General features: G+C 44.9%; 4 protein-coding genes across 5 annotated transcripts in view; 3 read left to right on the plus strand and 1 right to left on the minus strand.

Moving 5' to 3' along the window:
• Positions 1-12495: 12495 nt before the first annotated feature.
• STAT2 (signal transducer and activator of transcription 2) lies at positions 12496-45739 on the plus strand. Its single transcript, XM_056855614.1, has 23 exons — positions 12496-12626; positions 16973-17132; positions 19154-19252; positions 19939-20031; positions 22768-22846; positions 23818-23903; positions 24108-24256; positions 25628-25786; positions 25878-25970; positions 27181-27240; positions 27376-27396; positions 28889-28982; positions 31914-31967; positions 33411-33494; positions 35141-35239; positions 37342-37477; positions 38214-38263; positions 38363-38457; positions 41575-41714; positions 41997-42185; positions 43415-43472; positions 45091-45434; positions 45633-45739. Exons 1-23 carry the CDS (start codon positions 12496-12498, stop codon positions 45737-45739), a joined length of 2580 nt encoding a protein of 859 aa, XP_056711592.1.
• Positions 45740-55083: 9344 nt separating this feature from the next.
• Positions 55084-62008, minus strand: IL23A (interleukin 23 subunit alpha). Its single transcript, XM_056848858.1, has 4 exons — positions 61904-62008; positions 58702-58788; positions 57226-57351; positions 55084-55248 (listed from the first exon to the last, which is right to left on the minus strand). The coding sequence occupies exons 1-4, from the start codon at positions 62006-62008 to the stop codon at positions 55084-55086; spliced, it is 483 nt and encodes a 160-aa protein (XP_056704836.1).
• Positions 62009-72949: 10941 nt separating this feature from the next.
• Positions 72950-110324, plus strand: PAN2 (poly(A) specific ribonuclease subunit PAN2). 2 transcript variants are annotated; one of them, XM_056864040.1, is made up of 25 exons: positions 72950-73219; positions 75512-75681; positions 76163-76283; positions 78262-78339; positions 79880-80147; positions 80355-80697; positions 82436-82532; positions 84907-85026; positions 85935-86054; positions 86151-86279; positions 86860-87059; positions 87773-87915; positions 89697-89800; positions 90533-90631; positions 90817-90893; positions 92016-92157; positions 95928-96065; positions 96274-96333; positions 96719-96809; positions 101472-101629; positions 102035-102178; positions 102686-102865; positions 105031-105124; positions 106644-106841; positions 110275-110324. In XM_056864040.1, exons 1-25 carry the CDS (start codon positions 72950-72952, stop codon positions 110307-110309), a joined length of 3579 nt encoding a protein of 1192 aa, XP_056720018.1. In that variant the 3' UTR covers positions 110310-110324. The 2 variants fall into 2 exon arrangements, with proteins under 2 accessions (XP_056720018.1, XP_056720025.1); XM_056864047.1 differs by having other exon boundaries at positions 73108-73219; positions 75540-75681.
• Positions 110325-133680: 23356 nt separating this feature from the next.
• SLC39A5 (solute carrier family 39 member 5) overlaps positions 133681-142833 on the plus strand; it is an 11699-nt gene continuing 2546 nt past the window's right edge. Inside the window, exons 1-9 of the mRNA XM_056865135.1 lie at positions 133681-134099; positions 134761-134977; positions 136077-136254; positions 137848-138017; positions 138958-139110; positions 139903-139984; positions 140600-140839; positions 141772-141852; positions 142774-142833. The exon at positions 142774-142833 is cut by the window's right edge and continues 131 nt beyond it. Of these exons, the coding sequence (XP_056721113.1) occupies positions 133681-134099; positions 134761-134977; positions 136077-136254; positions 137848-138017; positions 138958-139110; positions 139903-139984; positions 140600-140839; positions 141772-141852; positions 142774-142833 (1600 nt within the window). The remainder of the gene's footprint in view (positions 134100-134760; positions 134978-136076; positions 136255-137847; positions 138018-138957; positions 139111-139902; positions 139985-140599; positions 140840-141771; positions 141853-142773) is intronic.

Raw genomic sequence — 142833 nt, forward strand, 5'->3', positions numbered from 1 at the left:
GCAAGGAAGGTGACAGGTGAACCTCAGAGGTGAGGGCATTCCAGAGGGAGGCGCTACTACTGGAAAAGCCTCGTCTCTGGAGGCAAGGGCAGAGAGAGAGAGCAGGGCTTAGGTGGAGGATCTTAAGTGGTGGGCTGGACAGAGTGGGAGAAGATAGTCCTTCAAATTCCTTGGTCCCAGTGGTGCACTGTCCTGAAGGAAGTATGCAATAAAAATATAATGCATTTACATGTACACCACTCTGGGCTCTTTGGAGGAAGAGTAAAACTAGAATAAATAAATAAAAAATGAAAGAACTAAACACATTAATTGCCCCTAGCTTACAAACTCCCATAACAGACGGCCGGGGGAACAGGTTCACTGGAACACCTTTCACAGTGAAGTATTGATTTCTGTCAAAAAATGGGGGGAAAATGTAAGGGCCTTTCTTTCAGCCACAGTGAACCCAGGTGAAGTAAACATTAAGTCCACATAATAGGAAAATGTCCTAAGATGGCTCTAATTAACAAGCCGACCCAAGGATTGCCTTATTAGAATAAATTGGTGGTTCAAACACTGTGGGATGGGATCTGAAAGCAGCTTGTGAGTTCCTTGTAGGTGGGTCATGAGGCCAGGAGAAAGGAGGAGGAAATGGGAGGAGCAGGAAAGGCGTTTTGAAGAACGCATGATGTGTGAAATGGCCATGAATACAGCCTGATGCTTAGTAATGTGATACATTTATAAGGACTAAACATGAAAAATAAATTGTAAACCTGTGTGCTGTTAATTTACCGTAATTGTTTTGTGCTGGGGAGGGGGAAAGTAGTGCGAAGTTACTTTGCAGGTGAGTCCCCAAAACTATGTTAAGTTTAGAAATGGTTCCAAAAACTGCATTAAATTTATGCTTGGGTCCCACTTCAAAAAGGTTGAACATTACCAAAACAAATTAATATTGGTGCATTATAGAGCAATAGATTTTAAACAAAAGTATGAATCTGTGGAAACGCTGACCCCTCTCAAATACTAAATATTTGGGAGCCAGCTTGGTGTAATGGTTAGAATGTCAGACTCGGATGCAAGAGACCCAGGTCCAAATCCTCATTCTACCATGCTGGGTGACCTTGGGTCAGTTACACAGTCTCAGTATAACCTACCTCAGAGAGTTGTTGTGAGGATAAAATAGAGGACAGAGAATGCTGTAAGTCACTTTGTGTCCTCACTGGGGAAAAATTGGGGTATAAACTATCTCAATCAATAAACAAGTAGGTTCAGATATCTGTGAGATACGTGCTTAGGAAAGCAAGATGGGAATCTATATGTTTTATATATCAAAAACTCCTTGATTCCTTGACTGAAACCGAGCAATATTTTCCTAGCTACAATCAGACTACCTGTGAACAATTACAGCATCCTGCACTCTGACCTACTTATTCTCATTTTAACTCTTCTGTGGTGATTTTCACAAAATGGAATACCATTTTACTTGGATTACAGGAATAGTTATAGGTATTTAGCCCTACTGAGAATCTCTTTTCTGATTGTGCAAATCAATTGCTGTCTGCTTTACAAATGTCTTGGCAGTGAAGGGTGCTGGGTAAATATCCTTGATGTCTCCATATTGTTTTGGTCCGCCTGCTTGCTTGTCTCTTTGGGTCCACATCTCCCTTTGCCAGTTTCATAATTGTCTAAAAACTAGTTAGTCCCTCGCAGACCCCCTGTAGCTCTTATAGGGGTGGATTCATGATTTTTAAAAATACAAACACGATTTTTTAAAATTTAAGTTTCAGCTATAGTTCATTTTTCTTTTAATAATAACATGATTTAAAATGAAATTTGAACTTAGTGTAAGCACTCGATCTCTTAAAACTGAATTTATATCTCTTTTATGAAAGGGTGCTTTTATTTTGTAAAGAATAATGGGGGAAATACTCTGCTGGGTGGTCATATAGTACAATATTCACTGGGAGCCAGGGAATGTCAAGTCACCCACTGATCCATCTGGATGACCTTTCATTCTTGTTTTATGCCTGGAAAATACTAGCTAATTATTCTCTAATTGTGGAAGCTCTACTAAATTTATTCAATGGGTCTTCCTCCCAGGTGTTGTAATGTATATTGGAAGCCTCTAGGGGTGAGTTTCTGTTTTGCGTGTCCTTTAGTTTTGGTCCCACAGTGCTATAAATAAGTGGGTTGCTGAGGGAGCTGATTGAGAGGCCAGCTGAAAGAAGACCAAGCCAGAGAGAGTCGGAGAGCTAAATAAATTTTAATAAAACCCTTCTTAAGTTGAAACAAAGCTGACTTGTTTTGTTGTTCACGATACTGCACCAGGAAACTGTTCTTATGTTTGTAGCCTGCTGATATCAAACAGCATGAATTCATACTTTCCATCTCATGGAGAACAATGACCTGTAACTATCAGCAGCCCTTGCTTCTAGTTAAAGCTACTTTTTTTTTGTGGGATGGCAAAGGAGAAGGGGCAGGCTAAAATAGAAAGCAACAATGAGGAAAAAGGAGCACTTTCCACAGTGAATCTAACCAGTACCCATCTACAAAAGCTCATCGTTGCTACGCATCCTAAAAGAGACCCTGTTTGAAGTCATGAGCATCTATATATCTAATTCCCACCTGTGCCCCCTGCCTGTGGACACTTAAATCCGTTGATAGGGGGCACGCTTACCCCCAAAATTTTCTGCAAACTTGGGGTAGCCTCGGTTTAGTCATTTTAGCTTCTAGGGTCAGCTCAGACTTGATTTGATCTATAACCCACTGATTTGTTGTTGTTGTTTTTTTTGGGGCAGTCCATGGTATCCGTAACACTCTCTTCCAACACCACATTTCAAAGGAATCTACTTTCTTCCTGTCAGCTTTCTGCATTGTCCAGCTTTCGCACCCATACATAGTAATAGGGAATACGATGGCATGAATTAACCTAATCTTGGTGGCCAGTGACACATCCTTACACTTCAGAATCTTTTCTAGCTCATTTATGGCTGCCCTTTCCAGTTTCAATCTCCTTCTGATTTCTTACCTGCAGTCTCCCTTTTGGTTGATGATAGAGCAGGGTCAGCCCTGGTTAGTATTTGGATGGGAGACCACCAAGGAAGACCAGGGTTGCTGTGCAGAGGAAGGCACTGGCAAACCACCTCTGTTAGTCTCTTGCCATGAAAACCCCAAAAAGGGGTCACCATAAGTCGGCTGCGACTTGACGGCACTTTACTCACAGAGCCGAGGAATAGAAAGTCTTCAACAATTTCAATTTTCTTATTGTCAACCTTAATTCTCCTGTAGTGCCCCATTAGAGGGGGGAAATTGCAAAATTGCCATCAGAGTAGCCATAGACTTTTGAGTGGCCAATTGTTTATGACATCTCCAGGACAAGGTGGAATGAAATAGGACACCCAAATACCTAAACGAGGAAACCTGGGAAATCTTCCACCCATTAATTATCCCTGTCTCTCTTTTGGTGGAAAAGCGAGGAGCAAACTTAGTAAGTTTAGTTTTAGTAAAATTAATTGATAATTCCTCATGCAAACAAGAAGTATGGAACCTTTTCAAGGCCCGAAGAAGACCAACCCTAGTTTGGGAGAGTAAAATTGAGTCATCAGCATAAAGTAAAAGAGGGACTGAAGTATCCAGTAATTTAGGCAAATGGAAAGAAGGGTCAATAAAAAGGCTGGCAAATCAGACCGATACAAATTAAAAAGGGATGGCGCTAAAAGGCACCCCTGTCAAGGAGTTTGTTTATCTTGGCCTTCTTTTTCCCCATAACCTAAATTGGAATGCCCATCAAAAAGCAGTGTCCAACAAAATTAAACCTGGAGCTGGAGCTATTGTCAATTTTTTCCATACCAAAGGCGGCAAATATATCCCAGGGGCTATTCAGGTTTTCAACTTAAAAATCATTCCAATTCTCCTTTTTGGTGTTGCCATTTGGATAACTGTTATTAATGAAACTATAGATCGTCCATTGCTTCTGTTTTTACGAAAACTCTTAAATACCCCTCGATGTGTTGCTGGTGTTACCCTTCGCTCCGAGTTTGGCCAACTGTCACTCGAAGCCAGGGCATGGTTGGCCTCCTTTAAGTTAAAACTTAGGTGCACTTTAGCACTGAGGGGCCTAGCTTCTCTGAAGCATGACCCTTTTAAATCCTCATGGGGAAAAATCTTGTCATTGTTGGGCTTCTCGCAGGATATGTTATTAGATCTCGGGAAAACTGAAGCTTTCACCAAAATTTAAAAGCACATTAATGAACTTTATTATAACAGCACTACTTTTTGTGCTCGCCACGTTTGTTCATCTCAGTTTTTCAGAATACCACCACCACGCGGTTTGCCCACTTATACTTACTATCTGACAACTCCTCATCTTTCTAGAGCCTTTTGTTTAGCTAGACTGAATGCTAACCCCTCTATGGTTATACAGGGTAGGATTTTGAATATACCATACTCAGACTGGACCTGTCCTTGTTCTTCTGGCTCTATTGATTCATTAGCTCATGCCCTCTTGGAATACCGCTTTTATGAGGAACTTCGATCACATTATATCTCTCCCCTTTTAACATATAAATCTAATGCCTCTATCTCTGACATAATGCCTTTTTATTATGCCAATAAAGGTACTTGATTGATTAAGTGACAGGGACCACAAGGCTACATTGTCAGTGGCAAGATTTATTTCAGTCCTTATATCCCTCAAACACTAGATTTATGCTGCTCAAGATCAATGGATCAAGGAGCGTTCTAAGAACGCAGACGGAAGTTTTATCCCTTTCCCTTTCTTCTTTTATGTATCCTCTAAAAACTTAATAAAATATTATTTTTTTAAAAAAGGAGCTTCTAAGGGATAAAGGAAAGGAAAAGGCACCCCTGTCTAACCCCCCCCCCCCCCGGACAATGGGAAAAAGAGCAGTTAAATGATCCTATCACACCGCACTTAGGCTGTAGAATCAGTATAAAGGTTTTTAATTAACCACAACAATCTCCCATCAATTGTGGTGGACTTCAGTTTAGCCCATAGTTGGGTTCCAGATATGGAGTCAAATGCATAGGAAAGATCTATAAAAGCTGCATATAAATAGCCCTTACTTGAGAGATGGCATTCTTACTGATCAAGTGGGATAACACAAGACAGTGATCAAGTGTGCTATATCCCTTAACCTCCCCCCTCCCCAATTTACAAAACAGACAGTGCTTTTACCAGTGCACAGACAATGCTCTTACCTGTTGAAGTGGCGGTGGCTGCTGCAGGGATCCATGCTGGGCCTTGTTCAGCTTTGGGCAAACCAGAGGGGAGGCCTCGCCCGCCCAGAGCAGATTTGGGCAGGCAAGGTCTCCCCTGCCACAGCCCCACTCTTTTTTGTTGAAATGGCGGTGGCCACTGCAGAGAGCCAGGTTCAGATGAGGCGGCAGCTGACCCCATAAGCCAAGCTGGGTCTGGACATGACAGTGGCAGATGCCAGGAGCGGTTCTTGGGCTGTGCTGCCCCCATGGTGATGGACACCTGGGTCCACTCTGGGTTCTAAGCAAAATGGTTGGGGGATTCCCGCTCTGAGGGAACGGCATCTTGTCTCTTGGGTTTTCCCACCCAGATTAATCTAGCTTGGTCTGAGCGATGACATCATAGCCACCATCTTAGAAGCCAGACACCCTTCCACAAGGAGAATCTACGACTACACTTGGAAGGCCTTCGCCAGGTGGTGTCGGAGAAAGGCAAAGGATCCTCTATTCATCGACCTTCCTTCCCTTCTTGCCTTCCTACAAGATGGGGTCTGTCAGAAGCTGAGAGCAGCTACCTTAAAAAGATTTTGGCCATATCAACGGTCATCCCAATGCTAGACGGTCATCAGTTGGCTAACCATCTGCAGGTCAGAGCCTTCCTCAAGGGAGTTGCCCAATCCAACCCTTCCCCCATACATTGATTCCCCACTTGGTGCCTTAATGTAGTACTTCAGGGCTTTATCAAAGCTCCATTTGAACCTCTGAGGGAAGTACCTCAGAATGAAGGTGATTTTCCCAACCGCCATTGTTATGTATGCAGCGGGAAGCTGCAAGCAGGGTGAGCTTGAATCTCTCCAGGCTCCTGCGACAGCACATTCTATTGGTTCGTTTAAATTGCAGCCACCCAATCATAGACTGAGGGGGCATGGCCCCGAGTGGCTGGGTTGGCATATAAGCCAGGGTTGTGGGCACAGTTCTCCAGTTCTGTTCACGTTCTTCTAATAAAGCAGTTGCTGTTGGAACTCCGTCTCCGGTCTCGTGTATCACCCACACATACATAACCGCTATTACCTCAGCCAGGAGAATATCAGAATTGGGGTGCTCTCCATTCAAAAAGAACTCTGCATCTTCCATAGAGAAAAGGAAGTTCTTTCCTTTCCTTTTATCCCTTAGAAGCTCCTTGATCAATTGATCTTGAGCAGCATATATCTAGTGTTGGAGGGATATAAGGACTGAAAAAAATCTTGCCACTGACAATGTAGCCTTGGGGTCCCTATCACTTAGTAAAAAAGGCATAATGTCAGTTACAGAGGCATTGGATTTGTATATTAAAAGGGGGGAAATATAGTGCGATCGAAGTTCCTCGTAAAAGCGGCATTCCAAAAGGGCATGGGCTAATGAGTCAATAGAGCCAGAAGAGCAAGGGCAGATCCTGTCAGAGTATGGTATATTCAGAATTCTGCCCTGCATTACCATAGAAGGGTTAGCATTCAACCTAGCCAAGCAAAAAGCTCTACAGAGACGAGGAGTTGTTAGATAATATGTATAGGCAGGCAGGCCACGTGGAGGGGGTATTCCGAAGAACTGGGATGAACAGACACGACGAGCACGAAAAGTAGTGCTGTTATAATCGAGCTCTTTAATGCGCTTTTTAATTTTTGCAAAAGCTTCAGTTTTCCCAAGATCTGATAACATATTCTGCGAGAAGCCCAACAACGCCAGTTTCTCATCTAAGAGTTTTTGCCATGATAATTTAAAAGGGTCATGCTTCAGAGATGCTAGGAACCCCTCAGTGCTAAAGCACAGTTTAAGGTGTAGTTTAAAGGCGGCCAACCACGCCCTAGCTTCAAGTGACATTTGACCAAACTCGGAACGAAGAGTAACGCCAGCAACACATCGAGGGGCATTTAGAAGTTTTTGTAAGAACTGAAGCAGTGGACGATCTATAGATTCATTGATGACTGTAATCCAGATGGCAACACCAAAGAGGATAATTGGGGTAATTTTCAGGTTAAAAACCTGAATAGCCCCTGGAATATATTTGCCACCTTTGGTGTGAAAAAAATTGACAATAGCACCAACCCCAGGTTCAATTTTGTTGGACACTGCTTTTTGATGGGCATTCCAATTTAGGTTACGGGAAAAAAGAATGCCAAGGTAAACAAACTCCTTGACTTGGTCAACCTCAAAGCCATCTAATACCCAGCGAAAAAGAGGCATTTTTCTCCTCTTAGTGAAGATCATAATCTTAGATTTATGATGGTTTATTTTAAGACCTTCCCTAGAGCAGTACTCAGAAAAAGTTTGCAAAGATCTTTTCAAACCAATTCTTGTGCGGGACAGGAGAACTGCATCATGAGCATAGAGTAGAATCGGGGTGGGATGACTTGCAAGCTTTGGGGGGTGGCAAAGCTCTGAGAAATTGGTTGCCATATCATTCAGGTATAGATTAAACAAGAGAGGAGCAAGGAGGCAACCTTGTCTAACTCCCTTGACCAGCTCAAAGGGCTCGGTTAGTTCTCCTTGGTTGCCACAGCGAACCTGAGCTGTGAGGTCGGTATGAAATTGCTGAATAAGCCATAGTAACCTCCTATCCATAGTAGAATGTGATAGTTTCAACCATAGCCTCTCCCTCGGGATGGTATCAAAAGCTCCCTTAAGATCCATAAAAACCACATAAAGGGTGCCATTTCTGGGGGAGGAATATTTCTCTGCTAGATGGGAGAGCACTAAACAGTGGTCCGTGACAGACCAACCCCTTCTAAAGCCTATCTGTTCCCAGCCAAGGATGTCATTACTCTCAACCCAGTCCAACAGCCTCTTTAATAAGTAGGAGGAATACAATTTGCCTAAGCAAGACAAAAGGCTGATTGGACGATAACAGCTTGGGTCAGAGCGCTGACCCTTTTTAAAAATTGGGACGATAATAGTATGTCTCCAAGATTTTGGAATAGCTCCTGAAGCATTAATTTGTGTGAATACAGGAGCAAGAATGTTGGCCCACCAATCGCTGTTGACTTTAAAAAGTTCATAGGGAATTAGATCAGGACCTGGAGCTTTACCTGAGTGTAGGCGATCAATGAGCGGTTTAATTTCCTTAGGAGACACATCTGGCCAGGAATTCAACAAAATAGAAGGTGCTACAGGTATAAGACCCTGGTTTTCCACAGAGCAGGAGAAGAGGCTCTTGAAGTAAGCTACCCAGACCGAAGACGGGATACATGTGGGGACTCTGGCATAGCCATTGCTTAAAGAATTCACAGTCCGCCAGAAAGTTGAATTATCATTGTTGTTTATAGCTGTAATCAAGCTCCTCCAATTTTTATATAGGGCCTCTTTTTTCCTCCAGTTTACCAAGTCCTTGTAGTTCTTTTTAATAGTTAACAATTCCTTCAATACTGAAATAGTATTGTTCCTTCTGAATTCTCTGTGTTTCCTGGTTATTGCTCGTTTGAGTAGTCTACACTCGTGGTTAAACCAAGAATTTCGTTTGTATAAAGCGTGAAAGCTTGAGGTGATTTCTTTAGTAAATAAAGGTTTAAATAAATCAATTAATCTGAAAAAAACATTTAAGACAGTAGCTGCAGACTCTTGCTCAAGGAGGGCAGCTTTCAACGAAGTCACCTCCAAAAGCTGCATTTTACCACGCACCAAGGAATCAAGCTCAGGGCTCCAGTAAACACGAGCTAGGGCTTTTTGGGATTGCTGCAATATTTGATGGTAGGATGGTAATAAGTGTGGAACACATAATTGGTTGATTGAAAGAGAGATAGGGAGATGGTCACTGCCCATGTAATCGCAGACTTCCATATTACTGATTAGAGGTAAGAGATCTAATGAAACCAGAAAATAATCGATAACACTGGCACCATTTTGGTTAAAAAAAGTGAAATCTCCATTAGGGTCGATCTGCGATCGCCCATTGACTATTATTAGATTCCTCTGAATAGCGAATTGGGCCAGGCTTAAGCTGGAAGAATTGATTACCGAGTCCCTGGAAGTTCTAGTATACCATAGGGAGCTAAAAGGAAGTTCTGTGCCTCGACCCCGCTTTCATCCCCAAAGCGAATACAGTCTTTTACAGGCAGCAGGAGCTTCAACTTCCCTCCTTCTGTCCTAACCCCTCTTAACGCCAAGGAAAGGGAATGGCATATCTTAGATGTTCGTATAGCCCTCAGGATCTACATCAATCGTACCTCTCCATTCAGATCATCTGATTCTCTTTTTGTGTCCATTTCACCTCCCAACAAGGGTCATAAAACGTCTCGCCCTTCTCTGAGTTGTGTGGTCAAGCAGTGCATTGTAGAAGCATACCATACAAGCAAGCTACCAGCTCCAGATGGCATCATGGCTCATTCTGTACGCAGCGCGGCAACTACAGCGGCCTTTAACAGACAGGCTTCAGTAGAAGAAATATGCAGGGCGGCCACCTGGTCTACAGTTTCAACCTTTGTGCGCCACTACCTTATTAACACCTGCTTTCAGCAGAAGAATTCTGCAGCACGTAATCAAGGAAGAGGATGATTAAGCCCTACCCGGGAAAAATAGCTCTTGGACATCCCAAGCTACAAGATGCCCTTCCCTCAGAGCGGGAATGTAGCCTTGTTTACTCACCGAGAGGGCTCTTTCCACTCTGAGGTAGAAGGGCATCTTGCCCACCTGAAGAAGCACAACAAACCACCTGGGCGGCCTCTTCACAGTAGCAAGGGATGCTCCTTGTACATACAACAATCCTTGTTAGTCCATGACTGGCTCCTCAGAGTCCAGAGGGAGAAATTGCAAGGTTTACTTTTCCCCTTATATTTGTCTTCTGACGTGTTTCTGTTATCTAGTTACCCAGTTCAGTTATCCGTTCTGTAGTCAACTACAGCTTATATGTTTGTATATGTTACCTATTGTTCTCATTATTGTAGTTGTTACTCCTGTCTCTATCAACATGCTATTAGAAAACTGGAAGCTATAGTCTTTCCCTCCAGGGAGACAGGAAGCAGAACTCTGATCCGGCCTCCCCAAGCAATGGGCAGGAAAACTCAAGCTACAAGATGCCCTTCTACCTCAGAGCAGAAAGAGCCCTCTCTTTGAGTAAACAAGGCTACATGGAATCCTCCCCCATTCGTTTTGTGGGGCCCCATTTTTTATTATCTAAAAATAAACGATGTATTATATTACTTTTTAAAATAGTAGAAATATTAAATGAAAAAATATATAGTATACCCTCTGAGATTGTATAAAGGTTCTATTTAAATTAATATTTGTTATGGTTATAGTAACCAAAATATGCAGTTTTAATTAGGAAGTATATGAATCAGTAGAAGATTTTTATTTAAATCTTGATTAGTGATTAAGTTTTTTTTCTCGGTAATGTAACTTATTTTAGTTAAACCAGTTGTACATCACCTCCCCGCATACCTTGCTCAAGGTGCCTAACCAAAACTGATTAACACAGATTAAAACAGCAAACAATATATAAATAAAACTAACCCCACTACTGTTGAACCATGTAGATGTATATAACTGCAGTTTTACAATCCTAAACGGAGTTGGACCCTTCTAAGCCCACTGATTTTAGTTGGCCAACAGTGCAATTCTAAATATACTTTCCTGGGACTAAGCCCCATTTTGAGTTGACCTGTTTAGGATTGCTCTCTTAGAAGAATGTCATTCTGCTTAGGGCTGCCCTGATAGGAACACAAAAGCAAGGCATAAAACATCAACAGATGGGAAATGCAGGCCAGAATGAAACAAATAAGAAAGCTGATTCATGATTTAAACCAGTTCATTCTGTCTGTCTGTTAATTTCATTGAGTTCAGTGCAGTTTGTCTTTAGCATCCATAAGATTAATCTGTTACTTTTCTTCTTCTTTGGAAACTTGTTTAGGAAGCCTGCTGGGTGTCCTTGGGCCAGTCACATACTCTCAGCCTAACCTACCTTACAGGGTGGTTGTAATGTTGAAGGGGGGGGAGGGGGGAAAGCAATGTAAGCTATTTTGGGTCCCTACTGGGGACAAAGATGGGGGATTAAATGAAGTAAAATGAATTAAAGGTTACATAAGAACATAAGAAAGGCCCTGCTGGATCAGACCAAGGCCCATCAAGTCCAGCAGTCTGTTCACACAGTGGCCAACCAGGTGCCTCTAGGAAGCCACTAACAAGACGAGTGCAGCAGCACCATCCTGCCTGTGTTCCACCGCACCCAAAATAATAGGCATGCTCCTCTGATACTAGAGAGAATAGGTATGCAGCATGACTAATATCCATTCTAACTAACAGCCATGAATACCCCTCTCCTCCATGAACATGTCCACTCCCCTCCTAAAGCCCTCCAAGCTTGCAGCCATCACCACATCCTGGGGCAGGGAGTTGCATTCTTTCATGTTGGAATATATTTTTAAATTATGGGCACAATATTTTCAGCAAATTATGGGCACAATATTTTCAGCACAGGGGATTCCCTTCTTCCTCAAGAAGTTCTTGGTGCATGCATGCGTGCGCGCGCGCACGCACACACACAATAGTGCACGAGCATTAGACAGAATGTGGGGCCTTGCATGCTTCTATCTAGACTCATTGCACCCAAGGGCCTTAGCTCACAAATTACAGATGAAATGGGTATGTAGGTATTTACAAAGAGTTAGTACAGGAAAGGGCTGTTTCAGGTAGGAATATATATTGGCTTTTTTCAGTGATAGAAGTCATCTGTTGTTTGAGAGCTAGTGGTAGAATGTCCAGCTAGGATCTGGAAGATTCAGGTTCAAATCCCTACTCCGCTTTCAGGGTGACCTGGCCAGTCAATTCCTGTCACCCTAACCTACTTCACAGAGCTGTTGAACATGGAAAAGAGGAGGCCAGTGGATGTCACCCTGAGCTCCTTGGAGTGGGAAAAGTGGGATTCAAATGTACTGAAAAATAAATGTTAAAAGCTTGCTTTTTGTTTGTTGAAATCCCTTTAATACAAAATATATCTTGAAATGGCATTGATGCATTCTCCATGCAGCTTGGGACCTTCTAAACCAGGGGTGTCGAACTCATTTGTTATGAGGGCCAGAAATGACCTAAATGTCACTTGATCTGACCAGGCCATGCCTCGGCAGCCCAGATCAGGACTGGGGGGGTGGGCTGCCTCAGCTGGCTTGCAGGCTGGATAAGGACTCTCAAGGGGCCAAATCAGGCCCGCAGGCTGTATGTTTGATATCCCTGTTCTCTGGTCACTTAGTTTCCTGCAGATGGGCCCGTTTCCATCTCCTAATGTTCTGTCTTTCTTCCACAGGCCCTGTGGGGAGTCCAGTATCATCCCCCAACATGGCCCAGTGGCAGCAAATCCGGATGCTGGACAATGTCCATCGGGAGCAGGTGCACCATCTCTACTCAGATGATTGCCTGCCAATGGAAGTGCGGGAATATCTAGCCTTCTGGATTGAAGAGCAGAACTGGTAATGCTGCTTGATCATTTTCGTAAACAGGGAGAACCAATGAGGAGGAGAAAAATAACTTTTCATTTGAGAGGAGGCACCTTTGGGTACTCCTTTTCCCATCATCCTAGGAGGCAAGAACTAGATTGCTCTTTCCATCCCCAGTGGGGAGGGGAGTGCCTGCCCGCTTCAGTTTTTTTCCTGCCTCCTCAGAGAGTGCATGTGTAATGTATGTGCATCAGTTAAGTCCGCTTGGGGAGGACACACGAGGTTGAGACGGAGTTCCAACAACACAGCTTTATTGATTTCAACAGTAACAGACAGAACTGAGGAGCTATACAACCTGGCCCTGCTTATATGCTCCCCTGGCCCCAGGTGGCCGCTCCCCCCTGATCCATGATAGGGGGAAAACAACCCCCAGGTCACCAATGGCATGACCTGGCTTAGGGCCAATGGGATGTGTTGGCTCTGGCCAATCATGCGAGCAGGGCTTAGGAGCCTTCGCCCAGGACTCAAGCTCCTGGGCTTCCTTTGCTATGGTCTTAACTGATGCACATACATTACAGCATGGATTTCTTGAGCTCCATGGGACACCAATTCTCACAGAGCGGCTACAAGCTTTACAGCTTAAAAAAAAAAGCTGTTTGGGTCATCAGTATGTCTCCCCCTTCCTCCCTTCCCCATCCCTAATTAGCAGATCGTTAGGTCCTCAATGGACTCAGCTGCAGAAGTTTCAGATGCAGTTGTATTTCAGAAGGAGAGCTCCAACTGTTCTGCCTGGCCATCAAAGCAGGAGGGCCCTGCATAAGCCCCAGGCCTCGCTAGAGCTCCAGGGCAGAGCTGTAAGCCGCAAAGTGCTGCAAATGAGCAAAGGAGGCCAAGAGCAAATTCGCGGGAAAACACCAGCTCACTGTAGAATGCAGCAGGGAAGGCCTAACTCACTAGAACAGGCCTCTGCGTCCAGAGAAGTGCCTGGACGAGTGAGTGAACAGGAAGCTCCTGGAGAGGGCCATCAAACAGGAAATGAACCAGAGATTATTAGTTTCCCCCATCCTTCGAATCTTGGTTGGAGGAATTTGTTAACACACAAATGGAGGGGTGGGGAGAACTCTAATAAGCCCAAACAGACCTCCAGAAAGAGGCACAGTGAGGCTGGCAAGCAAGCTCTCTGGGCTGCCCCTGACCCCCAGCCTAAAAGGTGTGCTACTCAGGCTGCAGGAATACTGGACACCAGCAAATCCCCTGCCTGACCAACCAAGGCAGCACGCAAGGGCCATCCCTCTGCTTCAAGCAGACATTCCATCCCTTTCTCCTACAGATCAGAGGAAGAATATTCATCCACAGATTCTGAGCACTCTAATTATGAATCTGATGGAGAGGATGGGGAATTCTCAACTAAGGCTGTTACTGCACTTTGTATTCCCAGCGATGTATCAAGAGTTTGGAAATGTTATAAAAAACATCACTTTAAACGGGTTTTTGGATGCCACAGCTAAAAAATGGTTGGAAAACGTCTTCACAGCTAAAGGGGCCAAACAAAGTGCGAACAGTATTTTTTATAACAGTTTCAAACTCTTAATACATCAGCGGGAATACATAGAAAGTGCGAACAGTATTTTTTATAACATTTTCAAACTCTTAATACATCGCTGGAAATACCTAGTGCGGCAACAGCCTAAGTCAGCAGTCTAAAATACTATGTAAACAGGAGTAACTACTTCCCCTACTCTACAAGTCCCTTAAAGTCCTTCAGTTCTCTCTTCCCTAAGTCCAACAACCTGAGGACACTGAGGAGGAGGATGGGGCCCCAGAAGTCTTGTCCCAGGGAACTCTGGTGTGACTTTTCTTTTCCCAGGTTCTTTAAGCAGGAAATTAAGGAGGAGTGGGCTGCCCAGCATTTCAACATTCCCATGTGGGGCAGCCTAAAAGAATGTATGCCTTCTCTCATAAAGTATCCAACCTACTCATCACAAGGCCTTGTCCCACCCGAAGGAATCATGGCACATTCTACCAGAAGTGCATATACCGCAGCAGTCTTCCATATAAATGCTTCAGTGGAAGGCATATGCAAAGCAGCAACTTTAGGCATCCAAGTCAACATTTGTCAGGCATTACAAGATGGACACTACGGCAGCAGCAGATGCATCCTTCGGCCGAAGGGTGCTGCAGCAGGTGGCGTAAACAGGCCTGTGTTTGTGGTTGGCAGTCGGAACCCTCCCATGGGATGTCTGGCTTTGTAACATCCAAAAGGAGCCAGGATGTCCTCCTCCTCTCAAATGACGATGGAACATTGGACTTACTGTGAAGGTTCCTTTTGTTTGAGAACGAGGAGGACATCCTGGACCCTCCCAAGTCTTTTTCAGATTTTTTGTCCCCAGTGGTGGGGGAACCATCTGCCAACAGGGAAGTTAGTTTGTGAAATGTGCACTGTTTTTTTCTCTCTGTTTCCTACAGTAGTACTTGTTCCTGTTAAGGTTTAAGTTTTGTTTTCCTGACCAAGTTATTTCAGAAGGTCGGGATAGAAGAAGGCGCAAGGTACTCAGAGTAGTCTCTTTAGGAGCTTTGGAATCCTCCTAACTGAAGAGGGCGGGTAATCCCCTCCCCATCAGGGATGGAAAGAGCAGTCTAGTTCCTGCCTCCTAGGATGATGGGAAGAGGAGTACCCAAAGGTGCCAGGATGACCTCACTTTCATTTTGGGGGGGGGGAATTTTTTATTGTTTTTGTTACAACACATGGGAAAGGGAAAACAGGGAAAGGAATAATCAATCTTTGTTCATATTACATTTCTATTACACCAGCGTACGGACATTCTAAGTCATTATCTCTAACATAATCTTATTTTCTCTTCTATTATTATTACAACATTCATATAATAGTTCTCTAATATTCTCTAATATTGTATTGAATGTCTCAGATGTTACCTTGCAATCTATTATAAAAAACATTCTCGGATGTCCTCACTTTCAAACAAAAGGAACCTTCACAGTAAGTCCAGTGTTCCGTTCCCTTTCCTCTCTATGTGTCCTGTTCAGGGCTCACTTGTTCTTGAGGGATACGTAGGGTGAACTTGTATTCACTGTCTGGGCAGATACAGATAGAATCTGTAAGCAGCAAACCTGGAACCTGCATGATCAGGAAGCCAGGGGTCCTTAACTGGCAGAGGAACAGGGTGGAACTAGTCAGAAGAACTCCATACAATTCCTGGTTAGTACGGCTAGTAGCTGAGAGATTAAAGCCAGCGCTATACTTGGCCCTTACCTAGCAGGGGGGTCAAATGGGAGGCTTGTTCTAGCTTTTCTTCCAGCTGCTGAATTGTTAGCTTTAAAAGGGTCTGGCTGTGGTCTTGTGCCTCTTAAGAGCCAGATTTTGTGTTGCTGCTTTTGTTTTGGGGTATGACTTCGTCAAGAGCGTATGGAGGTGGGGAGGTTCTGCTGCTGGACTAGGGTGTTTCTTCACTGCAGCTGCTTAATGAGATTAAAAAGCAGAATGTTTTGGGGATGGAAGTTAATATATGTCTGGCCCCCTTTAAGAGGGTGATCCGTGGTAGCAATGGAGCACCATTGGGTTCTGTTTCTCAAGGGGAACCCTGTTTGAGAAAGAATCTGGGGAACATAAAAGCTCAAATGGAAAGACAACTTCCCACAGATATAATCTGAGACTTCTAGGTGCATTTATGGGTGTGTGTGGGGGGGGGGGAGATTTTCACTTGCAGCCACATCTAGAAAAGAATTTGAAAATGTTAGCGTAGTGTATTAATTTTTGGCCTGGCAAACTGAGTCATGATTAGGAATCAGGGCCTGATTACTTGTGACATGCTTCCCTGTGTCCTCCGAGTTAATATAATTCTCATGCACTTAATTTCAGGGCCCAATTCTGATCAGGATAATGGTGCACAAGGAGAAAAAGGATTCCATCTGTCCCCTCCATGCCATTTTCCTGACTGTAGAGGCTGATATTTGTCCTGTTGTGGTTCCACAGGTGCTGATGGGGTACACAGAAGTGTTTCCCCAGCAGGGCAAATGACCTTCCCCTGGGGCTGTTTCAGGGTAGGAAAACAGGGAGGGGAGGAAGCTGAGGCCCATTCTCTTCATGTGCTATAGTCCTGACCTTATACCACCTGGAAACTGAGTTCGTGGCAAGGGATTTGCTAGCTTACTTCTGGCTGATAGTCCTTGTGGCATGCCCAGATATGGCCTGAGAGGACTGTGTGTTATGTAGTTAGGCCCTTAGATCCTAACTCCATATCTAATTTCCTGAACTCCTAGTGTTCCATTCACCTGTATGGGATTGCCTTGTCTGGCCATATACTTATTTCTGTATGTCCATGTCAAAGCTTCATTCTCCCCTTGCTTCCCATGCATTTCAGGAACCAGGTGATGAAATCCGACTGCTCACAGGCCTATTTGCTTTTCCAAACCATGCTGGCTCTTCTGGATGACCAGCTGGGACGTTTTGTGTGGCAAGCAGAGAACAATTCAAATATGGTGATTAGACACAACCTACGTCGTTCGAAACTGAGCCTACAGGTATAGAGACAGTTGTGTGTGTGTGCGCGTGTGCGCGGCTGTGGGAGGAAGACTGCAATGCCAAAAGAGTATTGGAACTGTCAGTTGATTAGAGAATGTTTACCAGCTGCCTCCTTACTGAATAATTAAATTAAAATTTTGCATCTGACACAAATTTTAATACAACTACCTTTCTCAGTCATGCAGGGTATTGTAAAGGGACATGCAATTTATTAAATAAAATCTACTATTCATTGTGAAAAGCAAAATCCACCTTTAATGTCTGCTGCTATCACAGTATTCTAACAAAACCAAAATAATCCTAAAAGCTAAATGCACAGGCTTGGGTCCTAACCCTTTTTTCCCACTTCCACCGAGCATCTTCTGTAGCAGAGGCAGGGCTCCATTATGGAGCATGTTCCTCCAGTGCTAAGCACCTTCTGCTCATTGCAAGATGCTAAGCAGGAAGTGCCTAGTACCAGAGCTAGTCTGTGGAGGGTGAGAGGGCAGGTTTAAGATTGGGAATACGGTAACAGATTTTGAAGATCGTAACTGAGCCAAGTTTTCATTTCTTCTTACAAATAGGTATGCTCGGTTCATATCCTACTTGCCAGCAGGAGTCTATTGTACACCTATCAACTTGGATATATCTGGTTATGTTTTTTCTTGTACAATTTACACTGTTTTCTTGCAACCTCTTCACCTGGCCCATCTGTCTGCCACTGTATCCAGTGTGAAAAAGGCATATAGTAAAAAGAAAAAAATCCCATATGAGATTTTTTGATTGAGGTTTACTACTTAGAGTTCTCTGTGTACCTTTGGTGTCTACCTGTGAACTAGCTAATCTTGCAGTCTTTTCTTGCAATCAGTTCTCAAATGCATACCACTGATTTCACAGGCACAAAAAGCAGACAGTGCAAGCTGGCCAATGGTCATTTAAGGGTAATTTAATTGAGGGGATTTGGTTCTCAGACCGGGTATAAATAACCACAAGCTCAACAGCCTGGCTCTGTAGCACAAACAGCTATTGTGCATCTGCAAAATGCTGGGCTGGGCTGAGATGGACTTCACCAGGGACCATTGAGATGGTCTGCTCAGGAGCTTGCCTTGCATCATCCGAACCAAAAAAACAGCTGAATTTTCTGCAATTCGAGGGTTTTCAGTTCGGATGGAACCGAACTGAAAAAAGGCGGGAAAACGACACCCCAAATTCAGCAAATTCAGGGCGATCGCCGAATAAATTCGGCAGGTTCGGCATTCCCAAACCTGCCTTTTCTCGCATTTAAAGACCCACCGCCCACTTTCCCTGAAGCCGGGCGGGGGGCGCTTTAAACAGATCTGCGCCTTGGGGCAGATCTGTTTAAAGCGCCCCCCGCCCGGCTTCAGGGAAAGTGGGCGGTGGGTCTTTAAAGTCGGGAAAAGGCAGGTTCGGGAACATCAAACCTGCCGAATTTATTAAACAGACCAGCTGGAAGGCGCAGATCTGTCCCCCTCCCTGCGTGCCTTCACGGGGCTTCCCTGAAGGCGCGGGGGGGGGGGGGCGCTTTAAACAGATCTGCGCCTTCCAGCTGGTCTGTTTAAAGACCCCCCCCGCGCGCCTTCATGGAAGCCCCATGAAGGCCCGCGGGGGGCTCCTTAAAGACCCCTGCCCCCTTCCCGACTCTCGGTTTGAAGTGGTGGGTGCCACCTGGGCAGGCGGCGCCCAGCACTTCAAATACCCGGCCGAATTTCCCCCCGAACTCCAGATCTCGCGCCGAATTTCGCAGATCCGAAGCAGGGGAGTTTGGACTTCGGCACGTCCTGAATTAAAAAGGGCTGAATTTTGCCAAAGCCGAACTTTACCGAATTTTTTTTTCAACAGCCCTACCTTGCATGTAACACAGAGAATATGAGCAAGATAAGTTAGTAAACAGTTTTATTTTATTCTGTATTTTAAAAATTGTGATCTGTAAGTCACTTAAAGCTATGTGGAAAGACAGGGTATAAATATTTGAATTAAGTAATTACTTAATATTGTCATTGTGCTATTCTATTATTTCTAGTCCAGGTATGAAGAGAATCCAGAGGAACTGGCCAACATAATTGATGGTTTGTTGAGAGAGGAGAGGGCTATTTTGTCAGCAGCCATGGCTATCTCTCCGGTAAGGGAATGGTGCTTGACATATTCCTGCTGAGCCAAGGCATCTGTCTCCCCCCTGCAACTCACCTTACAGTAATCCATGGCTCCTTCCCTGTAACAAAATGTTGCTTCCTGAATGCCCCACACACTTTCCTACCAGGATGAAGGACAACCCTTCTAGCACACTATTTATTTTGCTTTCCCTCACTGAGTATTGATCATGTAGATTACTAAATTATTGCGCACTAATATTTTTAAATTTGCATTCTGAAAGTTTGATAACCACTGTTCTGAAAGGTATCCTGAAATACTTCTTTATTCAACACATAATTAAACTGTGGAATTCACTGCTATTGGAGGTAGTAATGGCCACAAGCTTTAAAAGGGAGTTACATGGATTCATGGAAGAGAAGTCCATCAATGGCTACTAGCCATAGTGACTGAAGGGAGCCTTTCTTGACATAGGCAGCAAACCTCTGAATACCAGGGCTGGGAGGCAGCAGCAGGAGAGGGCCTTGGCCATTACTCCCTGTTGGTTGGCTCTCCAGGGGAAATGGTTGGTTGCTGTGTGAAAGTTTGCTGGACTAGATGGACAGTGATCTGATACAGCAGGATCTTCTTCCTATGTTTTTACGCTCTTACTATTTTGTTTAGGTTAGAAATCTGGCCACCAGCAATAAGTAATGTACATATTACTTCCCTGTACAGACAAGGTTGGAGCCCCCATCTGATGCAGCCTTGATCACTGGCCATGAAAACAACATTGAGGACCGGCTAGCAGACATGAGGAAGGCAGTTCAGGTGAGAAGTGGTTTAATGGAAGTTGGGGTGGAGCCTTGTTCCTAATTGCAGCTGCTTCTGCCCGTCCTATACAGGTCTATGGAGTGGTAAAATTGACTAGACCAAACAGGCAAGCAGTGTCTGATCCAGTCAATTTCCCTCTTAAGAGAATGTTGCGAAAAAGAAAAGAAACCCCTATTTACTGTTCTGGGAGGCCTCACTATTTTTGTTTTAAAATCATTGACCTCTGCTAGGTTTTATCTCTGCCACATTCCCAATGACATCATTGGAAGTGTCATGGATCTTAAGTCCTTTCTTTGAGCTCTTTGCACTGGTCCCTTCTCATTCTTCAAACATTGCTTGGAGTTGCTGTGTGGCAAAATGCCTGTTGAGGTCTCCGCAATATAGCCATTGCTGCGAGCACTCCCAGGTATGCAGTATATTTGAATGGAAAGGGAAAGGGGGCAGCAGTGGTGGGGTGGCTAACAGTGGGCGCAGGCCCACTCCAAATTGGGCCTGAAATTTGCTGAACTTTGAGAAGGAACAGGACTTCTAATTGGAGGAGTTTGTTTTCAGTCCCCCATTTCCAGAATTTTCTGGCATTATCTGCATATGTTGAACAGAAGGAAGGAACACTTTAAAAACAAATGTGTTATTTAAAAAATATTCTTGAAATGATGAGGCATTGCTTTAGGGGTCTTGCACTTTATTTACTATATAGTAGACATGCTTCCGTTCCTTACTGACTCCTTTAAAAAAAGATGAGGGAATGCTTTAGAACAGGGGTGTCGAACTCATTTGTTAGGAGGGCCGGATATGACATAAATGTTACTTGGTCAGGCCGGGCCATGTGCACATAAATAAATACCATAAATGTAACGCCAGATACTGGAGATACAAACTTTACAAAAGACACAGGCAAAGTCAATTAATGATATTGTTTTTTACTTAAAACACAAACAAGTTTACAACGATAACATTCTTACAGTATTTTCTTTTATTTAACTGTCTTATTGTTATTTTGTAAAGTATGTTTGTATTTTAAGTAAAAAATAAAGTAAAAAAAATAATATAATTAATTGACTTTGGAAGTGTCTTCTATGAAGTTTGTATCTCTAGTCCCTGCCATTAATTTTGTTAAAAATTTTAAACCGGGGGGTGACTGCCTTGGCTGGCGAACCTGCAGTGTGCTCACCAGCCCAGATCTGGACTGGGTGTGTGTGTGGCTGCCTTGGCTTGCAAGCCCACAGCAGATTCACCAGCCAGGATCTGGACTAGGGGAGGACTGGTTGCCTTGACTGGTGAGCCTGCAGCTCTCTCCCAGTACAGACAGACAGACAGACAGAAAGGGAGGGAGGGAGGGAGGGAGAAAGAAAAGGGGAGGGAGAGAAAGAAAGAAAGAAAAGGGGGAAGGAGAAAAAGAAAGAAAAGGGGGAGGGAGAAAAAGAAAGAAAAGGAGGGGGGAGAAAGAAAGGAAGAGAGAGACAGAAAAAGGGAGAAAGAGGGATAGAGGTAGAGAAAAAAGGGAGAGAAAGAAAAGGAGAGAGAGTGACAGAAAAAGAGGGAGATAAGAGAGAAAGACTGATAAAGAGAAAGAGGGAGAGACAAAAAGTAAAAAGAGAGAAAGAAAAAGAGAAGGAAAAAGAAGGAAAGACAAAGAGGAAGGGTGAAGGCTTCAGGTTGGCATGCGAGGGCCACAGCAGCCCGTGCACGCCCGGGGGGGGGGGAGGTTTCAGGTTGGCATGTGGGGCCACACTGGCCCGTGCGCACCCAGGGAGGGAAGGGGAAGGCTTCCGGTTGGTGTGCGGGGGCCTCTGCAGCCTGTGTGTGCCCGGGGAGGGAGAGGGAAGACTTCAGATTGGTGTGTGGGGGGCCACAGCGGCCCGTGCATGCCTGGGGAGGGAGGGGGGAAGGCTTCAGGCTGGCGCGCGGAGGCCGCAATGGACCCTGCGCGCCCAGGAAGGGGGAAGGCTTCCGGCTAAGCGACCGGGGCTGCAGCATCCCCGGGAAGCCCAGTAAAGGTTGGGGGAGGGGGGGGAAAGGGGGACTAGCTGCCTCGGCTCCTCGGGCCAGAGAAAAGCCCTCTGCGGGCCAGATCCAGCCCATGGGCTGCATGTTTGACACCCCTGCTTTAGAAACTTCTTTTGATACCAGAAGGAGTTAAGTGGGTTACTCATCACTGGTGATATCACAGATACTATCCAGTGAGAAGTCAGTCCTCAGGCATCTTTCATAACCAATATTTTTTTACCATTCAAACTGCAGTATTGACAAAAACACAGTAGCTGAACCACACCAACAGTGTATACAAGATATAGAGTACAAAAGTTCGTGGCTACAGGACATCAAATAATTATAATATCTAAATAATTTTGCGGGAATTCCACTGAGTAGCTTGATATGCTGATATCATTTCCATCATGTTCCCCCTCCTCATTTCTTCTGCCAGCCCATGCCGGAGGGTGGGCCAAACAGCCAGGAGGTTGTTTGCCCAGCTCAGGCAAATAATACACCTATGCTGAAAGCCTACAAAACATCACTGCGTTCCCATGTTAAAAGTGGGCAGCACTGAGCAAAAAGTAAGAGTCCATGTACAGATATGCTGAGTAGGGATTCTGGATGGCAGAAAGGAAAACTGTGACAGAATCGGAGGCTTGGGTTCAGCTTAACTCTGCTTGAGGGAGGAGGGGAGGGGTGTGTCACAGGCACATACATTCATTTCTCTTGACTGAGCATGTTCTTTGGTCTGCTCCACAGGGTGTAAAAAATTCCATAGAGCAACTTGAGGATCTGCAAGAGACCTTTAACTTCCGGTTCACTGCATACAAGATGCTGGGTGAGTATAGGGACGTGGTGAGGTGTGGTGATAGAAGCATCGACATGATTGGAGGACAGCCCTTCTCTCAAAGTGTTGCTGATCTATTTCCTGTGTGTCTTAACAAGCACTGAGGAACCACTGCAATGTCACTGCTTCCCCAAACTCAGATTTTATTGATGTCAAGTTCTTGCAAAGACACTTCCTTAGCAAAATAAATCATATAAATCCCTCCTTTAGAATTTGTAGTATTTATAAATATCTGGAATTGCTGAGTTTAGAGGCTGTTACTGCATAGCCATTTCACAGATTATGCAGAGGATAAGCCAGTTCTGGCACACAGACACCTCTCCCAGCTCAGCCCGTTCCACTTCTTCCCTCTTGGCTTTGGAAACTGGTGCCAAAAGAGGTGTGACCCGCTTTTTGAATGCCAACCCCAGTCTTGAGAGCTGCTGCTTTGTTTGGTGACTAGATTGGGGGATTTCCTGTTCTTTTCCTCATCTAATTCCAGTGTTGGATTAGTGCCCCAGCCAACAGATCCTCAGGCTTTGCACCTCTAACACCGGTGAGCAATCAGTCCTGGAATTATGTGGCTTCAGAGATAAGGGTCAATTGAGATATTTTTGTACTTATAGGGAAATGCTTCTTCAGGTGGTTTTGAGGCAAATGCATCTAAATCAGAGCACCCGTCACCCCCACAGTCCACCTATTTGAACGTTTGGGGAAGAAAATGATCACGTGTCTAATCACTATTAGTTCACACCAGCTAGCACAGTTCGTGGTAGCAAAAAAGCACTACCTTTGCCCCCAAATACTAGCAGAAGCCCTGAGTGCTCCAGGAGGCACCTCCTAATGAGAGGTATTCTGTTTTCCTCATTCTCTTTTCTAGTTGTAGTTGTGAAATTGCCCTTAGTAAATAGTGGGGTGCTTCTGCTGGGTCCTTGGAGTGAGGATGTAGTCTTGCTCTTAAATTCAAATTTTTTTTCTTGCAGAAAGTTCGACACCTTCTGACCCTAGTCTCAGTGCTAAATGGAATGAGTTGCAAACCATGATAAATAATCTGGACCGTTGCCGCAAGGTGAGCCTCAGCCTTGGCTATGGAGCAAATTGGTCATGGGGCTGGCAAGAACCTTCTTGGAGCCCTTTACCCAAATACATATATGTCATTCTTAATTACTAAAATGGACACCATCCAAGCCACTCTAGTGATGCCTTGCTCACTGCTCCTTTGCCTCAGTGTAGGTAGATCCAGTCTCGTCTGTGAACAGTCTCTTTCTTTCAGGAGGTGCTGGCCCAGATCCAGGCACTGCTGGGCCGCTCGGACACACTGAGGGACCTGCTGCTGTCGGAACTATGTATGTGGCAAGATCGCCAACGGCAAGCATGTATTGGGGATGCTTGTGATACCAGTTTACGACAACTGGAGAAATGGTAAGCATCATTCCTGCCCCACTCCAAACAGATCTAAGGAACAGTCAACTCCTTCTCTCTTTTGAGAGTGCAGTCCTTAATGTAACTCAAGTGTTACACTCTAATTGTTAGACTTCTTGATAATTAAATAACTACACATTGTATCTTAGTGCTGTTCAGAGCCCTTCATGATCTAGTGAATCGTTTCCTTGGAGGGCCATATTGCTTGATATGAACCTCCATGGCAGTTGTTCTCCTTGCAACTGGGTCTCCATCCCCCCTCCTCAACAATACAATCGGTTGCTGTGGATCAGCCTCCTGAAAGGGGTGATGCCGGCAGTTAGTCTCATAGCATTTTAGCAAAGCTGTACAATGGAGCTATTGATGGGAGTTTATTAGGCAGCTTGAAAGGTATAGGTGGAGACTTGGGTTTATCGGTTAAGTTTTAGTTGATTTTAAGATATGATTATTTTTGTATTGTTTATGTTGTTGTTACCTACCTTGGGGGCCTGACACTGTTGAGAGAGAGAGGCCGGGTACATTAAACACCCTAGATAAGTCAGTCCTGTAAATAAGGCCACACAACCTTTTCACACTAGACATCAGGGCGTTCTGGAAGAACTGCTGGTGTGCCATGGGAAACGGCCTGAAATTTTAAAAGGTTTTTTGATCCCTGAGTAGCTTCCCACAGAGGAAGCAACATCGCTGCATGATTGATTACTCTTGCCTTCTCACTTTAATCAGCCTGTGCATCAGGTGAGATTTGATAAGTCATGATGCAACACAATTACCTGCCTTGAGAGAAGGCTGTCATGGTACCCCTGTGTTTGGGATAGCAACACTATGCCAGCAAAGGGAGAAAAGAGGAATGTAGGTTCTCTTCCCTCTTGCACCTGCACACCAACTGGCCTGTTAATATACTTAAAATCTCCAACTGGTGGCAGAAACTACTTAAGGTGTGTGTGTGTGTGTTTTTTTTGGGGGGGGAAGCTAATCTGCCCAGAAGATCCAGAAAGACGGATAACCTTAACAAAGTTGTGCTTCTGCACAGGTCAGTGCTCAGTGCTCTTCCTGCTTGTGAGGCATGCTCAGATCAGCAACTCATGCAGAAGAATGAGGGTAATTCTTACTGGCATGCTTCTCGGGTGCAAGAGTGAAGTGCACCTCCCAATTTTAATTTAGAAAGAAATTGTGGACCTGTGGTCTAGCTTTGTGCAGTCACTGCAAAGGGGAAATACCTATTGTAGTCTAGACAGCCTCCACTGTCTTTGCGGCCCTCTCCCTCATTTAGAAGAAGAATGGATCTTCTGGGCTTGGTACACTGCTTGTGTCAGGCCTGTGCCCCCCTTTTGGGGTCCCTGATACCCTTTAATCTATTTTGTGTATCATCAGGTGCACCGGAAGTGCTGAAGACCTGTTCCACTTACGCTGGCTTCTACAGACTCTGGATGAACTGCATCAAAAGATGACCTACCAAGGAGACCCCCTGCTACTCCAGTTGCCTCAGTTAAAACAGCGGCTGCAAGAGCAAATTTTCTGTCTTTTAAAAAGGTGCTAAGGCCAGCCAAGGGATCTTTTTGGCAGAAGAGAAAAGTGTAGACTTACTATGGTGGCTGCTGACATCTTTCTGCTCTCTCCCTAGTGCTTTTGTGGTGGAGATTCAGCCTAAAATGCCCTTTCCCAATCGCCGGCCTCTGCTGCTGAAGACCAACAACAAGTTCTCTGTCCGTGTCAGGTAAGAGAAGCAGTCCCTCCCTTTTCCTCTGGTTGCTTTCAGCTTCTTCAAAAACAGCCCAAGAGAGATGTAAAAACGAGAAACATTTGTTGACAAAACATTTTTGAAATGAGTTACTGAAATCAGATAGTTTCTGTAAGTAAGGTATATAGAATATTAGTACAACAGAATAGGATAATTAATCCCCCTTTTCAAGAGAAATGGAATAAAACATTAGGTTATGAGTTGGATGGAAAAAAATGGAACTTTAGACTCACAAAAGGTCTAAATTTTACAATAAGTCTTGCATTTAGAGAAAATTTATTTAAGATGACACATATGTGGCATCTTTCCCCAAGCAGAGTTTAAAAAATGTGCAACTTGGATAAAAATTCTAGTAAATATTGTGATTCAGCTGGCGCAGGTTTTCTACACATGTGGTAGAGTTGCAGTAGAGCCCAAACATATTGGATGAAAGTGATTGAAATAATATCCAGCAGCCTTAAAATTATTATTCCAATAAGACCAGAAACAATTTTATTAAATTATCTTCCAGGTAAACCAAAGATTATTCAAGTTATGTTTTTCCATATATGAACAGTTGCAAAAACAAATCTTGCGAGATATTGGAAAAGCAAAAAATTACCTGATTTAAATAATTGTCTTGATAAGGTTAAAGAAACCTATGCTTTAATTAAGCTGACATATTATAATAATGACAAAAATACAGAAGAACTGGACGCTCGCTGGAATGTTACAATTTCAGAGATGGAAAAAACACATTGGCAATATCAAGGAAGACACTCTGGTATTTGGGCAAAACTCTATGGTAAAAACAGCTATCAGAGTGGGGTTGGTCCTGTCATCACTCACTGTCATTCTCTACAGCTGGAATGCCTCTCAGGTTTTGCAGCCGAGCCGATTCCCCGGAGGGTCAGCTGCCGATGGGACGGCCAACTGCTCCAGTCCTGCATCTGAGTCCTCGGACTCAGCCACAGGGCGGGCCATGACAGCAGCAATGTGGGAGGTGTGGATATTACCTTCCTCTAGTGCAACTGTTTACAATTAAAATAAGGATTTGGAAGTAGGTGATATTAAAGACCTCTAGCTGAGACCCTGGAGAGCTTCTGCCAGTCAGAGTAGACAATACTGACCCTGATAGACCAGTGGTCTGACAAGGCACCTTCATATGTTATTCAAATAGATTGTATCTTACCATGTTGCTATTTAGGCTCCTGGTGAAGCTGATGGATCAGGAGCACAAGATGGAGGTGAAGATGGAGATTAACAGGTATGTTTTCTAGTTGAAACCCCTGGCTCTGATTGTCCCATCCTGCCTACAAGTACAGGGCCAGAGATTGTAGTAGTGCAACTGGGGGAGGCTAGAGCATCCACTGATAATTCTTCTTTTTTTAATTTCTTGCAGGGACTCTGCTAATTTGGTTGGGTAAGTAAAAGCTGAGGGGAGGCAGCAAGGTGAAGCAAGACTATCATTTTCTAATCTGGCACAGGTATGGCATGGGTTTCAGGTCCCCTCCAGTTTAGCAGACTAATGAGGGTGACATGGATATTGGAAATAGATCACAGTGGATATTAGAAGTTGATGGTCCAGGACAGGGCTAATTGTATCACAAGTTTATCTTCATAAAGGAGAACCCATTTGTGGCTTGCAATTCCACTTACTCATGGTTGGGTCACATGATGTGGTCTCCAGCCTGTTTTTACCTCCACTGTGCCATCCTTGTAATTGTTACATTGTTAAATTCTGCAGGAAATGGGGTTGTTTGCTTCTGGGAAGCAGCAGACTGCTTTCTCCCAGGGTTCATGGATTTTGCCATGACTCATAAAAACTCACAGGGGAGGAGAAAGTCTCCCTCTCCCCCACCAATCCCTACTTCCTCCCCTTTGTTCTGCCTCTGTGTGTCCTTCCCTTGCCACCCGCCCAGTTGCTCGGCAGCCTGTCCAGTCACCCCATTTCCTTTGCTTTCCTCAGTGCACCCCAATCAGTCATAGTTTTTTTCTTCCTAGCCATCCCAGTTGTTGTTTTTTTAAATTACATATTTCTATTGTGGCAACATGAGATGTAAGCCAGGGGATTTTGTACACAGTAGGGCCACCCATAGGAGCCCCGTGGCGCAGAGTGTTAAGCTCCAGTACTGCAGTCAAAAGCTCTGCTCACGACCTGAGTTCGATCCCGATGGAAGTCGGTTTCAGGTAGCTGGCTCGAGGTTGCCTCAGCCTTCCATCCTTCCGAGGTCGGTGAAATGAGTACCCAGCTTGCTGGGGGTAAAGGGAAGATGACTGGGGAAGGCACTGGCAAACCACCCCGCAAACAAAGTCTGCCTTGGAAACGTTGGGATGTGACGTCACCCCATGGGTCAGGAATGACCCGGTGCTTGCACAGGGGACCTTTACCTTTAGGGCCACTCATCACTATTAAATACGTAATAGTGTGACTGGAGGAGCTTTATATCCAGTGATGAGTCTACCCACCCAGCTATTTAAGAAATATGTTTAAAACGTATAGATAGATGTTCAGATCCATAAATGTTATGTACACAAGTTGAGCTCTTGACGCTGGAAGATGATGGAGTGCTTCTGTGGTTGATTTACATATATTTATTTTGTTGTGTTTATAACCTGTCCTACCAAAATAAGCTACCCAAGGTAGCTTATAAAAATTAGAACATTAAAATGCAGAACTATAAGTCACACATTGCAAAACATTTAGTAGCAGTTTAAAATGATAGAAACCATCAATCCATTTAGAAGTTGGCAGAACCAGCAGTAAAGCTAAAAATAAAAAAAAACCATCATATCAGCAGTAAAAGCACTATATAGCAACATTAAAGCCCTGAAGTCATCAGGTTAGTTTTTTTAAAAATCACAATCCAGAGTAATTATGTAACGCTCTTTCTCCTTTTCCCCCCCACTTGAAGATTTCGAAGATTCAACATCTTGTCATCGAACACCAAAACCATGATGAAGGACAGGCCCCAGGTGGAGGGCCTCGTCTGTGACTTCAGTCACATTGTACGGGCCTGGTGAGAGGGGACTGGTGGCTGGAGGGCTAAAATTCTATTTGGAGGTCTGGGAAAGGTGTGGGTATATCGGAGGTTGGGGTGGGGGAACTCTAATAGATTATAGAAGAAGGGCTGAAAACTAGAACTTTCCCAAGCCCTAGTTTGGGGATGACCTGTTGTGTGGTTACAGTTCAAACTTTGGCCCCAAAGCAGTTTTTTTCTGGCCTCTGGCACTACCACCAAATTTTAATCAAAGAAAAGATTTCCATCCTTCAGTTCATAAGAAAAAAAAGAAAGGAATGATTTTGAAGCTGAGAGAAAGAGAGAGGAGATAGGGGGAAGAGAGCTCCTTATGTACAATATCCACTGCATTATGAGGCTCTGAGGTTGCTTACTTATAAAAGAGAGAGGCCTAATGGTCTGTTTCCGTTGGATCGGCTGCGCTGTAACTACACAGTATTTTCAGTTGAATTCTCAAAACACTATGCACAGGGGCTTTTTGCCCTGAAGAAATTCCAGGAGTCCCTTGTGATCAATTATGCATCCTCAGTGAAAATGCAGAGCTTGTGAACCACACATGAGTCCCCCCCCCAAAAAAAAACACTGCTTTGTAATTGGCTGTAGTGTATTTTTTTGAAATACATCACCAGCCCCGCAGCCCTGCAGTGGGATTATTTCATTAGATCTGAACCAACTGGCCCTTTTACAGCCAAGGCAGAGTCTAGACAACACCCCCCCTGACCAATTTGTTTCTGCATAACTTAATGCAGGGGTCATAAGGACATAAAAACACTTGCATAGTCATTTGGACATTCATTGTTCCATCAGTAGTCTTGCACTCACAAAAAAAAAGAGGACGTGTATAAGGGGAGGGCAGCAAATCAGCCCTCTTCTGTTCCATCCTGCTGAGAACTGAAACTGACCCACACTTGCTGTGAAACTGACCAAATAAGTAGCATTGTAGGTTGTGATTATTTCAGCTTTCTCTCAATTGTTTGATCTGAAACTGACCCACACTAGCTGTGAAACTGACAAAATAAGCAACCTCATGGTATTCCAGCATTATTCTTTTGCTAGTGCACTCAATAATGGCTTCAAGGGGAGGGGTTCGATGAGGGGGGGTAGACACGTGTGAAGGAGAAGCTAGAGCGGGTGTGGGGAGAAAAACCCCAAGTGACAAGTATGCACAGGACTGGCTTTCGATTTGGGATTGAGGCAGACTTTAAAGTCAGGGTAAAATAGCATCCTGAAAATGTGGGGAAAACACGAGGGGAAAATAATACATGCATAATTAAAACGATGTCCTGAAGTAGTTGTGGGTTGACCATGATGGGAACAACCCATGCATAAAAGGCCAGAAATTGAAGATAGACCTGTAGGCAGAGTTTTGCAGTAGCATATTAAGATACACAAAAAGAGCCAACAGTAAAAATTGAAACACACATCTAATACATAGAAAGGTCATTGTTCCAAATAATGTTGAGAAGATTTTAAAAGGAAATGTCAAATGCCTGTAAATCATCCCAGTATTTTTAACTCCTTGGCAGGACTCTGGAAGGCAAGAGTTCTTCTGCTTGTCTGCATGGCTTTTCTTATGTCTGTCACTTATAAAAGCTTCATTTTTATTCCAGTCTAAGGGCTAGAAGTTGGGTGTATGCCCCTTGATGTGTTGCTGGCGTTACTCTTCGTTCCGAGTTTGGCCAAATGTCACTCGAAGCTAGGGCATGGTTGGCCACCTTTAAACTACATCTTAAACTGTGCTTTAGCAGTGAGGGGTTCCTAGCTTCTCTGAAGCACAACCCTTTTAAATCCTCATGGGGAAAAATCTTAGATGAGAAACTGTCATTGTTGGGCTTCTCGCAGGATATGTTATTAGATCTTGGGGAAACTGAAGCTTTCATCAAAATTAAAAAGTGCATTAAAGAGCTTGATTATAACAGCACTACTTTTCGTGCTCACCGCGTTTGTTCATCCCAGTTCTTTGGAATACCACCACCACGTAGTTTGCCTGCTTATACATATAATTTGACAACTCCTCGTCTTTCTAGAGCTTTTTGTTTAGCTAGATTGAATGCTAACTCCTCTATGGTTATGCAGGGCAGAATTTTGAAAGTACCATATTCAGACAGGACCTGTCCTTGCTCTTCTGGCTCTATCGATTCACTAGCTCATGCCCTTTTGGAATGCCGCTTTTACGAGGAACTTCTATCACATTATATTTTCCCCCTTTTAACTTACAAATCTAATGCCTCTGTGTCTGACATAATGCCTTTTCTACTAAGCGATAGGGATCCCAAGGCTACATTGTCAGTGGCAAGATTTGTTTCAGTCCTTATATCCCTCAAACACTAGTTATATGCTGCTCAAGATCAATGGATCAAGGAGCTTCTAAGGGATAAAAGGAAAAGGAAAGAAGTTGGGTGTGGTAGGGAGGCTCACATTCCTCTACAGCATTCCCCTTTCTCTGACAGCTACAGCACGCAGTGTGATTCAGTCCTCAGAGTTTGAATGCTGCTCATGACATGCATACCTGTGGCACCAGTTAGTACTAGATCAGTCCAGCTTACTCCTGGCCCTTATTTTTTTCCTCTTGCTTTCTTTTGCCATATGAAAGGGAACTGGAGAAGGAATTGGGTTGGAGGGGAAGAAGATCTTGGTGGAAGAGTCGACACCTGTACATTTTCTTTTGGGGCAATTTGGTACATGTCTCTTGTTTGTACAGCAGTCAGTCATAATCCAGCTCCCTTGCTTGAGGCTTGTATACATCCACCTAGATGAAGGTTCCTCTCATTCCTACTGCTCTGGCTTTGAGTGCCACTTGTGGTTTGGACTGTATAAATTGAGAAGCATGAGAATAGTTTTTCCTGGTGGTAAGGTAGTAGATGCCATGGTCTTTTGTTGCTTCCGATTATCTGTGATTCCTCTTCTGTTCTCTTGGCAGACGCTGAAAGAGCAGAAACCTTGTGGCTCAGGTAAAGGCAAAGGTGCTAACGAGGTGGGTTTGCCTACTAGGAAAGCAGTGAGCCCCAGCCCTTGTTTCTCTGTGTTGAGTGAATACGGGGCTATGGGCCAGTACTGGGGTAGAGTGAAGTGTTGTGTCTCCCACTTGTTTTGAAAAAGTGAAGATATTACTCCTGTACAGATATGTCCATCCTTTCAGTGCTGCTGGTATACTTGGGAAGGGGGTTTCCTCTACAAAGTGGTGGCTGGAGGGTTCTAAAGCAGGGGTGGGGAACCTTTTTTCTGCCAAGGGCCATTTGGATATTTATAACATCATCCGCGGGCCACGCATTCTGGCCCTGCCCCCTTTAACCCCTCATTGTCGCACTTCCGCCCCAGCCCTCTTGCAGTACAGAGGAAATATGTTTCTCCACGGCCCAGGTGGGAAAGGGTTAACACGGTTTCTTGGGTGGTCCTAGCAGCTCCATAGCTAATGACTCTTCTACAAGGGGGGAAAAGGTTCCTTTTCTCAGCAAAACAAACTCACATCCACCTTGAATAGAGGCTATTCCTGTCCGTGGGAGGGGGTGGATCGCCGGTCTTAGATCCTTCTGAGCTAGAGATCTGCCAGGACCCACAAAGGTCCAGACCAAATGACTTCACGGGCCTTATATGGCCCCCGGGCCTGACGTTCGTCACCCCTGTTCTAAAGGTTAAGGGAGCAATAGGGATACCCCTGCCTCTCTGATCTGAGGACTTTAAAGCACAGTAACAACTATGGCATTTTCCAGCATGACATGTCTCAGGGCTTTTCTAATTCCAGGTTTTCTGTCATGTAGCTATTATCACTTCTATCCTATATTTTATCCTGTATTATCAGGAAAGTAGCTTTCAGATTAAGAGTGTTGTACATCTAATTCTCATGGCCAGCCCCCATTGTGCAAATCTGATGTTATCTTTCTGCAAAACAGATAAAACCCAGCTTTGCACAGACATGTAAAGGGGAGGGGGATTGGAGTTAGCACCCACACACCTCCCTGCTGCCATATAGCTAGCAACATCTGCACTTCTGCAGATATCAGAAAGATGTCAGCTGAGATGCAGACATGTTAATTAATAAAAATGTAGTGATTGGCTGTGGGGGGAGGAACTGGCCAATTGGGCAGGGAGGAGAAGGAAAACGAATGATTGGGTAGGTAGGCAACATGGGAGGGGAGAATGTTCACACTCTAGATGTGGAGAACCAAGGATGTAGGGGGGATATTATTTCCCCTCCTCTGCGAGTCCTTTTAAGTCTGACTCTTGTTGTTTATGATCATAGCTGTATTTTAATTACAATTATATCCTGCCTTCGATTTGTGGAACTCAAGAGGGGTACACATAGGGCTCAGGGTGTTCCATCAAGGTGCTGGTGAGATAGATTCAAGAAGGTTGCTACATGGGGTGCCCTGAGTTGGGGACAATGTCAATTGAGTATGACCCCCCTCCTTCATTGCAGGGATCATTGCCTGTCACAGAGGAACTGCATGTCATCATGTTCACACTAGATTATTGCTACCAAGGTCTCAAGTGCCAGCTGCAGGTATGAGGACCACTAACTGGTGAGGGTTATTGGGAGGGAGACAATATTTTTATCAGCTTGTTTGCTTGAAGGTTGTGAGGCACGTAGGGAATGCTGCTTCTAGCCAGGGGGTACTGAAGTATGTCTGCTAGGGAAGATGGTTTCTGATTACCTGTAAGGCACCAAGCTCACTGACATGATGATGCTACTGTTCTGCTAGAGTTGCCACCTGCTTTCTGTCAGGCCATCTGCTTTTAACTGTAATAAAGTCGAGCTTTTTCCTTGGGGCCACTCCTTTGTCAGGGAAAGGTTTTTATTTCTAACTGTCAAGTAACTACTAAATGCACAACAACACTGCCAGAAAGAAAGGTGTCAACCCTATTCCTTGTTGTCCATGGAATTCAATGCCAGTGGGTGTAGTAATAGCCACAAGCACTGAAGGCTTTAAAAGGGAAATAGATTCATAGAGGATAGTCAAGGTGACTAAAGGTGAGAGCCAGCATAGTGTAGTGGTTAAGAGCCGTGGACTCTAATCTGGAGAATGGGGTTTGATTCCCCATTCCTACACATGAAGCCTGCTGGATGACCTAGTCACAGTTCTCTCCAAACTCTCTCAGCCCCACCTATCTCACAAGGTGTCTGTTGTGGGGAGAGGAAGAGAAGGCAATTGTAAGCCAGTTTGAGACTCCTGAAAGGTAGAGAAAATTGGAGTCTAAAAACCAACTCTTCTTCATAAAGGGAACCTCTCTGCCCAGAGACAGTAAACTACTGAATACTATTTCTAGGGTGTAATATCAGGGACATGCCTTGGCCTCTCTCCTATTTGTTCGTCCTCCACGGCAACTGGCCACTGTGTAAACAGGATGCTGGACTAGGTGGGCCATTGGTTTGATCCAACAGGGCTTCCCTGATGTTCTTAGGGTACAAAGTGATCCTCCTTATAGTTTTGAGTTGTATGATAAGGGTTGAATGTGGTTTTCTCATCATTTGATATCTTGGGAGTTATGGCAGAATTATCCTAAGAAAGCCACAGAGCAAGGCTTTGACCATGTATGCTTCTTCTTTTGGCAAATTTTCCCAACGTATTCCCAGTGTGCAGTGTGGAAAGTACCTGTTGCCTGTTTTGGGTTCTTTCAAGTTCTCACAGCAGCAGCTTCCTCCACTGGCCTGGCCAGAGGCTATTTTTTTCCAGGCCAATGCATGACTGCTTCTAATGTTGATAAACTTAATCTCCTCAAGGACCAGAATACGTTTTTCACTGCAGAAAAACAAGACAGCAAAGAAAGAATGAGGGTAAAGGAAGCTCATCATAAATATGTGTCAGGGTTTCTTGTACATTTAGCAGCTGGAGAATAAGCATGGTTGATGGTGATGGGAAGTACTATCAAGTCCCAGCTGACATACGGTAGGCCCTCATAGGGTTTTCAAGGCAAGAGATGCTTGAAGGTTGTTTGTCATTGCCTGCCTCTGCATAGTAACCCTGGTTTTTTTGGTGGCCTCCCATCCAAGTACTAACCAGGGCCGACTCTGCTCAGCTTCCAAGATCTGCTGAGATTGGGTTAGCCTGGGCTATCCAGATCAGAAACCTGGTCCTTTAATCCAGCACTGTATGGTTCAGGGCAGTGCTGATTCCCAGTTTTTAATCCTTTGTGATATTTCTCCATTAGACATCCACTTTGCCTGTGGTGATCATCTCTAATGCCAACCAGGCATCCAGTGCCTGGGCCTCCATCTTGTGGTTCAATATGGTTGGTGCAGACCCAAAGGTAAGAAACAGATATGTCCATCTCCCTTTTCCCCTACTTTATAGGCTGGGTAGGATCCTCGGCCAGCACATTTGCGGCCTCCATTGTTCCTGTCTAAGCTGAGTTAGCTTGTTCAGTCCAGAATCTAAACATATTGGCATGATCCTCTTTCCTCTACTTTCACTAACAGTTTGGCTTCCATACTTTTACTTTCTGTTGGGGAAGCTTCATGTCATAAGGGGGGTTATGGTCTCTCCCAGATGGCAGTGTGCTAATTCAGAGCAGGGCCCTGATCCCACCTGTATGGCAGGGTCCAGAGTGTGTCTGCATAGCTGGCTTTCCCAGTAAGTATGAGGATCTCCCTGAAAATAGACATACATCATGAAAATAGAAAATGTCCTGAAGATGCTCCTTGTCCTGAAAAGTGTACAAAGACCCAAAGGAGGGAGTGCCATCCATACCTGAAGTGAAAAGAGGGCTTGTGTTGTACCACTCCACTATACAAAGCTTAAAGCCTTCCTCCAGTTTAAGTGGTGCTTCCTCCAGAGGAAGAATCACTTAAGTTGGAGGGAAGACACCTTTGGCAGGGGGAACTTCTCCAGTGTAAGCTAAGATACACGCTGGTGTATGGAAAATATATTATTAATCCAAGATAATGGTCACAGTCCCAATAAATGTTGAGCTATAAAGGATTCTTTCAGGAACTTCATAAGAAAGGAGCACTCAAATGGGCACAGCAAGCTTGGATTTTAAAAAAATATGTCTTTTTTCTGCTAAAGGATTATTGTCCTAATTAAAAGAAAGAGCATATGTTAAAGTTGCTGTGGCTACTAAGCAGAAACTGCTAATTGAAAGGTCAATTTCAATAACAGTGATGAGTGGGAGATGGAGGAGCCTTAGCAGTCTGAAGACTGCAAGTGGTTTCCAGAGCTGAATGGGATTGACTTTCTTAGTAACACCCTTAGGATCAGGTCTTTGCCAAAGGGCCTTGTGGGATTGTTATGGGGAATATGGTGCTTCATTCACTGCCATATGGAACAACCATTTTAAATTCTGCTTCTAAGGTAAAAGGTAAAGGTCCCCTGTGCAAGCACCAGGTCATTCCTGACCCATGGGTGACATCAGATCCTGACGTTTACTAGGCAGACTTTGTTTGTAGGGTGGTTTGCCATTGCCTTCCCCAGTCATCTCCCCTTTACCCCCAGCAAGTTGGGTCCTCATTTTACCGACCTTGGAAGGATGGAAGGCTGAGTCAACGTTGAGCTAGCTACCTGAAACCAACTTCCGTTGGGATCGAACTCAAGTTGTGAGCATAGCTTGGACTGCAATACTGCAGCTTACCACTCTGCGCCACGGGGCTCTTAAATTCTGCTTCTAGCTGCTAGCAAAAAAGCAACGCCTTTGCAGTATCCTGACCTTTTGTGGAAAGAAACTCTCATTCTCTGCTGCCTCTTTTTGTTTACTAACTTTCATTCCCTTATGTATGTCATAGGAGTCTCAGATGAGCCATACTGTAGCTGTGTGGCACCTTGCAAGTGTGTGCATACAACACCCATTCTAAATGTCTCCTAGGGTTTCCAAAAGATTGAAGAAAAATGTCCTGTCCCTTTGATAGAGCCTTTTAATGTGTGGAAATGGGCAGTAGAAGCTTTTCTGACATGGAAGTAAATAACATAACCTGATAAACTACATGCCTTAAGCCTTTATTAAAAGGACATGACATTTTTTCCAAGCCCATTGGCAACTGCATTGAGGAAAGGCAGGATATAAATATTTTAGTTAATTAATTAATGAATATTGTCTCCCTATTGGTAACCCAGTAAGTCCTATACGTCAGTGCCTTTTGTAACTTGTGAAGTAGCTCACATAGCTAAGTTTGTATGTTAAAGGATGTTCTGTTTGTTATAGTGCCATCCTAAGAAATGTTACGCCCTTTTAAGCAAGTTAGCTTAAAATAAAAGGGTGTGATACTGATTAGGATGGCACTGTTAATTCCAGATTGCCTTTTAAATTCCTGATTGAACTGTCTTCTTTCCCCTCATACAGTCTCATCTGGTTCATTTCTCTCTCTCTCTCTCTCTCTCTCTCTCTCTCTCTCTCTCTCTCTTTGTTCTTCCTCTCAGAACCAGCTGTTTTTTTCCAATCCATCTGCAGCCACTTGGGCCAAGTTGTCAAAAGTGCTCAGCTGGCAATTCTCAGATGCTACTAAGCGAGGCCTGGATGCAGAGCAGCTGAAAATGCTAGGAGAGAAACTCTGTGGTAATGTGGGGCAAGCGCAGGGCTGGAAGAGCCAGGTAGAAATCCCTGCTGGGTCAGGGAGCTTGTGGCATGGCCCAAAGCCAGACTTTTAGGGGGAAATGGATGAAGTTCTAGCTGCATTTAGCAGTTCATTAGGGTGAAGGGGAAGCTATTGGATGAAAACTACATGGGATGGCAAGTGATTGGGGTTCAGAAGTGATTGTCTCTGGAGCAAGGACTTTGGTCTTGCCCATAGAAGCAGTGGCAACGGATGGACAGAGTAACATCTTCTGTGGGTCTGGAATTGTAAAAGAGCCTGACATCTCTGGATTGCCACCTATGGGTCATAGCTTATGGTGGTGTTTAATTGTTTAATTGTTCTTAAAGCATTTTAACTTCATTTTCCTATTCAAAGGATGGGTTTCCCACACCCACAGTTTTTTTTAGCATGTGCCTTTGGGCAAGAGCAACAATATGAAAACTGCCTTAGTGATTATGAATGTGGAAGCCAGATGAATGGTAGTTGCTTGAGATTCATTAGTACGGAATTACTTGTAGACTTGTACTTTACTTGTTTGTTAATATGGAGTTACTCATAATGTCCTATGAGGTATACCTTTCTCTCAGCTCAAAAGATCTGGAAGGATGGGGAGAGGTGGGTCAGGAAGCCAAAGAAGTCTTGCTCCTAAGGAGAAACCTGTCCCTGTTCATCTAAACAATTACATGACTCACTGCTTGTCCTTCCTTCCCATTAAAGGGCTGAAGATAACACCACAGAGCACAATCACCTGGACCCAGTTCTGCAAGGTAAGTCTCTCATCTTAGTGCAGTACCTTCCCTGTCTTCCTCTGATACCCGTCTAGCAACTTCCTTCTTAATAGTTCCTCTGTGATGGTTCTACAGGAGACTTCTCCTCCTGGACACAATTGTTCCTTCTGGACTTGGCTTGATGAAATCTTAAGTCTGATCCAAGAGCACTTGCTGGAACTCTGGAAGAATAAGTAAGTAGTGAGAGGTACAAGGGTGGGAGAAAATGGAAGGGAAAACTTTAAGCTATTTTGGGTGCAGAAAGGGGGTAGAAATGTGTGTGTTAAGTGCCATCAAGCCGTTTCCAACTTATGGCGACCCTATGAATTAATGACCTCCAAAACGTCCTATCATTAACAACTTTGCCCAGGTTTTGAAAACTGAGGGCCATGGCTTCCTTGATTAAATCAGTCCATCTTCTGTTGGGTCTTCCTCTTTTCCAGCTGCCTTCAACTTTTCCTAGTATTATCATCTTTTCCAGTGACACTTATCTTCTCATAATGTGACCAAAGTATGATAGCCTCAATTTAGTCATTTTAGCTTCTAGGGAGAATTCAGGCTTGATTTGATCTGTGTGCGTGTGTAAAGTGCCATCAAGTCGCAGCCGACTTCTGGCGACCCCTTTTGGGGTTTTCATTGCAAGAGACTAACAGAGGTGGTTTGCCAGTGCCTTCCTCTGCACAGCAACCCTGGTATTCCTCTGTGGTCTCCCATCCAAATACTAACCAAGGCTGACACTGCTTAGCTTCTGAGATCTGACGAGATCAGGCTAGCCTGGGCCATCCAGGTCAGGGCTTGATTTGATCTAGAACCCATTTATTTGTCTTTCGGGCGGTGTACAATATCTGTAAAACTCTTCTCCAACACCATGTTTCAAAAGAATGAACTTTTTTCCTGTCGGCTTTCTTCATTGTCCAACTTTCACACTCATACATAGTAATGTAGAATGCTATGGTATGAATTATCTTGATCATTTCTAGCTTCTTCATGGCTGCCCTTCCCAGTCTCAATCTTCTGATTTCTTGGTTGCAGTCTCCTTTTTGGTTGATGAAGGAGCCAAGGAAAGAAGATCTTGAACAATTTCAATTTCTTCATCATCAACCTTGAAGTTGTGTAATTCCCTAATAGTCATCACTTTTGTCTTCTTGATGTTCAGCTGTAATCTGCATTGGCATTTTCTGCTTTAACCTTCAGCATTAGTCATTTCAAGTCTTCACTGTTTTCTGCCAGTAAAGTGGTGTCATCTGCGTATCTCAGATTGTTAATGTTCCTTATACCAATTTTCACTGCACCTTTATGTAATCTACTGCATATAGATTGAAGAGACAGGGAGATAAAATACATCCTTGTCTGACACATTTTCCAATTGGAAACCATTATGTTTCTCCATATTCTGTCCTAACAGTAGCCTCTTGTCCAGAGGTTATAAGCACATCTTGTTTAGATGTGTGATGAATGTTTTCCTGGACACTTGCATAAAAGCTTTCAATTTCTTCCTCTTTAGCATCTGTAGCTGACGTGTAAACCTGAATGACTGTTATGTTGATAGGCTTTCTATGAGGTCTCACTGCTATTATTCGGTCAGACTTTACATTATAGCCCCTGACTGCTTGTGCGACATCACGCCTCACTAGTAGAGCAACTCCATTTCTTCTGTGTTTGTCATTTCCAGAGTAAAACACTTCATAATTTTCTGACTCAAAATGTCCTAATCCAGTCCATGTTAGTTTGCTCGCTCTCAGTATTGTAATGTTCAAATGTTTCATTTCTTGTTTTACAATTTCGAGCTTACCTTGATTCATACTGCTCACGTTGCATGTTCCTACTATATGTTTCGAACAGCTTTGGACTTTCATTTTGCATCCATTCACATCAACAACTGAATGACCTTTTGGCTTTAATCCATTTGTGTAATTAAGAATAGCGATATAGTTGTCCTCAGCTCTTTCTCAGTAGCTGATTGAATGCTATCAGACCTGGGGGTTTCGTCTTCCAGCTCTATATCTTAGTTCACTTTGGATTGTCTCATCATAGAGTTTTCAAGGTAAGAGATGATCAGAAGTGGTTTACCATTACCGCCTTCTGCGCAGACTAACCAGGATTAGCTGAAGTGGCACTACCATTGTCTATGAAAGATCCTCTGCCAGTGCCACTTTCCACTACTGCTGCTACCCAGTAGCTACTCTTCAAGGATTCCTTCACCCCCTTCACCATTGTCACTGTCCATTCTCTTCTGCTGAGGTGGCCATTGATCTCCGACGGGAGTGGATGCATCTTAGTCTGGTATCTCAGCTGTGACTATGCCGCCTTGAGTGACTCTGCTAGGAGTTTTGCCTCTTGACAAGAGTCTCAACCCCTTTTACAGGACTGCTTTCAACTTCACTGACACACAGCACCCCCCTCACTGTGCATCCAAGAGAAATACCTACTTAAATAAAAATAGAGATTCAGGTATCCTAGTTCCCAATTGACCTTCTACGGTAACTCCTTAACTGTGTCATGAGGAACTGTTAAAAAAAACTAAAGTAATTGAATTGGTTGAAGGTTCCAATGAAACCAAAATACCCCTCCACAAACAAGGTTACCCATGATGTGTCTGGGTGATTCAATGCTCTGTCCTTGCTCTTTACAATCATCCTTCATCTGTGAGGGGGCAGGATGGGGGGTAATTTTTCTGGATCTCCACTTCAGATATAATTGAATCTACTAATGTTCAATCAGTCTTAGTGGAGAGATGCAGCAAAATGATCTGCTTTCAGGGGAGCCCTGGTTATGGGGGAACATTTCTATCTCTGTCATTATGGTGAGCAGAGGAGCAAGCTTATATAAGCTGTACCTTATGGAACAGATATACTGGCTGAATTATGTTGTATGCTGAGTAGGGCCTGTTGTGTCAATAGGCAAGCCTTAGTAACTATCTGGGGAAGTCCTTTTGCTATGAAAGCAGCTGGCAAGGATTTGCTTTTCCCAGAGCTGTCTTGATGCAAGTCCTTACAGTTGCTCAGTAAGGAAGGCCTGAGGACACTGTAGGAGGGCCCAAGCAACAGAAAATGAGCAACACTGAAGGCAAGGAGTCCAGAGGGCTTTGGACCTGGTGTGGGCATATGGCAGCCCAGGAGGATTCTGCTTCAGGTACGAGCCCTGTGTCCTGCTATGGGCAGCCATAGCGCTACCATTATGTGGAGGAGAGGGTACCAAGGAGGGACTGAGGCTGGAATTGTCAGCAAGAAGGTTTGTAGGATGGAACAAAGGGAAAACAATGGTGACATGTGGCTTCTCATGATATTTTTTTCTCCTCCCTCTTTACTCAGTCTCATCATGGGATTTGTGAGCCGCAAGCGTGAGAAGCATTTGCTGAAGAACAAGCGGGCGGGTACCTTCCTGCTACGGTTCAGCCAGACTACCCAGGATGGCGGCATCACCTGTACCTGGGTGGAATACAACGATGATGGTGTGTTCCTGACGCTCTTGTGCCACACCCCATTTCCCCCATACTGTGTCTAAGGCATTCTTTGATGACTGCAAGATCAAGTGGCCACTCATATGTCGAGGGTGCAGTAGCTGAGGGCATGCGTGAACCAGCCTGAGGATTTTCCAAAATGCAGTGGTCTTTATAACCAGCACTTTTTTACTGTCTATATCCAACGCAGGCCAATAAGATAGCATAAACTTCAGAGAGCCACAGGACTTTCTCCTTGTCTTTTGGCTACCAACTTGTATGCAAATTTTACAGGGTCCCCAAAATTCCACTCAGTCATGCCCTACACCAGGGTCGAGCTGAAGTTCTTAGCATTGCCTGACATCATTCATGACTACCAGCTCTTCGCAGAGGAGGACATCCCTGAGAATCCACTCCGGTTCCTCTACCCTGATATTCCCCGGAATGAAGCTTTTGGTCCTTACTACAGTGAACATCGGAAAGGTACTATTGTCCGCCAACTTCTCCTCTGCCTTTCTCATGAGTGGTTTGATGATGATCTCTGTTTTCATGCTTATTAACGAGGCTATGGGTATTTTGCTCTTCTGTAGTTGCTTAGTGAGGGTTCAGCATCCTAGGATTTTTGTAGGAGGCAATGGGGTTAAAAAAAAAACTTCTAGCTTATATGGCTGCCAAGTTGAAGAGCTGCAAAGAACTTAAATGTGCACTATGTTTTACAGGGCAAAGGAGGGGGGAAGGTCCCTCCTCAAAGGAGCTTTGCATGAAGATGGATATAACACAAAGAACAAGCCTCTTTATGGATTTTCTAGCTGTGGTGTAGGCCCATTTTGGCAACTAGGAGACAGCTCATTTGCACGCCAATGAATGGAACAGCAGTTTAGCTGTCTATTTTGTTCTGGCTTCCTTGTTTTAGGCAGGCTGTCTGCCTTTTAAAAATATATATTTTAAAAACCAATTCATTAGTCATGTTATTAATTACAAACAACCCCCTCCCCGCACACATACATTTTTGATATGCAAGGAGGAGGGAGATCTCTTGGTGACTTCATCAGGCACTAGCCTATAAGTATTGTCCATAGTTTGCTTCTGCTGCCATCCTGTCAATACTGCAGAGAAAAGTATATTTGTATTGAATGCAGTGAAGGAGCTTCTTGGGAGCTTCTTCTACTCCAAAAATATTTCACCCCTCTTTACTTCCAGTTGAAGTTGATCAGATGCAATCCCAGAAAGCTGGGGAGGTGTGGAGAGGGGAGCTAAAGCAGGTTTCTTGTATTTACTGTCCATCTTTCTCAATGAGACTCAAAGCAGATTGCAAAATTATAAAACAATGTAACAAAGACCAGTAGAACACATACAAGAAAGAGTGCTATAAAGTAGAAAACGATGAAGTAGGCACAATACATCTAATGAACAACGCAGTATGGGTGTGTGTGTGTGGAGGAGATGAGTTGAAGAGGAGGGCTATTGTTCTTCAAACCCTCAGCTATCAATAACAGAGTAAATTGTTGAATCATGTTCGCATGAAGACCTATTTCCAGGGTTTTTTTCAGTATGGGTAACTTCATTGCAGACTTAACACTCTTTTGGCATAGCATATACAAAGCATTATCCATGATACAGTGCGGCATGTACCTGGATTTGGCTGAAGAGTAGAACTAATACAGATGATACTATCTTCCATCCATACACTTTGTTTTTGTTTCCTTTCCCAGGTGACCTGGCAGAGCAGAAGAAATATCTGAATCGCCGCCTGATCAGAGTCTCCTCTAGGTGAGCAGGGCCATCTTTTCCCTCCCCCTCAAGAACTTAGCTGCCACGTTTCTTACCTCCAGTTTCTTTTGGATTACCGCGAATCCACCTTCCAATTTCTGTTTTTTTCTGTCATGGATGATAGAAGACCAGGGCTGCCTCAGGAGCCATAAACCCAGTTTCATACCTGTGATCTCAGAGGTCTTTGCTGCAGACCTTTTGTTGTGGGGTGTAAGGATTAACACCCAAACCTACAACTGCTTCCAAAATTGTGTAGGATGGATCAAACTGATCCCACAGAGATGTGCAGTAGAAAATTTATATGGCTTCTCTGGCATGTTTGTTCTCCTACATTCTGCCATTATAGTGTCTGAAAATTCTGTTCACAAAATAAAGGCAATTTGTCCCATCATTCTGAATTCTGGCACAGAGAGCCAAATTTCAGGGAAATCCTGTGTAATTTGTTTGAATTACAGAAATCGAAGGCATTTGTTCATAGTTGTTGTTTTGTACCTAAAACATGTTTTATCTCCTCCCCCCCGGCTTATATTCTATCAAATGTTCTCAGGTATTCTAAGGCTCTTGCCTAGAAAATCCTATGCATGTTAATGAAACTATATAATATTTTTAAAAATGGCCATTTAATAAATTATCTTAAAGTTCAGTTTGGTATGTGTATCCTAAATAAAAAATCCACTCTTTGCCTGGTGGAAAGTGGATGAGGCTGGGGCAGGAGGAGAATAGGTTATCTGAGGAGCCTGGGGTGGGGTGGCAGAAGCTAGATGAAGTATGGGAAGAGTTTTCTCAGCCACTATATTTATTTTTAAAGGCGTCTTTTCTAGTGTGCTGGGGGAAGATTTGGGGAGGGGCTTTGGCTCAGCAGTAGAGCATCTGCTTGGCATGCGGTAGGTCCCAGGTTCAATCCCTGGCATCATCAGCTGAAAAGGACCAGGCAGTAGGTGATGGGAAAGACCGCAGCCTGAGACCGTGGAGAGGTGCTGCCAGTTAGAATAGACAATTCTGACCTTGGGCCAATGGTCTGATTCAGTATAAGGCAGCTTCAGGTGTGTGTTCAAGATGGTTTTATAGTTCAGAACTTAAAAGGGGACCTTGGGTAAGGCTGAGAGAACTTGAAGAGATACTGCTGCATATACCAATAATCTGGCAGTACAAGCCAGCCTCTTATAACGGCATGTTATAAGAAATACAAGGCCACAGTTGAAAATGGAAGCCCTGCATCAAGTTCTGCCCCTTGTGTAGCTCCTTGTGCATTGATGTAATTATGCCAGACATTGTCCTTATCCCTATTTCAAATCACTGGTTGTTTCTGTGGGCAGGTTTGAGTAAGTGCTTAGTATAATGATGTGAAGGCCTGAGTTAAACTACCATTATATAGGGCTCACAGCTGCCTAGCATTTATTGCTTTATAACATTGAGTTCTGTCCATATATTTTTAAACCAGAACTCAAGTACGGCTTTCTGTGTTCAAGGAGTAGTGTTGTCCTTGCCCCTCCTCCATTGGACCTGTTTCCTAGTTATATCATGTATCCTGATAGGCTTGTGATTTCTTTGATGCAGAATTCACAGCTTGCTTTTGGTGCTGAATTGATGTGTACCCTTCTGCCCACTATCTTCCTAGGCATCAGGAGGAGCCCCGCGTTCTGGGGGTGAACCCAGAGGAGCCCCACGTTCTGGGGGTGAACCCAGAGGAGCCCCGCGTTCTGGGGGTGAACCCAGAGGAGCCCCGCGTTCTGGGGGTGAACCCAGAGGAGCCCCGCAGTCTCGGGGTGAACCCAGAGGAGCCCCGCGTTCTGGGGGTGAACCCAGAGGAGCCCCGCGTTCTGGGGGTGAACCCAGAGGAGCCCCGCGTTCTGGGGGTGAACCCAGAGGAGCCCCACGTTCTGGGGGTGAACAGTGAATTCCCCATTGATAACATAGATGCGGTCAATGCCTTATTCGGAAACGTTATGCTTGATAGGAATGGTAAGTAATGCTCAAGACATGTTTGACGGTAGAATCTGAGAACTATCTCTGAATTGGTAGCAATCTGATAAGTTCTCTCCTGGGTCTACAGTTGCAGTGGGGCATTTCAGTTCTGCCCACCCCCATTCTCTACAGCAGTCCCACATTTTTCCCTTCAGTGCCTAGCTGATGTTCTCTTTCTTCCCATTTTTCCCCCAGACCCATTCCTGCCACCACCAGGTGAGGAGGAACAACTAGAGTATTCTGAGCTCTTTGGGCTACCAGAGGAGATGCCAGAGCTGAATTTGGATGAAGCAGATTTCTAGTTTACAGGCTTGGTAACTGGCTTTCATTCAAAAACATTTCCATCGGAATGGGATGGTGAAGAAGATGGCTTCCTACCGTTGAGGATCCATTTCCATCCATCCAGCAAACAATGACTTTTCTCATGTCCAACAAAGTAGGGCTTTTCTTATTAAACTGCCTTGAGGAGGATGCTGAATGGGTTGGGAATTTGAGCCTGTAGCGTTCCCTTGATCGTCTGAATGGGTGGTGTGGGAGAGCCAGGAATGTAACACGCGGTGGAGTCCTAAGCAGAGTTACACCCTTCAAAATTCATGGGCTTAGAAGGATGCTGTTCTTTTTAGGACTGCAATGAAGGTGACCTAAAGTCAGCAAGGGACAGCCTAAGGGGGCAGGGAGGGGCAACTGAGAGCAGAGTTTTGGCCATTTTGATAGGTAACCCTATTCCCACTTTTATTACAGGAAGCAAAAACAAAAGCTTAATGGGTAGGATTAAAAAAAAAAATCAGAACGACATTTTACATATATGTGAATCATTGGCTCCTAACACTGATTGAGACCTTTTGGGATTGTTGGGAATTGATAGACTGTCATTAAAGGTTCTTTTTTGCCTAAAAGGCCAGGTTGGCATCTCCATCTAGGCAGGAACTGAAAAACAATAGTTCTCCCTGAGGTGAAGGGCATCTTGCAGATAGATGGGTGTTTCCGTTCCTGGTTCATAGATAGGCAGGAAGTACAGAAGGTTCAACCTCACTTCCTGTCCCCTGATTGGAAACGCCCCTTTGTGTCCACTTTTCTTCCTGCCTCGATTAGGTAGGCAGCTTCTCTGGTTGCTTCGGTCCAACCAGTGCCATCTTGTTATTTTTCTACAGGCTTCTAGCCACTCATTTCCCCCCTTTTTTTGCCTTTCGGACATCCCGGTCTCTCCCACGCCTCGAGGATGTTTTCAGAGCCCGGCCCCAGCGTGGATGTGTTCCTCCGGCTGGAGGACCACGTGGTCGGTCTGCCAAAAACCAGGCGGGACCGCGGCCGTCCAAGCTCCCGCGGAGGCAGTCGAGCCGGACACCAGCAAGGCGACTGGCAGGGCTCACGTGGAAGCGGCACAGCCCACTAACAACAGTGACGGCCAGCTCCCCGCGGCGGCGGTGGAGTCCCACGGCGGCATGGCGGGTGGCGGGCGCCCCGCAGAAGCGGCGGCTCCCAGACCCTCCAAACAAACCGGCAAACGGATGCATAAGACTGCGGCGGCCAGGACCAGCTCCTCCGCCAACAAGACCGGGGGCAGCAGGCGCAAACGAAAGAGCGCAGACAAGGAGGAGGAGGAGGAGAAGCCCCGCTAGCACAGTCCGCCAGCGCCCAAGGTCCACTCGGCCCAAGCAGCCGACGAGGATCCAGCAAGGGGGCAGCGTTCCCCCAATCGGCGGCAGCCCAAGTTGGCTCCTCGCGAGGAAACCATCTCAGGCCGCGCCCCCAGCAGGAGCCCGCTCCGGGACCCGCAAGATGGGGCTCCCTCCACATACCTTCAGCAGCTGGGTGAGCTACAGGGGCCCTACTTGTTGGAGGGGGGGGCAGAGGGCGGAAGGCCTTATGGCCCTTATGAGGCAGGTTCTCCGGGAGGAGTTCCCCTTTCTGCAGGCAGCGTCCCGCACTACCCGCAGGGGAGGTTTTGAGGCCTCCCAACGTGAGTCCTCCCCAGAGCCAGAGAGTCCCGGGAACGAGAGCCATGCCCGCCGCCGCACAGAAGCCCCACCCCCCTGGCCCACCAAGGCTGCAAGGAAGGCCTGGCCCCCTCAGAGCCCTAGCCACGAGGAAGAATCTCTCGACTCCTCCGTAGATTCAGACCCGGAGGGAAGGGAGGAGGGGAAGCTCTCCCACGAGGAAGAGACCCAAACCCCCACTGAGCATCACTCCAGGCTCTTTGCCGGCGAGGATTTCCAGCATCTCCTCTCCAAGGCGATCATGGCTCTGGACCTTACTGACAATGAGCCAATCGAAGAGAGCAAGGCCCACTCTCGTCCCAGGGGGCCCCAAGACCTCTTCCCCAGGTCCCAACCACCCAAGTCTGTCCCATTCCCCAAGTTCTTCGAGGACATAGTCAAGCGAGAATGGGAAAAACCAACCTCGCATAAACAGTTGTCAAGGAATGTGAGGGCCTTATACAACCTGGCTCCACACGCCATGGACATGCTCAAGCCCCCACTGGTGGATGCGCCGGTGGGAGCCCTTCATTCCTCGGGGCTCCTATCCGAGGATGGCATGGGCTCACTGAAGGATCCCCTAGACAGGCGGGTTGACCAGACCGCCAAGAAGGCGCACGAGACCCTCACCATGGCCATACAAACCTCCGCCACTGCATCCCTCATAGCCAGAGCAGCCATAGTCTGGGCTAGGAAGCTGGCTACCTTCATCCCCCCCGACAACAAGCAGGCGGCGGAGGGCATGAACAGGGTACAAAGGGCAATCACCTTCCTGGCAGACGCCACCTTGGACTCTCTGACCCTCAGCGCCAAAGCAGCGGCGGCCAATACGGTCACCAGACGGGCGCTGTGGATACGCCCATGGGCCGCAGACATTTCCTCCAAGGCCATGCTTCTAGCCTACCCCTGCCAGGGAGGCCGTCTGTTTGGGGGCAGGCTGGACCAGATCCTCGTTGAGACGAAGAATAAAAAGAAAGCGCTGCCGCACAACTTCAGGAAGGACAACAGAGGACGACCCTCCTCTTCCTACCCCTCCTTTCGGTCCTTTCATTCTCTGCCACGCCCAAGATCCGAGGCCGGACGTCCAGCGTGGCCTAGCAACCGCGGTGCAGCCAGGAGGGGGCAGCAGGCCCAGCAAAGGTTTCCAGGCCTACAGAGGCGACAGGACGGGTCGCTTCAACAAACCAAAAAGACAGTGTCTGCAGGCCTGCCCCAGTGGGGGGGAAGGCTGAGCCTCTTCAGCTACCAGTGGGCTCAGGCCTACCCTGACCGCTGGGTGGAGCAGATAATCTGCAGGGGTTATCTGATCGAATTCCGGCTTCTTCCTCCTGACCGGTTCATTCAATCACCGAAGTTGTCCAACCACGACAAGCACGAGAGGACCTGGAAGGCCATCAATCACCTGCTACACATCGCGGCCATTGAAGCTGTACCAATACCAGAGAGATCCTCCGGAGTCTATTCTATCTTCTTCACCGTTCCCAAAAGGAGCGGAGACTGGCGAGCCATTCTGGATCTAAAACACGTAAACAGATTCATCCGTGCCAAGCGCTTCCGGATGGAGACCCTCCGATCCATTGTGGAGGCACTCCATCCAGACGACTTCATGTCCTCCATAGACCTGATGGAAGCGTACCTGCACATCCCCATTTGCGACGACCACCGCCGCTTCCTGCGCTTCAACTACACGGATCGCCATTTCCAATTCAAGGTGCCCCCCTTCGGCCTATCCTCCGCTCCCAGGGTGTTCACCAAGGTCCTGGTCACCCTGGTAGCCCTGCTCCAGAAGGAGGGGATACACGTCTACCCCTATCTAGACGACCTGCTCATCGCCGCTCCATCAAAGCATCGAGCCACCCAACACACCCAGAGAATCATGCAGACCCTAGAAAACCATGGCTTTCTCATCAACTTCAACAAGAGCCACACATCACCAACTCGGCGTCTACAACACCTGGGGGTAGTCATAGATACCACTTGCAGCACCCTCTTTCTCCCAAAGGACAAGGTCGACAAAATATCCTCCCGGGCCCGGGGGGCGTTCATCTCGAAAACAACCGGACTGTCCTCGTTGGCCCGCTTTCAGGGTCACATGTTAGCATGCATAGACTCGGTCACTTGGGCTCGCTTCCACGCTCGCCCTCTCCAACGGTTCCTCAAGCCATACCAGCAGCACATCCTCAAGAAGAGGAACATTCACCTGACTCTGCCCCCAGAGGTAAAGCACAGCCTTCGCTGATGGCTGAATCCCTCCAACCTGCAGAAGGGTTGTCAGTATTGGCTCCAGACGACCATACAGATCTTCACCAACGCCAGCCTGGAGGGGTGGGGCGCCATGGTGAACCAACAGATGGCACAGGGCGCCTGGACGGAGAAGGAGCGCTCCCTTCACATCAATCAGCTCGAGCTCCGAGCCATCTACTGAGCTCTTCACTCCTTCCAACCAACAATAGCCTCGCACCACATCCTCGTCCGAACAGACAACGTAGCTGCAAAGGCTCACCTAAACAAACAAGGTGGGTCCAGATCATCAGCCCTTCACCTGGAAGCCAGCCGGATACTACGGTGGGCAGAGAGACACCTTCGGTCCATCAAGGCAGAACACATCAGGGGAGAGCTGAACACTCAAGCAGACTGGCTGAGCAGGAAAAAGATAGACGAGGGGGAGTGGTCTCTGCAGCCCTGAGTATTCCACACACTCTCCACTCGCTTCCGTCGGCCGACAGTGGATCTCTTAGCGTCCCCGTCTAACAGTCAGCTACCCCGATTCTTCTCGCGATACAGCCTCAAGCAGAACAGACGGATGCCCTACTGGCCCCCTGGCCACAGGACCTACTCTACGCCTTCCCTCCGCTTCCAGTCATTCCGAAAGCCCTGAGGAAGCTGTGACAAGAGAGGGCGACAGTCTTGTTTGTGGCTCCAGACTGGCCACACAGGCCCTGGTACCCCACTCTCCAGGAACTGTCCGTTCAGCCACCGTGGAGGATACCAGTATCCAAGGACCTGCTGCAGCAGGGACCAGTTCTGCACCCGGATCCAGACTGGTTTTGCTTGACCGTCTGGGTTTTGAGAAGCAAAGGCTCCTTGGCCTAGGCTACACCCCTGAAGTGGTCAACACTATGATGGCAGCCAGGCGGCCTTCCACCCAGCGCATTCACAACTCCGCATGGAAGGCGTTTGTACGCTGGTGTGGATGGAAGGGAGCTGACCCGCTGGAACCTCCCACAGCCACATTACTGGCCTTCCTGCAGGAGGGGGTGCAACAGGGATTGCGGCCTTCCACCTTGCGTAAGCAACTAGCGGCCATCACCACCGTAGTCCCCCACCTGGGAGACTATGCCACCTCCAGGCACCCGCACGTCGTCACCTTCCTGAAAGGCCTCTCACTGCTCTCGCCTCCAGTCATCCACAGATTTCCAACCTGACGTCTGCACGTGGTTCTCACTGCACTCACCGCCCTTCGAGCCTCTTGCCGAAGCACCCTTGCAGTCCCTTCTCAGGAAAACTCTCTTCCTCATGGCCGTGACCTGCGGCGGGCCCTACACATATACATCTCTCGCACCGCACTGTTCTGGCAGTCCGACGCTCTGTTCATCTCGGTAGCCGCTCCCAACAAGGGAAGACCGCTCTCCAAGCCTGCCCTCAGCAGGACGCTACGTAAGTGCATTGAAGAAGCATACAGACTCAGCGACAGGCCTATCCCGCCTGGCATCACTGCGCACCCAATCCGCAGCACAGCCACCTCGGCGGCCTTCGACAACAGGGCGTCAGTCGAGGAGATCTGCAAGGCAGCCACCTGGTCTTCAGTATCTACCTTCGTGCGTCACTACCGTCTGAACCAGTTTTCCTCTGCGGACGCCGCCTTTGGATGTCGGGTGCTCCAGCACTTCCTTTCAGCGGACGACACCCACCCTTCGACGGAGTAGCTCTTGGACATCCCATCTATCTGCAAGATGCCCTTCACCTCAGGGAGAATGGGACCTTGGTTACTTACCGAGAAGGTTCCTTCTCCTCTGAGGTACGAAGGGCATCTTGGCCCCGCCCTGGGGCAGAGGCTGGAGCACCTTATGCTTGTCCTGTATTGGTCCTTTATTGGTCATAGTCGGGGAGAGAACTGGCCTCCTCCCACTCGCACACCTATGAGGACTCCTGTTTGACAATTTGCACGTAGGATACGTGAACAAAAAAAAATATATATATATAGATAGATATATGAGTGTGTGTATATTTGTGTGTGTGTGTGTATAAAATGTTTATATAAAAAAGCCTTTATGTTGATAGCGGACCCAAGTTCAGTGTACCCCAGGTTACCCCAGTTTAATCCACATTAAAGTTACCACAGCCAAGTGTTCGAGAGTTTGGCCCGTGTCGTTCCTTTTTACTTAACATTACAGATTCCTGTCCAGCTCTGGAAGTCTCAAGTGGAGACAAAGGGGCGTTTCTGGTCAGGGGACAGGAAGTGAGGTTGAACTTTCTGTACTTCCTGCCTATCTATGAACCAGGAATGGAAACGCCCGTCTATCTCAAGATGCCCTTCGTACCTCAGAGGAGAAGGAACCTTCTCGGTAAGTAACCAAGGTCCCATTTTGGACAGCCCAGGTAGGTAGTGAAACTAGAAAAGTATGGTTTGGATGTAATGACAGACAAATGAAAAAGAGCTTTGGAGCTGTCTGAGAATGAAGAGTTTTCTGGCTGGCAGGATCAGATTTTTGGGATCTTGAGGTTTGAATCTATACTGCTGGAGATGGTGATCTTGCTGTTCTTGCCTATCCATGCCTCCTTGCTTATTGTCTGCCTGCTCAATCTGTATATATTTGCAAATTATAATTATGTTACAAAACATGGTTTAAGTCTCCAGCACTGTGTTGACAGTAAATTGACCTTGTAAAGCTTCCTTGGGATTTCCTAGGAGCTGGAGAAATAGCGGTTATAAAACAAAGCTTATATTAAGAAGCGGATGCTTGTGTTGGTAGCATTCTTGGCCACTGCTGGAAATCTCAGCCCTTCTCCAAGCCTGGAAATCTCGTCCCTTCTCCAAGCTAGCCCTGTTCAGTGCTATATCCCATCTGTGTCTCGGCTTGCTGTGTATTTGGAGTACTGGCCTCTATAGGAGGCGGATGATGTGGAGACAGAGAAAACATTTTTAAAGGTTTTTCATGCTTTATTTAGCCATTAGATATTGGACTCTGGACAAAATTTCAATTTCAGTTTTCTACATATTGTGAAAGCCAAAAAGAAGTGTTGTGCTACCTTGGGGACCAAGGCTTCTTGGAGTGCCAAATAAGCAATGGCTGGCACAGGGGAAGAGGCAATCACCTGGGTGTGCTGTCATCCCTAAGACCAGCTCCAAAATGGGCAGGAAGCTGCTCTGCAGTCTGTTTGGAGTTGGCAAGAGTTCGCCCTTTTTGACATGTGGTGTTATGGCTCAGGCCCTGATCTGGATGGCCCAGGCCAGCCTGATCTCTTCAGCTCTCAGGAGCGAAGTAGGGTCAGTCCTGACTAGTGCTTGGCTGGGAGACCACCACAGAATACCCAAGGTCTCTTGCCTTGAAAACCCATAAGGGGTCGCCGTATATTTGGCTGTGATTTGACATCACTTTACAAACACACATATGCCAGTCTGAAAACCAAAAAAAAAGCTCTTTTGAAGAATTCCCACAATGGCAGGGATTGGGGAAAAGAGTATACAGAGGAATCTTTCCCATCTATAGCCATTGCTGCTGCTGGGAGCTGAGGGGAAAGTTGAGGGGGGGCACTTCCAAAGGACATGAGCAGGTGGTATGAGTTGGGGCTTTAAGGCAGGCTGCAGTTTTGAAGCTGAGTGACAGTGTGTGTGTGTGTGTGTAATGTGCCGTCAAGTCACACACGACTTATAGGGTTTTATAGGCGACCCTATAGGGTTTTCAAGGCAAGAGATTGTTTGCCATTGCCTTCCTCTGCCCAGTGACCCTGGTATTCCTTGGTGGTCTCCCATTCAAGTACTAACCAGGGTTGACCCTGCTTAGATTATAAGATCTGACGAGATCGGGCTAGCCTGAGCCATCGAGGTCAGGGTGGCATACATACCCATCTATTATTAATATTTTAAAATGGAAAAAAAATAGATATGGTGTGGGGTATTTTTAGAATTTTATCATATTGATATCCTGTGTTTCTTTTTCGGGGGGAAACAAACTCATGGTGGTAAACAAATACAAATTGATAAAAGCAGGTCAGAGGAACGGGCCATGGCATTTCCCCTTCCCTGAAGAAGGGAGAGGCAAGGCAGGCTGGTGGGGAAGGAGCCTTGTTATCTCTCCCTCCCTTTCTGTATTGATATCAACCTCCAGATGGGGCTTGTATTTCTACTGGAATTACAACTGATCTGCAATGTGGGTGGGGCCTTGGAAAAGCACACCTTCCCCTCCAGACTGGGTGATCCCAATAGATCAGAGCAAAGTGGATTTGAGAAAGAGGACAATGCTGTGTAGATGCTTTTACTTCGGATATTAAAGTGGAGCAAAATGTCAGTATGGAAACAGCCTTTAGCTATTTGTCTGGGACGGTACCAAACAGAGGTTGTGTGGGAAGATACTATATGTACCAGCTGTAGGACTTAAGTATTCCACATCTAGGATTTTGGGCTGCAGTCTTCAGAGGCATCTTCTATCCCTCCTCCTGTTCATTCTTCATTTTGTGAGGACATTCAGTGGGCAGGGGGGCCTGAAATGAGCAACTAGGCTGCAGAGGTAGGACACCCACGACAGCGCTTGCCCTTTTAAGCAGCACATTTATGAGAGGCCAAGCTTCTTGCGATGTTTGTCCAGGTGTTGAAAGGAGCAGCACAAGTCGGTAGCTCTTTAAATGAGGGACTGATTTCCCCTCACATGACATGGAATTAGTCCTAATAAAAGCTAAAGGTCCCCTGGCAAGCACCGGGTCATTCCTGACCCATGGGGTGAAGTCACATCCCAACATTTTCTAGGCAGACTTTGTTTGCGGGGTGGTTTGCCAGTGCCTTCCCCAGTCATCTCCCCTTTACCCCCAGCAAGCTGGGTACTCATTTTACCGACCTCGTAAGGATGGAAGGCTGAGTCAACCTTGAGCCGGATACCTGAAACCAACTTCCATAGGGATCGAACTCAGGTCGTGAGCAGAGCTTGGACTGCAGTACTGCAGCTTTACCACTCTGTGCCACGGGGCTCCTAGAGTCCAAATAGGAGACCCTATTTTACCGTTAGGTAAAATTGGTAAATACACCATCGTTGATATCCAGTTCCAACCAAGCATATGCCCCAATTTCGATGCCCAGCTGAGGGCACCTACTGTTGTTGTGCAAATGAGATAATAACCTATTTTCACTTTAAGAACTTTACTGGAGCAAATGGTACAAAATATAAATAATCCATATAAATATAAAGAAGCCATCCCTAAAAAGTGGGACATGGTGCTAATTTTTTTAAAGGTAAAGGAGTGAGGTTCTATAACAAACCTGTTCATTAATATTAAACTGGCATAAGCCTTAGCACTGGTAAAGCAATGCCCAGCAGACATCAGGCCACATAAAATAAATACATATATAAATACATTAAATAAATAAAAGTATACCATGAAACCCTTCCTGCACACATAGCTGGTTTCTCTCCCCCTTGGCCTGTTTCACTGGAGATTTCTACAGACGACTTCCCCCATTATTGCTGAATCTTCACATTTAAAGCTGCACTATGAGCAAAGACCCTTGCCACCACAACCGAGAAGGACTGCAGACGCCACAGGGTATCTTGCTGAAGTAGTTGTTGCTCCCAAGTGCTGGTGTTATTTTTGCTTGGGTGGATTCTTTCTGTGATGTCTGGATCCTATCGAAGAAAAGAAAATCAGGGTTACATGTGCTTTCTCTGTCCAGATGGCTACATCTGTAAGAACAATTCTTTTATGCAGTTTCATCTTCTTAAGGTGACAAAGAGCACCAGGCTCTCTCATGACCTTCACTTATTTGCACATGTTTAATGCTGGAAAATTGTTCTGTATTTGGGCACTGAATAGTTGCCACCTGTGGGACTGGCTGGGTCTCAGAGCAATAAATGGATGATTCAAAAGCAATTCATTATCGAGGAGCCCTTTTCTTGGGGGATGGAGTAAACTATCAGGATGGACTCATTAAATTCCCCTTATATACCTCCAAGATGGAGAGTGTTATCTTAGACACAGACCATTTTAGTGGATTTTAAAGTGCTTTAGTTCTCGAGGAATCTTCCCTGCTTCAGTTAACCACTCATTACAACCCACACATGCTTTTCCCAGTTTAAAAGTCATTTCTACCCTCCAGCTGTTCCAGGAGGGGAAACACACACATTAGGCCAGTACTCAGGCTTCTGGCCCTCAATCCCCTACTATTAGATGTACCAAGGTGTCTTTCTGCAGCCGCTTCCTTCACTGTCCCCTGTGCTCTTCACTAATGCTGACAAGGTCCAGTGAAAACGGTTCACTGAGGGCTTATTAGATAGGTTTCTTTAAAAAGTATTACTATGAACACCAGTACTGATAGGCCTTTTTGAAGGAAAAACAAAAGCTCCCCTTCTTCTCTTTGAAGAGCCAAAATAGCAGAGGCAAGGGAAAAGAGTGGACTGGCCAAGCTTTTCCTGCTGCCAGTGAAATTGGTAAGACTGTCCCTGTCAGTTTCATACACGTACGCACTTATGATACAGATAAGGGGTTTCCCTCCATTTTTCTGTGCAGTCAAGAGGTTAGAATGTTATGTGGAGGAAACATTCCAGAATGTGTGTTGCTTTATGGGGGGTGGGGGGGGTAGGGATGTAAAAATGCTACCCAGTTAGAAAGCTTCTGTTCACAATGGCACAAGAAATGTTACAAGGTTGAAATGTAATTGTAAGGCATGTTCCCACATACATGAACATGAAGCGGCCTTATCCTGAATCAGACTGTTGGTCTATCAACGTTAGTACTGTCTTCTCAGGCTGTTAGCACCTCTCCAGGGTCTCAGGTAGAGAACTTTTTTATTATTATTAATCTTTTATTTTCTTATTAAGGCACATACAATTTCAATATTGTCATCTTCATAGTTACCTAAAATAAAACAATTCCAAACTAATCAGCCTAATCTGTATTGTCTTTTTTTTCTGACTTCCCCTCTGCCCTCCTCTATCAAATTAATATCTATATAATCCCCTCTGTATTCGTTTTTTAATTCATTATAACATTTCTATAAACTACATATTATCATCCTATATACTTTAATTATTGAATACTTCATCCTTTCAACATTGATCAATTGAATTAGATTAAATCATAGCCTTTAACATTTCCCATATTTAATTCGTTTTCACAATATGTTATCCATGCCTCCCATTCTCTCACATATTCTTCATTGTCTTTTTGATTTACTAAAGCAGTAAGTTTAGCCATTTCTGCTAGTTCAAACATTTTATTTATCCAGACATTCTTGTCTGGTATCTCAGACATTTTCCATTTAGCTGCATAGACCAATCTTGCTCTCCCAGTGAGCCACAGCCCTTCCAGTGGCTTGTGTGTTTCCATTACATGGCTGTAACTGGATTTAAAACTACAGCTTTATAAGTTCACACATGCTCACTAGCTGTGGGGGAAAGACTGCAAAGAACTTTACGTCGCATGTGTGAAATCTACCAAAGAGATTGAGGTAGGTCCATCCAGCCACAAAGAGTGTTTTAAAATATCCCATTTTCAGGTGTCTGAGCCAGGGTTGTTTCAGTAGCTCTCTGACCTTTCTTACAGCCCTGCTTCATGATACCTGTATTCCTTTCTCCAAACTCCTTCCATCCTATAGATACACCCACCTTCTGAAGGAGGCATGACAGCTTTTCCAAGGCAGATCGTAGGTCAGTGATGTTTTGTGCTTGCGAATACAGTCCCAGAAGAGTGTGATAATGGTGAAGTCCTTGGCTGATCTTCTGCAGGCAATGCTAGAAGAAAAAGAATAAGAATGTGTTTTCAATACCAAGATCAAGCCTTCTGTAAATTACACAATTTGGTCTGGAAACTGCTCCCTAAGCCTAGATTGTGAGAACAGACTGAAAGCCGAGAAAAGGAAAGTGTTCAGAGGTGCTGTCATTTTTGCTCCTTTGATATTCAAGGACAGCCCTAGCGTTCAAAGCTGACTGGATCTCAGCAGAAGTCTGAATCACTGTTGAAAATACCTGAGGTTTAAGAATCTGTTCCTCTTCTCTGGCTTCCTAGTGCTGGAAATCTTCATATTCTATCTCATCCTTCATTCAGTACTCAGACAAAATCTTAAAAGATTGCTGAAGTTGATTACCTGAGATGGACACAATGCAACTCCCTTCTGCTTCAGACTGGGTTATTTTGTTCCTCAACAAAATAAGAGGTAGAAGCTAGTGGTAGTGACAGGGAGTGGCGCACAGAAGAATCTCGTGTTCAACTCGCCCATATGTTACAGCCGCACAAACATTAAAAAGCTGCTCACACTACAGGGAGTGTTTTTCCTGTTTAATGTTGTGCATGGACATGTCGTTTCTTTTCTCACTAGGAACCCTCAGTGACTATACCACTTACATCACTCATTTCCCCAAGCTAGAAACAATTGGCAGTCTACTCTCTTCCAACTGTTATTTGTGAAGAGATTGGATGGTTACAGCATGGTCTAAAACAATGGTTTTCAAACTTGCTATCTGCATGGAACAATTTCCACGAGGAGCCCCTGAATGCCCACTGGGGAATTTGCTGCCTGTTGCAAAGGATTCTGGGACACATCCTAAGAAGGCTTGCTGTTGCTCAGAGAGGGCAACAGCCAGGCTTGTTGGGTCTCACCCTTTACCCTATTATATTGTTATCCATCCCTTCCTACAAGGAGCTTGGGGTATGATTCCTGCTTCCTTCTCTCTACCTCTTAGAACCCAAAGAGGTAGGTGAAGCTGAGAGGGAATAATTGGCTGAAATGCTTCATTGCAGATTGGAGACTCCTTGGCAATAGTCCATCCAGGGCACCATGCCCGCCTTATGTAAATGAATGCTAAGGCACACCCAAGAATGTCAGCACTGGAACACAACCTTGCCTGCCATTATTCTTCTATCCAGAAAACCCCAGCATTGCCCAAATGCTATTTCAAAGCCATTAGTCTGTACCCTGTAAAAATATTTGAGAGGGGTGAGCTACAAAAGCTGTGCTGGGCTATAAACATCTTTATACTAGCAAAGTTGGAGGTCAAAGCACACCAGCATAAATTTATCTTTACTATGCAAGTGGATTCTTGTTATAATAAATCTGCATGACTTCCTGATTTTTTTTTTGTTACCATTTTATTATCGTTGCCCAGGGACTCTGGATCACAGTGGTCTTCACAGTCAATCTTCTTGGGAAACAAAGCAGGCTCAGTGGTATTCTAGAGGAAAATAAAGCAGGAGCTGGGTGAAAGGATGTCTCAGTCCCAGAACTGAAAAGCCAGCCTCCTGCTGGGAAAAGACCATCACCCCTGCCATGTACATCTACTGCTTTACCTTCAGTCAGTCCCGCCTCTGATGTTGAGCTTGTGATCCAGCATCTCCCAGCACCCAAACAGGAGTCAAAATCCTCAAGACACCTTCTTTGGCTTTGCTTTGTGAACTCACTGCCCACTTCCACAGCTCCTCATCCTGTTTATGTTGCAGTTGGGTGCAATAAGAGACAGCCCATCCAGTCTGCTCTATATTGGTTCTCTTAGGAAATCAGGTTGAGTGGAAAGCTCCTTTCCAAGGTCTGACAGGTTCTCAGCCAACCTGTCACTTCCTGGGGTAGCGTCCAATTTGGAGTTCGTCTTGGGCGCCATTTAACAGAACCTAATTTTGGGATCAAGCTCCCCCGCCCCCCGTGTGTGTATGTTCTTGTTTTTTCTGTTTTTACTTTGGTATATATATTTCCTTTTCTGGAGTACCCAGTGCCATCTATATGGTGCTTCAAATTACTACTAGCACATCTTCTCAACTGAGATCACATATACTGCTGGACTATCTCTTAGAGACCACCAAGATTTTCAGGGTATGAGCTTTTGAGAGCCTAAGTTCCCTTCATCAGATGGGAAGGACTATTCCTTATGCTTTTACACATATCTGTTGTGCATCCTACAAACTGCCCTGTGTGGTCCATGCTGGAATCTGAAGATGAGTCCGCGGACTACAAAGCATACAAGTGGTTGCAAATGCTGGGCTATCCTTGCCACACCTTTACTGATGTTCAAGGCACAACCTGTGGCTCTCCTTTCCATACTCAAGCAGCAATAAAGGATGATGCTGGCACAAAGCCCCCCCCCCCCACACACACACACTGGTTCCCTGCAAATAACCCTGGGAGTAATTGTTTGGTGCAGTATTGAGGCTTCTGTTAGAGATCCCCCAACTTCTTTCCTGCCCCTGGCTTTTCTGAAATATACAGAGGGGACATTTTGGAGGAAATAGTTAAGCACTCCATCCCCTCCTGCTCCATCTCCACTTTGCATCCCTTTCCTGAAGGCACTTTAAAAAAAAAAAAAAGCAAAAGGGGCTACTGAGCATTATATTTGCATCCAATAGCCAATTTGATCCAACTAACCAATTTTTGCAAGCCTGGATATGTCAGTGGGTTTTAATTTTTTTTAAATCTTGCTGTATTCACGGGGTTTAGATTGAGCAACATGACACTAAAAAACAAGAAATCTATTCCAAACATAAATGATCCAGGTTAAGCATCTCTCTCTCCATGAAGCCTACCAGGTAACAACATTAATTACTCCTTAAAACTCTTTTTGCGTCAGGGTAGTTAAAGAATGGTGGATTTCCCTCCTCCCATCATGTGAAAACAAGAGCCAGTGATGCTGCAATATTAGAATATTAAGTGGGGGGAAAACAGCAATTACATCATATCCCATGATTTCAAAATGAAGATGGCACCAAAAACAGATCATTATCTGGATGTGAAAGCACTGGATGTTAAAAGAGAGTATTTTATATTAGAAAATTCTGGAAGGACTTTAGTGGAAAACATTCACTGCCATTATTCAATGGTGGGTCTGAATCTTTCCTACCACACCTGCAGAATCTTATTTATCCATCCTTAGGAGGGGATTGGGAGTCCTAATTCACATTAATGAAAATAAGTAAAAGACCCAGGGCCCAGTAGTTATTTTGAATGAAGTCATCTGGACTGTTTTCATTTGTAAACTCCTCGGGGCAGGAACCTTTGTCCTTGCTATTCTGTAAGGTACTAGACACATTGATGGCATTACACACAAAAAACATGATGATAATGTGATCATGCATACGCAATGTTAACACCCACGTGACCTTGTCTCTCATAAAAGGGTCTCCTCTCCTACATAATGCCCATTCCTCCCCAGCCCCTATGATCCTCCACCTTCCTAAATCTGTTCTGTAATCAAACTCCTTTCACTCAAAATGGGAGAATAAACCCATGTTCTTACCCAGTGCTCCTTCTCCACACACAGTGACAGCTGTTGTGAGTACCCTTCAGTCACTGGGGGTTACTGCATTATGTATTCCCAGCGATGTATTAAGAGTTTGAAACTTATAAAAAACATCACTTTAAAAGGGTTTTTGGATGCCACGGCTGAAAGATGGTTGGAAGACATCTTCACAGCTAAAGGGGCCAAACAAAGTGCGAACAGTATTTTTTATAACAGTTTCAAACTCTTAATGCAGTGGTGGGAATACATAGGGGGTTACCATGCTTGTATTCCCAGTGATGTATTAAGAGTTTGAAAATGTTATAAAAAATACTGTTCACACTTTCTATGTATTCCCACCGATGTATTAAGAGTTTGAAAACGTTATAAAAAATACTGTTCATACTTTGGCCCCTTTAGCTGTGAAGACATTTTCCAACCATTTATAAGCCGTGGTATCCAAAAACCCTTTTAAAGCGATGGGGGTTGTATTCCCAGCGATGTATTAAGAGTTTGAAAATGTTATAAAAAACATCGCTTTAAAAGGGTTTTTGGATACCACGGCTTATAAATGGTTGGAAAACATCTTCACAGCTAAAGGAGCCAAACAAAGTGCAAACAGTGTTTTTTATAACGTTTTCAAACTCTTAATACATCTCTGGGAATACATGGAAAGTGTGAACAGTATTTTTTATAACATTTTCAAAATCTTAATACATTGCTGGGAATACAAGTGCGGTAACCCAGGAAGTTTTTTAGAACATTTTCAAACTCTTAATACATCGCTGGGAATACAAAGTGCGGTAACCCAAAGTGCAAACAGTATTTTTTATAACATTTTCAAGCTCTTAATACATCACTGGGAATACATAATGCGGTAACCCCTACTATCTCCTACTTACTTGTATGGACGAGTTCCAGGTTCCTTTGTTCTGGAAAACATGTCATTTCTACGGCCCCAGCAAAGCTTGTCCTGGGCAAGAACCTGCGAGTTCTCCCTGTACTCCTATTCTGTGGCCCATGCTCCTATTTCTGACTTTGACCCATCCTGTCCAACTAAAATGGGGAGTTCTGTTCCACTCACCAGTGCCAAAGGCTTGACTCGCAACTTCCACAGCTGTTGAATGATCTCTTGTGAGGCATTTTTACAACCCTGCCAGTCAGTGCAATGTTCCCTGGGCCGGAGCATCCCTCTGGAATCTCCAAATAGCAACAGGAGACAAAGGAGGCTGATTTCCCAACAGCACCTCAGGCTTTTCATCTTTAGTGGCATTCAGATTGAGCCTGGAATGATGCAGGAGACCAGGCTTGAGACTGGGACTTTGAGGAACCAGCCTCTCTATTTATGATTCTGCCTCAGGTGACTCAAGCAGGCAGTGGGGAGTTCCCTTGGGGCCTGGCAGGTGGGGGTGGGACATTGCAATGATGTCAGGGAACAGAACTAAGGCCAACAGGTTGAGTCCACTGAAAAAGCAGAAGCAATACTCCTCCCTGGGCTCTCCAGTGTGGCTTGTGGGTAACCGCAGAGGGCAGTTTATTTGACTAATCTGAGTTGGGATGCCAGAAGCTCCAAGCAGAGTGGGCCAATTATAAATTCCCCTTTGCTCTCCCTACCTGTATGCACATACACACACAAAAGAAGATCCTGTTTTTCTTACCTCGTCCAACACATATGTCAAAAGAAAGAATGAAGATAGATAATCTAAACCTCCTGAAGAAGTGCCTCAGTAAATAATGTGACAGATGTATATGTGAGGACTCTCCTTCAGACATCATAGCCCTGGCCACATAGAATTTTAAAGGAATTAATTTCACCAGTTGAGCTCTTTTAAAAAACAATGTATTATAGCCTCCTTTCTGGAAAAGGGCAAGCCAACAGCAGGAATTGCAGGAAATGGGTAGCTTCTAGAGATGGGTAATTCTGCAGTGATTGACCTAATTCAATCAAACCAGGCACAGGAGAGATTGCTTTGCCCCTTGCAGAGGCTGATGAAAAGGAAATGCCAGAACAGCCTCTCCCGTGGGCAGATTTTTAGGCTTATAGCAACCTTCATTTTTTTTCCTCAAGGAATTTTAACAACTGTCTTGCAGAACATTTGAATACCCTGATGTATAGCTTGGAAATAAGGGAGGGTGAGGGATGCCGAAGTCAGGAAGGGGTCGCTCCCATTCCCCCATTGGAATGAATAGGAACCGGCTTCATTCCTATGGGGGGAAGGGGGAGACCTCTTCCAGACCCCATAACTCAGTATCCCCAGACCCAATCTTCACCAAACTTGGGGGTTCTTGCAAGGAGAGTCCCTTCCTGCTACCCTGGAAATTTGGGACCTCTACCTGTAAAAATGCCCCCCCAGGAGCTGTGCAAAATAAATCCCTATTCTTCTCAATGGTGGCAACAGCTCCTGGGGGGCATTTTTACAGGTAGAGGCCCCAAACTTTCAGGTTAGCTAGAAGGGACTCTCCCTACAAGAAACCCCAAGTTTGGTAAAGTTTGGGTCAGGGGGTCCGGAGGTATGGGGACTGGAAGGGGTCGCCCCCATCCTTCTCCATTCAAATGCATTGGCAAAGTGGCTGTGTTCAGACTCTTTAACGTGATGTTTGCAATGTATCTGAATGGAGAAGCCGGGCTTTAAAAGGTGGGTACGTTCACCCCACACCTCCATAGAGACAAAGTGTATCACATTGTATCTCTATGAAGGCACCGGGCGAACTTTCCAACCCACCGTTTAAAGCCCAGCTTCTCCACTCAGATACATTGGAAAGATCATATTAAAGAGTCAGCCAATGCATTTGAATGGAGGAGGATGGGCAACCCCTTCCAGACCCATAACTCCTGACCCCCTGGCCCAATCTTTACCAAACATGACAGTGCTTGCAAGGAGAGTCCCTTCTAGCTACCCTGAAAATTTGAGACCTCTACCTGTAAAAATGCCTCTGCAGGAGCTGCGGAAAGCCGGATATTTGGGAATGGCAAATTCGGCTTTGCCAACCTCCAGGGTTTTGTGGACTCGGTAAACCCGAACCAGATATTTACCGAAATTCCCTTTTTTCAGTATTTTTCCGGTTCGGTTTTTACAGAATCAACAGCCCTAGTTAGCATGCTTTGAATCTCAGAACACCTTGTCTTGGGAAACTGAGTACCCTCGTAGATGGGTACATCATAGCCCCATTATGCTCCAAGGCATAATTAATTCTCAACACAGTCAATCTGTGGATACTTTAATCCAGAGACTGGAGCCATCAACAAGACAAAGCAGATATTTCTATGAAACTGATAAAAACCGAGGTTTGCAGAAAAACTTAAAATCTTTGTTTTTATGTTCCTTACGTTTCTTATCCCTTCCCTGTTTCCCTATCCCTCCCTCCTTTCTTGGTCCAAGACTGCAGTCATAGACCTAATAAATTAATAGAAAGTTAATACCCTGGGGGTTAAAAAAACCCCCCCCCAATAATAGAAGCAGCAGCTGTAGGCAGCCACAACAGTATAGCTAGTTAAAACCTTGTTAAAATCCCCATTCTGCCATGGAAGCTTGGGCTAGTTATACATTCGCAGCCCAACCTACCTCACAGGCAGATATAAATGTAGTATAATAAATACAGCTGTATAAGTAGCCGGCTCAAGGTTGACTCAGCCTTCCATCCTTCTGAGGTCGGTAAAATGAGTACCCAGCTTGCTGGGGGTAAAGGGAAGATGACTGGGGAAGGCACTGGCAAACCACCCAGTAAACAAAGTCGGCCTAGAAAATGTCAGGATGTGACGTCACCCCATGGGTCAGAAATGACCTGGTGCTTGCACAGTGGACCTTTACCTTTTTAATAAATATAGCTGATGGTTGGGGGTAGGTGAGCAAGAGAGATGGAAGCAGGAAAATGTAAAGTTATGGGAGCTGCCAGGAGGAGATAAAGAGGAAATAGTGTAATAGAGAGGCTATGGGGGCTTTCAGGAAAGGGAAAGAGGAAATAGTGGAGGAAGAGAAAATAAGATGCCTTCCGCAAGTCCTTCCGGGTCCTCCACTGGTTACATTATATGAGTTAGTTTCTGTGCTTAAAAAGGCATGCTTGCTACCCACAAGTCTATCTCAACTAATTTTTAAAGACAAACAGATAGTACATTTCCTTCAGCCTTCATCAGATCCCCTCTAAGGCCTTTGGATATGGTTTTTCCACAGCTCTATGTCACTTTTCTAACCATAATACCATCACAAACAACTCCCCCTCCCCCTGCTCAGAGGGGAAGCCCCAAGAGTGACATTCAAAAAGATGAATTTTGTGGTCTATTGGCCAGGAAGTAGCAAGAGACGTGAGACACTGAATGTCTTTTTGACAATAAACATAGAGTCAAATGTTTTGGGATGAGAGGATCCTGTTCTTGGGAAGTTAAACATCACTTCCTGTGGACTGTGAGTTCTTGATCAACCCTCTCCTCCTTAGTTCACCTCTTGCTGGGAATGGGAAAAGGAATTAGCCATAGGAGACTATTAATATCATGTCTTTCTCTTCAGGTTAAATAGCCAAGTTAAATTCCAGTTAAATAGCCAATGATCTGGCTGATAAAGGTTAATCAGGAGTAAAGTATACAAGCATGTTTGGCAATTCATTGTTATTATAGGCTTTATTTTATATTTATTTCTTTTCAATTGCGCCAGGTGTTATCAGCATTTGCTCTGCCCACTGACGGTACTCATATGGACCAAGACCCAGTGAAAGGGCTCTTAGTGACCTCCACCTCAATGTGAGGCTCATCAGTGAGTTAGACAAAGCCCTTCTCTTAGTATGAATCTCAGCCACGAACTCATCTATGGCTTAGAGACATGTTTTGCTTGTAGGCACTTTTGGAATGTTGAGAACATGTAGTGGGTACCACCAAAAATGGCTACCATGGGGGATGACTACGGAATCAGTTGCAAAATTACTGCCACAGGGGAGGCAATTACAAAATGTTTAATGGTTCCAAGCCAAGCATCCTACTATGTTGGAGGCAGCTACTTCTGAATGGGAGCTTCTTGCAGACCAAAAAAATGACACCTCCTGAAAAGCGGCATCCCTACAAGATAATAATACAAAATAGAGATTATGATTTGTCATAAATTGGTACCCAAAACAGGGTATCTCTGGAAAACAGGGACCACTGATGTCCCCATATGGATGCACACTGCACATGCATAGAAAACCTTTTTTGAAATAATTGATTCCTATGTTTTATAGTGGAACACTAGCACTGAAACCATTCTGAAGTACAGGATCCAGGCACCAATTAAACCCCATTGTCAACCCAAATGATGGACCAGCAGATTAGCTAGGTTAGCAGGGGTACCTTTATCAAATGTTGTGGGGAAACCCCTGTCCTATATTATACTTTTTTGTATGTACTTAGCTTCTCAGTGCTAATGTTTGCAAGCTACAACTGATAGCATTACAGAAAGCTGCCATTGGAAGCCATGGCTCAACAATGATTTAGGATCAGCCCTATTCCACATAGCAAGAACACGTTATGTTTCCCTGCACCAATGTGTCGCCATGTATATTGCATTGTCGCATTTCACAAAGGGCAGCAGCGAGGGGGGGAAGACTCCCACAATATACATTCTGACCAAGGGGGACACAAAAGAAAGAAGAGAAGGGAGGAAAGAATATTCACCCCATGGTGTAGCTTGTTGGTACTAGTATTTTGATGCAGATAATTTAAGATGTTTAAACAGACACCAGAAGAGACCACCATGTGGTTTGCTGAAAGAACACATTTGATCTGTGGGGAAGGAAGCCATGCCAAACGTGCCTTAGAATGACCTGTGGGTGACCTGCCCAGGTCCCTTTTGCCTCTCGCTCTTTCTCTCATTCCCATTCTGGTTTGGGGCTCTCCCCCCACAGTTCTGCAGAAATGGAGAGCCTTGTGCTGGAATTCACTGGGCCAATGTACCAGACACAAGGTTGGCTCAGTGGAGATTCCAAATGTTGTTAAGTGGAAACTTACACTGATCAGGGAATGCCCCTTCCTCTTTTCCTGATGATCCCACATTGCACAGAAAGGTACTGCACACAGCTATGAAATTCACATGACACATTTCACTGTCCCTAACCAATTACCACACTCTGGCTTTCCACGTGTCCCTTTTGTTTGAAAACATAGTGTATGGGGATGGGAGAGGAAGAGGAAGCAGCAATTGCTTGAAAACCACAGGCATTTTTTTTAGTGCTTGGAATATCCTTCTCTTGGCTCACCCTGCTATTAAAATACACAGAACTTTATTAGAGAATGATTGTTAGAATATTTTATAATTTTATCAATTTTAAGATGATAATTTGAACCAGGGGTTGCTTTTATTGACCTTACACCTTTATGTGTACAGGCAGTCTGTGATTCTGCGGTGCAAAATTATTGTGTCTGGAAATGCTGATGTGTTGGCATGTAATTGGTCAGTCGACTGTATTAATAAATTTGAATTTGAAATTCTCTTGGCTCATCCTTAGGGCTGCCAACTGCCAGCTAGTAGCAGGAGATCTCCTGCTAATTCAACTGATCTCCAGCCGATAGAGATCAGATCACCTGGAGAAAAATGGCCGCTTTGGCAATTGAACTCTATGGCATTGAAGTCCCTCCCCTCCCCAAACCCCGCCCTCTTCAGGCTCTGCCCCCGAAATCTCCCGCCGGTTGAGAAGAGGGACCTGGCAACCCTACTCATCCTGTATTGCAAAAGAACTAACCGAACTGGTGAGCCGCTTCACCATGCAACTTCTTTGCAGCAGATCAAAGTGTTCATATTTTTTTTCATATTTTCCCCCTGCTTTGTTTTCCTGATGCATATCACGTTTACCCTGCAGCAGCTATTTGCCTCACATAGATACCATTTGCATAGCTGTACATCACTTCTTTGTGAACTTTGATTCATATATTTATTGAGGTAGCTTTTAGGTCTGAAAGTCTTCTCCCTTCAGAGATGCAGTTTGGGCTGCACATGCTCAAGAGGAAGTAATTGTGCCTCCCCTCCAGTTCTGTTTCATCAGCTGGAGAAGTAGAGGTGTTAGGGAACCACTCTTTTTAAAGTCTAACATGATCATCTCTTCCTACCATTTCTATCCACGCTGTAGTCTGCCTCCCCACACCTATGCCACTGAAGACCACTTTCAAAAGTGTTCTCGGTGAAAGTTTTTAATGATCTTGTACCTGAGGGAACTGCATACCACTGTTTCAAATCTGTCAAACAGGCTATTTTTTAACTGATCCACAGATCAACCATTCTCTCAAGATCAGCTCTCTCAGGCTCTAACAAAAACGCCTTCTTCCTCAGCACCATTGTCCCTATCCCATCTGCCCCACCCTCCTGCAGATCCTTTTCACTGTAAAACAACTGCAGGGTATCCCAATTACAGATCTTCCACACATTAGACCTTCCACAGATCTAATTTGTCTCCAGAACCACTTCTCCACCCAAGCAACTGCTTGGGTCAGTACAATGAGAAGGGTGCCAATGCCCCACAGTGGCTTTGCTCGCTCCCAAGCATCCGTGGGATGGGGAGTGGCTGGGATCACTTTCTGGGCCTGGGCTGATGCTGGCCAGGTCCAGAAAGCGATGGGTGTACCAAAAGGCCTTGACCCAGCCCTCTTCTTCTGAGATCCCTCCATGGATATGCCAGAAAGCTGCCATTACCATGTGCACACTGGGGGGCTGCATGCGTTCACTGGGAGCCCCCCTCTCCCCCCACTTAGATTAGAAAGAATGTTTCAAGGCATTAGTCCTGCTTTGTTGGTATTCTAATGAACCCCATGTTGATTTTACTCATATGTGGTGGAAATGCAATGGAGCGAGGAAATATTAGAGCTGTCTGTGCGAACCTATGGCACGTGTGCCGCAGCTGGCACGTCGAGCCCTCTCTGTGGGCACACGTGGAGCCGTTGCGTCTGCCTAGGGCTGTGCCGTGTTGCCGTGGTAAGGGCGCTGAGGGCAGTGCTCCTTCTCCCCAAGCCCATGCTCCCCAAGCCTGTGCTGGCGCCCTCCCTCTCCTTGCACCCGGGGCAAGCCCCTCCCTCTCTCTCAGCTGAGCTGCGGCCGCAACTCAGCTGTTTGTCGGGCACCCGCCCCTCTTCAGTTTGGACGGGGAGGCTGTGGCCAAGCACCTTGCCATGCCCCCCCTCTCAGCTGAGCTGCGGGGCAGCTCAGCTGTTTGCCGGGGCGTCCCGCCCGTCTTCAGAGGATTCAGTCCTCTCTCTCTCTCTCTCACTCACTCACTCACTCACTTGCAAGGGTTTTTGGGAATTGTAGTTCACAGGAAAGAGGAGACAAGGCTGCAATGGAACAAAAAGCCCCTGTTCTTTTATGGATCCTTCCTGTTCCTCCTTTCTTATTTCCCTGCTTCCAAAAAAAATTCCAAAAAAAATTTGTCGATGTCCTCAAAGATGTCACAAAAATGGTGAATTACATCATAGCTCGTGCTCTGAATTGTCAACAGTTTCAAGCACTTCTTGAGGAGGTTCAGGCACAGTATAATTGTTTACTTATGTACAATAATGTCCGGTGGCTGAGCAGAGGACGAGTCCTGGAGAGATGCATGCCAAATGCAAACTTTTACCTTTCAATAAAAAGATGTTTGTATCATTGAAAGCTCTGTTATTGTGTTTTTCTTTTAACGCAAAATATGTGAATGTATGAGTTGTTTTTTCTAAACAAAAACCTCAGTATTCAGGTCAAATTGCCGTATTGGCACTTGGCGATAAATAAGTGGGTTTTGGGTTGCAGTTTGGGCACTCGGTCTCTAAAAGGTTCACCATCACTGTATTAGAGGATGGTATCTCTAACGCTTTCATAAGGTCACAGTACTGATGGTCACAATATTGATGGTACATGAGAATTCTTTTAAGTGAAGTATGAATTAATGAATTATGTTTTTTCCCCAAAAAAGCTTTGTATAACAGCTGCTGGATTAATATTGGCTAACCTCTGGACAAGATTAAATACTTTTATTTATGTGAAACTGCTATTTTAAAAAATGAGGACTTTACAAGAATTTATTTAATTTGGCAAGGACTTTTGGGCCTTGGGCCGCATAGAGCAAACAATGCGAAGAATGTGGTTTTCTTATATTTCCCTTTTCCTTTTCTGATTTATTGCATATCTAATGTTCTGTTTACTTGTATATCTTTTAAATAACAACAATAATATTGTAAAGAAAATCATAGTTAAAATGGTGATTTAGTAACTTGCTACATTACATAAAAAGTAAAAGTCAGTCATTTTAAGACCACTGTTTAATTCACACCCTCCATTGGCTGATCTCACCAACCCCAGTCATTAAAAAGGAGACACCAAAGGTTGTAGTGAAACAACTTCCCTTTCTGTGGTTTTGCTTTTCATCATTGGAATCTGGAGGGGAGGAAGAAGGAAGCAAACACAGAGGTGAGCAAGCATGTGGGTGGCAGTATTTTTGTGGGGAAATGAAATACCATGCCTCTGGGCAGGTTGGACACACGCATGGAGGAAGGAAAGGTTCCTGGGTGTGTTGCTCAGTGATCACTCTGCCTGTGTGGACTTGCCAGCGTCATACCACTCAACAATTATGTTTATTGATCACATTTGCCTACTCCTGGACCTCGAAGGGCCACACAATGGGATGTCCAGGGTTGCCAGGTCTATGTATTTTTGGCAGGAGGTAGAAAGTGCTCGGTCGAGGTTCTTGGGGTGTATCTGTTTAAATTTGTTCCTGTATATGTTTTGATAATTATTTTACAAATAATATTAAATATTTTAAGAGAGTCTCACTGCCCATCCAAGAAGTGATTTAATTTTGGTGGTGGGAAAAGGGAAATTCTTCCTTCCGTACAAGGAGTTTGGGGCAGCAATTGTAGGGCTGAACTGCAGGCTGAATCTTCCCTCAGTTCCCCTATTAGCATTAGAATCTGAGCCAGGAAGTAAAACCAACATGACCATGAAATACAAAATTAATCCTTTGGAGACAATGTGGAGGGTGTGTTCTTGGGTCCTTACTGTGTTGGGAGAAAGGCTTAGGTCCCAAATCAGCAGTTCCTCTGAAGAAGCCACAGTCTGATGAGGAAGTATGTTGTGGATTTAAGTAGATGAATCAGAAATATACTGATTGGCCGGCAAACCCGGGATCAGAAATTGTTTCTAATCGGCTAGCCTGTCATTTGTTTTAGTACATCCTGTCACCCCTACCCCAGAACACATCTGAGAGTCCCAGGAGCTGTCATCCCCCCCCCTAGAACACTTCTGCAAGCCCCAGGGGCTTTCAATCCCCTTGGGGGGGCTGTCATCCCCACCCCAGAACAGTTTAGAGACCTTACTGGGAAATCCATTCCACATTTTCTTTGCAACTCTTTTTGTGCTGTAATGTATTTCAATGGAGCCCATGCAAGTCAACCGACACTCCCGGCTCCCATTATCTTCAACGGGCTGTGCATCCTCTCCCGCTGCTTCCAATGGGCTGGCTTGTCATGCGTTTTAGTACATCCCAACTGTAATGTGTGTGATTCAATTAGGACACCAAAGTACAGTTGTTCTTTTCGTGAGACTTTTAAAATAGCTTTTTAACAGAAAGGGCTAACCAGAATAGTAGCAGGCAAACAAAACCCTAACCTATACAGCAGGGAAAATGCAGACACGCGGACAAAGACTTTTAGATAAAGAACAGCACAACCCACTTGCTGGATAAAAAAAAGCAGGTTCGGGGTTTTGTTTCCCCCCCTCAATCAAGCCCAATCCTGAAGACCATCTTGAGTAGGTCAACTTGGATGATTCCATTAAAAGCGCAAATGAGAAAGCGCAACCCCACCAAACGTACACCAAGCAAATCGCAGGGAAACCACCCCTACTCCTTGCCATATAAAGTATTTCCCTTTTAACTAGTTGCGTCACTGGCTCACGCTTTCATCCCTTCCACAGCGCGTCATCAGTGTCAAGCGCTCTATCCCATCCTTGCTCTGATTGGCTACCCTCTCCAAGGCGCCCTGTCATTGGTCGATACGCGCCAACCTTTTTCCGCTAAGGCGTTCCTAGGGAGCTGAAGCGGGAGAAGATACGAAAAGGAGTGAGGTGGCTGTAGGGGCAGCGAAGAGGTTGGAGTTGGGGAAAAGACGGCGGTTGAGGAAAGGGAACCCGGAAGACCAAAGGATTGTGGGTAATCCTCTTCCCGTGAGGGGAATTTGGGTCATTTACAAGGTATTGTGAGCAGTTCGGGGGTGTTTATAAACCATCCGGAATGATTTAGTCTCGAGATGAGATATGGTACAGGAAGTTCTAAGCACCTTCCCATTGCCTTTCTCTCTCCCGCCGCAGTTCTGGGTAATTTGCCCCTGTAGCGCAATGGATTGTGGGTGTCGTTTTTTTTACTTGTACGGGTTCTTGTCTCGCCAAGGGATGACCTGTTTCTGCTCAATGGTGAAATGCATGTTTACTTGGAAGTAATCGTCAGACTTCATTGGGATCTATTCCAAAGTACGTTTGCAATCAGAGGGCTGCCTGCAGTCTTCGTTGCTCTCCCTTTTCCATTCTGTTATAGGATGCGTTTCTCATGTGGTTTCTGTTGATAAAGATGACCTGACAAGTTCAGTTTGCCCAGTTTTGATATGGCCAGCACTAGAGTAGAGTTTTCCAGAAATTCATTTCAAAAGTTCTGAATTTAAAATTAGATGTACATGCCACTTTTAAGACTTATGGCTCACACCCTTCGGCAACCCACACACCAGAGGATGTTGCTGCAATACCATCTCCCCAAATGCCACCCTCTGTCCCTGACCTTAAAGGAAGTGCTCGCTGTGTTTTATTTCTCCCCACCTTTTATGTGAACAAAGAAACAAGAAAATTCATCCACTAAAAAACTGTTACACAGACTTCACTTGTCATGACCTCATCACACTCCCAACAACTGAACACAACTATTTTATTCATGAATAACGTTCTCTAACGGGGGAGTGAGTATACACCATAGGTTTGTTAGTCAAATTAATAGCTAGGGTGGCCAGTGGAGTGGATGAAACTTTGATTTCTGCCTCCAATTATTGCTGCCTTCCTATGTGATGAAATACCTAATCTATTCTTTCATATAATAGTGATAATGTAATTCTCTTACCAAAAGTGTATCTGTATAATTCCTTTCTCTGCCTTAAAAATGGACAGCAACCATGAATTTTGAAGGCCTTGACCCAGCACTTGCAGAATACGTGCCTGCCCTCCACCCAGCCTTGGATCCCCACCTCAACCCTAGCCTGCTACAGAATGTGGAGCTGGATTCTGAAGGGGTGCCACTGGAGAGTATTCCTGTGCCTGACCCAGTGCGTATCATGGAGGGCATGTACTCAGAACTCCACACTGTGGTCTCTGAAGTGGGTGTGCCTGTCTCCTTCTCACATTTTGATCTACATGAAGAGATGCTTTGGGTTGGGAGCCATGGGGTAAGTGGTGCTTGTTATGTGTTTCACTGATTCATTAAACCCAAAGTTAGCCGTTACTTGTACTATGTACTACATAGTTGAGAGTTGTTTTAGATGATATATATATTTAAAATTAGCCTTGGGGATTTTTAGTATATAGCATGATCCTTGTGTTATCAACTCTGCTAAATTCAGTAGACTAATTCCATTTACTTTTGTTTATCTAGTGTGGATTGGGCTGAAGATTTGAAACTGTCAGATCATTGGTCCATCTAGCTTTGTATAACTGGCAGGGGTTCTCCATGGTCTCACGAAGAGCAAAGACTTTCTCAACAGCTCTTACTTGAGATCCTTCAAGTGGATCATCTGCATGCAAAGCAGCTCTCCCTTGATCTGCTGCCTTTCACCTTTTCCTGAAGATGCCCACTCAACCATTGCTGTCCCAGTGTGCTGATGTTCCCATTGCATCTCCTCCCCTATCTTGTAAGGTGCTGAGTGCAGTTTGTAAAGGCTCCTGCTCTGTTGTAGTGGGTGCATTTCTCCCCTCTGTCACTGTTGGTGGTCGTTTTAAAAAGCTAGCAAGGAAGTTTCTTAATCGCCTCTAGTCTTTCTATTGTCCTTTAAAAATATTTGCATCCCACATTTAGCTGCACAGAAGAAATAGAATGAGATGGGAGATGCATTGGAGATAGGTTGCTTATCTGAAAGGTCTCTAACCAGCCAGGCTAGCTACCTCTGATATGCAGAGACATGCCTGCCAGGGCCTTGGGTAACAGAGCAAGGGAGCCAAGGCTCCCAGTTGAATCTCTTTCCTCTTTTCTCTGCTTGGTACCATCACCTTTGCTTCAGAAGCCTTGGTGATCAGAGTTCTGTGTGTGTAAAGTGCCGTCAAGTTGCAGCTGACTTATGGCGACCCCTTAGGGTTTTCAAGGCAAGAGCCCAACAGAGGAGATTTGCCAGTACCTTCCTCTGCATAGCGACCCTGGTATTCCTTGGTGGTCTCCCATCCAAGTACTAAGCAGGGCCGACCCTGCCTAGCTTCTGAGATCTGATGAGATCATACTAGTGTGGGCCTTCAGACTGTGGGGTGGGGAGGCTGGCTGTGTGTAGTAATAGGAAATACTGTCCCCTGAACTTACACTTCCTGTATAGGTTGGAGCTGCATGCTTTGGTGTGTATTTGTTCCACATTAAATTGGTCAGGGATCCTGGAGGTTTCTTTTGCCATCTTCTGGGCATGGAGTAGGAGTCACTGGGTGTGTGTGGGCGGGGGGGAGGAGGTAGTTCTGTGTACTTTTAAACTATTTGACTGTCCTGTGGAGACTAACCAATGGCCAATGAAAATCGACCCTCCCTACCTGTACTACAGCTAAAAGACTTCTGTTACAACACCTCTGGTACATCAATGGCTTGAGGACCTTAGAACTCTATCAGTATTTGAATGAACAGCATGTAGACGGCAATTGCACATGAGCTTGTTTTTAGATGTTTGGAAACCATTTATAGAAACTTATATCTAGTTCCGGCACCATTGTTATTATATTTTGTCTTTATGGATATTATTCTTAAGTTTTTTTTCTTTGTTTTTTTTCTGTGGTTTTTTTAAAGGAAATAAAAAATGAAAAAAATTAAATATATATATCCATATGTTACATAAACGTTTACTTTATAATGAATAGTATGTATATTTATAATATACATGCCTGAATTGGTTTTTTGGGGGGGAAATCGTCTTGAGTAACTTTTGTATCTAATAAGAAGTCTTTTTAAATGTATTAATTCCCTCAGTCAGTGGCTGTTTTGCAAGTTAACCACATGTGAAAAAACACCTTTATTTACTGAACAATGCTAATATCTAATTGCTTTTAAATTTTATAGATATTATGCAATTACTGTAGCAACAAATGTCACTGTAGCTAGTTTATAAAAAATTCCTATAAGAATTAGTGCTGTGAGAACAGCATATCTCTACAGAATAAGGCCAGCTGAGATACGTCTTTGTAAATCTCTAGTTCATTTAAACATATATGCCATTCAGCCTTCTTCTGCAATGATATATTTTTAGATATTTTTTAAAAAGTCTGTAAATACTAATTTCTCATATTCTGGCTTTATCTTTGCTTTTGAAGTTTTAGGTCTTATTAGGAGATACTGGTGAGTCTCATATCCATGCTGTCAGAAATTTCAACAAATTACATTCTATTGTTTTCAGACAGATTTTGTAGCAATCTAATTATTTTCATCCTAATCACAATATGGGATGCCCATATGACAGAATCAGATTGAAGTGAAGCTTTGCACATCTTAATTTCAGGGTCATGCCACCTCTTTCTTTGGCCCAGCCTTGGAACGTTATTCGTCTTTCCAAGTACACAGTAGTGATGACATCCGACAGATCCAGAGCCTGGAGAATGGGGTGCTCTTCCTGACCAAAACCAACCTCAAATATATGTCCAGAGGAGGCCTCATAATCTTTGATTATCTGTAAGTGCCTTTCTCTAGGGGGATACTGGGCTTTGGAGGATACTGACATTGTCTGAGTTATTGCTCTCCATACAAAGTTTTGCTTATAAAGAGGCCACTTGAGCCTGTAGGAATGCAATGAAAGCTCTTTAAATTTCATCACACATCTGGTACACTGAGAAGCTCAAAAACATGTTTGCAGTGTGTGGAATATCCCTGTGCAATCTTGGGAAGAAGGCTTGTATTTCCAATCATTCTTTCCTCCAGAAAAGTGTGGGCAGATTTCAACTTAGCATTTCCTGTTTCCCTTTTTTGAAGTCATCCCATGAGCATGTGGAGGTGGGAAAATTACATCAGAATAGGTTATCCACACAACATTTCCTGGGATGATCCATATAGTGTAACATTGTGATGTAAATTTTCTATGTGTGTTCTTACCAGGTCATTCAAGAAAGTAATGTGAATGGGGACTTGGCCCTGAATATCCCTCTTTTTCTTCTAGCATGGATGACAGTGAAGACATGCACAGCCTTCTGATGACTGATCCCACCACTTTGCTCATTGGTGGACTCACCAACCATGTGATAGAGATAGATCTCAATACAGTTCAAGAGACCCAGAAGGTATACAAGAAACCCAAGTCCTTATTCCATCGTTTTGTGTCATTTATTGAGATTACCTAATACTGGAGGTGGGTGTGTCTATGGTTACCATGGACCTGGAGAAAAAAATGGCATATCCCTTTTAGAAAGGTTTAATCTAAGGAACTGGATAGCTGAAGCTTTTCATGGCATGAAGGTAGATAACAATACCTGGTAAGTAACATCCTGTTAAGCCTCTGATAAAGGGGCAGGACAGTTTTTTTCTCCAGGGAGTTGGGGGTGCCATTTCTAGTTTTACACAAAGGCATCTCCAGTGAATGAATGAGTATTGACTATTAATACTGTTGGTTGATCTTAGTGAAACAAATTGAGAATCTGGGAAAGAGGTGTTTCAAATCACAACGTTAGTCTGCTGTGTTACAGGGAGGTTCTGATCCTCATTGTGTTGATTGGTTCAAGTAGTCTCTGCTCCTAATACAGACAATTCAGAAGTTCTAATATCCAAGAAATGCTCTGGAATGTCAAAATGTCTTGTTACCGGATATTTTATTATTTTAATATAAAAAAGGGGGGGACAAAGGCTGAAATATCAAAGTAAAAGTAAAACCATGCCCATTTCTGACGTCATGCAAGCAACATAATATAAAAAACCCCAGACCTTAAACCTTTTCATTACAATTACTTACACATCTAAAGATAAGTCTTATTTAAAAGGAAAGCAATTAGCCATGCTAATCAAAATATATATTAACTATGTTCAGTAGCAACAGAAATCTTCAGATAGTTAACCACCAGTCAAACTAAGAATAAAGACACTTTAAGGAGAATACTAATCTTTTGATTAAAGGTTGCTGTAATATCTCAGTTTTCTGTACATCTGAACCATTTTTCAAAGCAGTGAGTTGGATCACTAAATGTTTCCTTAATTGTATCAATCAGTTCCTGCATTTTAGGGAATATAGCCTGTTTTCAATATCTTGTGAAAAATATTCTAACCTGCCATAATCAAATTGAAATATTATCCTAAAAGTATCTTGGGACACATTGGTATATAGTTTAGTAAAAATATCTCTCTTCTGAAAGGAAAATCCAATGTTAGTCCACGATTCATGACTACAAATATTTGCCAAAATATTTTAGCCCATGCACGTGTTCACCACATGTGTATGAAATCAGCATTGGAAGATGTACAGTACCAACAGGAACCAATAGAAAGCTTATATTTTTTGCCAGTTTCTGTGGCGTAAGGTACCAGCGATGTACCATCTTCATTAGGTTCTGTTTCAATAAGAGACAGAAAATGCATCGCTATTATTTTTCGCTGAGAAGCAGCTCTTTAAAATGGACTTCTGCAGGTTTCCACTTTAATTGTCCATTTTAAAGAGTTGCTTCTCAGCAAGAAATAATAGTGACACATTTTAGAAACAATTTCTACTAAATGCCAGTAGTTTCCTTTAAAATTAAGTAATAGTTAAAGACAGTTTTCTTTCTATCATTGAGTTAGAAACATTTAGAATTTTAGGACTTAGGACAGTATGCAGAAATATTCTGTGCTGCACTTGCATCACTCCCAAACCCCAGACTTGCCCAGGAGCTGGATATCCCACGGCTCGCAAGCTCTGCAACACCCGCTCTATTCCCGGCCAGTCAGTTTTGCAACTGCTGTGACCAGAGGTTTGTCCAGGCTTTGGTGAGAAAGAGCTATAGTGATATTAGCATAGCAGGGATCTCTACTGGATTGCATCCTTACCTTCTATGAGGTAAAGAACTTGCACATGACATAATTTGTTTGAAAAGTAGCTGTCCATCTTGTTGATTTAGAAAAAAATTGTATGAAGCTGCCATAATGTTAAGTTGCTGCTTTAATTTGCTGTTTTATCCATTTTAATTTGATGTCGATTTCTTTCTATGTATCATGACTGAAGTTTGATATGCCTCGAGTCTTTTTTGAGAAAGACAAACTATAATATTAATATAAATAAAATAAATGCCATTTTAGTACACTGTGGAAGTGCCTGGAGTCACTATTATGAGGCAGTCGAACCGTTTCTTCTTCTGTGGCCACACTTCAGGAAAGGTAACCTTTTAACTACTTGGTTGTAATCTACTGGAGAGTTGTAAACAACACCAAAGTGAGAGAGGCTATATTAATTCCCTAAGAAATCTGGCATCTCAATCCAGGGAATAAATCACAAAATTCCCATGCATTTAAGTAATCCTGCTACTTTTCTTTAGCTCCTAAAGCATTCTAAAACATCACATGGTAGTGTTGGAATGGATCTGATAGTTATATTGGGCTTGGGAAGAAAATTTGCCTCAGAAACAACTGGCTGGTGACCTGGAAGAAGGCTATGGGCCAAGATGCATTGCATCTGTTAGAAGGCAGACATTCCTTTCAGCTGTTTGAGTGAAGAGATTCCTTAAGCTGGTATTGTTGCAAAAAGCACAAAAGATTGTTGAAGTTCTCACTGTATCTCTGAAAACTTTAAAAAATGGGATGCTGCCTCTGGCTACATGAGATTTACTTGCAGTGCAGTCCTATGCTTACATCCTTCAAAGCTCATTGAATTCAGAGGGCTTGGCTTGGGCTTGGGTACACTAAAGGGGTAGGTACATGTGATGCTAGATACATCACGTCTGTGTTTCCATAGCATACATAATAGCATTTGTATGACATTCTTGGTGTTCAGAACATTTAAAAAGATTATCTTGTTATTCTTACCACTGTCCTGTAAAGTAAGCCAGTGTTATTACGCCCATCTTGCATATGGTGGGGGAACCTGAGTGGCTTGCTTAAGGCCACATAATGAATTCATGGCAGGCCTGAGATTTGAACAGCAGACATCCCAGATCACAGCTTGTTGTCTTAACCAATACATACCTTAATTATGCAAGATGGATGGATAGTACATAGGTTGTGAGGGGAATTGGAGACTATTGAACTTGTCTTTTTCAGATGCCCTTTTGATAAGACAGCCCACTCCAAAATTGTTGAACCCCTTCATCGGGAAAATGGTTGTTGGAGGAGAGGGTAATTGGGTGATAATTCCACAATTATATCTCAGGTGGCTAAATATTGTACGGTTGCACTCAAGGATCATCGCCTTATAGTATTCCCCCAATCTAATTCAGAAAATGTATAACATGGTATTTTATACTGAGATTAGTCTTGGTCTGAAAATTCACTTTTTGTAAGGTTTGTCCCTGTTTTATCTGGCAAATAGCCGTAAATAAATTATTATTAGTAGATAGGTTGTGGGAAACTGTTGTGGGAAACCATTGGTTGTGGATCCAGAGTTCTGTTTCTGTTCATAGAAGGCTGTTCTGCCAACAGAATTGGGGACCTTCGTTGCCTCTTCCCTTCCTCTGTAGCCCGTGGAGCTCCTCCAAAATGGTCCCCTTTCCCCCTGGGAGCAACATTTTTAGGAGATCTCCAGGCTACAGTGGGAGACAAAAAAGTTCCATTGGGTTAACAGAACTGCATTCCATTCAGAAAATTTAGTCTGAATTCAACCATTCCTTTGACTTGAAAGGAGCCCAGCTGTTCCACTGATGCCATTTATTTTTCTGCTGAAGTCCTTGTAAGCAGCTCTCATAGAGTATCTTTTGCTTGCTAGCTCTCTCTGCGTGACCTTCGCACTTTTGCTGTAGAGCATGAATTCGATGCCTACACAGGTAGTCTGTCGGATTTTGATGTCCATGGAAACCTGCTGGTGACCTGCGGTTTCTCCAGTCGGATGAATGGTCTCACCTGCGATCGTTTCCTCAAAGTGTATGATCTGCGCATGCTACGAGCCATCACACCTCTGCAAGTCCACATTGACCCTCTGTTTCTGAAGTTCATTCCTACCTACACATCTCGCTTGGCTATCATCTCCCAAACAGGTAGGAAGGTGGACAGACAGGTGGTTTGGCCTCAGAACTTGCCACTGAACATGCTGGCATTTCAGAGTCACATCCTAGCAGTGTCTAGCCTCCTTCAAGAGGAAACCACAGAATCTGAGAATGCCGTTATGTTTGGAGAATGTTTGCACTGAGTCCTGGGAGAAGCCATGTTCCCATTATGCTCTTCTCTCCCTCCATCCCATCTAGGTCAGTGTCAGTTCTGTGAACCCACCGGATTGGCTAACCCTGCAGACATCTTCCATGTCAATACAGTGGGCCAGCTGATAATGAGCTTCGATGTGTCAGCCAGCAAGCAAGCCTTGGTCTTTGGAGACTCAGAGGGCTGTGTCCACCTCTGGGCTGACTCGCCTGAAATCACATTTAATGCCTACTCCCGGGAGACTGACTTTGCCTTGCCTTGCATTGTGGACACTTTGCCCCACCTTGACTGGAACCAGGATCTCATGCCCTTATCACTTATCCCTGTGCCACTAACCACCGAGTCCTTGTTGTCAGACTGGCCAGCTGCCAACTCTGGCCCTGCACCCAGGTAGTTCCCTAGCACAAGAGATTAAAAAAAAAGAAGAAAGGTTAACTTTGTTTGGGAGCTGAGTGGATTGTTTTGACTGATTGTTTTCTATCTTTTAATTTACTTCTCATTAACATTTTATTGCTGTTTTATTATTTTACTACATTGCATTATAAGTGTGTCTGTGTGTTCTGGTTTTATTCATTTATGAATTGTATTGTAAACCACTCTAAGGGTCTAGTAGGTCTAATGGCAGCATTTTTCTCTGGCGCAAGGAGCCCTCTGCTCATGCAGAAATCTTTGAGATCTAACCAGGGCTTTTTACAATCCATGGAAGAGGTCTGAGGAGCGCTCACACCTCCCTCAACAAATGTCTGCCTCTCTTTATGAAGCATCTCTCACTTTTTTTTTTTTATATAAATTTTATTAGGTTTTATACTAGAAGTTTTCCATTACATTGAACAACATCTATAACAATATCAAATTTCAATTCTAACTTAAAGTTGTTATAATTCCATATCATATAATAAAAAAAGAAAAAAGAAAAATGGAAAAGTTTTTAGACTTCCCCTTCACCTCTGTCTGCCTCTTAATAAAAAGTTCATCCCGTCGTAGGTAATCTAATCTTAATAAACTATCAATACTATATATAGAAAAAAAAATCATAGTCTGTTAGTAAATATACTTATACTTAATCATTATAAAAAAGATCAGAAATAATCCTCTGGATCAGATTAGAAAGTATTCTTCCATTCTTCCCATTTTTAACTCATATTCACAATAATGCATCCACGCCCGCCATTCCCCCAAAAACCGAACGTCATTTTCTTCATTTAGAATGGCTGTGAGTTTTGCTATTTCTGCCACTTCAAACATTTTAACAATCCAGTCTTTTTTCTCAGGAGTTTCTAGCCCTTTCCATTTCGCTGCATAAAGCAGTCTCGCAGCTGTTGTGGCATAAATCAAAAAAGTTCTTTGTATTGCTAAGTCGTCTGGAATCATACTCAATAGCATCATTTCTGGTGTTTTGGGTATATTCTTTTGTAGTATTAATCTCAATTCATTATAAATCATGTCCCAAAAGTCTTTGGCTTTGTCACAGGTCCACCACATGTGATAAAAGGAACCAATTTCTTTGTTACATTTCCAACAAGTAGGGGACATCGTTTTATAAATCTTTGCAATTTTCTTGGGTGTTAGATACCATCTATACATCATTTTATAAATGTTTTCTCGCACTGACTGTGCTTTTATTCCTTTTAGATCTTTGGACCATAATCTTTCCCATTTATTTAAAACAATATCATGTCCCACATTTTGAGCCCAATCGATCATAGTTGGTTTAATCGTATCCTGCTCACAATATATTGTTAAAAGGAGATTATACATTTTAGAGATCAGTTTTGTATTATTATCTAGTAAAATCCTTTGAAAAGAAGATTTTTCTTTAGAAAAACCTTTTTTAGCATCTTGTACAAAAACTGATTTGATTTGGTAGTATTGGAGCCATTGTAAATCATCCTTAAGAAGTTGAAAGTCTTTTAGTGAGCATTTCTTTCCTTCCCAATTAATTAGATCTTGATAAGTAATAAATTTGTCTGGTCTAAGTGGGCGCAAAGTTAGCATTTCTTGAGGCGATATCCACATCGGTGTTTCTGGTTCCAAAATGTGTTTATATCTCATCCAGATACGAAGTAAAGAGGACAAGCATCTCTCACTTTTTGAGGAGCATAAGTTGAAGTCACAATTTGTTTTGTAGACGAGCCCCACCTGTTGACCCAGAGATTCTTCGTACCATGAAGAAAGTTGGCTTCATTGGATATGCTCCAAACCCAAGGACCAAGCTTCGAAACCAGGTAGTTATTGCACCAGCTCTCATTTGTGTTTGCACCTCCTGAGCACTCAGGGAACTGCAGGTCTTTGTGGTGGCCAGGATACATCCCTAAAGATGCACTTTAGCGCAGAAGGGTTAATATTGTAGATGAAGGCAAGGGAAGTAATTTCTGCATTCAGATCTGAATGTTTATTTTGCAACAGATGAAGCGGTTGGTTTAAGGGAAATTTGATAGCTTCACATGTGTTGGCTTTATAGATGCACCATGTCCTGTAACTCCTGAGGTTAACCCATAGAACAAAACAAAGTTGCAAACAGGTGTGTCTATTTATTACATACAACAGAATAGGCCTGACCAGGCACAGAATAAAGAAATACTATAAGCTGTCATGGAATGGGTTGATATAAAATCCAGACTTCCATATATAATGAATAACCATTCCACCAAGAATGGATGCTGTTATTTCTAATATCTCACGTACCTTTCTAGGCCTGATCAGGGCAAACCATTTCCATACCATTAGACCATTTCAGGTCTATTCTGTTCTATGTAATAAATAGAAAAATGGTGCATGGCAGTTAATCACTGACCACTGAAGAAGGTTTTTAGAGGCTGTTAGTTAGTTTGTTGTGGAGCTTTGAAAGTGACTTATTAAATATCCTTATGTTTGTCATTATCCTGTTTAATAATTTTTTAGCGCACGGGGGAAAAGGCTGCATTGAGGAGCTATTGTTTTACTACTTTGTCTTATATCTAATAATGAAGGGGGGCTGATCTTCAGATATCTAAATCTGTGAATTGAGTCCATTTACATAGGAGAAATCTGAAAATGAGGTAAAAATTTCCCCAAAACGGAGGAGCGTTGTCGGCAGATGTGCAGACAATGTTTCTGCTGTGGGGAGAAGACGTTGTGAGGGGAAGATGTTACCTGGCTTCAATGACGACAACTCCAAGCCCAGCCCTGCTCTTGCCATCCCAACTCCCAACATCGCTGTTGTTGCCCCCAGGTCCAGCGCAGCTCCCAGTGTTGATGCTGTTGCCCTTGAGCCTGGCACAGTTCTCCAACGGGCCACTGGCCCACTGCAGCCAGGGCAAGCCTGGCCACATTCAGAGACATACAAAGAGGCTGGCCCAGTCTCTCCTGGAGAGGTGGCCGGGCAGAGTGCTGAAGATTGGGGTGGGGGGTGGGGGTGGAGAGAGAAAATATTTTATTTTGTACAAATGGCCAAATTAACTAATAGTCTACATGGAAATGATGTAGAAGAGTTTAAAAGAGACTGGAATAAGGCCTTTGTACACTGGGCTAACACAGCAAAGACCGATTTTATCAAGATTGTGAAAGAGTTGTAAATAAAATATTGTAGTAAAGGGAAACAAAACAAATAATGGATTGTATAAAGCTAAGGGGTACTTCTCCGGAAGTCACAATGGGGGGTGGGCGGGCACATGACACGAGGGAGGGAAGGGGACTCTCCCTTTCAATCCTATATTATTTTTCGTTTTTTGTTAATTTTTTTTGTTTTAATTTTGTTTGAAATTTCTTTTCTTTTACTTTTCTTGTAATCTCTTTATTGTTAAAAATTGTCTTTTCAATAAAAATTCTATTAATAAGATGGGTGGGGGGAGAGACAGAGTACTGACAATAGGGTGGGGAGGTAAGGGTGGCAAAAGTTGGGAAGTAAGGGAGGGGGAGGAAGGCAAGGCCAGGGGAGGCAGCACTGAGGACAGGGGGGTGGTTGGTTGGTTAGAGAGGGTGGGGGGAGAAATTGAGATGGGGGAAGATTTATAGGGAAGGGGTAGGGGGGAGCAAGAGGGAGGAGGAAGATTGACAGAAGGGATGGGAGAGAGAAAGGAGGGAGATTGACAGAAGAGGAGGAGAGGGAAGGAAGCAAAGGCGAGGCGATGGAATGCCCCCTCCCCTGCAAGTTCCTTGCAGGTTCCCACTTGTTGCTCTGTATTCCATTAACATTTATGTATTATTATTATTATTTTTTAAAATTGCAGTATTAACCTTAGTATTTTGTTCATTTTGTTTGGGTTTTTTCGCCTGGCACTTTTCATACTTGGGTGGGCTAATGTTTTTATTGATACATGGTGTGGATTTTGAGTGACTGATGGGGTTGTTTCTCAATAGGTCTGTGGTTCAATTATTTTGTTGTTTTGTATTTTATGTTTGTTAATACTTCTTCATGAACCCATTCATGCGTAAAAGAAGGTGGTTGGAGATCAGTAAACAAATCCACCTTCTGTGTGGTATGGGGCTGAAACAGGATGCATGCACAGAATTTTTAATGTATGAGGTTATTGTATTCTGGCTTTCAGTTAAAATCGTAAATAGGAATGGAGACAGTGCACACCCTGAGCCCAGGTTTTAGCATGCTTCTACCTTTTGCAGATCCCCTATCGACTGAAAGAACTTGACAATGAGTTTGACATTTTCAACCAAGTCCCTGAATCTCCCATTGGACGGGAGGAAGAGCCGTATGTCTACATGGTGGCAAAGAAATACAGGAAGGTCTGTTTTAAATGTTTCTTGGAGCATTGGATATTTTGGCAAAGGAAGCTCTTTGTATAACAGAGCAGATGTGAAGGAACAGAAGTTGGAGGAGGGGAGGTGTCAAGTATGTCTATGCATAAAATCCAGCACTCTTCACCGCAAGCACCACAGATTCCCCAGCCTGACCACAGCACCACCTGGTGGTGAATCAGATTTGTATACTTGTATTCAAAGGTACATTCTTGCTTCTTGCATGACAATATTGGTCAGAGCAGGGTAGGTAGAACAGACCAACTAGAGGTGACAGTGGGAAGGTAAAGCCTTCCTCGCTGCTCAGTACTATGCAGGGTAGATCCACCTCCTTTGTACAAACTCAGGAAAAAAAGAAACAAATGGAGGATGCTGAAGATATTGTTGAAGGCTTTCATGGTCAGAGTTCATCAGTTCTTGTAGGTTATCCAGGCTGTGTGACCGTGGTAATGATACTTTTGCAGGACAGTGACTCAGCTCAAACTCAACCCCCTTCTGACTATATATATTACTCTTCCAACACACTTTGACACTGAGAGACCCTGTCCTTCAGTGTTACTCCTCTGAAGATGCCTGCCACAGCTGCTGGCGAAACGTCAGGAAAGAAAATACCAAGACCACGGTCACAACCTGGATAACCTACAAGAACTGATGTTGAAGATATTTATACAGCAGTTTAATGGCAAGAAAAATACTGAAATAGGGATGACGATCTCAGTAATACCTGGAGACGTGCCTGTTCAAGAGTATTGAGAAGCTGCATGTATGAAAGGGCAAAAGACCTTTGAGTTGCTTTTCCCATGTTGGAGTGCTGTTAGTCATTACTTGTGTAACAAGTGATTGAATATACAAGCACACCGTTACAGACACACGTTTTTCTGGCTTGATTTGCTTAGGTCACTATTAAATATTCCAAGCTGGGCTTGGAGGACTTTGACTTCAAACATTACAACAAGACTCTGTTTGCTGGCCTGGAGCCCCACATCCCGAACGCTTACTGCAACTGCATGATCCAGGTAGGTGCAATGTTGCCTTCTCTCTGTGCTTTCTTTCCTGCCTTTTGTGTAGTCACTCCCTTTCTCTGGTAACCTCCTCCTCCTATCCATTCTCAGGTGCTGTATTTCCTAGAGCCTGTGCGGTGCTTGGTTCAGAACCACCTATGCCAGAAGGAGTTCTGCCTGAGCTGTGAACTGGGATTCTTATTCCACATGCTTGATTTGTCCAGAGGGGACCCTTGTCAGGTAAACATGGGCAAAGGTACCATGCAAAATGCCTAGATCTTTGCGTAAGATGCTGGTTCAAAAGGTGTATTTAGAGTAGAGGCAAAAGTAGTGGGAAGACTAAACCTGATCTGGAGTTGCATTAGGCTTTTTTGGCAAGAAAGTTGAGATTGGAGTGGGCAGAAGATGGGGGCTGCTTGCCTTGGGATGGGCCATTAATTTAGTGGAGCTCTTTGGGGAGGGGTGGAATGGTTGTTCATCACACTTGTCCATCTGCCACTGCACTGCAGTGCTTGCACAGGACAATAGGGTGATACCACAGCCAAACACAACATCCTTCCTCCACAGAGAGCAGCTCCCTGACTCCTGGCTAATAGCACAACAGAGGGTACCTGGAAGGCAGCACAGCCACATGGCAGAAATTGAGTTAAGCACACTGTCTCTCCCCCCCTTTCCATTCAGGACAGGAGTTCACAAAGAAGGTGGAATAGAACCAATTTGATGTGCTTATATGGGAGGATGGAGCTGTCTTGGGATCAGTCCACAGGCGACTGTTTTCACCTTCCTTTTCCAATATAGTCATTCATTCTGTCTATCCCAGGGCAGTAACTTCCTCCGTGCCTTCCGCACCATTCCAGAGGCAGCTGCTCTGGGGTTGATCTTGGCCGATTCAGATGAGGCAACAGGAAAAGTGAACCTCGGACGCTTGATTCAGAGTTGGAACCGCTTCATCCTGACCCAGCTCCATCAAGAAACTCAAGAGCAGGAAGGCCCTCAAGCTTACCGGGGCATTGGAAGCAGGTAGAACAAAACATGTCCCTTCCTCCTGCTTTCATCTGTCTGCTGTGGGCAGATTGGAATTGTACAGTCAGCATTTTCTCTATTGGAATCCACCTTCCTATTCCTTTTCCTGGTTTGATCTGGGTTTAAAGTAGATTTCAGGATTCCAGAATTGTTTCAGTCTCTCCTGATCATACCTGATGCACAGCCTAGCCATAGTGCAGGCAGTCTCAGCCAATTCTGTGCATTTAACAACTAGACAACAATCTTGATCTCAGCTGGTTGCAGGAAAAGAGTATACTTGGCCTTCCAATGGTTCTTACTATGTACTGGCTATTGTTTTATATTCCCCTATAGCCCAGAGGAGAGACAGCGAATTGTTCTTCCCCCTTTATTTCCCTTTTGCCTCAACCTCCCCATCCTGAATGACAGCACATTGTGAGCATCAATGTCAGCAATGGCCCATATGCATGAATGGGTATGCTTAATTATACCTGGCTTTGTGCCTGCTGATAAGTGGCGTAAGAGTGCTGAAGTTCAGAAATTGAACTGCAGGCGACCAGTAAAACACATAGGGTAGATGCTCCCACAAGAACTATCTGATTGAAAAGGATTGGGTCCAATCCAGCATTAGGTGTTACCTTGTAAAGTAGCAGGTACTGTAAGGACATTGCAGCATTGCTCTTCCAGATGTTAAATCCAAAACACAGCTGATCCAGTCTCCTTTCTTCTAGCAACTTTGGATCGTCAGGGGACTCAGTCATTGGCCAGCTTTTCAGCTGTGAAGTGGAGAATTGCAGCATGTGTCGCTGTGGCAAAGAGACTGTCCGAGTGTCTTCTACACTCCTCTTTACCCTCTCCTACCCTGACAGTAATGGTACGACTTTTAGGGATGCTACAAGGGGGTTGGGCAAGCATGGAATTAAAATTGAACAGGAGTTGCCCTGATACTTTAAACCAGAGGCATCAAGTGTTGGAGAGTTGTTATGAATCTCAGTTTTCCAGTAGCTTCTTTTGGCTTATGTAGCTGGCATCCCTTGCTTAGAAAAGCCCAGGTTGGAGCCATGTGATAGAGGCATTCTTGCAGTAGCAGAAGCCCTTGCTAGGGGAGTTATGAGCTACTTGCTGCCACAACAGCTCTGTCTGAGTATAGATCCTTCCCTGCCCATATGACACTGTAATTGGCAGCTGTGTTCTCGTTTTGGTTGTTTAATTTCTATAGCACTTCCTAATATAAACCGTGCTTTGCAATTTATCTGTTCATCCTCACAGCAACCCTATGTGAGCTTTACAATTACTTTTCCCATTTTACAAGTGGGGAAGATGTTAACCTGCCCAAGGCAATCCATTGAGTTCTTAGAAGAGCTGAAAATGCTGAGTTCTACATCTGGGTAACAAAAATGAGGGACACACATACTGGATGGGGGATACACTTCTGGGTAGCAGTGTGTGTGAACAAGATTTTGGGGTATGGGTGAGCAGCCAGTGTGATGCGGCGACAAAAAAGGCTAATGCAATATTGGGGTGCATCAACAGAGGCATAACATCCAAATCGCAAGATGTCATAGTTCTGTTGTACACTACATTGGTCAGGCCGCACCTGAAGTATTGTGTGCAGTTCTGGAGGCCTCAATTCAAAAAAGATGTGGACAGAATCGAGCAGGTGCAGAGGAGTGCGACGAGAATGATCAGAGGCCTGGAGACCAAGCCCTATGAGGAAAGGCTGAGGGAATTGGAAATGTTTAGTCTGGAGAAGAGGAGGTTGTGTGGGGGACATGATTGCACTCTTTAAATATTTGAATGGCTGTCACTTAGAGGAGGGCAGGGAGCTGTTCCTGTTAGCAGCAGAGGATAGGGCTTGCAATAATGGGTTTAAATTGAGGGTGAAAAGGCATTAGGAAAAAATCTGGGTATTAGGAAAAAATCTTTTACAGTAAGAGTTGTTCAACAGTGGAATCAACTACCTAGGAAGGTGGTAAGCGCCCCCTCACTGGCAGTTTTTAAGCAAAGCTTGGACAAACTCTTGTTAGGGATGCTCTAGGCTGATCCTGCCTTGAGCAGGGGGTTGGACTAGATGGCCTGTGTGGCCCCTTCCAACTCTGATTCCATGAAATTTGAAGCCAGGTTACTTGAGTCCAAGTCCAGCACTCTGTCCACTGAATCAAGGTAGCCCTCAAATCTGTTTCTTCCCTTGGGACCCTTCGGGCCTGCTTCCCCCCCCCCCTTTATTTTTACCCTTATCTGCCGGCATTTGTTTAAGACAATGTTGAACTCTACCAGCTAAGTTAAATCTGATATGATCGTATGCATTTAATGAAGTGGACCTATAAACATTTACACTAGATTAAAGATGTGCTGGATTTTTAAAATGCCACAAGACTCCTGTCTTTTGGGGGGGGGGGTTAATTTAGTTTCACATGCGAAGATGATGTTCACTGTGATAAAATTTCAGAACCCTGCATTAAGAGAGAGTCATACTCATCACTGGGTCCAGACAGCTATTTCTTGACACAATTTGCCTTCAACAATAATACTTGATCTCTGCTTACTCTGGGGTAAATTTTCCTCAGTGCATTTCTGGATGGTTAAGCTTCACTTCCTAGTTCTCTCTTTAGGGCAATTAAAGTTACTTCTTTTTTACCCTTCCCTTGTCCCCAGATAAAATCAAGGATTATGAATTTGCCCAGATCTTAAAGAGAAGCATCTGTTTGGAACAGAATACACAGGCTTGGTGTGAAAACTGTGAGAAATACCAGCCCACGGTAAGCGGGGAGAGAATTATAGCTCACAAACTGATTTCCCAACCAGAAGCTGTGGCGTTTTTGTCTGAGGAAAGCTTTTGCCCAAGGTTGTATCAGTCAAGGCTGCTATGACAGAGCAAACTCTGCTATGACAGAGCAAATTCTACCCTTGATAGAATTTGAAATTCTGAGTTCTAATTATACATTTCTGGTGATTATGTTTCTGGTGACCAGCTGTTGAAGCAATCACAGCTAATGTTTTCGAGTTAAATTCTTAAGTCGATAACAGAGCTAGGCAGTGCAACTTTCATATGAGCGAAAGATAAATTCATCAGTTTTAACATCTGGTATCTTTCTCTGGATAGCCCAGGCTAGCCTGATCTCGTCAGATCTCAGAAGCTAAGCAGGGTCAGCCCTGGTTAGTATTTGGATGGGAGACCACTAAGGAATACTAGGGTTGCTGTGCAGAGGAAGGCACTGGCAAACCACCTCTGTTAGTCTCTTGCCATGAAAATCCCAAAAAGGGGTCGCCATAAGTCGGCTGCGACTTGACGGCACTTCACACACACACACATCTTTCTCTGTAGTGCTGCCGCCAGTTGGTAACATAATTCTTTTAAGATGGATCATTCGTCTTTTTAGCTATAATAAATACCCAATAGCTGTAGGATAAAGCCACTATAGCAGTGCCAAGTAGTCATCTGTGTCACTTGCCTTTCTATCATGTAACATGTTTTTTTTTGGCCACTCAAGGTCCAGACACGCAATATCCGCTGCCTGCCTGATGTTTTGGTCATTAACTGTGAAGTGAACAGCTCCAAAGAAGCGGAATTCTGGCAGATGCAGGCAGAGGTATTTAGGAGTGCATATTCTCCCATTTCAGTTTGCAGTCAGTCAGGTGCATTTCAGGACGTCCTTGTCTTGACCCATTCCTGAAACTGGCATGAGAAGTCATTGGGGTTGATGCTGAATTAATTGCTGAACATTTGTATGGACATCTGTTAAATTTATGGTTTTGGTTTCTCCTTTCTCAACAGTATGCCTTTAAGAAGCTGATGATGAAGAAAGGTGGCCTGGAACTCTCCAAGACTAGAGAAATCCCTCTTGGGGAATGGTAAGATAGAATGGGTTCTTACCTGCCCATCAGAAAAATCAGTCTTTGTCCTCTCAGATTCAGTGACACTACTGATCTTCTCTTGCTTAAGATTCTTGATTTAAAGATTGGAAGGCAGGTATGACTTTGACCACAGTCCATCCATCCAAACCTTTATTAGCATAGTCTTGTCTGTGCTGTGCTATGCACTGGCCAGGTGCACAGAAGGAAATCTCAGTAGCAAGATGGTGTGAACTGAATAATATAGACCATTGTATCTAGGGTTGCCAGGACTCTGTACTAAAACAATTAAAGTCCATATTGGGTTATTAATCTTCTTTACAAAAGGTAAATTGCAGATATGATATATAGTAATACCAGTATTACCTGAGGTGTTAGTCTTATTTTTTTCTTCAGCAACCTGCCCTCGGTTAGCTATTAATTGTGGATGGCTTGTATTAGAGCTGGACCTCACTTGTCAGTGGCGCCAGGTCATCACAGGGTCAGGAGCCAAATGTGCTAGTCTAGAGTATGTGCTGTTTCTGGGATGGAATCATTGCACCAATTCCATCATACCTTTTTTCCACTTCAGAAAGCAGTGCCACTGGAGAAACTAAGCAGAACAGTTCTCAGTTGTTTGGTAAAGTGAATGTTGAATAAGCTCTCTCCTCTTCTGTGTTTGATATTTGTGGTTCTTCACTCCTTTTTTTCTGCAGAATATAACATGTATTTTTTAAAAATGGGAAAAGATCATCTGTTTTTATGAACAATCTGCATGGATTTTTCAGGAAAGATGAACAATTGGTTATTAGACTCGTACTCTTTCTCACAGATCTTTCCTGCCAAACTCATAGAGGGTTTTGCATTTGGATGTAACTTTTTCATGTTTATTTTTTTCACACAGAATAACAGTTACATGGGAACTGTTTCATTGTATAGATGGCCAAATGGTTGCTCGTGTCTATCTCCTGTCCCTGAAATGTGCAGGTTCATCTCATGGCTTGTTGTCCTTCTGTGCTCTTTCAGTAATGCCAGAAAAACCTGGTCTTGACCAAGTTGACAAAGAAATTGCTCTTGGAACCTCAGTCATCCTTACGAACTCTTCCTTCTGGGTCTGTGTGCCTGTGCTTGCTTTGTTTTCAGGAATGAACTTGGAATTGCAGAAGGGGGCAATGCTTATACCTCCATTGAGGAACTGAAGAACATCTGGATTCCTTATTCCATCAAAATGAAGCTGTCCAAGAACAAGGAGCTGGAAGTTTACAACTGGGATGAAAATTCTGAAGTAAAATATCTCTTACTAACAAGAAAGTGACCTATAGCACCTAATTGGGGGGTGGGGGGAGAGCGGGAATCTAGAGCTAGAGAAAATAATACAATCCAGATTTTAAAACTTCAAATATGGATGCAAAAGGTGGGTAAAAGAGGATTAGTGGAGGAGAGTTCCATCAGTGGCTCTTAGCAATGGTAACTGGCAGCCCATTCCTGAGGCTTCAGGCACTGCGCTGGGGCGAGGAGAGGCGCAGCAATGGCGTAGCCGGGAGGGCTCCTAAGAGGTTTGGCCACGGCATGCATGGCTAAGGAAAATAGAAGCAAGAGTGTGAAGAACGGGATGGGGGCCTATGGTGCTGCTGCGCCGTCGCGGCACAGGCTGGGCCCAGCCAGAGCCCTCACATGGTCAAGGCCCACTTCTGGGGGAGGGGCATCGTCGCGGCAGGGCGGAGCATGGACTGGGGGTGGGAGGGCCAGGCCCAGGGGTGTGATCGGCCCCTCGGTGGAGAGTGCTGTGGGGAGGTTGGGGGCGGGGTCCAGGAGGGAGGAGGCGGGACCAGGGTGGGAAAGAAAGGCCAGGAAGTCTCCTGAGGGGGCCGGGAGTGGATCCAGAAAGAGGGGCAGTTGCAATTGAAACATGGGTTGCTGTCCAGCCAGCTCCCACCTCCACAGGTCCCCGCCCTGACCTCCAATAGCACCCAAGCGAAGAACCCACTGGGACGACTGGGACCCTGGACTGCGGCCACCTGGAGGGGCCAGCTGCCACTCAGGAGGTGCCTATGGAGCCACCCCAGACACGCTGTCCCTTGGCAAATTAGTACAAAATGCCTCTCAGGGTGTCGACACCAGCCCTGAGGGTGCCTGGGGGTTGAGCGGGGTGTGCTCTTCCGAGGGCAGCTGTCGGGCCGCCCAGAGCAGCAGTGACCCAGCGGCAAGGCCCCCTCCTTAGCAGCCAGCCCTCAGCATCTGAAAAAAAAAAACCCCACAAGGATTAATCAGGTGCGACCTCCCAGAGATGCTCGGTAGTGCCTATTGCTACATTGAGGACAAGTCTGCGCGTCCACTGTTCCAGTGAAGAACGGCGGGGCAGGCTCCCGCCAGCATACAGAGCTCGCCTACCCACATGCAAAGTCAACTGGAGAGTCCTGAGCCATCCCACCCCCAGTTTCCGGGGTGGGCCACGCAGACTCCCTTAGCAGTCAGGAGATGGAGGGGGAAATTCGCAATGTCCCGACCCCGTGCAGCTGACCATCAGAATGCGGCCCTTGCAAGGTTTACCTGTCAAGTGAGGCCCAGCTTTGTAGTGCTGCTTATAAGGGAATTTCCTGCCTTCCAGGCCCCGCCCCTGCGGGGGTGCTGCCACTTCCTGGTGTGCCCCATTGCTCAGCCTCCTAGTCGCGTTCCAGAGCTGCCTGGATGAGATGGGCAGGCCTTTTGGGAGGCGCGGAGTTGACGGGACGAAGCGGGTGCATGGGGCTGTATGGGCTGCGCCAGGTAAATATCCGGCGGAAAAAGTGGGCATTCCCGGGCCGAAAGGGCTTAGGAAGCCTCCTAGCCCGGGAAATGCCCCTGGGAATGCCCCCTCGTCCTGCGCTGGCCACTTCTGCACCTCTTGGGCGCTGGTGTGGCCCTTGCACCACTGCCCCTGCCACCGCCTGCCGCTGCCAGCCTAACTCCACTTACGCTGGCATCCAGGCCTCTTGTGCCGGCGTAAATGCCTCTTGTGCCAGCGTTAGGCCCTGTGGGCCTCTAGCCACATTCTGCCCCCAACCTCAGGAATGGGCTGAAAAGGAAAATTCTGAATACCTGTGCCGTCATGGGGAGGCCCTGGCCTCTAGGCTCTGTTTGTTGGTCCTCCAGGGCCACTGGTTAGCTACAATGTGGAGCAGGATGCTGGTCTAGATGGACCACTGGTCTGATCAGGGTATCTTATGATTTGTAAATGCTGTCTTAGTATCACAGACCTCAGGGATTCTTCAGAAAATCTTCTGATCAATTTCTGTCCACTTTCAGAAACAACCAAATAATCCCTGAAAGGAGTTAAGCAGCAAATCTGGAAGAATTTCCAGGGTGAGGGCTCCATAACCTCCCTTGGGAACTTGTACCATGGCTTAATTATTTTGTGGGCTGTTTCCCCATAATGAGAGAGAAAAGTTCCCCTTCAACCACCATCTGCCTCTGCTACAAGCACAGTAACGTGGAGTGGGGATTCATATCCAGAATAAACTGAGTTCCCATCTAATATTCACCCATTTGCATTACTCTATCACAGTTTTCCCACTAATCTGCTCAAAGCATTTGGTGACAATTTCACAAAATTGCAGAAACTAGAACATTAGTACAAAATGATGATGAAAATCTGAATAGTGTAATAGAAACAAATTAGAGCAGTTTGGGATTTCCCTGTATAGCTGTTGGCTCATCTTCTAGGGCAGTAAGAGTGATTGGTCTTCTGCAGAAGCAGCAATGATGGTAAATGAGAACATGAAGCCAAGACATATCCAGGAGCCACAACTGATTAAAATTCCCAGGCTGTATTCTTGTTACCTGTGAAATGATCCATAGATTTCCAAGGTTCTACCTCATGACTGTTAACATATCCCTTCAGCTAATGAAGGAACTAAGTGGGTTTGGGTGGCAGAAAAGTTGGCAGGCAATTTTTTCAGGTGGTAATAATTCAACTTTAAGAGGGATAAAATTGTCCCTGTGGAAAAAATAAAAGGGAAAGCATCCAAATGGCGGGAGCAAAGCAAACTAGAATTATTCAGCTCCAATAAATGGTCTGAGCATCATCCCAAACACATGTTTTCCTGTTTTTATGTGAAAGCTATATATCAGACCAGGAGTCCCCAACCTTTCTGAGCCTATAGGCACATTTGGAATTCTGGCATGGTGGGCACAGCAATAAAATAGCTACCACAAAATGGCTGCGATAGGAGACGGGGCCAGACACAAAATTATTGCCACAGCTTGACTTCAGTAACACAGTGTAGATCCTTGTGCTGTGGTAGCAGCTGCTGTCAAAGCAACATTTTTTTAAAAATCTGTGCAGCCAATCAAATCTGCAATAGACCATCAGAAGCATTGCCGGTCAATAGCCCTACCTGCCCCAACCACTCCTAAACACACGTGGCAGGCACCAGAAAAGGTGTCGACAGGCGATGGTGGCCATAGGCACCATGTTGGGAACCCCTGAATCAGACTGTAAGCCAAGCCAGTATTATGAGGGTTCTGAGAAGAATAGGAAAGAATTTTTAACAGGTATTTGTTTAAGGAAGGATGCTGTGAGGTAGTCCCTTCAAGGTAGCTCATGTGCACTGTGTGTGTGTGTAAAGTGCCGTCAAGTCGCAGACAACTTATGGCGACCCCTTTTGGGGTTTTCATGGCAAGAGACTTACAGATGGCTTGCCAGTGCCTTCCTCTGCACAGCAACCCTGGTATTCCTTGGTGGTCTGCCACCCAAATACTAACCAGGGCTGACCCTGCTTAGCTTCTGAGATCTGATGAGATCAGGCTAGCCTGGGCCATCTAGGTCAGGGCCATGTGGGCAGTACAAGTAGGTAAATGTTCTGTGCAGGAACAAAAGCCTTAGTCCATCTTTATGCTGGCTTTCAGAAAGGCTAGAGCAATGGAGTTCTGATTTCAAAGGCTAAGGGTTTGTTGCTAAGTGTATACTTAAGGGTGGGCCAGTTTTGCCTTCACGTTGGGAAGATGGGGTTTCTTGGGCCCTTCACCTTTTTCCAGAGCTGCAGCCCATTGATAGTGCCATCTTCCTCTTTGCAGCTGAGTGTGCTGGATGATCTGGAGTCAACATATGTCTATGATCTTATGGCAACTGTTGTGCATATCCTGGATTCTCGCACTGGGGGCAGCCTAGTGGGGCACATCAAAGTGGGGGAGACCTACCACCAAAGAAAGGAGGTGAGTCAGCAGGGGAAAACAGAACAACTTGGTGATCTTTCCATTCTGCTGCCCTTGAGTGTTCTCAGATCTCATCAGTGGTGTCCTGATCTCCAGGAGAATCCTCTTTTGTCAAGACTGTATTCAGTTACTGTTCAAACCAGAGTCTCCTTGTCCATAAGTGAAGACTTGCAGCCAATAATGCACATATGTCCTTCTCTTTGCTCAGGGGGTCACACACCAGCAGTGGTACCTTTTCAATGACTTTCTCATTGAGCCTGTGGACAAGGTAAGGATACCCTTTCCTTTCCCAAAAATCTAAATTCCACATAAGAGATCTCTGTTTCTACACATTCATATATAAAAGGGCTTTTAAAAAAATCAAGATATTAACATTGCATCCTTTTTGTGAACATGGCATCTCCAGTTTTTGCAAAACCTTTTAGCAAACTGTGGGGTGGCAACAAAGCTGTAGAAGTGTTAAAGGGAAGGGTAATGTGTTTGGAGCCTGCCAGCAAAAGCCTGCCAGCAACAGAGAACATAGAGGCTTTGCCAACTGTGTTCCCACTTTGCTTTCTTTTCTTAATGAAATTGTTACTTGAAGCATGTTCATGCTGCTTGTGTTTTGTCATTACTGTTTCTCTTATTTATTGTTTTACTTTTTGGGTCTGCAGTGTGAGGCTGTGCAGTTTGACATAAACTGGAAAGTGCCTGGTATCCTTTATTATGTGCGACGGAACCTCCACTCCAAGTACAATTTAAACAGTGAGTGAGAGCATATGTGTGTGTCTAGCTACATAGAAATGGCTGGTGTAGAAGTTTACAGATGTTACTCTGACTCTGGAGACCCAATGTCAACTTCATGCTCTTGGCACAGACTTTCTGTCTCTAAAATGCAATGTCTAACTATATTAGGTATGGAAGTTACCATGAAGGATCATCTAATTCCCTTTATACTTATGCTGCACATGTGCACAATTCAGTTAACCTTAAGCCAATTCAGAACTGCTTGGTTTAGCAGCGTTCCTCCACACACATACTCATGCACAAAGCCAGTGAAGTTCCTGAGTCAGGGTTCCACCACATTATTCCAGATCTGGTCTGTGAAGTGTGGAATGACATCGCTTGCAATGCATTGCACAGCGACATGATCCCAGCATCTAGCTGAGGAGTCCCCCACATGGTGGCACCATAGCACCCGCCGATACCTTTTCTTGTTTCCGAGTGTTTTTAGGAAGGGGGTGGGGCCAGGTAGGGCTTTTGTCCACCAAAGGTTTCTGATTGACTATTGGAGATTTGATTGCCTCTGCGGATTTTTTTTCAAATGTTGCAGCTGCCACCACAGCACAAGAATCTGCACTGTGTTACTGAAATTAAGCTGTGGCAATAATTTTTAGACTGGCTTTGCCTCCTGTGGCAGCCATTTTGTGGCAGCCATTTTGTTGCTGTGCCCACCATGCCATAATTCCATGAGTAGGCAGGCCTTGCTGCCAGCGTTCACTGTGGTATGCCTGAATTAGTATTTTAGATGTACCTCTGCCTGTTTCCAGCAGCAAGCCTAACAATCAAAGTGTCGTATAGTATTAGCTGGATCGACTCAAGATACCTGGCTGTCCCTCTTCTTTGCAAGCAGTCAGTTTCGTACGTCCTTCCCTGATTATTAGTCCCAGTCATTCATTATTCATGTATTTGGCATACCCATTTGATAATCAGGTGTCTCTTTTTTTGCCATCAAATTGCAGCAGACTTATGGCCAACCTGTAGGGCTTTCAAGGCAAGAGACATTCAGAGATGGTTTGCCATTGCCTGCTTCTGTGTAGCAACTGTGGTATTCCTTGGTGGTCGCCCACCCAAATACTAACCAGGGCTGACAGTGCTTAGCTTCTGAGATCTGACAAGATGGGTCTACCCAAGCAGGGACTTGATTTTAGTTCCAGAGAGTTAAAAAAAGATTTCTAGTCCTACTTATAATATTCCTTGTATATATACCCTTCCTTGGAAAGCAGTGTCTATTAGAAACATTCTCAACTCTGTCACAGTTCTCTTGTACTTCTGTTTCTTCCTCTTCTGTTCTCTTCTGAACTGTCCTTGATTGCCAAGTGTGGAGGCCTGACTAATGCTGAGTAGGGAATTCCCAACAGTATTTTACTACTGTGGGGGTGGGGGATAATAGTCTTCACAAGAAGGAGTATGAGAATAAAGTGGGTTGTTACAAAGTACTGTTGCACAGCAGGAATTGAAGAGGACAGGTACGGAGTACCTCTTGTAAAGAAGCGGGCTGCAAATCACAAGAAAGCGAAAGCACATTTGGTGCTTGAAAAGGAAAGAGCCACATTTGTGGCAAGGGACAGAAAACACTGTTTTCAGGCCAAAACTGTTAACTGGTGGAGATTGAGGCAAATTTGCATAAACCTAGAAGTCCAAACTGTGAAATGGAAATCGATTGTATTTGAGTTGAATTTCAGGCACATGATGAAGGACTGCCTCTGTGTGTGAACCTGAAAGTCTGGGTTTTTTTTTAGCATGCATGGACATTTTACTGTGTAGTTTCTGGCCATTTCTCAGAATCCCTTTGCCGTGGTGCTGTAAGACATTGCATACCTAGAAAATCAGAACATGAGCTATTCATGTACCTTCACCTCTGCATTTCAGTATGGTCCTGGAGTTGTGTGAATTACTCGCAGTTTGATCAACTTTAGTGTAGTGTGCTGAACGCATGAGAGAGGCAGAGATCTGGTACTACTAAGAAAAATTTAAGCATTGTTGTGCAGTGTCATGAGTCCTATAGCTCAATGCTGTCAGCAGCATTTCCATCAAAAATCCATCTGGTGGGAGATGATATGAGTGCTTTGCTTGCTTGGTGCTAGTATTTCCTTTCCTCTATTTCTGTACTTTCTGCTCGCAGACCAACAGATCATGAGCAAACTTGGTGCAAGTAGACCCTGTATAGTGGAGCAAAGATGTTGCAGGGCTTTTTAAAGATCTGATGATGTCCTTGATCCCATTGAAGCCCCTGATGGAGAGAGATTATTTCTTAAAAGCCATGGGTGTTCTTAGGAGCTCTGTCCTAAGGCTGTGTTTTGAGGGGGCAGTGACACCCCAGGATTTAAACACACGCACAGGTGGACTTGACCTAGCTCTCTGCAGACTCCCACATTGTGTGAGAAAAAGTGGAACTGACACAGTGATTACTTTGTGCCTTAAGCAAGCAAACCCAAACTCTTGAAGGAAGCCTGAAGATCTTCCTAGATCCCACAAATTCAAATAAGTCCATGTGTTTCTTTCCCTTCACCTTTCCTTCCTCTTGAAACTGCCCCCTTTCTCTTTCTCCCATGCCAAATGGGAAAAGTGGAAGGCTTTTTTAAAAGATGCTGCAATGTTTTAAAAATACAAGTACCTGTTTTCATCTACTTTTAAATTTGAACACAATGTTGAAAGTGTTGGATGCAAGCTTTTTTGGGGGTGAAAACAGTGACTGAGACATGGAGTGCCTTAAACACTTTCAGAAGCGCTGTACAAATGTTTGTTATTCATAATGGCAATTGTTTCTTAAATTGCTTTTAAAAGAAAAATTCAAGGAGAGATTTGTCAACTACTAAAAGTCACATTGACTAACTGGAACCTTCTTGTTCAGAAGTTGTTGACCTCTGAACACCAGTTGTTGAGAGAGGGGCAGCTGCAGAGAGAGGTTCCTGCTTCCATTCCCTACTGGTGAAATTCCTGGAGGCCACTGTGTGAAACAGGGTTCTGGCCCTTAGTCTGCTCCAGCAGTGCTCCTCACATAGACTGTCTTGCTGCAACTCTTAGAATAATCCTGTAAGGTTGGTCCATCTTATTGTCTCTATATTGCAAGAGTGGATGACTGATTCAAACTGATGACTTTCTGATCAGCCATTAGGGTGAACTTCCTGAAGCAGACAGGTCTGGATGTTATTTGGGTTTCACATGAGTGCCTCATTTCTGAAGGGGAAAGTGTTGTTGGGACTCCATCTGGGATGCACTCTACTCCTGAGTTTACCACTCATCCCAAAGAACCAACAGATGAAATCTAAAGTTCATTTGTCTTGGGGTGTAGGCTACAGGGTGTCATGAAGAGCTCTGGTGTCTGGAGGCTGTGGTGGGATGGTTGAAACAAAGTTGGCTGAAACTTAATTCATCGAAGACAGAGGTCCTCTGGCTGAGCTGGGGGGGGCAGAGGTTGGAACACCTGCTGCCAACTCTTGACACAGTGCAAATAGCACTTTCACCTACCGTCCAGAGTATAGGTGTGATACTGGATGCTTCCTAGCCAATGGAGGCACAGGTCACACATGTAGCCAAGGCGGCCTTTTCCCATCTGCTCTGGGCTAAGCAGCTGGAATCTGTCCCGACAAGATCTTGCCACAGTGGTCCACGAAACGGTCACCTCCAGAAAGGACTACTGTAACTCGCTCTATGCAGGGCTACCCTTAGGCCTGCTCCAGAAGCTTCAACTGATCCAGAATGCAGTGGTGAGGGTCCTTACAGGGATCCCTTGGACAGCCCATATTGAACCAGTGCTCTGCCAGCTGCCCTGGCTCCAGATTGAATACCAGATCAGATTTAAGGTTTTGGTTTTGACCTTTAAGGCACTAAACAGTCTGACTATCTTACCTGTGGGACCACCTCTCCAGATACATCTCTCAGAGCCCACTCCGCTCATCTAATAACAACTTGCTGGTGGTTCCCAGCCCAAGAAGTATCTGGCTGTCCTCAACCAGGACCAGAACCTTCTCGGCTCTGGCTCCGGCCTAGTGGACTGCTCTGTCTAATGAGACTGGGGTCCTGCAGGACTTAGCTCAGTTCCACATGGTCTGCAAGACAGAGATGTTCTGCCAGGCCTACAGTTGAGGACAGCAACAGTTTCCGTCAAAACTGGCCTACCTATACCTACTTTAATTATGCCTGGTCCATCTTGCCCACTCCCTTTGTCTCTTGTGACTGAGGGTTTATTCATAATTTTACTGACACCTTGGACTGATAATATATAAATTGTGGATTTTATTGGATTTTAATAGCAACTCATAGGTATTATTGTGTTCTTAAACTCACTTGTATATGGTTGTGATTATTTTGATGTAAGCCACCCCAAGCCCGACTTTGGTTGGAGAGGGGCAGGATATAAATTTTAACAAACAAACAAATAAATAAAATGTACCATTGACACCACTGGATATTACTCCAGTGGATCTAAATTATGAAGCTTTTCCTGTCTGTTTAGAGTGTTTAGGAATTGGGTGTGATTTATATTTGGAAGGAATGTGTACCTGCAATGCCTTCTTCTTTGGGGCATACAAATCCAAAATCAGTGGAGGGAAGCCTCTGTTGTTTTTCTTGGCAGACCGTAATCCCAGAGGGCCTCCTTGAACAGAGTGGAGCCGCTGAACAAACTTATCTTCCCTCTTCCAGTTAAGAACCCCATTGAAGCAAGCGTACTGCTTGCTGAGGCTTCCCTTGCTCGGAAACAGCGTAAATGTCATGCCACTTTCATCCCACTCATGCTGAATGAGATGCTGCAGTCCGGAGACCTGGTGGGACTGGATGCTGAGTTCGTCACCCTCAATGAGGTAGAGGTTGCATTCGGCAGCTTAAGATGTGTTTTACTGTTTTCAGACAAAAAACATAACTACAAAAATGGTGTTAAAAGATCAACCTCTTAATTAAAATCCTGGGGGAAATGAAATGTTTGGGCCTGGTGCCTTACAGAGATTGGCATCGCACCAGCTGTGCCTCAAGATGTGCGTTCCATAGGCAAGGTGCCATCACTGAAAAAGCATTGTCTGGTGGTTCCCTGCCTCATCTCTAAAGGTGGGGGCACAGAGATGTGATAAAAGGTGCTTTGTGCCACAGAGAAGACCTAAGCCTCTAGCCATGAGCCAGAATCCAGCAGCATCCCACCCCAAGCTACAGATCTGTTCCTTTGTGAGGGCCACATGAAACAAATCTGTTTGCACTTTTAAAATCCACAACAGGAGGAAGCTGAGCTTCGCAGTGATGGGACCAAGTCCACTATCAAGCCCAGCCAGATGTCAGTGGCCAGGATCACATGTGTGAGGGGGCAGGGTCCCAATGAGGGTGTTCCCTTCATTGATGACTACATCTCTACACAAGAACAGGTTTGCAACCATTGGTATCAAAACCTACCTAAAGTTATATAGGTTCTCCCTTCTGAAGAGGTAATATTTGACTATAGACAAGTTAGTTTCCAAACCTCAATTTCTGGAGCTTTATCTGAAGCTGGTCTTCACTGGCTTTGGAAGGATGGACAGTCCCAGTACTTAGCATAGTTGGTTCCTGGGGGTTCCTGGGAACCATAGTTGGTTCCTTTTGTTTCCTCTGTCCAAGAGAGGTCTTGCCGTGACAAGCCAAATATTGTTTGTTGTGGTTGATAATGTGTTTTTTTTCTCTTAATGTTTCAATTGTTTCCTTATACGTTTTTTTCTTTCTGAACTGGGCCAGACTTCTCCTAGCAAGCATCCTGTAGAAGTCTTGCCTGCTGGACTTGATAGGATATCCCAGGATAGCAGTTGGCCCTATCCATTGAGCATGAAGAAATTTTATGTTAAGTCCCAGTGTCTGTCTGTCTTCATCACTCATTGACCATCCTCTCTTCATCTTTGCAGGTGGTAGATTACCTCACTCAATACTCAGGCATAAAACCAGGTGATCTGGATGCCAAAATTTCTTCCAAGCACCTCACAACCCTCAAATCCACCTACCTGAAGCTACGCTTTCTCATTGATGCTGGAGTCAAGTTTGTGGGTCATGGACTGCAAAAAGACTTCCGGGTCATCAACATCATGGTGACTGCCTTTTAAAAACAATAGTCTGGTATACATCTACCAGCTGAAAAGTTTAATTGGGTATAAGTTTGGGGTGGTGCGTTTCTGTGCTTATGAAGGTGAAGGCATACAGGGGCAGAACAATAGTAAGTGAAGATAATTGCAGAAGGGGAGTCTGGGCTGTTGCTCCTAAGCTTGTGACAGTCATGGGTGATGTGAGGAGCCAGTTCTAGGAAACAGAGGGAATTGGATAGGAATAGCAGCATTGCTCCAGTAATAAGGATGTGATTTATGTTACTGATACATTTTTATTTTATTAATATTTCCAATATTTTTATTTAGTATGATTTCTCCTCCTGTTTATCTAAGTTTATCGTTTATTTGTGCAGCTCCTACAAGTTTTCCTTGACTTTTTTGAGGAACGATAAAATACACAAGTCCCTGTCTCCACCTCTCCAATCATATAATCTAAAATAAATAGAACACAACAGGATTGGAACCTGAATGTATCTACAAGCTGCTCACCTAATTCTGGCATTTAGGACCGCAGTCCTAAGAACACTTTCCTGGAAGTAAACCCTGTTGATAAAATTGGGCACATAGCTCCCTGAATATGATTTTTAAGTTAAGTTTTGGGGAATCTTGGGATTTCTCAGAAACGTATCAGGTTTACCTCAATGTAATGGGCAGACAAGATTTTCTGAAAAGACAGTTTACCCACTGTTGCTCCCCTTCCCTTACTCTGCAACATGTAATGGCCGTTGGGTCACCATTTCAGCTCACAGAAGACCTTGGTGAGGCCCAACAGGACTGACCAGTGCCCTGCCTGAACTGAGTTGGGCCTCCTATGTCTCCAAATCTTCCCTCTGCTGTAGGTATGCAGGGGTTCTTCAGTGCAGGAGTCAGTATGGAAGGATTCCATGAAGACAGAACACATGTAAACCAGGGAGGAGGCTGTTAACCCTGAAAGCTCATGCCAAAAGCAGCTGGTTAGAGTCTAACACTTTTAAGCACATGGTCTTCAGTGGACTTAGAAGGTATAAGAAAGGCACTGTAAATGTGCCCTAATACTTTTCCTGGCACACTTTAGAGACCATATTCAGTAGCTGCTATTCTTCTAGTCTAGGATTTCTGTACATCAAGGACTTGTTTGTGAGCTTCCTAGAGGCTCCTGGTTGGCCACTGTGTGAAGAGACTGCTGGACTTGATGGACCTCGGTCTGATCCAGCAGGGCCTTTCTTATGTTTTTATGACTCTTTTGCTGATTACCGGCAATTCAACTACTATTTTGTTTGCTTACTTGATGGTCTCTAGAATCCTCAGGGCTGTGGTTGCTTCTATGTGGAGCTCTTGCTCCTCTTTGCCTCCCAAAACTGCAGCAGTTCTTTTAAGGGCTTTCATACCACCTTCTTGTCTAGGTATCCTGCTTCCATGTTTTCCCTGGCTCTACTCTTCTTCCCCAAACCAGCTTTGGTAACATCTTTCCTACAATACTGTACCTAAAATGGGTTTGTGGAAATTGTGAAGATGCAGATTTCTGTACCCTCCCCACCTATGTCCAGCACCATTTGCTTTGCATTCCACCTTCACCCCCGTTGTCGAGGTTTTCACCTTTAAAAAAATATACTGGTAGTAAATGCATCACTATAGTGTTAAAAGACTATAGCAATATACAAACTGCCCATTTTAAAAAGGCAGAAAGCCTGCCAGTGGTGGAGGTGAGGAGGAAATGGAGTGCATGAGACGAAGAAGGAGAGTTGGTTTTTATATGACATCTATCTCTACTACTTAAGGGAGAATTAAACCAGCTTACAATCACCTTCCCTTCCCCTCCCCACAACAGACACCCTGTAAGGTAGGTGGGGCTGAGAGAGCTGTGACTAGCCCAAGGATACCCAGCTGGCCTTATGTGGAGGAGTGGGGAAACCAACCCGGTTCACAGATTAGCCTCCGCCTCTCATGTGGAGGAGTGGGGAATCAAACCCAGTTCTCCAGATTAGTCCACCACTCCAAACCACCACTCTTAACCACTACACCATGCTGGGGAAAATGGGGAATGGCGCCGTGCAGAAGTTGTTGCGAATGCTATTGCAAACCGAAATGAGGAATTGCACCTGTGCGGAAGCAACCTGTGAAAATGTTTGTGTGCTGCCTGCACTCATAACAAGATATGCTTATCTCTGCAGGTGCCCAAGGACCAAGTCATTGATACTGTGTACTTGTTCCATATGCCCAGGAAGAGGATGATCTCACTGCGCTTCCTTGCATGGTACTTCTTGGGTCAGTATAGGCTTCCAGCCACCAGAATCAACTACAGTATCTCTCCCAGTCAGTTTGACTTCCCAGGAAGTCCATGCTCCACCATTCCCTTTGTATCATTGTCATAGGGCTCAGTAGTTCGCTGATCCTTTGTTTGTTTGTTTAGAATATTTCTATCCTACCCCATATGTTCAATTTCTTAGTAGAAAATATGGATGTAGAGGGCCACACGGGGACATCAGCAGGGCTGCAAGTAGGGAAAGAATTCATGGCTGGGTTAATATCAGAGTCTGAAGACAGGGTTTGTTTGTTTGATCTCAGATTTGGAAGGGGCTACCAGGATCATGTAGTCCAGCCCCTGCCAAGGCAGGAATTACAACTATAATGTTCCCGCCAAGTAGGTATCCAGTCAGTACTTAAAAACGTCCAACGGTGAAGAATCCACCACCTCATGAAGGAGTCTGTTCCAGTGTCAAACACCTCACTTTGGAAACCTCCTTTGCTGTAGTTTATATCCATTAATCAGATTCCTGTCATCCAAAACTACAGAAAATATATCCACCTCGTCCTCTGCATGGCATCCCTTTGAATGAATTCATTTATTTGTTTAGCCATAAGCCACTACAAAATATCCTTACATATGTACAAAAACGAAACCTAAAATGGTAACTGAAAAGGGATAAAATTTCACCGATATACATTGCCTGGATAAAAATATTTCATGCACAATCTCTATTAAAACAAAGGTCACACTCATTTGATTTCCTATACAGAATTTTTCTTGATAGCTTCAAGGGCTCTAATCTTCCTAGCCGCAATGGTAAATTAAACCTTCTGAGGGTGACATGCGAATCAGAGTCAGAAAGTAGGGAAATCAATTTATCCATTTCAGAACGAAAAATTACTCCCTTCAAAATTCCATCCAAAAATTGGGCTCTAGGCTCACTATACAACAGACATTAACACATAATGAAAAATGTCCTCCAGTGATGAAGATCCACAGATACACGTACAATGTTCCTTTGGGTTTTTTTAATACCATCCTGTCAGAAAAGCCAAAGGCATGGTCTGAAATCTTAGGGAGGTAAAAGCCGCCCTAAGGTTTTGGGACATGAGGTTGACCAAATAGGGAGATCTAAGATGATCTTCCTTATAGGTATGGAACCAGGGGGGGAATTTGGTCTCTTGGATTGTTGCTTTATCAATTAAGGCATCCATCCTAAACACCCAGTCACCAAGTAGAAATTTATCCGAGGCAGCATCTAAAAGGTTGTCAGGTATAGAGTAGCGATGGTAGATATTATTAAGATGTCTCTGGCGTACTTGATCTTTTGCCCTGAGGACTTGTATGGATTTAAAGCAACCAGATGTTACCAGAAGGTATCCTTACTTATTCTAAATTAAAATCCTTATTCTTGATTATCCTCGCCCTCCCCTCCCCACTGTATACTAGTTGCTCTATTTTTTGAGCCCTATGACAATGGTACACAGAGAATTGCTACATTTGCCCCATGCACAATTTCAACCCTTTTTTCCACAGACCTGAAGATCCAGGGGGAGACTCATGACAGTATTGAAGATGCCCGCACAGCCCTTCAGTTATACAGGAAGTACATGGAGCTGAGCAATGGTGGCTTAGAGCCCGAGGAGTTCCGCAAGGTGCTCAAGGGCCTCTATGAGAAAGGGAGGAAGATGGACTGGAAGGTGCCTGAACCAGAAGGCCAGAGCAGTCCTAAGAGTAAGGAGCAACTTTCCTTACTGTGAGCCTGGTTAAATATGCGTTCCCCTCTTTTGTGACTGTGTCTGCCCCTTTGTGTTTGTGTATGAATTCCTGTAGCCACATATCTATCTTTGCATCTGCAACTTTTGCACACCTTCATATACAATTCAAAGTGGGTGGGCAATATGTATCTGGCATGTAACAACTTCAGCATGGAAAGGCCAGAGCTCCAGAACATACTGCTTTGGGTTCTGCAATAGTCAATGTGCCTCTTTATTATTTGATCTGGAATCTGGTGGACATCATAGAATGATAGAGTTGGAAGGGACCACTAGGGTCATCTAGTCCAACCCCCTACACAATGCAGGAAATTCCAAACTACTTCCCCCCCCCCACATCCCCAGTGACCCCTACTCCATGCCCAGAAGGTAGCCAAGGTGCCCTCTCTCTCATCATCTGCCTAAGGTCATAGAATCAGCATTGCTGACAGATGGCCATCTAGCCTCTTCTTAAAAACCTCCAAGGAAGGAGAGCTTACCTGTCAGGCCTAGCCTGGGCGATGTACAGAGAATGCCAGGCATAGTCTGACAGAGAATGTTGTGCTTTCACCAGGTGCTGCCCAAGGTCAGCCTCACCAACGGTCAACTGCCAACTATGTATTTTGACTCTGAAATGGTTTCCTGTGTTATTCTGTGTTCTTTCATTTATACCCAGCACCAAGCACTTGCCCCGTGACAATCTCGTAAACAACATCCACAGACAAGTAGTCCAAAAGAGAGTTGATTTATTGGAGAATCCACAGGTTAACAGTATCTAGGAATCAAGACGGCACTTATGAAACCTAAAAGCTTGGTGCTGGGTATAAATGAAAGAACACAGAATAACACAGGAAACCATGGCAACCCCCCTCCCACTGGAATAAGTTCCCACGAAGTTCAGAGTCAAAATACATAGTTGGCAGTTGACCGTTGGTGAGGCTGACCTTGGGCAGCACCTGGTGAAAGCACAACATTCTCTGTCAGACTATGCCTGGCATTCTCCGTCCATCGCCCAGGCTAGGCCTGACTTTACCACCTCCCGAGGAAGCCTGTTCCACTAAGGAACTGCTCTAACTGTTAGAAAATTCTTCCTAATGTCTAGATGGAAACTCCTTTGATTTAATTTAAACCTGTTGGTTCTGGTCCGACCTTCTGGAGCAACAGAAAACAACTCGGCACCCTCCTCTATATGACAGTCCTTCAAGTACTTGAAGGTGGTTATATCCCCTCTGTCTTTTCCTCTTCAGGCTAAACATACCCAGCTCCTTCAACCTTTCCTCATAGGACTTGGTCTCCAGACCCCTCGCCATCTTTGTTGCCCTCCTCTGGACATGTTCCAGCTTGTCTACATCCTTCTTAAATTGCGGTGCTTAAAACTGAATACAGTACTCCAGGTGAGGTCTAACCAGAGCAAAGTGATACCATCATCACTTCGCGTGATCTGGACACTATACTTCTGTTGATACAGCCCAAGATCTCATTTGCCTTTGTAGCTACCGCATCACACTGCTGTCTCATGTTCAGTGTTTGGTCTACTAAGCCAAGATCCTTTTCGCACACACTATTGCTAAGACAAGTCTCCCCCATCTATAATTATGCATTTGATTTTTCCTCCCTTAATGCAGAACTTTACATTTATCTCCGCTGAAATGCATTTTATTCGTTTTAGCCCAATTCTCCAGCCTGTTAGAATCATCCTGTATCCTGGCTCTGACTTCTACCTTATTTGCTACCCCTCCCAATTTATTATCATCTGCAAATTTAGTAAGCATTCCCACTACTCCTTCATCCAAATCATTTATAAAGATGTTGAACAAAACTGGGCCCAAGACAGATCCCTGAGGCACTCCACTAATCACTTCTTTCCAAGTGTATGAGGAACCATTAACAAGCACTCTCTGGGTGCAATCTGTCAGCCAGTTACAGATCCACCTAACCGTAATAGGATCTAAACCACATTTTCCCAATTTGTCAACAAGAATATTATGGGGAACCTTATCAAAAGCCTTACTGAAATCAAAATAAACTATGTCTACAGCATTCCCCTGATCCAGCAAGGTAGTAACTTTGTCAAAAAAAGAGATAAGATTAGTCTGACATGACTTGTTCTTGAGAAACCTGTGCTGGCTCTTAGTAATCAGATCCATCCTTTCTAAATGCTCGAGGACTGACTGTTTGATGATTTATTCAAAAACTTTCCCCCGGTATAGAAGTCAAGTAGATGGGTCAGTAGTTACCCAGATCCTCCAAACAACATTTGCCCGCCTCTAGTCTTCTGGCACCTCACCTGTTCTCCAAGACTTCTCAAAAATAATGGACAGAAGCCCAGAAATTACATCTGCAAGTTCTTTAAGTACCCTTGGATATAATTCATCTGGCCCTGAGGACTTTATTTGTGCACTATCCCAATGCCAATCCTCAGCTGTAAATCCCTTCCCTCAACCTGTGTTCTGTTTATGCCATGTTGAGCACCGCTTCCCTTGCAAGAAAAGACTGAGGAAAAGTAGGAATTGAGTTCTGCCCTCTCTTCAACTCCTGTTATAGTTTCACTTTCCGGTCCCCACAATGGGCTTACCTTGTCCTTGTTCTTATTCTTCCTCTGTACATAGGAAAGGAACCCTTTTTTGTTGTGTTTAGCATCTCTCACTAGCCTAAGCTCACACTGAGCTTTAGCTTTCCTAACACTTTCCCTACAAGCACTAGTTATTTGTTTATATTTTTCTTTGGTTATAAGGCCCTCCTTCCACTTCCTAAATGAGTCTTTTTTTATTTCTCAACTCTTTAAAAAGCTGTTTATGGAGCCACCCTGGCCTCTTTTGGCTGCTCCCATTTTTCCTTCTCATAGGAATGGTTTGTGATCGCACCTTCAGTAGTTCATTTTTAAGAAACTCCCACCCTTCTTGAACTCCCTTCTCAAGTATTTCATGCCCAACATCTTTATGTGTGTTGTTGTTTTTTTGCTGCTGCTGGGACACCAGCATCCCTGAAAGATTTTCCAAATCACTTGATATGAGCATCATGTGGATCTGAACCCCTTGACCATTGTCCATGGAGACCCCACTAAGTTTGGATGCTTAGCTGCCATTTTTGCTTGTGGAAGAGCAGGAGGGCATGTTTGCTGGCTCTCTCCTGAAGCATCCCATTTTGACCCAGATCATGTTCCTGGGGATCCGCTGACCCATGGTGGGAACAGTTTCATGGGGCATAGATGATGACAGCAGGAGAGGGGAGGCAGGGAAGTGCTGTTTATGCAACACTGCTCTGCTTGCAGTGCATAGGATTCAAGCAATGGTTGGCCTCTTCAGATTCTGCTGGGTGATCCTGAGGTATGGCATAGCTCCTCTCCTAGAAGTAGGATTTCATCCTGTGCTCTCCTCGTGGCTCAAGGTATTGTGTTTTTGCTTCTCTAACAGGTTCTGCTGTGTTCTCTACTGTGCTGTCTCTCTGATTCAAGAAGACCTCACTGCATGTGACTTTTTTGCCTGTACTTTGGAGAGGATGATCCAAAATCTGTGGCCTGTGGCCATTCTAGAACATGGATTAGGATACGTACGTGTACGAGAAGGGAAGAGACAGTCATTAAACAACAGTCTGCAGTTCAGTAGGGAAAAGGTAGAAAGCAACTAAAGTATTGTTAATATAAAGAAACCCAAACCTCACTAAGTACTTCTGTAGGCAGAATTCAGGATCCTACCATTATTTATGATGTACAGTTGCCCACAGCTTAGGATTCATAACAGCCTGAATTTAAATCCTGGGTCACCAGTCTGTAGCACAGGCGGTGGAAATTTGTGGAGGGCCACCAAGCCTGACTGTGCCAAAGAAACCCTGCAGTAACTGCTGCCTGTTCTATAGCTCAGTGAAAACCACCTCCAGAGCACATGGGGCTGTATAATGAACATTCTAATAAGCATTCCAAAATGATGCTCCCTTTATATTTTGGGATTGACTTGCCATTTTCCCCAAAACAGATTGACCCCCTACAATTTAAACTATTCATATGGTTTGATTAATTAGTCTAAATGGCATTGAAATGTTTAGAGTTCTTCCTCTGATGAAGCAACTTTTTGTTGTTATATTTTGAGACATATTGCCAGGCAAATCAAAGATTGTTCCACAATTTCCAACACAAACATTCCTAAAAGCTGGCTCACACCCAGTTGTTCCTTCATTCACAATACACTTCCTTTCAGATAGATAATCACATAAGTGGTGATTGTTAAGGGGCAGTTATGTCATGATAGATATTCCTTTCATGTCCCATTTGTCCTGAGTAACAAAGCATCTGAGAAGCACAGATAACTTACCCACTAGCTGGTTTCAAAGTGATGCAAAGTACTAGGGTTCACTGGCCAAAAGTCTTGAAACAAATCCGAGCTCCAGTTATCATCCTTTTGAAAAAAGGAGCTGTTCCAATTTGTATTGGGACATGGGGGAGAGAGAGAGACAGAAAAGATCCATCTGGGGGAAATGCAGTTGGTCATATTTAATATGAAGAGGTGAGCATGCCCATTCCTAGTCCAATAACTTTCCACATCTTATGGATGTCTCAATAAATAATGCAGAGCTGATGTAGAGATTTTTTTTCTAATTTGCCTGTACCAACTAATGCTCTTGTCTCAGTGTTTATTAATAAAAATGCCTTTCCCCTCATTCAGGTGTTTAAATTATTGTACTTCTGAATGCTCAATAATTTCCTCAGGTGGTTGGACACTTTGGTAATGTTGCTGGTCTGAGGAGTAGCGAGCACTATATTTACCCCCCAAAAAGACAACCCTGAATGTAAGACAACCCCCTCAAAGTTATACACAATTTTATTTTTTTAATTTCAGTTCAAACCTGAAACTTGTATATGAATTTAAGGTGATCCTATTACTTTCTTGATGGCACTCCTGGGAGAAAACCTTATAGGTAAATAGGTTGGAAAGGCCCCTTACAGATGGAGAAAGGATTTTATCTCCTAAGCAGTTTCTCAAATGAGACCCCTGCTTTGGAGGAGAAGGAGCTATCTAGGAATCTGGTGGCTCTGTAATAAATCTCAGAAGTTTTAAACAGAACCCACCAGACCCCTGTGTGAATAGGGGATGGTCAAACTCCCTCATGGGATCAAGCATGTGACAATCTCCTGCTTTCATGTGGTTTTAAAAAAATCAGGAATAAGGACTATTTTTTGCCTATGTCTGTGCAGCTGCTTGTGCAGTAGAACCCTAATCCAGGGCCTGGGCTGGGTGTATTTTGCAGGGAGACAGAGAAAGCACAAAACCTGTGTGTGTGTGTTAAGTGCCATCAAGTCGCTTCTCACTCACAGTGACCCTATGAATTAATCACCTTCAAAACATCCTGTTGTTAACAGCCTTGCTCAGAATCTTGCAAACAGAGGACCCTGATTTTCTTTATTGTCAATCAATTTTTGATGGGTCTTCCTCTTTTCCTGCTGCCTTCAACTTTTCCCAGCATTATTATCTTTTCCAGTGACTCCTGTTTTCTCATAGGGTTGGAAGGGACCACCCAGGGTCATCTAATCCAACCCGCTGCACATTGTAGGAAATTCACAACTACCTCCCCCACACACCTCCAGTGACTCCTACGCCACATCCAGAAGATGGGAAAAAACCCTCCCTTGCCAATCAGGCCTGGAGGAAAAATTACTTCCTGACCCCAAAGTGGTGATCGGCACTGCTCTGGGCATGCAAGAAAGGGCCACGAGAGTCAAACACTGATGCAAACCTTCATGCCCTCCCTCTCATGATCTGCCTAAGATCGTAGAATCAGCATTGCTGACAGATGCTTATTAAAATTGCAGATGATACTAAATTGGGAGGAGTGGCAAATACGGTAGAAGACAGAGCCAGGATACAGAATGATCTTGACAGGATGGAGAATTGGGCTAAAACCAATAAAATGTATTTCAACAGAGACAAGTGTAAAGTTCTGTATTTAGGTAGGAAAAATCAAATGCATAATTATAGGATGGGGGAGATTTTTCTCAGCAGTAGTGTGCGTGAAAAGGATCTTGGGGTCTTAGTAAACCAAACACTGAACATGAGTCAGCAGTGTGATGCAGTAGCTAAAAAGGCAAATGTGATCTTGGGCTGCATCAACAGAAGTATAGTGTCCAGATCACGTGAAGTGATGGTATCGCTTCAGTCTGTTCTGGTTAGACCTCACCTAGAGTGTTGTGTTCAGTTTTGGGCACCACAATTTAAGAAGGATGTAGACAAGCTGGAACGTGTCCAGAGGAGGGCAACAAAGATGGCGAGGGGTCTGGAGACCAAGTCCTATGAGGAAAGGTTGAAGGAGCTGGGTATGTTTAGCCTGAAGAGGAGAAGACTGAGAAGGGGATATAACCATCTTCAAGGGCTATCATATAGAGGAGGGTGCCGAGTTGTTTTCTGTTGCCCCAGAAGGTCGGACCAGAACCAATGGGTTGAAATTAAATCAAAAGGGTTTCCGTTTAGACATGAGGAAGAATTTTCTAACAGAGTGGTTCCTCAGTGGAACAGACTTCCTCAGGAGGTGGTAAGTGCTCCTTCCCTGGAGGTTTTTAAGAAGTGGCTAGATGGCCATCTGTCAGCAATGCTGATTCTATGACCTTAGGCAGTTCATGAGAGGGAGGGCATCTTGGCAATCTTCTGGGCATGGAGTAGGGGTCACTGGGGGTGTGTGGGGGAGGTAGTTGTGAATTTCCTGCATTGTGCAGGGGGTTGGGCTAGAAAGCCCTGGTGGTCCCTTCCCACTCTGATTCTAGATCGCCTACTAGCCTCTGCTTAAAATCCTCCAAGGAAGGAGAGGTCTGGTTTCTGTCCCTAGTTTTAAATGGCTGGGACCTTTCAAACCATAGCTTCACTTTCCATCTGTCATGCTTCTTGTTTGGTGTGGGCTCATTTACAGGAATCAATACTACAATCCAACGGTTTTGAGAGACCTGGGTTCAAGCGGCGAATCCAATTTTATATTCTCAGCCAGTCAATTCCCATCTGTAAAAATAGGACAATACCAAGCTACCTCACAGGGCTAGTATGAAAGAAGAGGAGAAGACGACTTTACAAACTGATTGTACCTATGTTACAGGCTTTGACATATGGGATCATGTGTTTTTTATGTTAGTGTTGTACATTGACAGAATTTCCCTATTTTTTTAATCATTGAGCTGCCATTGAAATCCATTTAGAGGTTTTTCTCTCCTTAGTAAAGATTGGAGAGGCACAGAGTGCCTTGATGTATATCAGGGGTGGGGAACGTCAGGCCCGGGGGCCGTTTTAAGGCCCGCGAAGTCATTTGGTCTGGCCCTTCGTGGGTCCTGGCAGATCTCTAGCTCGGAAGGATCTAAGACTGGCGATCCGCCCCCTCCTGCGGATAGGAATAGCCTTCAAGGCGGATGTGAGTTTGTTTTGCCAAGAAAAGGAACCTTTCCCCCCTCCCCCTTGCCGAAGAGTCGTTAGCTATGGAGCTGCTAGGACCGCCCAAGATGGCACTGGTTGGATGCCTGCCTGCTTGCCCACACCGGGGGGGTGATCTGGGGCAGCTGCCCACTTGGGGTTTGGTCGGCCAATTTTTAAGTTGATAATTTTGTATGGCCCGCAAATGATGTTATAAATGTCCAAATGGCCCTTGGCAGAAAAAAGGTTCCCCACCCCTGATCTATATAATGGCTGGTCAGGCAAGAGTATCTTTCCCTATAAACAGAGTGGGGAAGACAAGGTCTGCTTCCATTCATTGTTAAAGCGTGTTTTGGCTGCCTTAATATTTAACATTGTTGTCAGTGAAGAGACCTTGAGTACATTCCAAGTGTTATGTCCACATTCAGGAATGCGGTCTCTAGCTTACATCCAGCTGTGATATTTTTCAACCTCAAAACCATGTCCCATTTACAGCCCAGTGAAAGAGATGTCTAAGAGATGCTTCACTAAGGATATTGGAATTGTTTTGGTTTTATACATTATAGGGATTTAATAGAAATGCTATACTATGCTTATTTAAACTGCCACATTTAAAGTATTGAACTGCTAGTAGAATTATATGTTTTAGATATATTTAATTAATAATATAACTGATTTTTGTAGTGATGTAACTTGACTATTCAGTATGTTGTCATGACAACAATGCTAGTAAGAATATTGCAGCAAGGAACAGCAGTGACCCTGAAGCTACTTTGACTGCTTAATGCTGACTGCTTCAGAGGTTGAAATCTAGCAAGGTTTTCTGCTCTATTATTTAATATTGGAGAATGTGGCGGAATGGGCCTGCTCAGATTCTCAGGCCCTATTCCACTCCTGCCCTCTCCCAGGGATTCTCAGCCTCTCCTGGAAGGGGTTGCCTTTTTCTCCTTTCAGGTAACCGCTGCCACCACCTGACCGTTGTAGGGCTTGCCCACTGGGGTGGGGGTCAGGATCCCCCCCCAGCGTCCCTCTCAAACCCTGAGGCCTTGCCTCGGTGTCTCCCGCTTACCCCACTTCTGGGCACCACGGGGACAAGATATTGCCTGGGGTTGCCACTGGAGAAATAGCTGCTTGCCAACTGCCAGCCTCCCTCCCTCCTAGCCTCCCCCTTTTGACAATAGCGTGTTCCAAGCTGGTGGAGGACTATGTGGTACAGAGAACTATGGTCAGCATTCAAAGTTAAAAGTATTTATTAAAAGTAAAACATTTCCAAGGATACTGCTAGCACATCAACAGATTGAGCAAGGGATTCAAAACAACTGGGAGAAAAGCAATTCCTCTGTCCTTCTCTCTATACATGCCCTGTCAGATGTTGGACTATAGGACAGGCTCTCAAGCTTAGGGTACTTTAAGGCTCTATCTAGATTCCATTACCTGGAAGTCTTCATCAGCACCTGGGGCCAGCACATTGTCAAAATTGGTTGCCTCCTTCAGGCCTCAGATGAGCTCTGTCTTCCCTGAGTGTCCCAGCCAAAAGACGGCTCTCTGCTCCCTCTCAGCAGTTTTAATCCTTTTCTGTCTCCACCCACTAACTAGGTCAACCTGGGTCAAAGACGTTTTTCCTGGAACCTCCAGAAACTTTCTTCCTGGAGCCCCTTCTAGCATTTTAAAACCTCCAAGTCCCATTTCTTCACAGAGACATATAAATATGAATGCAGAAAGGTAGGAAAGTTAGATCTACCCAGTCTTTGCGTAGACTAGAAGGGTCTCAGAAGATATCTGGTTTGGTATGTATCCATTTACTTATATGCTATTCTAGATATTGTGAATCAGATTCTTTTAACTAAATCAGACTTCTTCAACTGTTATATTTTAAGTTTTGAATTTTAAGATTGCTCTGTATTCTTGTATACATTTTAAAGACTTAAGACTTTACAATACATGCATATACACATATTGAAGTTATGCAATAAAAAGACGTACTTTTGTGAGTAAATTAAGTTGTGTCCTGCTTATTAGGTGATTATCGGAATAAGATAACATACCACTTCTCAGGAAGGGGTTGATTCTAAGAGCATAATCACTGAAAGGCACTGACCTACTTCACCTGAATAACTGTCACTACAAATATTATGTTGGGTAGGTAGGCTTACCAGGTCCCTCTTCTTCTTCAACAGGAGGTTTTTAGAGTAGTGGGGGGGGGGGGGTTTGCGTGCGGCCAGAAGTGTGAAATGCCTGAAATCATTATATGCTATGGGAAATGTATTCTTTGATTTGAAATATATTCTTTGTATTCAATAAAGTATATCTGCACTTATAAACATGCCAGACTCCGCATATAAGAGTTGGCATCTATTATAAAGTCACACCAAGCACCTATAGATGTTAGCAGGTCTCAAACCTAAAGAGGCCACGTTTTACCCTCTAGTTAGAAGTTAATTAGAGAAGCTATAGACGATCTTAGTATGCTCTCATAAGCTGGTTTTCCACAGATAAGAACCAGCTAGGAACCTCCGTAAGTTAGAGCCTTGGCAGAAATCAAGGTCCAAGATAAGAAGGCAGTAACTTAGGATCAAACAGAGCAGCACCTGACACTGTAGGGTCTTCTTGCTCATTAGTGAACATGAGATCATCACTTTCTCTGTAACCGCCTTCAATTCTGTAATAGGTTATGCTAATTTGGGGGTCCTGAGTATTGGGCCTTTGGGTCCTTACGTGTGTATTACGCCTCTGTAACCACCCATTATCGAAGTCTATATTCGTGCTTGCAGTCCTTTGATGTGTGTGTGAATTGTCCTGCGCTTTGGGCAATTTTCACCAGGCGTTTTGTGTATTGGCCAACAAAACAAACATTTGAATCTTCAACCTCCTACTGTTTTATTGTTATTGGGTATTGATACAATAAGACAGGCATATCAAGTGCTTTATCACTTTCGGTTTACACCCAGAAATGCTGCATTGCAAAGGACCGGTTTCCACTCAAACTCCCAGTTTGAGTGTAAAACGGCCCCTTGTGATGCATTTAACACCCGGAAGTGCCGCATCGCAACAGGCCTTTACCACTCAAACTGGGAGTTTGAGTGGAAACCGGCCCTTTGCAACGCAGCACTTCTGGGTGTGAACTGGAAGTGACGTGTCGCCGGTTACATGGATTGCCCACCGACCCTCACCTGGTCAGCAAGCAGCCAGGTGGATTGGCGGGGGTTTGCCTGCCACCTTCTGGCACTTGGCAACCCTGTGGGTAGGTGGTGTCCATCACAAAGGCAAAACACAGGGGACTCCTCACATATGATAGATATTTTCTCCCCCACCCCCCAAAAAAAGCTATGGCATGGTAAATTAACCAAAGGTGCTAGGTAGCCTGAGGACAGAGTATGCTCAAGGAAGGATGGAAAATTGAGAGCAGCTGGGAGTCACAAAGGCAAAAAAAGGGGCAGAAGGGAGAATTTATATGACCCTGGAGGATTTTTTTTTTGAGGGGGGGCTCCCAAATTGGTCCCTGCTCCAGTGATTCCTTGTGGGCTCCATTTATTGAAATAATTACCAAATGCAGCTGCAATAACATATCTTTAAAATTGCTATCCCAGGCTCTGAGATTCAGGGTTTCTTAGTGCGGGGAGGGAATTCTGGGACACAGCAAGTTTATAAAATGAACACGTGAGAACTGCCCCTGCAACTGATTATGTGAATTTGCCTCCCGCACTGATTGTAAGAACAGGGCCTACAAATTATACAGCTGGTGTTTCACAAGCTTCATTGTGGTAGTAGCTGGGCAGCTCGGAGGAAGGTGAAATAAAGCACAATCCTATTACAACTGCTATGCACACCATTCTGTGGGCCTCAGCTAAGGGTTAATAAAATACTGAGTGCAAACGCTTTTGCAAAGAGTTGATATACTGAGCTGAGTTAATAAAATGAGCTCAGTCAGAATTCCAGAAGTGAATTAAAGACTCATTAGATGTATGAGCTTCAGATGCAACTGCAAGTAGACAAGAGATAAGAAAAGTGACATGTGCGCCTGTCTCTAACAAGACTTGCTCTAAGTACTCATTGTCTTTCTAATTTGTGGATTAGGTAACTATCTTGCCCAAGGACAGAGGTAGAGGCCACCCTTTGCAATTGCTGCTTAGTTCAAATCAATCTGAGAAAACTGGGCTCCATCACCTCCTCTTAGGCCTTTATTAGCCTAGTAAATTGCCCATTGTGTTATTTGGTTCTAAAAAGCAACTACAGGCAAGGGTCAAGGTGGATTGGGGACAGGGTGTTGGTATGCTAATCACAAATCCCCCTCCCTAGGCCACTTGAATCCCCAATAGTGAAAAGGAGTACATATTTTTTTTTCTTTATTGGAGTTTAAAGCAGCAGAGGGAGCATTTTTGATCGGGGATATGGCACACACGGGGAAGAGACTAAACCCTCCTTCCCCAACACTGTTGCCCTGATAGATATTTTCTCCCTCTCCTTTCTTTGTTTTTAAGAGCCACATTACACAACTGGTGGTTCAGTCCTGGTTCTCATACCAGGTAGTTTAGCCCTAAGTTATGTAGCCTGAGCAGATCTGCTTTGGCTACATAACTTAGGGCTAAACTACCTGGTACGGTTGCCATCCTCCACCTGAGGCCTAAAGATCTCCCAGAATTATACCTGATCTCCTGACCACAGAGAAGGATGAAAAGGGCTGCTTTGGAACGTGGACTCTATGGCATTATACCCCACTGAGGTCCTTCCCCAAACCCCGCCCTCCCCAGGCTCCACTCCCAAATCTCCAGGGTGGAGATTTCCCAACCAGGACTTGGCGACCCTAGCTGTGTAATTTATACAGGTTGCAGACTTGTTTTTTCTTGTCCTCTGAGAACTCAAGTCCCAGGTGCACAGGGGCCAACGTGGATCTGGACTTCCGCACATGAGAAGGGGCTTCAACCTTTCCCCTGGGCCACTTTATCAACCTGAAATTACCCTGGATAGATGCTCTTTGCCCCACTGGAAGCTAGTGATGGGTGCATGAAGTTTTCCCCAAAGGGGCAAATTGTTCTCCCCTGATATTTCAGGTCAGGAAAATGGCATGTGGGGTGAAGCATAAGCATCTGGGAATTGACTTCTCAGCAGGGAACTTTTAAATGCATGACAGACAGCCTTTGTGGTGGACCTGGGACCAATCTAAGCACTGTGTAATTCAGCCCTCCATTATGAACTAGGAAGTCCCCTAACTGAAATCTGGACTTAGCTGTGAACTTTAGGATGGCTTTAGGAGAACCCCCCTCTGAACTTCAGCCTCCCTCTACAAGAATTAGGGTAATCATACTGTCCCACCTTACAGAAGCATGATAAAGATTACTGAGTTAATGAATACAAATAATTTGGAATACTCTGAAGTGTGGTATGAGCTCTAAATATTGAATTTATTTTTATTTTACTTCATTTATGCCCCACTGTTCTGTCCAGTGGGGACCCAAAGCGGCTAACAATGTTTCCCCTGTCTCCATTTTATCCTCAAAGCAACCCTGTGTAGAAGGTTAGGCTGAGAACATGAGACTGGCCCAAGATCACCCATCAAGCTTCCATGGCAATGGGGAGATTCAAGCCTGGGTCTCCTAGATCCTACTGCAGTGCTCTAACCAGTACACCATGCTGGCCGTCTTAAATATGATTCATGTTTTTTTTATAAAAGCATATGTAGCCATAACGTTCAGTTGAAAGTATCTTCAGAGTTAACTGGGCTTCTTGTGACTAGTGGGGCAAGCGAGTTTACATTTGTGCAAATGACATATCATATCCTTCAAGCTGTAGGGACCCTGAACTGGGCTTGGTGACCAGGCGCAACAGACAGCAGGGTTCCTGTTTTTCTAAGAGTAGCGTAGAAGAGGATATCGGAGCAAGTGTAGTTGTCACAATTCCCTCTTGCAAGGGAAAGCTGGTGATTGTAGGCCAGGGAGCCCTGATTCCTTTCATGCTGTGGGTGTTCCTGTCATTTAATACATAGAAGTGAAGCAGCTGAAGCTTTTCTGTACACCTGGAAAAGCTTCAGCTGCTGCACAAAAGAAAGGTGTCAACTCTGCTAGTTCACTAGAGCTCCAAGCTTCAGCCATCTGTTCCCAGGGAGCTTTTTTTTACTTTCAAACTCCTCCCTGGCCCACAAGGTCTCTGCCTACTGCATGCCACTCCTAGGTCCATCGAGCAGGACTTGTTAGAGCCCCAGCGACCCTTGACCCTTCCAGGTATTCAGTCAGATCTTGCAGCACCAGAAGCAGCAAACACCTGGAATTCCCAGGTAACCTAAGAAGCTGACGGGGGAAACGAATAAAGGTAACTTTGCTTAAATATCTTGCAGAGCTTGTTTGTAAACACAGAAATACCACAAAGCTGACATGTTGGGGGTCGTTCTGAGAGGCATGTACCATGCAGTTTCCCCTAAATTTGCTCCAGATTCCTTCTTTTCCTTTGGAAAACCACCCCCCCAGATTTATTTGCAAAATTATTTAGAGGCTACTGCATAGCATGCTCTGCCACCTTTTAAGAACTCTGTTCCTGCTTTGGAGGAAAATTAAAACAGTACTTATGTTGCTGCTCTACAGACCTCACAGAAGAGGCAGAGTCCCATAGGCGAAATATCCCCTTTTTCCATTAAGTTATTCAGAACAGTTCTATGGCTCCATAGAACCCTCCCCCCAACCCAACAAAAGGAAGCAGATAGTCTTATCCCTAATATCTGCATGTTCCCTTTCCCTCTGCTGCCTTCTGGACTAGGGTTGCCAGGTCCCTCTTTGCCACCGGCGGGAGATTTTTGGGGCGGAGCCTGAAAAGGGCGGGGTTTGGGGAGGGGAGGGACTTCAGTGCCGTAGAGTCCAATTGCCAAAGCAGCCATTTTTCTCCAGGTGATCTGATCTCTATCGGCTGCAGATCAGTTGAATTAGCAGGGGATCTCCTGCTACTACCTGGCAGTTGGCAACCCTACTTCCTACCCCTGCAGTAAACTATCAGGATCAGATGCTAATGGAGGCTGAAAGGTGAGAGATTTTCAGCTGGTGTGATTTCTCCTGTCAGAGTTTGCATAGGTAGGAAAAGTAGTGATTCAGCAGTTTGGGAGGCAACATTAAAGATTTACATGGCAGAAGGGAAGGGGAAGTCCTGTGTTTGGATTGGTACAGCATCAGGCTTGGTTTCACATGTATTTCTGTAGCACAACCTCTCCAGGGATAATCAGCACCATTTCCTATATACTTGTTTCTGGTTTACACACGTTAATATGTGTGAATTAGCAATCACCAATATAATATTATGGAGAAGTTTGATAATATCTTGTAGTGGAGTCAGTTCTCACATTCCATTTTTAGTCATCAAGGGTACACTAAGGAAGTATGGAGAGATTCTCAGCCCATTTCTGAGGTTTCAGGCGCTGCACCGGGGTGGGGCACCGGCACAGCCGCGAGGGCTCCTAAGGGGTTTGGCCGCGGCGTGTGAGGCCATGGAAAATAGACGGGAGAGTGCGAGGAATGGGATGGGGGCCAACAGGCTGGCCCCAGCCAGAGCTGTCACATGGTCGAGGGCCACTTCCAGGGGAGGGTCGTTGTCATGATGGGGCGGAGCATAGATGGGGATGGGAAGGCCAGACTGAGGGGCAGGATTGGCCCGTCAGTGGAGAGTGCTGTGGGGAGGTTGGGGGTGGGGCCCGGGAGGGAGGCGGTGGCACCAGGGCGGGAGAGAAAGGCCAGGAGCTCTCCCGAGGGGGACGGGAGTGCAGCCGGGAAAGAGGGGCAGCTGTGCTGGAGACATGGGTCGTTGTCCTCCACCTCCACAGGTCCCCGCCCCACCTCCAGTAGCACCCAAGCACCATACTGTCCTTTGGCACGACCGCCATGATGCCTCTCGGGCCATCGGCACCAACCCTGAGGGCGTCTGAGGGGGTCTATTGGCACCCCGGGGGGCGCCTCCCATCTATGGGTGCCGGGGACCGGGGGGTCGAGGTGGCAGGGGGGCTACGGCCATGGCGCGGGGCAGGTTTTCCAAGGCCCCCAGAAATTCTGCCTGCTGGTCAAGGATGGTGTGGGTCAGCTCCAGCATCGTCAACAGATGGCCCCTGGAGGCGGTGATGTCACCCGCCAATGTCTCCATCCACCAATCAGCCTGGTCGGTTGTCTCCTGCCACTCACGCCTGGCCTCTAGGTGCTCCCTCTCAATGGCAGCCCACATGGAGGAGAAGGTTGGGGGGATGGGTTGAGTGGGCCGGGAGACACAAGTGTGACCCCCAGGGGCGGCCCCGCCTCCCTCTCCTCCATGGTTCACTAGAGCCTTTCCCACCACCCTCCACCGACAAGCTCCCGGTGGTCACAGGTATTGTCCGCTGGGTGGCCGCCAGCCCACAAGAACCCAGGATGGCCAGTGAATCCAGCACTGCTCGACTAGCCTCGGCTTGCCGCTCCTCGGAGTCTAGGTTGCGGAGACACTGGATGACAGGGGCAGCAAGTGTCACAGAAACTGGAGCCGCACCTGCAGAGAGAGGCGACTCATCACCACCAGTCCCCCCCCCATGGCGGGGGCTCCCCTCTTAACCCACCGGCCCCTACCAGAGCAGTCTGTCCCGATCCAGCCTGTCTCGAGGGGATCGGAGACATCCGGGGACAGCTCCATCGGCTCCTTCTAGGGTGCGGCCCGGCCCTCCAGGGGGCCACAGTCCGGGGTCCCAGCCATTGTGGTGGGTTCTTCGCGGGAGCCTCCCTCGCCAGGATCCTGCCTGCTAGGCGATCCGTCCTGAGTGGCCTGGCCCTGGCTGGTGCGACTGGCCTGGGAATCAGTGCTGGCCAGGCTCCCAGGCGACAGCGGGTAGCCGTGACCTTGTCCTGGAAGTCAAGCGCTGCAAGACAGAGGGGAGGCATTGACAGGGAAGCGGGGGGGGGGCGGGAGTGCCCCCCCCCCGACACTCACCTTGTAGAACCTCAACCCCTCTCCCTTCCACCGCTGCAGCCGGGATAAGAGGCCACAAGATGCTCTCGAGCCCCTCCAGTCCTGTGGCCAGGGCCTGCTCAAAGGAGGCCCCCTGCGCCACCAGATGCCGCACCTGTTTCTTGGCTCTGCCAAATTATTTGTTCCATAGCTTCAGACACGAGGGTGCCATCCTGGTCCCCTGGCCCTCCTGGATGTCTCCTCCCAGTAGTCACCGCTTCGTGCCTATGTCAACATGCGCCTGTCAGGGGGGGGTCGGGTGGCGATTGAGACATTCTATGCCATGATCTCAAACAGGTGCACCTTTTCAGTGTCGGTCTAGTTAGGCTGTCAGGAGGGGTGCGTCTAAATGCCTGAAAAAGACTCCGTGGCAAAAGTCAGAGGATATCTTAATAGTAACAGAAGGTAAAGCAAAGTATGACTAGGAAATTGGGGAAATTCGAGCAAACCCTAATGGAACACATGAACAAGACTAAAAGATTAACTTCCAAAATATGTCTACATTTGACTGAAACTAATACGTTTAACAGATTAAAAACAATATGGGGAAAAGATGTTGGAATAAAAATAGAACATAATATATGGGGGAAATTATGGAAGACACAAACTAGGTAAACAATATCAGTGGCTCTTAGAAAGAATTCTTTGAAATTACTGCATAGATTGTATATCACTCCCATATGCCTGGCAAGAATAAGTAATGTACATAGCTTGAAATGTTGGCGAAATTGTAAACAAGCAGGCAAGTATATTCATATGCGGTGGACATGCCCTTCAGTGTTACAGTTCTTGGGGGGAAATATTTGCAGAAATGTCAATTATCACTCATCAAAATATGCATGCCACACGTATATTGGCCTTGCTAACAATATGGGGGGAACCAAATCAAAAAGTCACGTCTAAAGGATTAATAGTGTTTATGTTAATGGCCGACCTGAGGGTCATAGCAAAGTACTGGAAAATGGCAGAATCCTAAATTTTACATTTTTGGTATTCTGAATTGTGCCAAATAGCTATGGCAGAAAAATTGACACACCAGCTTAGAGTTATTAAAGGTAAAACTAATATATCGGATTTTCATGAAAGGTGGCATCATTTCATCTCATACGCAAACCAGAAAGAAATGCAATATGCATCCAAGCCATTTCAAAGATTGTGGAAGATGAATTAAAGTTATAATGACCCAGCCTCTTCCACTTTTCATCCTTAATTGTGTTAACCACCTACGCTACAATTGTGTTCCTTTTATACCTGAATTTAAAAAGGAAAAAATATTTAAACAAGAACTTGTAACAAATATTATGCCCATGACTACTAGAGCTGTACTTTAGTTTTGTTATTTTTTCTTTCTCTCTTGTGTTTTTGGGTTTTTTGTTTTGGTGATCGTGATTGTATTTATTATATCTGTTAATAAAATTTAAAAATAAAAAAACCTTTTAAACAGTAAAGCCTGGGAGCAATTTACACAATTCCCACATTTGAAATGTCCCTTAGGGCTCACAGTGGGTTCCTGAACCCTAAGATCAGCAGAGGGCTTCTTTAATTGGATGTGTTCTATGAAAACCTACTACAATATATTTTCCACATCCAGGTATGCCACCAACTAAATGTCAGTATTTCAAAATAATAGGTTTGAGGAGAACATTCCCTGGAAAAGAAAATTGTACTGAGATTGTACGGAGGAGAAAGAAACGGGGGGTGGGGACCCTAGTAAGTGAGAGATAAGATACAGCTGTATAGCACGTTTTACTCAGACTTTAAAGAAAAACTTATTTGTGCCTAAATGAGTGCTACCAACCTGTAGTAATTACAGTAGTCCTTGTGAGCATAAATTCTGTATCATGTTGCTAATGAAAGGACCTTACTATATACTAGTATCTAGTCAAGGCAGTATCTCTATAATTTACAAAAGCGGATACAATTATAGGGATAAATTTAACCCTTTGGGTGTCAGTATCTGAAGTCTAACAATCCAATCTGCTTCTCTTTTCAATAACAATCACCCATTCTAAAGGAATTCCATCACCAGAACCAGGTCTTTAATTCACTCTGTTTCTCCAAGCTGCAACTCCTCAAAACTGTTTCCTTCACTAAAAAACTATTTGTAAAGACTTTTCAAATGCCTTTATACAACAACTGCTACTCCTGTCAGACTTTCTGATCAAGTATCGGTATGCTGATGATCGCTAATGATATCAGTGTCAGTGGCACCAAAAGAGGCTTGCCAGGGTGAGCAGTAGCTCCAAGCAGCACCCCTTGTCCCAGTGCCCGCTGCCACCCATGTTCCCTGCCCTGGCAAGAGAAGGAGGGATGGAGAGCAGGCAGCTGCTTGCTCCACCACACCAGGCTCTACTCCGTCTCTCTCGTGGCTGGGAGTGTCTTTGGCCTGGGCTGCAGTGGCTTAGAGAACACCAGGCCAGGTGAGTGGTGGGCAGTTCAGAGGGCACTTGGCCAGGCTGGTGAAGGGGGGCGGAACCAAGCAAGCAGCAGGCCTAAGGCGGCGAAAGCTCTTGGGCTGGCCTGATCTTGTCCACACCAGAAAATCAATTTACTAATGATAAGCGGAATATCCACCAGTGTGTTGATGCTGCCTTAGCCGAAGAGAAGCGGCATAAAAATGAAATAAATAAATTCCCCTACTTGTTTTGGCAGACAAGAGTCACTGGAAAAGACAGTCATGCTAGGAAAAGTTGAGGGCAGCAGGAAAAGAGGAAGACCCAACAAGAGATGGACTGACTCAATAAAGGAAGCCACAGCCTTCAATTTGCAAGATCTGAGCAAGGCTGTCAAAGATAGGACATTTTGGAGGACTTTCATTCATAGGGTCGCCATGAGTCGGAAGCGACTTGACGGCACTTAACGCACACACACATTCTGTAACACAAAGGAGAGTCTGGTTACTAGACCAAATTAAAGTAATCACTGTGTTAATTTCACCTTTTTTCATGCAAAGTTATAGGGAAGGAAGATCCTAGGCCAGGTCTGTTTTTGTGCATGGTTTTAGATTCTGGGATGTAACCATTCCCTAAAAACAGAGAATGAGAGTACATGTTTTTATGCAATAATCTCTCTCCACCAGGAGCTCTGGTTAATGATGTAATTGATCCAGTTTTGAAAAGAGTTTCAAAGCTGCACTCCGCTCCTGCAGAGAGAATTATGGACAGGGTCACTGAAACTGCCTGATCAGATGTCATTAATGTCTAATGTGATTTTACTATTTCATTTAGTGGACCTTTACCCCAAAGTAATGAGAGATATTTGTACACACTTTTCTTATGAAACTGCTTTTCCCACTGTCCTCCAAAACCCAGTGACGTAGCAACATGCTGCTTTCCCCCGCTCTAGACACAAATTTCTGGGAAAAGATGAAAAATCCTATCCCAAGTTCCCACGTGTTGCTTTTTTATGGACAGAGGCCCAAGCTCCACCTACTCTAAAGCAACACAATCCACCCACTGATCGAACAGCCCTAGGAGAGCACAACTGCTCCTATTAAAAGCCTGAACGCCTCACTTCTTCATAACCAGAGATGACTGTGCAGGGAGCTGTTGGTTTTAATTTCTGCCTCTGTGTGGCTGTGGCAAACGACGTCCCAATAGCAAGGACTTGAAAGAAAGTGATAACACAGTGATAACAACACTCTAAAGCGGCATCTTCCAGACTGGCAAGATTTGACGGCTGACTGTGCTTCCTGACAGGATTTCAGTGAGGGAAACAGGTTTTTTTTTTAATGTTACTGTTTCAATATTTGCTCTGTGTTCATTTGTGTGCATTATATTTGTGTGCATTATATACTTGCCACTTGTGAGGCTGAATGAGGTATTAGCAGCTTGGATCGTGTCATGAATTCCTTGGTGGCCTTAAACAGGCTGATACAGCCACAATGCGGGAGGCTCTGCAGGGCTGTTGTAAGGGTTACTGAGATGGAATGTGCAATGTGAATACTGTTATCCTTCTCCCAGTGACCTATATTTCCTATTAACTCCTAATGTAATAAATTGCCATTTGTTAACAGCAAGTTTTAATTCCCTGATATAGCAATCTTCACCTATGAAATTGTGATGTTGAATATCAGCTATTGCCTGAACCTGTTTGTGCTCAAAATTCTTGGAAGAGGCATTTTGAGTTGCAGTCTACAACTGACACAATAAGATAAAGGGGGTGACAGATGGTCTCTCCCACCTCGTTGTATTACAGTGACTGAGAGTGGGCAGGTTTGGCTTCTGCTCCCTCCTAGCACAGTCAAGACACAAAAGCATATATAAACCTGAGGAGCTTCCTACTCCAACTTGATTCAAAGAGGGGCCGTGGCTCAGTGGTAGATCATTTTGTTTTGTATGCAGAAGATCCTGGGTTCAGTACTTGGCATCGCCAGTTAAAAGGATCAGTAGGTGATCTACTGCCCTTGATAGAACAAGGGTCTGACTCAGTATAAGGCAGCTTCATGTGCTCATGTGATTAACTGCCCACAGATCCTGGCAAGTACTGCAGTGTAGGAACAAGCACATTTGGTGGCATATGGTTACTGAGCTGTCCTTGCTAGAGAATCTCCTCTCTGGAATGGGTCTGGAATAACTTTAGTGGTGGAAGGTGCCATCAAGTTGCAGCCAACGTGGACGCCCCCCTTGGGGCTTTCAAGGCAAGAGGCATTCAGAGGTGGTTTTGCCATTGCCTGCTTTTGCATAGCGACCTTGTACTTGGTGTTCCAAGGGCTTAGAATCTGAGATATGATGAGATCAGGCTAGCCTGGGCCGTCCAGGTCGGGGCTGGGATAACTTTACACAGACCAGAGTTGGCTAGGATTAATTTTAGTGTTGTCATTTCAAACCCAAAGGTAGCCACTGCCATCCCATTTAAAGCCAGACACATAGGTAATTGAACAGATAAGGAATACTGAGAACTGGCGGAAAGTTTTTTTTGCTTGCTGCTGTTCAGGACAGAATCCTTCACACTGAACTTCCAGCTACCTATTCCTTGACAAAACCTGGCGAGGTTTGGACAAGAGTGTGGTCAGAATTAAGGCATACTGTGCACTGTTGCAAAGACGCTTGCCAGACAATCTTTTTTTTCCTGTCAAGTTGCAGCCCACTTAATGGCAGCCCCTTAGGGTTTTCAAGGTAAGAGATGTTCAAAGCTGGTTTGCCACCTTCATCAGCACCACTGGACTTCCTTGGTGGTCTTTCATCCAAATACGAACCAGGGCTGACCTAGCCTGGGCTACCCAGATCAGACAATCATACATTAAAATTCCCTTGGTTATGCACACCAGCTCCAGATGCCCTCAGTGTTCCCTGATGAAGTTTGCCTTGAGTACAGCACCAGGCCAAGTAGCTTTGCGCTTGTACAATAGCTGCTTAGTTACTGCAGTTTGTGGTTGCTTTTGTCCATCCCAAGAATGAAATAATCTAATTTACTGGAAAAGAGGCAAGCATCCCCTGGGGTCATGGCCAGTCAAGGTCATAGGGTAAACCGAGTCCACACTGAATATAACCTATACTGAATTAAGTCTGAAAATTTACTAAATAGATTGAAGAGTCTGTGCTGTAACTAATGCTGTGCTTTATGCTTTGTGTCTTTTCTGGAAGAGGTCCTTGCCAGACATCACAAAGCAGGGATAAATGTCAGCCCGGATCTGGACGGGGAGGGCTGCCTTGGCTAGCAAGCCTATGATAAGTGGCTTCTAGATCTTGTATTTCACTGGAAAATACGTTATCTTATTTAACCAGCCACCCCAAGAATGATAGAACTTTGAATTAAAAATTCATTTTATTGTAAATGCTTCAATATTAATAATGAAAAAGTAAAATAATGTAAAAAACACAATAGTATATGTAAAATATATGAAAGTTAGATTACATGAAAAAATCTAATAGATTCTAGCAAACTAGTACAGATTTGGATACAGGAACACAGTAAAAAATTCAAAGATACATACCATCAATGAGTCATGTTGGGGAGCCTTAACCAGATAGCATACAAGCATGCCTGGGAAAGAATCTCCAGCCTCTTACAATGTTGGATGCATATATATATCTTCTAGAACAGGGGTGTTGAACTCATTTGTTAGGAGGGCCGGATATAACATAAATGTCACTTGGTTGGGCCAGGCCATGTGCGCATAAATAAATAAATACCATAAAATGTAATTCCAGATACTGCAGATACAAACTTTACAAAAGACACAGGCAAAGTCAATTAATGATATGTTTTTTTACTTAAAACACAAACAAGTTTACAACAATGACATTCTTACTATGTTTTCTTTTATTTAAGTCTTATAGTTATTTTGTAAAGTATGTTTGTATTTTAAGTAAAAAATAAAGTTAAAAAAATAATATCATTAATTGACTTTGAAAGTGTCTTCTAAGAGACACTGTCCTTCAGTGTTACTCCTCTGAAGATGCCTGCCACAGCTGCTGGCGAAACATCAGGAAAGAAACTACCAAGACCACGGTTACACAGCCCGGATAACCTACAAGAACCAATGTCTTCTAAGAAGTTTGTATCTCTATTTCCTGCCATTAATTCTGTTAAAAAATTTAAACCAGGGGGGTGGCTGCCTTGGCTAGCGAACTTGCACTGGGCTGACCAGCCCAGATCTGGACAAGAGTGGCGGTGTGGCTGCCTTGGCTGGCAAGCCCACAGCAGACTCACTAGCCCAGATCTGGACTAGGGGAGAACGGGTTGCCTTGACTGGTGAGCCTGCAGCCCTCTCCCAGTTCAGAAAGGCAGGGAGAAAGAGAGAGAGAAGAGAAAGAGAAATAAAGAGGGAGAAAGAGGGGGTTAACGCACTCAGTATATAAAACGATTATAAAAACGTGTTATCCATGAGGCTTATCGCACCAACAATTTACAGCATATTATCATCGTGCTCGGTGTGTGTGTTTTGGATGCGTATTTTTCATTTCCGATAGCACTGTGCCTGTTAAGACTGCTTCCAAGACGGTTTATCATCATATCGCAAGGAGGAGTGTGGGGGAGCACTGTGTCATGTCTACGTTGCTGATGCTTCCTCGCCTCGCCTCGCCTTTTTTTCCACGCATGCGCAATATCATTGATCCGAAGGAGCGCTGTACACCATTAAGAATTGCCTCATTTGCACGGCAGGGAAACCCTAATCACAACTTATGCAGGTATTCCCCCCCCAAAAAAAAACCCCAAAATGAGCCGTTCCTTGCACAGTGCTAATTACAGAGCTGCTGTCTTTTTGGGAGTTGGTCCAACTATCTTGCATTTTTTCGTTGGGACGAGCACATTAAAACATTTTTTTTGAGAGCAGGGAGGCACGCTCAACCCCGGCAGAGGGAGAAAGGGAGGAACAGGCGGGGAGAAACTTTGTGCCAGCAGGAGAGCCCTGACGTGTGTGTGTGTGTGTGTGTGTGTGTGTGTGTGTGTGTGTGTGCAGGCGCTCTCTCTATCCCTCAGTCTCTCCCCCTTCCTCCTCCTGCTGCTTCCCCTCCCCCATCTGCCGCTCGCAGCAATTTCGCTACTTTTCCAGCCCTCGCCCTCCTCTGCATTCCTTCCCCCTCAAGCCCACGAACCGTTTACAAAATCCACTTCAAGGACATTCCATATGAGGGAAATGTTTGATTGGGACCCTGCACAAATAAAAATGGTTGATCTAATGTTCCAACATTCCCGTGTTCCTTTGTAAGACCACAAGCACTTGGGGGGGGGGGATTAAGTAACAATTATGAGTGGTGGATGCAAACAGGAGGGGAGGGTGAAGGTGGGATGGGAGGAGAAAGGCTTTTCATTGGGTGTTGCAAAAAGAGGGGAGAAGAACTGAATAGCGTATGTAACTGAACGCACCCCTTGGATTGCCAGTTTTGAAACAACATAACGAAATACATCATGGTATAGGCGTTTTGGGGAAAAACAGATGTCTGGCGCTTCCAAAGCATTTCCAAGCTGAAATGGGAGGTCTGTGGTGCGATCTAACCTGGATAACACATTTTTTTAAACGTAGTGTATACTGAGTGTGTTAGGCCCCCATGTTAGATCGCACCTCAGACCTCCTGTTTTGGCTTGGAAATGCTTTGAAAGCACCAAATGTCTGTATTTTCCCAAAACGCCTATACCACGATGTATTTCCTTACCCCGTTTCAAAAACAGCAATCCAAGGGGTGTGAACAGTTGCAGACGCCATATTCATTTCTCCGCCCCTCTGTTTGCAACACCCAATACAAAGCCTTTCTCCTCCTATTCCGCCTTCCTCCTCCTCCCCTCCGGTTTGCGTCAACCAATAATTTTCATTTATCCCCCCCCCCCTCTGGCTGGAGTTTCCCTGTATTCGTAAGGCTTCTGCCCCCCACCCCGTGGCTGCTGGACTGGCCACGTGCTTCAGTTTGTGCTGTGAAGCAGGTCGCTAGCTAGAGCCCTCTCATGATACTTTCCCCTGTTGGATTCCAGGTGTGTGATGTGGTGCGCGGGTGGCTGTTTTTTCACCTCCTCAGCACGCGCCCACACAACAGCCAGGCCAGCAGCACTGGGCTGTCTGGCAGCAGCCCCGACTGATGCCTCTGCAGTCGGTGCATGACTGGCTGCTGCTCGCAACCCAAAGAACCCAGCCAAACCCACCCCGCTCCCCCTGGCTCCAGTCAGCCAGGGCTTCTGTTCTGGGTGGGGCAGCTTCTTAGCTGGCTGGGTATGTGACACTGCTCAGGCCACGCTGCACCCAGGAAAGGTGGGGAGGGGTGGGGGGTGGGCTCCCAGGGCAGCTTGGGCCATGCTGCACTCGAGAAAGGTGGGGAGGGGTGGGTGGGTGCGTGAGCCCAGGCGGGCTTAACTGTGCCCGGGGAATGGTGGGGGCGGGGCGGGGGTTCGTGCAGGGCCGCTCGGGCCTTGCTATGCCTGGAAAGACGGGGCAGGGTGGGTGTGGGTGGGTGGGTGTGCAGGGCCGCTTGGGCCTCACTGCACCCAGGAAAGGCGGGCGAGGTGGGTGGGTGGGTGCGCGGGGACAGAACTAGCATTGCAGAAATCTGAAACAAGGCATAAGTATTAAACATGACATGCTAAACAATACAAGAAATGTTACTGTATAATATGTAAAAATATAAGTCAGTGAGAGCAAGATAAAGACTTACAGCAACAAATAATACATATTTGTAGTGTGCTCCACAGTCTTAATAGGTTTGCGAGGCAATGGTTGGCAACCAGTGTGGGGGGTGGCGGCGTGGGAACAGGGGGATACGGGTACCACACTGCACCAGAGGTGGAACATCACTTCTGGCAAATACCTGAAGTAATGTCATTCGCTGGTGTGGCATCAAGTTGCACATTTGGGCTTTTTTTTTTTTTTAGTTTTGCCCAAATCCTAGAGGGTTGCCCTGTTGGTAACATGCCATCACCTCCAGTATTCACCAGAAGTGTCGTTGCTAGGGTTGCCAACTCTGGGTTGGGAAATTCCTGGAAATTTGGGGGTGGAGGCTGGGAGGCTGGGGTTTGGGGCAGTATGTACCTCAGCACGGTATAATGCCATAGAGTCCACTCTCCAAAGCAGCCATTTTCTCCAGGGGAACTGATCACTGGAGCCTGAAAATCAGTTGTAACACTGTGAGAGCTTCCGGCCCCACTTGGAAGCTGACACTGTATATCATGGTACTATCATGGTACCTTAAAAAAAAAAATCATCAGCCCTAGTGGGCAGTGGGCAAAAAAAGCGGGAGCAGTCTCCCTAAACAGTCCTGTTCTCTTGATCACAACAGTCCCATTCTCTCGATCGAAATTTCTTAATGAATCAGTCTGTTATAGTGCAGCTCTGTTACTTTATAAAAACACCTTCCTGTACAGTTTTGCTTTACATCTTTTGTAAAAGCAGGGGATGGATGACCCTTCGTTTTTATCCTCACAATAACCCTGTGAGGTAGGTTAGGCTGAGAGTGTCTGACTGGTGCAAGCTTCCATGTCAGTGTGGGGTTTGATAGGGTTGCCAGGTCCCTCTTCGCCACCAGCGCTAGGTTTATGGGGTGGAGCCTGAGGAGGGCGGGGTTTGGGATGGGGAGGGACTTCAATGCCATAGAGTCCAATTGCCAAAGCAGCCATTTTCTCCAGATGAACTGATCTCTATTGGCTGGAGATCAGTTGTAGTAACAGGAGAGCTCCAGCTAGTAGCTGGAGGTTGGCAATCCTAGGATTTGAACCTGGGTCTCCCAGATCTTAGCCCAACACTTGAACCACTACACTACTTTGGTGGGATATTCTCTGGGGAGGGCAGAGTTTGAGGAAGGGAGGGAGCTCAGCAGGGATGTGATCTTACTCTAGGACTCCTGTTTCTCTTCCACTGTGGCATACCATAAAGTCCACCTCCAAAGATGCCTTTTCCTCCAGGGCACTGATCTCTGTAGTCTAGAGATCAGTTGTAATTCCAGGAAAAGTCCAGGCCGCACCCTGAGGTCACTAACCCTACCTGCCCCTCACTTTGAGAGCCGCACCACCGCTGCTAAGGCTGTGCTTCCTCATCCGAGCTCAGATCTGTGTTCTTTCCATTGCAGGCCCCTGTTAATGGACCAGAAAGCACTGAGGTTCTTTCTAGCTGGAGCATGGGCGGCCCTGCTGTCACTGCAGGGCGCATGTAGTTTTGTACCGGATGATCCTCCCACCTTTCTCACTTATGGAGTTAAGCAGACCCTGCCCGAAGATGCTGCTCAGGAGCAAGTTTACTACCTGCAGCAGCTTTTTGGGCAGTACGGGGAGAACGGCACCCTGTCCTTCGAGGGCCTGACACGCCTGCTGCTTAGCCTGGGACTAGGGAAGGTGCAGGTCGTGGAAATTGAGCATGATGCACTGGGCCATGGCCATGTCTCCCATCTGGACATCCTGGAGGTCCAAGAGAACAAGCACTTGCACTTCCATTCGGCACTGGAACACCTCCACACGACTGAGCATAGAAGCAAGGTTCAAGCAGAGGGTGTTACCCCCAGGTAATCCGTCTGCTTTTAGCAATATACACGAGGAAAAAGCTACTCTTGCTCAATGCAGCAACTAATGTGGACCGATGCACAATGATTGTCAATCATGCCCGCTTCTGTTGAGAGAGCAGGGTGGATTTCACGCTTGCTCTTGCTGCAGATTTTGATCTTGATTTGCACCTCACCTCTTGCATGGCTAGCCTTGAGCATCTAATTTGTTTGTAGCCACATTAAAATCTCACCTGAAGATACTGCTCTGATACAATAATTCATATTTTGCAAGTTATTGGCAACCTGTTGGGGTTGTACAAAGAGTTCTGTTAAACAGTTAAGGTTTTGCAAGGCAGCTCACCAAGGAGGGCATGCTGTGTACCTCATTTTGTTCTGGCTGACTCTGCTATTGCAAAAAAGGAAGAGTTTAATTAGCCTGGCTTAATAAAATATGAAAACTTTATTACTGCCAATTCTAAAACCAATGAATGTCTCAGAATAAAAGCAAATCTAGACAGGCTAGATAAGACTTAAAGGAGGAAATATTTTACCCTTCAGAGGGGACTGAAGATTAGGATATTCACTAACTATCCATTTAAACCATCTTAACAGTGTCAGAAATGTAACCTAAAACTGCATCACCTGTAGTTCTTTGGGCATTATTCTTTTGCTTTTCCTTCAGGAATGGATACTCTCAGATGGGCTATATTACCCCAGCATCAGTACCTCCTGCACTCCCCGGTACCAGTCATGTCACCAAACCAAGCTCCTGGCAAACGACAGAGCATCCTGGGAAGGGTGAAACCTCTTTCAAATCTCCCCTTGGACATGCTGGCCTAAATCTTCTGGAGAGGGTCATTGCCCTGGATCATTCTGTCTATAACCACCTGCATGAGGATGTAAGTGAGAGGCAAGCTGGGAGACATAGCAAGATTTTATCTCCCACATTTTGTCCTGCCTTTTCTCCAAAGAGCTCAGGGTCCTTCCAGTTCCATCCTCTATATTCCCCCCAGAGGTAGGCTGAAAAAAGGAGACTTTCCCAAGGAACTGAGTTTCATGGCTGAGTGAGTATTTGTACCTGGGTCTTCCAGGTAGGGCTGCCAACTCCAGCTTGGGCAATTCTATGAGATTTGGGGGCAGAGCCTGGACAGGATGGTGTTTCGGGAGGGAGGTGAGCTCAGTGACTCCATAAAGACTGCCGTCCAAAGCTGTAATTTCCTCCAGGGGAACTGAACTCTGTAATCTGGAGAGCTGTTGTAATTCCAGGAGAATGCCAGGCCCCACTTGGAGGATGGAAACTATGGTTGCCAGCTCTGGGTTTGGAAATCCCTGGTGATTTGGGGGCAGAGCCTGAGTACAGGGGAGTCTGAGGAGGAGAGGAAGCTCAGCAGAGATGTGATACCATAGAGTTCACCCTCCAAAGCCGCCATTTTCTCCAGGGAAACTGATCTCCGTAGTCTGGAGATCAATTGTAATTAGGGTTGCCAGGTCCCTCTTCGCCACCAGTGTGAGGTTTTTGGGGTGGAGCCTGAGAAGGGCGGGGTTTGGGGAGGGACTTCAATGCCATAGAGTCCAATAGCCAAAGCGGCCATTTTCTCCAGGAGAATTGATCTCCATGGGCTGGAGATTAATTGTAATAGCCGGAGATCGCCAGCTATTCTTGTGTTTACTGCAAAAAGAGTATTGGAAGTAGTGCATAGGCTGCGCTATGGTGGGTGGTGCTAGGGTTTTAAAGCCTGCTTGGAGTCCCTATTCTCTCCTTCTGGGAGTATGGGTGCTGGCTGTGATTGCTGATTTTGTTAATGATTTCTAGGGGATGAGGCTTGATATTTGCATGTTACAGAGGTACATCCTGTCATTTACGCAACAGAATTGGAGCTGCTTTTTTCCTTCTCTTTGAACTGGCTTTGTGAATCAATTAAATATTGACTGGAATTCCAGGCCTTACTCCACCACATTTGCTTTTGTCTTTCTGTTTCATTTCTGCCTTGTCCACAGTGCCTCAATGTATCACAGTTGCTGGTGAATTTTGGCTTGAATCCTGTCTCCAAGATCACTCCAGAGCAGTTCACTCTGCTGTGTCCAGCTTTGCTCTACCAGATTGATAGCCGGGTTTGCATCCAGCACTATGATGAGGTGGTGTCTCCTGGCATGAAGGGGAGCTCTCTCTGGCCCGGTAACTTATGCTGCCTTCCCCAAAATGTGGCCCACAAAGGGGCCTGTGCTTCTGTCCTAACCCCTATATACCAGCTTACTGTTCTTTGCAGGACTGTGCCAGTTGCACTTATTTGTAAGACGGGAACATGAGTGTCTAGAATTGACTCTGGTAGCCAAAGACTGGATTTTTAATTGTTTTAAAAGAACAACTTTCTAATCCTTGTGACTTTGAAAAAAAATATGAAAAATGTTGGTTGAAAGCTTAGAAATGAGAGCTTAAAGGGACTGGACAAGGTATCCAGTATTTAAATAAGAATGCTTTGTTGTCCTAAATGTTTATTTATCCTTTCCCTACTGATGACTGCCCATTATCCCTCCTACCTCCAGATAGTCCTTGCCCTTCAGTTTCCATGTTCCTTCCTCTGTTTACTGTTCCTTTGCTTTGTACAGCAGTATCAATTCTTCAGAGAGGCACATCTGGAAAGCTTGTTAAATATTTACTCAGGTTATATAATGTATTCCTGTTAGCTTTTCTTAGCAAAGAATGCAGGCTGTGTTGAGGAAAACGCATACATTTTATTTATTTTAAAATGTATACCTTGGAACAGGGACCCATGGTTGCCATAGCAACCAAGACTTCCTAACCCTACTTCGGTCAATTGTCTCCTTGAAATTTGAAGTCCACCAGAACCATAAACCTAGGAGATTTCAAGAGAATGCTTTGCCATTTAGGAAGTCTATTAACCAACAGGGTAGTCAGGGCCTTTTTAATCGCCATGCCATATTTGCAATGGGTAGTTTTTGTTAGGTTCCCTTAAGCAATGATAACAGTGACAGTGATCATGAAAAATCCACTCGAAGTCAGGGGAATCTTCAGTGGGCAGAGCTTGGAAAATTATCATGGGGAGGGGGGGGGGAGACTTGCCACTGATTTTAAGCCAGAAATTGTAAAACCAAAAATTCCATTATTTAAATGGTATCTGTCATACCACAATTTTTATTTAAAAAGGGTTCTGCCCACCGCAGTGTACCCATGACACTAGCTACGGCCCAACGTATGTCGCAAGTTGTGCAACATGAGTGATTACAACTATCTGTAACCACAAGCCTCGCGGTACTCCTAAAGTTTGCTCTCTGATACACATCTCCAGAACCTGATTTCTAGGACCCTTCCTGGGTCTGACCACAGCATGCCACTTCTTCCCTACTCAACTCAATTCACCCTTTCAGCTGTTACACCTCATCCCTACACCTCTCCTTTCCCATCCTCCAACACCCACACACCTTCTTTGTTCATGCTTGCAAGCATTAGGGACTCATTACTTTCAATCTCCCTTTCAGCATTCCCAGTGCCCTTTTGACCCTCACTTTGGGAAACCCCAAGCTTTGTATGTTCAGAGATCTGTTGCTAATAAGCCTTGCAAAATTGTTTGTGCTCTTGCTGATTTGGGGGGAGGAAACAGCTCCTGCTGCTTTTGATCCATATGGATAGTATGCAGGGACAGGGGCTCAGTACATGCACCGGTTCCAAAATTTAGCCATGCAAATTGTTGCTTAGTGCTTCTGTCTGTCCCCACTCCCCGGCTTATTTCATGCTGTCTGTTTCCAACAGGTTTAGGCTGGGGATTTGCAGCCGTCACCCTGACCAGTTTGCCTTTAGCGCTAGCTATTGTCCTTGTTCCTCTTCTCAGCAGTGAAGTCTTTCGATTCCTTCTCAGTTTTCTCGTGGCGCTGGCTGTGGGGACACTGTGTGGAGACGCTCTGCTGCACCTCTGGCCACATGTACGTACTCTTTCCCTGGCATGTGAGCTTTGATCCTTATGCTTTTGGAACAGAAAGTGAAAGGGAGGCACGTGTAATGGGCATTTGACCAATGTATGGCTGCTTCTACACGGTGATGATTCCCATTGTCCACTCATTGCCATTGCAACTGCAGAGGCATTCGCAGAGCCAATGGGGCTACGTAGTCTCCATGCTTTCATTGGTATTCCTCTGTGCTTGACAATCCCCCACAAACACCACTAGGGGGCTTTCAGCTGGCTGTTCTTTAAAACCACTAGGTCGCCAATGTGTTGCCCACCAACATCTTTTCTGGCACCGACCAAGTATTTGTAGGAAGTGGGCAGGGCCAAGTAGGGCTTTTGCCCTGCAAGGCTTCTGATTGACTGTTTTTTTAATGTTGCTTGGCAGCAGCTGCCACCACAGCACAAGGATCTGAACTATGCTACTGAAGTGAAGCTGTGGTAATCATTTTGGGGCTGGCTCTGTCTCCTGTGGCAGCCATTTTGTGGCAGCCATTTTGTTGCCGCACCCACCACGCAGTGTCAGAATTCCAAATATGCCCACAGGCTCAAAAAGGTTGGGGACCCCTGCACTAGAAACTATATATGGATTTAAAAAACAACAACCAGTAATTGCTGTAATTGCAGGGAGGAAAAACGTAACACCATAGAAATACAGAAATTATTTCTTTTTCAAAGCCAGCAAAAAGGCCTTGACCTCTGTGTCGTTTTTGTTGGTTCTTCAGGGCAACTGGGTGGCTGCTGTGTGAAGCAAGATGCTGAACTAGGTAGACCTCTGGTTCATCCAGTAGGACTCTCCTTATGTTCTTAGGTCTTGTTGGCTACTGTGGGAGACATTATGCTGGCCTAGATGGAGCTAACCTTTTTATATTCTTATTTATCCAAGGACTACCTTTCTCTACTAAACTTTCTTCATCCAGGCACAAGAAAGACCCCATGATCTGCTGCCCTTGAATCATGAGGCCTTAGTAGATGATGCAGCACTGAAAGGCTTGTGCGTGCTGGGAGGCATTTACCTGCTGTTCCTCATTGAGAATCTCATGGGAACACTGAGGAAAGTTCACAGAAAGCAAGTAAGAGGTGCAGGGATCTGGGCAGTTTACATGCTGGTTGGGAGACTTTAGCAAAGATTTCGGCACAATGCTTTTAAAACAGAGGTTACTCCCTCAGTGTCTCTCTGCGCTGAGCTGGAAATCTCAGATTTGTTTGCTTGGGTTTGTGGAAGGATGCTCAGCTGCCACCCCACAGAGGGTGTGTCCACACATGGGGCCAGAAAAAGTGAGGGAACCACTTCTCGGAATCAGAAAAAGTGAGGGAAAGTGGGAGAGAGGGGAAGATTACACTGCATCTAACAAAATTGGCTGTAGTCCATGAAATCATGTGCTAGAATAAAACCTTGTCTTTTACAGTGCCACGAGACTCCTGTTTGTTTTCGCTGCAATAGACTTACATGTTACTCATTGGGAATTACTACAATCCCTGAGCTACCAGAGCTGATCCTGCCAGCCCTAGCTCTGCTGGTTAGAGTAGCAGCAACCAGCACAGAATTTGCAAAATCTCCACCTGGTTTGTTGGCGTCAAGTGTGCTGAATCACCATGGCTTAACCTTGGGCCAAAATCACACTTGCATTGCCGTTAATAGAGAGGTTGAAATGCCTGTCTCCACATGTGTCAGCCTTTAAGACTAAAACAACACATAAAGCTCTGGAAAGTTAAAATGCATTTGTAAGTCAGCCATCTTGTTGCAAGGAATTCTGAGGGCTACACTCAGTTATGCTGGCATTTGTCTGGCGAATAACCACTTCTGTTTCAGTACTACCGCATCTCACCTAAGCTTAACAGTGCTCATTTCCCTTATTCTAAAGGGCACCACTGGAAAGCCATCTGACAGATCTCCTGCCAAGACAGAGGACAGCAGCCATATCAGAGTCAGGGCAACACCTCATGGTGAGTCGTGAAGTCTGGTTTACTGCCTGCTGTAAATTCTTTTTAGTATCAAGCCTTTTCTTTTCTTTTTTTGTACACTATATTCCATTAGGAGCTCTCTCTCTCTCTCTCTTTTTTTGGTCCCACTCAGATGCAGGGGGCTACTGACAGGGGTGGAACCAAGTGTGCCAAATGGGGTTCCACCGATCCAGGCCAACTGTGTGATTTGTTTTCAAGGGATGGGTGGTTATTTTTTAAAGTACTTCTTACCCTGCTTCTCTCTCCAGTTGGGGACATTAAGCAGCTTACAAAAATACAATTTAAATAAACAAGTACCATAAACTGAAATAAATAGTACAATAAAGGATGCTTCCACACGGATGATTTGCTTTGCCATGGCTTCCTGTTCTGGGGAGCAGCACTGTTTGAGGAGCACCCACATGATGTCGTCCTCTCTTGTCAGTCCTGTTTCCGTGATTCCCACCCTGCTTTGCTGTGGCTTTTCTGGAAAGATCAGTCAAAAATGCCTTCGGACACCATGTGGATGAGATGATGTGCGCATGCCACACATAGCAATTATCTTGTGGGTTTTTTTGGGTGGTCCACTGATCTTGCTCTACTTGGTTTGGGTTCCAGGTGCTGAAACTGAGAGTCTGACAATGCCTGAAGGAGAAACTGGGACTCTCTTCAGTGAGGTACAGGACTGTGCTGTCCAAATCCGCAACTCGGAAGACTTGGAGAGGCAGGCAGCAGAGCTCCATCACCATGGCCATTCCCACAGTCCAGCCGCCAGCCTCAGTGCCGGGATCGCAGACATAGCATGGATGGTTATTCTAGGGGATGGGATACATAATTTCACAGATGGGTTGGCCATTGGTAAGGAATTTTTAATAAAGGGTTAATGAATTAGGTTTATTCTGTCATCACAGGGAAGAAAAACATCCAAATGTTATAATATATTGTATGTCATATGGTGTCCTAGATGCTTATAATAAAATAACAATAGTTAGACATCCAAACATTGTAGGGAGAAAGCCCAAACTCTCGGCACAACTTCCCCAAAAGACCACTTTTTGACAGATTTGAAAGTGGTCAGTGAGAGGGATCACTTTTCTGTGGTGTGCACATACGTGTTTCTGTCATCCTTGTTTCACTTCCTGTCAAACAAATTATATAGATTTTAGAAGCACTACAAAAACCTGTAATACATAATTGATATTGCAGGGTTTTGTAGAGTGGTAGGAGTGTATCCACAGCACCCAGTGATCTCTTTCAAACTGTCTTCAACTCTCTGGAAAGCACTTTAGTTGTGGCCTGCTGGAAACCCTGGATTAAGATTTAAAGACCACTAGCCTTTGTGAGGATGCTCCTTCCGTGCTTGGGGTGATGCTTACTGATTCTGCTGCACCAACAGCCTTGCCTTATTTAGTGTGATTGTAGTGCTTGTGTTTTTTCCAGGATTTAGGATATTTTGAAAAGGACTGGGGTGGCAGAGTGCTGGAGTTCACAGAGGAATTAGATTATATCCCATGAAGTTGCACAAGGCATTCTCTATCACTCATTTTCAGGAAGACCTGCCCAAAGCCCCTTTCACATAATCAGAGGGACAGTAGAGAATCAGAAAGCCATTATTTTATTTTATTTTTTATTTATTTATTTTGTGATTTATAACCCACCCTCCCCGGCCGAAGCTGGCTCAGAGCAGGTTATAAAGTGGACCATCCTAAAATGAGATTAATTTGCATAATTCAGATTGCCAAAAAATGGAAGGCAGGGAGCATCAGGTAATCTGGAATTCTTTCTTCTAGGGGCTGCTTTCTCTGATGGAGTCTCGAGTGGTTTAAGTACGACGGTGGCTGTATTCTGCCATGAATTGCCGCATGAACTTGGTGAGAGAAATTGAAAAAGTAAACAAAACAGAATTCAGTGCAAAACCCATCTTAACGTGCGCCTACATGGTCAGAAAACCCACCTCCAATCCCATTTCTCTTTCTGCCTGCAGGTCAAAACCTCAACTTTTTTCCTTCCAGAATTTCCAGCCATTGGGTGACTTTTTACTGATAGTATTGTTTCAAATCTTCCTATTTAATATACTGTCTAAGGCTTTCAATGTCAAAGTTCATTGGTTCTTGTAGGCTATCCGGGCTGTGTAACCGTGGTCTTGGTATTTTCTTTCCTGATGTTTCGCCAGCAGCTGTGGCAGGCATCTTCAGAGAAGTAACACTGAAGGACAGTGACACTTCCTATTTAATTTTTGTAAAAAATATTTTAGGCTGTTTGCTTATTTCTGTAGCTACTTCTTGTGAGTCAACCTTGAGTACAATTATTTCTGCTGACCAAACAATTAAATAAGACAATAATATTAACCTATCCAAACACACCTCCCTCATTTACATGTACCTTTACCAGCATGGCTACCACTTGATTTCAGTAAGACCCATGTAGGTAGAAATCTTTACGTGTACCCAAATGGGCAAGGGAACATCTGTATAGACAGCAGCATTTTGGTCATGCTGAGATAGGTCCATGTTAAGGGGAATCAGAGATGTACCTCTCTGAACCTTTCTTCAACTCTTGCTTAATTTTATAAACCTCTATCATGCCCCCCAGTCATCTATTTTCTATACTGAAAAGCCCCCAAATCTTCAGTCTCACCTGAAAGGTAGTCCAACGCCTTAATCATCTTGGTTTCCCTCTTCTGTGCTTTTCCCAGTTTTGTATTGCTTGGTTTTGAGAGGGGGATGGTTTTGTGCATCCTGGTCTTGCAGGATGTGGGCCCTTATACTTTCGATATTCTCTTTCCTTTGCAGGAGACTGTGCTGTCCTGCTCCAGGCAGGCATTCCTCTCCGAAAAGTGTTTCTCTTCAACC

Source organism: Euleptes europaea, chromosome 1 (assembly GCF_029931775.1).
Source record: "Euleptes europaea isolate rEulEur1 chromosome 1, rEulEur1.hap1, whole genome shotgun sequence".
Classification (NCBI taxonomy): Eukaryota; Metazoa; Chordata; class Lepidosauria; order Squamata; family Sphaerodactylidae; genus Euleptes; species Euleptes europaea.

Bases quoted from the DNA above. Each gene is read 5' to 3' on its own strand.
- IL23A (XM_056848858.1), bottom strand. From the start codon at position 62,008: ATGCTCCGGCCCAGGGAACATTGCACTGACTGGCAGGGTTGTAAAAAT. The intron at 58,789-61,903 runs GTGAGTGGAACA...ATTTTCCTCTAG, and splicing joins GAGTCAAGCCTTTGGCACTG to AATACCACTGAGCCTGCTTT. The intron at 57,352-58,701 runs GTAACAAAAAAA...TTTTTCTTCTAG, and splicing joins TGGGCAACGATAATAAAATG to CATTGCCTGCAGAAGATCAG.
- PAN2 (XM_056864040.1), top strand. From the start codon at position 72,950: ATGAATTTTGAAGGCCTTGACCCAGCACTTGCAGAATACGTGCCTGCC. The intron at 87,060-87,772 runs GTAGAACAAAAC...CCTTTCTTCTAG, and splicing joins TACCGGGGCATTGGAAGCAG to CAACTTTGGATCGTCAGGGG. The intron at 105,125-106,643 runs GTCAGTATAGGC...TTTTTTCCACAG, and splicing joins CCTTGCATGGTACTTCTTGG to ACCTGAAGATCCAGGGGGAG.
- STAT2 (XM_056855614.1), top strand. From the start codon at position 12,496: ATGGCCCAGTGGCAGCAAATCCGGATGCTGGACAATGTCCATCGGGAG. The intron at 27,241-27,375 runs GTATGTTTTCTA...AATTTCTTGCAG, and splicing joins GTGAAGATGGAGATTAACAG to GGACTCTGCTAATTTGGTTG. The intron at 45,435-45,632 runs GTAAGTAATGCT...TTTTTCCCCCAG, and splicing joins CGTTATGCTTGATAGGAATG to ACCCATTCCTGCCACCACCA.